Here is a 144,179-nt window from a genome sequence, read left to right as displayed (position 1 = left end):
ATATGTATATGTATATGCTACTGTTCAGAGTTTCAGATCTTACTTTAAGATGTTTATATAGATATTTTTTTTAATTTATTTATTTGAGAGCGACAGACACAGAGAGAAAGACAGATAGAGGGAGAGAGAGAGAATGGGTGCGCCAGGGCTTCCAGCCTCTGCAAACGAACTCCAGATGTGTGCGCCCCCTTGTGCATCTGGATAACGTGGGACCTGGGGAACCGAACCTCGAACTGGGGTCCTTAGGCTTCACAGGCAAGCACTTAACCACTAAGCCAATATATAGATTTTTTTAAATGTTTTAGCCAGGTGTGGTGGTGCACACCTTTAATCCCAGCATTCGGGAAGCAAAGGTAAGAGGATCACCATGAGTACAAGGCCACCTTGAGACTACATGGTGAATTCAAGATCAGCCTGAACTAAAGTGAAACCCTACCTCAAGAAACCAAAAAAAAAATTTTTTCATTTTTTTTTTTTGCAAGGATAGAGAGAAAGAGAGAGAGAGATGCATGTGCCACCTTGTGCAATTGGTTTCACATCCGTACTGGGGAATAGAACCCAGGTTGTCAGGCTTCTTTAGAGTCAAGCACCTTGACCACTGAGAAGTCTCCCCAGCCCTAGATTTTTTTTTTTTTTTTTTAATCAGAGAAGAGAGAGAGAGAAAAAAAAAATCTATTTTAACTTTTCTACATGTAGATATCCAATTTACTAGCTTTATTTGTTGAAAAGACTGCCTTTTCTTCAGTGTATATTTTTTAACATCTAATACAAAAACAAGTGATTATAGCTCCATAGGTTTATATGTTGCTCTTCTCTTCTGCTGTGTTAGTAACATGTCTGTTTTTGCCAGAACTATACTACTTGGGTTATTGTAGCATGATGGAAAAAAATGAAGTATGATGTTACCTGAGCATTATTATTTATGCTCTTTAGTTCATTGCTACCTGGGGATTTTGTACTTCCATAGGAATTGTAGATTATTTTTCTATTTTGATAATGATTTCATTGAATCCCTAGATCACTTTTAGAAAGGAAGTGATTTTAAAAATAATAATCTTTGCAATCCATGAGCATGGGAGGTTTTTGCATCTTCTGGTGTCTTCAATTTGTTTCTTCAGTGTTTAAAATTTTTCATTTTAGCAGTCTTTCACTTCCTTGATTAGGTTTATTCCAAAATGTAAGGTTCCGGAGTGCTCAAGACCACAGGGATCACTCTGAGGCAAAGATGGAAACTTTTATTCAGGAAAAACACAAGCTGCCAGGACTGACTCTCAAGAGCTGAGCAATCAACTTGGGATCACAGATAGTGGACTATGTAGAGAGCTCTTCAGTTGGGGGAAGATTAGGAAGGGGGAAGCAAAAAAGGTTTCTTTAGGGGAGATCTAAGATATCCAGGGCATGACACCAGAACAGTAATCAGGTGTCCTGAAAGATAAGGGGGGGCAGGAAACCTAGGCCTGGGGCATTGTTAGGCAAGGAAGGAATAATGGCTGTGTGGTTTCTTGAGGAATGTGGATGATCCAGTTCCTTATGTCTTTGACACCCTCCTACTGTAACTCCATTGTGTTCTGACATAACATTCCAGCCTTTTATTAATGATAAGAAGCAAAGGTTAATTTTTCATGCTGACCATAAGGGTGATTGATGAGTTGTTATGGGAGAGACAGACTGGATAATGCAGTCGATGGGTCTCTCTTCAGAGCAGGTGATGAGGAGGCAGTTTTATGGTGGCTAGAGGTGGCAGAGTGGTGAGGTCAATAGAGCCAGTGTAGCATGTTGTTATGACTTGGTCCTGAGCGAAGCAGAGACTTCTCTCATACCATCCCTGTATTACGCTGGTTTCAGGGCAGTCGCTGGCAGACACCTGTTATAGAGAAGGTGAGGGAGATGGGCTCTGTGCATCCTGTGAGAAGACAGAAAGGAGAATAAAGGAGCTTGTAAAGGGGAAGAGTAGGGACACAAGAGAGTTTACATTTGAGAGTGTCCATTGGGGTGGGAGTGTACTTATCCATGGTTGAGATAAAGTGAGGGCTAAGGAAGGAGGGGGCTGGAGGAGTAGCTCTGATACTGACTAAGGCAAGTGAGAGGAGCTGGGGACAAGGTAGGTGAACTTAATCAGGGACAGGCTGATTAACATTAATATTAGAGTCTAATATTATAAGTCAGCATTGAGAGACCAGAAAGAAATAACACGTAACTAATTAAACAATGACACTGCCATTGTAGGACAAACCATTGTGAACAAAGGAGGATCCCGGGCTCGGCTCAGATAAGGAACTAACTGATTAAAGTGCCGACCTTTGCTTCTGTAACTCATGCTCGCTTGCTCAACAGGACATTCCAGAAATACTTAGCTCTGGGGGCCTCTGGCCCCTTGCAAAAGATAGGATCTGCAAGCAGTCTGCTGACCAGAGATGAGCAACTAGAAATGTTCCCGCGCGCGCCTTCTTGGAACCAATCATTTTAAAAAGATGCTATGTGATGTAACCCCTTTTCCCCCTTCCCACTCTTTTCCTTTATAAACCCCTACTTTTAGAAGGTCGGGGCTCTCTCCCACTCCCGCTGCGTTGGTCTGTGTGGATTGAGTCCCTGCTTAAGCTTGACATTAAAAGAAACCTGTTGCTTTTACATTCGAGTGTCTCGGCTTCTGTGGCGGTCCTCTAGGTGATTCCTGGGTGACCGGGGGTCTTGGCTCCTGGTCAGGGGTCGTGGCACAACATCTTGGGGGCTCGTCCGGGATCCCTAGAGACCCCCAACGAACCCAAGACCCCGAAGGTTTCTTCTCTGACCGGCCGGGTGAGTAACTGAGCGCTCCTTTTCCTTTTCTTTTTTTTCCCTTTTACTTTCAGTTTGCTGGCAAGCCGCATTCATGGCATTTGTAGTCCTGTAATTTTGGACAGGTCTTATGTCCCTGGTGGACGCACCGTAAGGGCAGACCTGGAGGAGGCTTGAGACGTCTTGCCCCCTCATTTGAGTAGGGACCCTGTCCTGGAGGACAGAGCCAACCTACTGAGGAGACCAGCTCCCATTTGTACCGTGTTTGGTATTGTTGAGCCGTCCCTTAAGGACACAGACTCGTTTGGCCATCACAGATTTGGGGAGACCAGCTCCCATTTGTATCGTGTTTGGTATTGTTGAGCTGTCTCTTAAGGACACAGACTCATTTGGCCATCACGGATTTGAATTTAGCTCTGAAGTGCACATAACTCTCTATTGGGCCCTCTGTGTTTGTGTTGTACTTGTATGTCTGTGTGTTACGTTCACCCTGATCCTACGGACGTTTTTCCCTGGACGTTTATAACATGGGACAGACACCTTCTTCTCCTCTAGGACTCTGTCTGGCACACTGGAAGGATGTCAAATGTGTCACCCGAGAAAACGGAATAGCTGTTAAGAAAGGCAAATGGATCATGCTCTGTACCTCTGAGTGGCCCACCTTTAATGTAGGATGGCCACCAGAGGGAACTTTTCACCTGAATACCATATTAGAAGTTGAAAAAATTGTTTTTCGTCCTAGGAGTGGACACCCTGACCAAATTCCTTATATTGCAACCTGGAGAAATTTGATAGAAGAACCTCTTCCTTGGATAAAGCCCTTCCTTCCTCCCCTACCCCTTTCTTCACAGGTGCTGGCCGCCTCCCCTAAAAGAGATACCAAACCCACTGCAGAGGTGACGGCCCCCATCCTCACAGGAGGAAACGAGGAAATCGACATCTTCCCTCCCCCCTATGTACCTCCTCCCAACCCTAATCCTCCCCAACCTCCATTAGAGGCCCCAGCCCCAGCCAGCCTGCCTCCAAACCCACAGGGACCAGCTCAGGCTACACGGAGCCGGAGGGCAGCTACCCCACAAGTCCCTGACCAGACAGTGGCTCTACCGCTCCGCCCTGCTGGACCCATTGATGCGGATGGGAATCAGCCCTTTCACTATTGGCCTTTTGCCACCAGTGACCTGTACAACTGGCGTTCTCAGAATGCTCCCTTCTCTGAGAATCCTAGGGGACTGACTAATCTGTTAGAAACTGTGCTCTTCACCCACCAGCCCACCTGGGATGATTGTCAGCAGCTCCTACAGGTTTTGTTCACCACTGAGGAGCGAGGCAGGATCATTGAAAGTGCCCGCAAACTCGTTCCAGGGCCTACAGGAGATCCCACCACCGACCCTGCCATAATAAATGGCAGTTTCCCGACTACCCGCCCCACCTGGGACTACAATACGGCACAAGGTAGGGAGAGACTCCTGATCTATCGCCGGACTCTGTTAGCGGGTCTCAGGGCAGCAGCAAGAAAGCCTGCCAATATGTCCAAGGTATATGATGTCAGACAGGGACCAGATGAGAGTCCAGCCGCTTACCTAGAAAGACTCCAAGAAGCCTTCCGCAGATACACTCCATATGAGCCTGAGTCAGGGGAAGCGGCTACCACTGTCATGTTTGCTTTTATTAATCAGGCCGCCCCTGATATTAAGAAAAAGTTACAGTCATTAGAAAGGTTAGGAGAGAAAAATATTAGGGACTTAGTAGCAGTGGCGGAAAAGGTCTTTGATAAAAGAGAAAGCATAGAGGAAAAAGAAATTAAACGAGAAAGGAGACAGGAAAGAAATTTAACTAAGATCTTAGAACTACAACAGACCAAGCATCGTCAAGATCTTAAGGAAATTCTGGCTGCCACTGGAAATCTCACCACCCAGGACACCACTTGCATGAGGAGACCCCATTGGAAGGGAGACAATAAAGGAACAAAATCTAAGGTAAGAAAGAATCAATGTGCATACTGTAAGGAGGAAGGACATTGGGTCCGAGATTGTCCCAAAAATAAACAACGGACTAATATCCTGGCAGCCAGTAAAGAAGACAGTGACTGAGGGGGACAGGGCTCAGTTCCCCTCCCTGAGCCCAGGATAACCCTTGATGTGGAGGGGAAGAAAATAACTTTTATGGTGGATACTGGGGCAGAAAATTCGGTACTATTACAAGCAGAGGGGCCCATGACAAAGAAAACTACCTGGGTCCAGGGAGCCACAGGCACCAAACCTTACCAATGGACAACTAGGAGGACTGTTAATTTAGGCACCAACCAGGTGACCCACTCCTTCCTTGTCATACCTGAATGTCCATATCCATTGTTGGGACGTGACTTGTTATCTAAAATGAAAGCCCAGATATCCTTTTCAGAACAGGGGGCACAAGTTTCTGCCATGGGTGGATCTTCACCCAAATTAAAGGCTACAATAGCCCAAATTCTTATAACTACCAATCTAACAGAAGAATACAGGCTTTTCCAAAAACATGCAAAGGAGGGGGAACTTTTAGATTCTTCCTGGTTGATGGCATATCCGCAAGCTTGGGCAGAAACTGGTGGGATGGGATATGCACAACACAGGCCCCCCATACTGGTGGAACTAAAACCCGGAGCCACACCAGTTAGGGTACGACAATACCCAATGCCAATGGAGGCCAAACAGGGGATCACCCCCCACATCAGACGGCTCCTCCAGTTGGGGGTCCTAAAGCCAGTCCAGTCAGCTTGGAACACTCCCCTCCTACCAGTGAAAAAGCCTAACTCAAACGACTACTGCCCAGTCCAGGATCTGAGGGAAGTAAATAAAAGAACAATGGATATCCACCCAACAGTTCCTAATCCTTATACTTTGTTGGGAAGCCTAACACCTCAGCTCATTTGGTATACTGTCCTGGACTTAAAAGATGCGTTCTTTAGCCTACCCTTAGCCCCACAGAGCCAACCATACTTTGCTTTTGAATGGCATGATCCGGACATTGGAATCAACGGCCAACTCACCTGGACTCGGCTGCCTCAAGGATTCAAAAACTCTCCTACAATCTTCGATGAGGCTTTACATGAAGATCTCTCAAACTTCCGGGTACGTAACCCAGGACTTACTCTGTTACAATATGTGGATGATCTTTTAATAGGAGCAGTCAGCCAAGAGATATGCCTGGCGGGAACCAGAGACCTCCTACAGACGTTGGGCAATCTGGGATACCGGGCCTCTGCTAAAAAGGCCCAGATCTGCAAGCAGCGGGTGACATACCTAGGATACATCCTCCGGGATGGACAACGCTGGCTGTCAGATGCCCGGAAAGAGACTGTTCTCCGGATCCCAACACCAACCTCACCCAGGCAAGTTAGAGAATTCCTTGGCACAGCAGGCTTCTGCCGTCTGTGGATCCCTGGATTCGCGGAACTGGCAAAACCTCTATATGAAGCCACCAAGGAAAACCAGCCTTTCCAATGGACAGATCATCACCAACAAGCTTTTGATGACTTAAAGGTACGCCTTCTAGAAGCCCCGGCCCTAAGCCTCCCGGATGTGACTAAGCCATTTATGCTCTTCATAGATGAACATAATGGGATAGCAAAGGGAGTCCTCGCCCAAAGCTTAGGACCCTGGCGGCGCCCTGTTGCCTACTTGTCAAAGAAACTGGACACTGTAGCAGCAGGGTGGCCCCCATGTCTGAGGATTATAGCTGCCACAGCCCTTCTAGTCAAGGATGCAGACAAGCTGACTTTGGGGCAAAACCTTACGGTTGCCACCCCTCACGCCATTGAGGGAGTGCTAAAGCAACCACCGGACCGCTGGCTCAGCAACGCCCGCATGGTCCACTATCAGACTCTGCTCCTGAATCCAGCCAGAATAACTTTCCAGACGCCCATTACTCTGAACCCCGCCACTCTGTTGCCTGATCCGAACTTGGAGATGCCTCTCCATGACTGTGTGGAGATACTGGCTCACGTGTACAGCGTAAGGCCAGATCTCAAGGACACCCCCCTCAAAGACGCTGAAGTAACCTGGTTTACAGATGGCAGCAGCTTCATCCAGGATGGACACAGGTACGCGGGGGCCGCAGTCACGTCGGGGACAGATGTCATTTGGGCAGAGTCTCTTCCAGCAGGCACATCAGCCCAAAAGGCAGAACTTATAGCCCTCACCAAAGCCTTACAACTAGGGGCTAATAAAAAACTAAACATATATACGGACAGCCGTTACGCATTTGCTACGGCACATGTCCATGGAGCAATATACAGAGAGAGGGGGCTCTTGACAGCTGAAGGAAAAAACATTAAAAACAAGCAAGAGATCCTAGATCTGCTCCAAGCCCTCTGGGGCCCTACACAGGTGGCTATCATTCACTGTTCAGGACACCAAAAAGGGGACGGACTAATTCCCCAAGGAAACAACTTAGCTGACCAGACAGCCAAACGTGTGGCCCTGGCAACTAGGATAGCCCCTGTCCTGGTAGACCCCGGAGGCAGAAAACTTCCAGACGTTCCAAAATACACCTCAGAAGACTTAACATGGATTAAACAATTAAAAGGAGCCCAACAGTCTGATGACTGGTGGAAAACAGAGGATGGCCGCCTGATTCTACCTCAAAGATTGGGACAGAGAATTCTAAAAAAGATCCACCATTCTTCCCATCTAGGAATCAAGCGGATGCAGGAGTTACTGCGTAACTCCCACCTCAAAATAAAAAATGCCAGTCAGATCATTGAGCAAATTGTATCTAATTGCCAGCCTTGCTGTATGACTAATGCTACAGCTCTTCCCTCCAATCCAGGAACCAGACTGAGAGGAACCAGACCAGGAGCCTATTGGGAATTAGACTTTACTGAAATTAGGACTGGAAAAACAGCATATAAGTATCTCCTAGTGTTTATAGATACATTTTCAGGCTGGGTAGAAGCCTTCCCTACAAAAACAGAGACTGCGCAGGTGGTTGCTAAGAAGATACTAGAAGAGATATTGCCCAGGTATGGCTTCCCAATCTCTCTAGGTTCAGACAACGGACCAGCTTTCATATCTCAGGTAAGTCAGGGAATAGCCACTGCACTGGGGGCCAATTGGAAGTTGCACTGTGCTTATCGCCCTCAGAGTTCAGGACAGGTAGAAAGAATGAATAGAACTCTAAAAGAGACCTTGACTAAATTAGCTTTAGAGACCGGCGCTGACTGGGTGTCTCTCCTTCCCTTTGCTTTGTTCCGAGTTCGGAACTCCCCATATCATATGTGTCTGACCCCTTTTGAGATAATGTTTGGAGTGCCGCCTCCTATTATCCCAAGCCTCCAAATTGACCTTCTAGAACAAATGGATGACCAGGACCTAATTCGCTCTTTAAAGCGTTTACAGCTCACTCACAAAGAGATCTGGCCACATTTAAGGGCTATATATGAGACTGTTGCTCCCCCAAAACCCCACAGGTTCCAACCAGGAGACAAAGTACTCGTCAGAAGATACCAACGGAGGTCCTTAGAACCCAGATGGAAAGGCCCCTACATCGTGCTGATGACCACTCCCACAGCCATAAAGGTAGATGGCATCACTTCATGGATCCATTGGACCCACGTAAAGCCGCTTCCCTGGCAAGCTGGAGACACATGGACGAGCCATCCCGACCCAGAGGACCCACTGAAGCTCCGCCTCCACCGGAAAGACCCAAATTAAAACAAGTACTGATACTGTTACTTACTGTTTGCTTAATTAATAGCCAGGTTTGCTGGGCTGCTAGAAACCCTCATCTCCCACATAACATTTTCTGGCAGATCATCACCCCTAGTTCCAAACAGGTGGTAATGCAAACTTGGGAAACACATCCCCCTGGAACTTGGTGGCCCAATCTGACTCTAGACTTATGTGCCCTTTTTAAACAGGACCCCCATCACCAAGGCAGGATAGGAATCCCAGGATGTGGAACTCATACTGCCATGCAAACCTTACAGGGCACCTGCTTTTATGTATGTCCAGTCCCCACAGATAGGAGGAAAATCTCAAAATGTGGGGGAGAAGCAGATTTTTATTGTAAAGCATGGGGATGTGAACAGACTGGGACTTGTTCTTGGGTAAAGCCATCCCCCTCGAGCCTCATTAAGATCCGAAGGAGCAAGGCCACTCAATGTACCCCGAGGCAACCTACATGTAATCCCATTGTTGTTTCCTTTACTGAAGCAGGAAAAAAGGAGACAAAGTGGGATGCAGGGATTACTTGGGGATTGCGACTCTACCAGTCAGGATATAACAATGGAGTCCTGTTCACCATTCTCTTAAAAATTACACCCCTACAGCCACCCCAGGCTATAGGGCCCAATAAGGCTTTAACTCAAGCCGCACCAGTCAAACCCCTTGCCCCACATAATAACACCAGGACCCTACCTCCTTCAAAGCCCCATCCCCCCCATCACAAGCCTATAAAATGACAACACAAAAACCTCCAGGGAGGCCTGCAGAAGACACAGAAAGAAACCCTAGCAGGGATTTAATGCAAGAAGAAGAACACAACCCTCTTCTCTCACTCTTAGACTCTACCTATCGTTTCCTTAACTCCTCTAGACCTGATCTCACTGAATCCTGTTGGTTATGCTATAATGCGAGGCCCCCATTTTATAAAGGGGTCGCAGTCTCTGATTCATATAATGTATCATCAGATATAAACAAATGCAGATGGCAACAGCCAAGAAATATAAAACTTACCCTCCAACAGGTATCCGGACAAGGACTATGTGTCACTGGTGCCCAATCTAACTCAATTCCTTCTCCTTTATGTGATCAGACCATTTTTCTCAATGCCTCTTCCTCCTATCTTATTCCCTCTGAAGACTCTTGGTGGGTTTGCAATACAGGGCTCACACCCTGCATTAATGCAGCTGTGCTAACCACTGCTGAGGATTCCTGTGTTCAGGTACGATTAATCCCCAAAATAACCTACTACTCAGCTGAAGAGATGAACCGCTATCTGGGTGTAGACTTAATCAGAACAAAGAGAGAGCCGATTACCACCCTAACTGTTAGTTTACTACTAGGTTTGGGACTTGCAGGAGCAGGAACGGGAATAGCTTCCATAGTGACTCAGAACCAACAGTACACTGACCTCAGAATAGCAATAGACTCAGACATCCAAGAATTAGAAAAGTCAATCTCCCATTTACAAGAGTCACTTACTTCCCTAGCGGAGGTAGTTCTTCAAAATAGAAGGGGTTTAGATTTACTCCTTCTACAACAAGGGGGACTATGTCAAGCTTTAAGAGAAGAATGTTGCTTCTATGTTGATCATTCTGGAGTAATTAAAAAATCAATGACTAAAATAAGGGAGGGATTAGAGAAGCGGCAACGTGAACGCATACTTCAAGAAGGATGGTTTGAATCATGGTTCAATCGCTCCCCCTGGTTCACTACCTTGATATCCACCCTCCTAGGACCCCTACTTATCCTACTTCTATTGCTTACTTTTGGCCCCTGTATTTTAAATAAGCTGGTACAGTTTATGAAACAACGGCTAGGCACCATCCAATTGATGGTACAAAGAAATTACTCCTACCAACCAGTGACAACCAACATAGATACAGGAAATATTTAAACACTCAAATAGGGACCCTAGATAGGCTCCCCAAGACACATAGAGAGGGGGAAATGAGAGACCAGAAAGAAATAACACGTAACTAATTAAACAATGACACTGCCATTGTAGGACAAACCATTGTGAACAAAGGAGGATCCCGGGCTCGGCTCAGATAAGGAACTAACTGATTAAAGTGCCGACCTTTGCTTCTGTAACTCATGCTCGCTTGCTCAACAGGACATTCCAGAAATACTTAGCTCTGGGGGCCTCCGGCCCCTTGCAAAAGATAGGATCTGCAAGCAGTCTGCTGACCAGAGATGAGCAACTAGAAATGTTCCCGCGCGCACCTTCTTGGAACCAATCATTTTAAAAAGATGCTATGTGATGTAACCCCTTTTCCCCCTTCCCACTCTTTTCCTTTATAAACCCCTACTTTTAGAAGGTCGGGGCTCTCTCCCACTCCCGCTGCGTCGGTCTGTGTGGATTGAGTCCCTGCTTAAGCTTGACATTAAAAGAAACCTGTTGCTTTTACATTCGAGTGTCTCGGCTTCTGTGGCAGTCCTCTAGGTGATTCCTGGGTGACCGGGGGTCTTGGCTCCTGGTCAGGGGTCGTGGCACAACAAGCATCAGGCAGGGGAGCTTATTAGTCCGAATCATTATTTGTATTGCACTTATAATTTTCTTACTGGGTGATTAAGACCATGTAATTTGCCAGAATTAACTGTATATTTTGGAAGTCAATAATTGTGCTGTAAGAGAGAATTTTAGGGACTTGTGAAGAGTTCTGACTCTTAGCATTGTCATCTGCTAGGATAAGTCAAGGCTATGCTGAACAAGTAGGCCTCCCTCTTTTGGGAAGCCTGGAGGACTGATTTTCCTCTTGAAATTTATATTTCTGGGTCTCTACATCATCTCTGATCAAGAAGACAGGTAACTTACCAGAGGCTAGAAGTTCAAGTGTCCCATCATTGCCTATGGCCGTTTGACTTGGGAGCAGCAAAAAAAAAATATTGATTATCTTTTTAATTCCAATGTTTCTAATTGGTTATGGCTTTTACATATGGTTATTCATCACTCAGGGAGACTGTACATATCAGATTAGCAAAACAGATTAGTTAAAAAGGGTACAGAACATATCTGGTTAGCAAAGCAGATCTGGTTAGAGAATGATACAATAATTTAAAATCATCTGATTAGTATTTAAGTTTAGTTGTCCAGTTGACAGTGTAAGCTGTATCTGGGACATAGAAAGCATACACATTCTATCTTTTAAGTGTCTGTCAGTTGTTAAGTGTAGGCACAACTTCTTAGTAGCCCTGAAAACAATATTTTATTTAAAAAAAACAATATTTTATCAATAACTTTAAGGCAATTGATTTAATCTAGAAACTGTATGCCAGGAAAAATGCAAGACAGTATAAAAGCTTAGCATCTGTATTTGAAAACAACTTTGGCTAGTCTGTATATCAATGCAAGTACCAATTATCCTCCCGCCCCCAAACTGGACATAGAAGAGCAATTTAAAATTAATTTTTAGGGCAGGAAACATGTTTTAAGTATCAATATCTCTAGAAGCAATGAACTTAAAATACCAGAGGGGTGGAGAGATGGCTTAGCGGTTAAGCACTTGCCTGTGAAGCCTAAAGACCCTGGTTCGAGGCTCGGTTCCCCAGGTCCCACGTTAGCCAGATGCACAAGGGGGTGCACGCGTCTGGAGTTCGTTTGCAGAGGCTGGAAACCCTGGTGCGCCCATTCTCTCTCTCTCCCTCTATCTGTCTTTCTCTCTGTGTCTGTCGCTCTCAAATAAATAAATAAAAATTAAAAAAAAAATTTTTAAATGCCAGAAATAAGACAATTAAGTGAAACCTTGACTGACACTGACTATAGATAGCTAGAGGATAAAATAAAGCTTAATTTTTGTTGACTTAAGCAAGCCTGAATTTAACATACATTACAGACAATATAATAGACATAAAGTACTTTTTTAATAAGTACCTTTTACCATTGAACAATTTTAATGTTTAACTAAAGAAATATTTATGACTGTTAAGTGAAGCTTAGACAAACTATATTAACATTATTTGTATACAATGGATTTTCCTAAGACACGGGGAGCTTTTCCAGTTTTTCTAAGAACAAAAATCATAAGTCACTTTTTGTAAGACTTAGATTATGACTTTATTGATTATAATCTAGCAAAATAAGATAAGACCCCTCTTAAAATTGCAGAGTTTTAGTCAGGCATGGTGATGTATACTTATTGATAGGTAAACATCATGTACTTTGTATAAACCCAATTACAGTATTCTAATATTCTGACATCTGCAAAAGTCCGATATTAATAAAAAGTGGAGTTTACATATTTAAGGTACATGAGGCTACAGAGAGTAAACTAAGAACAAAAGATCTGCTGACAGAATTTAAAATAAATAAGTAGCATTTTCACTTAAATATGAAGACATGAAAAATTTTATAATTTTTACAGTTCAGAGGCAGGATATCATATATATATATATGAAATTAAATGAGGAGATATAGAATTTTTTAAAAGCTAAATGTCCATCTAATCTATAGGTCAGTTTCTGAAATTAATTTAGCTATATTTAACATACCCAAAGAATAGAGGAGCTGGATTAAACTGTAATAATCTAATGAAAAAAAGGAGACAAGTCTCATGGAAAAGAGAGGGAACAGGCATGCCAAGCTGCTTGTCAATGCAAACAATTTGCAAATGTATGCTCCAGTATGTGTATCTGGCTTTGCAAATAAGCACCTTTAACTGATGAGCCAAAAAGAAGTAGTTTTTAATCTCTTCCAAATCAATTTTATAGAACTCTATTGAATTCCAAACACACACAAAATTTTACGACACAATCTTTAACTATTCAAACCTTAACTGACTCTATAATTCAGTCTGTGGTACTTTGTCTTTAGCCTGTTTAAGCTTACTCATATCCTCATCTAAATACTTTACTCATGGGCTGAAAAGCTGGCTTAGCAGTTAAGCGCTTGCCTGTGAAGCCTGAGGACTCCGGTTCGAGGCTCAAATCCCCAGGACCCATGTTAGCCAGATGCACAAGGGGGGCGCACGCGTCTGGAGTTCGTTTGTAGTGGCTGGAGGCCCTGGCGCGCCCATTCTCTCTCTCTCTATCTGGCTCCCTCCCCCCACCATCACTCTCAAATAAATAAATAAAAATGATCAAAAATTTTTAAAAATCTAAATACTTTACTCATACCTTCATCTAGAGACTTTTACTTTACAATCCATGTAACCACTCTGTAACAATCTTTTTCTTCAAACATTTAGCATCCAACATATAAAGTTTTTTTTCCAGTTTATCTTTTTTAGTCAGTTCATCTCATAACTATCAACAAAACTTCTATTGTGCTTACCATAACACTTTTAATATGACCATTTCTTTTTCTCAAAAGGCCTTTTGAAAAAAAAACAAAAAAACTTTTTTTTAAAAGAAAGAATAGATCAGATTTGACTTATACTATTTACCTGAAAAAACATATAGATTTTGGAACTTTGTTTCTTATACCATTTCTGAAACAGTTTTAAAAATATGAAAGCAGTTTTAAACATTATTAGAAATTATAGAAATTTATTTTTACAAATTTAGTATCGAGTACTTCTAAATTTAAACATAAATCTTGAGTTTACTGTCTGTTAGTAGTTCCATGGAAGCATAAAAAGATAAATATAAAACATTTAAAAATTTCTTATAAGAAGCCCTCATCTGTTTATAGTGTCTTGGCATTCATTCATTCATCATCATGCTGGGGCCAGGATCCTGAGCTTCCCTGTGCTTGTAGCCCTTTGGCTCTGCAAGGCAGGGAAGCTAAGAAAGAGCCATTTTTTCCCCAAATTCCAGGGATAGTTTTGTTCTTACCTCAGGGCTTTTTTGATCTTCCCTCAGGGCTACAAGGCAGCTTTTCCATACTACCATTTTACAACTCTTTAAGAGTAGGAGAATCTTGTATTTATTTTTTCTATGACCTTAATTACTTTTAGTGTTCCTACTGGGGGCCACTCAAGTTGGCTATACTGTCTCATACAGTGAGCTTGGTGGAAAAAAATCCCCACAATGAAATGGCACTGCTCAGAAAAGAAATCATTTTGTAGCCTTAGGTCTGTGAGCCATGTATATTATATACTCATGTACACACATTCATTTCAAGTGCAATCTTCATATAGACTATAGACAACCATTTCTCCTTCACACACTTATTCATTCATTTATTCAAAAGTTATGCATTCCCATTTAAAATTTTTATTCTATTTACAACTGTGGAGACTAAAATCAAACCTTGTTACCAGTCAAGGTGTCAGGAGAGGATGAGGGAGCTGGATGAGCAGAGTAGCTGTTGGGGCAAAGTCCTCTGTGGAGTACTGTCAACAGTAGAGGGTGAGGAGGAGTATGGGGGAGGAGTTGAGTGAGAGCACATACCTGAGACCTTGGCTCTCAGGACCTGGTGAGAAAAGCAGGTAGAGCAGAGAGAAAGCCATGCACACAGAGTGAAAATAGAGTATTTCAGACCATTTGCTTGTACATTTGGAGGAAGTTTTTCTTTTTTCTTTTTTTAATTAGTGAGAATTTGGAAATCAAAAGTACCATTCTCAGGCCATTTAGACCTATTGTCCAGCTTATGCATGCGGCCAAGTGGAGTTGCAAAGAAAGATAGAATGTCATCCAAGAGTCATAGGGGCTTTAAGTTCTTAAGGAGACAGAAAAAGAGAAAAACAAGGGTGACAGAAAAATAAACCAGAGCTTAAGCTGTTTTTTTTTCTCTAAATTTTTTATTCATTTTTATTTATTTATTTGAGAGTGGCAGAGAGAGAAAGAAGCAGATAGAGAGAGAAAGAGAGAGAAGGGGCATGCCAGGGCCTCCAGCAACTGCAAACAAACTCCAGATGCGTGTGCCCCCTTGTGCATCTGGCTAGTATGGGTCCTGGGGAAGCAAACCTCAAACCAGGGTCCTTAAGCTTCACAGGCAAGCACTTAACTGCTAAGACATCTCTCCAGCCCTTAAGCTGGGTTTTTACAGAACACCAATACAACCCCCTGGACCATAGAGTGAATGGGGCCTGCACCACCCATGTGGGCAGAGGCTGTACAGGTTGCAACTGTTGGCTCTTTTACCTGTTAGTCAGCAAGGAGGGTGATGTGCTCCCAATGGTGAAAGCAGCCTAGTGTGGAAGATGAGAGCTCAGGAGAGAGGGAGAGGGAGTTCCCAAGATGGTAACTGTGGTGGTTTGATTCAGGTGTCCCCCATAAACTTAGGTGTTCTGAATGATAGGTTCCTAGCTGATGGATATTTCAGAATTAATGCCTCCTGGAGGGAGTGTATTGTTGAAGGTGGGCTTTATGGGTGTTATGGCTAGTTTCCCCATGCCAGTGTTTGGCACACTCTCCTGTTGCTATTGTCCACCTTATGTTGGCCAAGTGGTGATGTCCTCCCTCTGCTCATGCCATTGTTTTCCCTGCCGTCGTGGAGCTTCCCCTTGAGCCTGTAAGCCAAAATAAACCTCTTTTTCCCACAAGGTGCTCTTGGTTGTGTGATTTCTACCAGCAATGTGAACTAGTCTGCAACAGTAACCAAACCAAAAGGCACCCCTTGGGGTATGGTAGACCAGAGAGTGAGAGACTCAAGGTGTCGAGAATGCATCTTTCTCCAGACCTGGTGTTGGGGCCTAATGGCCAAGGGGTGTAGCCTGGCATGCTGGCACAGCTTCCAGAGGAGGGATGAAACCTGAGAGTAGGCCAACTTGAGAGGGGCATTTACTGAAAAGGAGGGAGGAGATGGAGACAGGAAGAACATGAGGCCAAATTGTGATGGGTGTGAGAGTCTATATCAGACCAAGATGGTCCAAGGCCTTAAGAGGGTCAGATGGCAGCTCAGTGGCCTGGGGGGAGGGGATGTCTAGCTGCCCAATAGGGCAACCAGAAGCCTTCCTGTCTGAGTCAGGGCACCAGATGTAAGGTTCGGGAGTGTCTGAGACCAGAGACCACTCTGAGGCAAAGATGGAAGCTTTTATTTGGGGGTTGGGGGGATGAACTGCCAGGACTGATTCTCAAGAGTGGAGCAGTTTATTGGGATTGTGGACAGTGGACTATACAGAGCTCTTCAGTTAGGAGAAGGTGAGAAAGGGGAATTAAAAAAAGTTTTCTTTAGGGGAGATCTAAGATAGCCAGAGCATGACACCAGAACAATAACCAGGTGTACTGAGAGATAAGGGGGCAGGAAAGCTAGACCTGGGGCATTGTTAGGCAAGGAAAGGATTATGGCTGGGTGATTTCTTAAGGAATGTGGATGACCCACTTCCTTATGTCTTTGTTAGCCTCCTGTTGTAATTCCATTTTGTCCTGACCTAATACAAACTATTTTTTTCTTAACATTCTGAAGGTTTATTCTTCCCATGTAACATCAGAGTGGGTCTCAGTCTCCATTGTTATATCATTTTTTTAAATGGATATTTGATGCTAAGACTAACAGCTACTGAATGGAGATGGAATACATGGTTTGAAAAACAGCAACTGCTGAAAAGACCAAGCTGCTTGAAGTAATTGCGAATGGAATTATTTCCTCCACAACATATGTCTGTCCAATCTCTTTTTAAAATCTATATTGGTAGCTAGCAAATAATAGGTTTTGCTTATTCATAAATGTTAAATTGTGATTAAACTCTCTCTTTTGCCCTCCTCTCTTCCTTCCCCTTCAGTATTCTGCGTTCTACTTACTGCTTAATGTACTTTCTTCATTCTATATGTTTAATGTCTGAACTTTTATATTACATATGAGGTTATTTTTATGGTATTGTACATTTAGTATTTTAAATTTTCATAATGTCATAGCATAAAAACTTCCAAATCTGAGGAAAAGATGCCTATTTAAGTATAGAAGAAATTTTGGTATTTAAAAGTCATAGATTGCTATTATAAAAAAGTTTCCATGATGGGATATCTTCTAGAGGGTTGTTGGCCAGGGAGGTCTCTGTTGGCCACAAAACATTATAGGTTATTGCCTAGGTTCTTGGTTGCCCATCAGAAGTAGATTATAAAACCTTATTGGGGAAGACTCCATAGGCTTGAGCTGCAGGCCACTGTGAAATTAAACTGAAGCTGAGCTGGAAGCCTCTTCCCTGTTGACTAGGTGGCAGGGTCCTGGAAATGCCTATGAAAATGTTTGTTGTGTAGCACTAAATCATCATCTATGTCCGTACTTTGTAGATTTGGTCTCTTTTTTTTTCACTTTTTTTTTTTTTTATTTGACATACTCAATGTGTAAACAGCACATGTTGGCACCATCCTTGTCCTCATCCTGTCCCCCCGCCCCCCGCCCCCCGCCCCAGGGTCTCTCCTCATTGGGATGCCATTATCTCCATGGGGATTGTGGGTTATGCATTGTGGGGGTAGCCATCAGTTATGGGGATGAGGCATAATGTACCAACTTGTGGCTCTAACAGTCTTTCTGCCCCCTCTTGTATGAATTTCCCTGAGCCATGTTGGGTTGGGTCTTTTAATAGAATCCCTCCCCCCCAGATCTTGTATGTTCTGCAAATATGTTTTTTTTTTTTAAATTTTTATTAACATTTTTCATGATTATAAAATATATCCCATGGTAGCAAATATGTTTTTTTATCTTCGTCACTGAGTGAATGATCTAAGTCATTTTCCTTGCTTCTTAGACTTACTGAATGTTTCATTTAGAGTATGTCAATTTGATTTTAAGCCTCTTCTATCTCTTTATTATATTTTATTTTTATGTCCTGCATTTATTTCTATGTTTCTATCTTATTCAACTATATTTTTATGTTCTATTGTAATTCATTTAAAACTTTGCATTGTATCTTCTATGTACCATCATTCTTTTAATATATATATTTTTTTGGTCTGGGATTTCATGTTATAGGTCACTACTGTGAGATTAGACATATTTGGAAGAGCTGTGCTGCTTTTTTTTTTTTTCTTTTTCAATTTTTCAAAGTAGGGTCTCACTCTGCTCACTCTGGATCAGGGTGACCTGGAATTCATTATGTAGTCTCAAGGTGGCCTCAAACTCACAATGATCCTCCTACTTCTGCCTCCCGAGTGCTGGAATTAAAGGCATGTGCCACCATGCCTGGTTGCATTTGATTTTTAATTGCTTGAATGTTTTTAAATCCCCTTTGTGCTTTTTTTCTTTTTCTTTCTTTCTTTTTTTTTTTTTTTTTAGGTATGGTCTCACTCTAGCACAGACTGACCTGGAATTCACTCTGTATTCTCAGGGTGGCCTCGAACTCATGGCAATCCTCCTTCATACCTCTGTCTCCTGAGTGCTGGGAATCAAGACATGTGCCACCACACCAGGCTTCTTTTATGCTTTTAATGGAAGTTTTTGAAATGTTCAAGAGGGACTAGGTTGTTGTAGGGTAGATATGTTGTTTTATTATGCTAGGTCTAGAGTTTATCCCAATAGTTTAGACCCTCTCCCCATGTGTTTGGGCACTAGGATAAATCTCCAGTACTCCTATGAGCATGGAATACTGTCTGAAAAAAAGCAATCATTATCAAAGGGTAAGCTCACTATGAAAGTACAATAATAGTTAATGGAAGGTAATCACTCCTTAAAATCCAGTCATTTTAGGAAATAAAAGAAACTGATAGTACTATGTGTATAAAGCATTAAGTTATGATGGGTATGAGTGGACAGGAACAAAAAGTAGAGTAAGATTAGTGATTAGTATTGGGTTGTGTGATAGCTTGAATATTTTCCCCAGTAGAATCAGGAGTTTAATAAAACTTCTTGGATTTCAGCCACCTGGCTGGGAGGATCTTAGGGTACAGCCCTAAGGTGTGCTGGTGAATTTGAAATTCCAGTCTAAAGATATGCAAAGTGCTGGAGTTTCTGAAGTATGCTGCTGTTATGGCTTTGGGATTTTCTGGCTTTGTGCTGTGTGGTTTGGCTTTTGGGTTTTTCTGGCTTGGGGCTTTCTTCCTCTCTGCTTTGATCTGTGAAAGCAAGACAGCTTCTTCTGCCATTATAGAACTTCCCATGGATCTGTAAGTTTCAATAAAAATCCCTTCCTCCATAACTGTGCCTAGCTTGGGAGTTCATCTCTGCCACCTGAAGCTGTCTACTACAGGTTGATAAAGAATAGAGAGGGAAAATTAGACTGGGAGAATAATGGGTTTAAGAGGATAGATGAGACAGTTCTAACTAGGATCTTAATAAGGGTTAGTTTGGTAATAAGAATTGTATAGAAGTAATGAAGGAATTAGGACACATATTGGGATCTTTTTCATTTAAGTAAAAAAAGCCTGGTTTTCACTATGTTTGGCCTTTACAAAAGAGACAGACTGCATTTAATGTTTAGGAAGATTATTATCTTGGTATTATGCATAAGAAGATGTTCAACATTGACCTTAAATTTCTCTACCTTGGGGACTATGCTAGGAATACCATGGGTTGAAGTGTCTTTTCCAGGTTAATGGAATTCCCTTATAAAAATTCATATTTGTTTTGCAGTGAGTTACATAAAAGTGATTGCTTTGTTGCTGCTTTTCCTTTTCTTGAAGTCTGTATGAAATATGAAAGTATAAAAATCAAATTAACTGCAGATAATTTTCTACCTAGAAATGTCAAAATGCTTTTCATATATGAATATTATATGGTATAGTTAGAAATGTGACTGGCTATCTTTATGTCTCATTATTTAGCATAAAGGACATTATAGTATGTAATTCTACTTCCATGCAATGCAATGAAATGGAATTTAGATGGTGACACTCATCCAAATACTAAACTGGGTTATCTTTAGATTACAAGAGTAAGAAATAGAGAGAATATTTTTCATATCTTCTTTTATAATTGAATTTTCAAGAAGGAAAGCTGAATTATTCTAGAAATATAAAGTGAAAATAGCTTTTGTGAAATGCTTTCATTGGTTTTTATCTGGAACATTGAAAACCTAGGCTTAAAATGCTTAGTCTTAATTCTGTCTCCATATCTAATCATAATTCCTACTTGTATAATCAAATCCAGTTAAGATAGACTCCATATTTTTTTTTTTTTGAGGTAGGGTCTCACACTAGCCTAGGGTGACCTGGAATTCACTATGTAGTCTCAGGGTGGCCTTGAACTCACATCAATCCTCCTACCTCTGCCTCCCGAGTGCTGGAATCAAAGGTGTACACCACCATGCCCAGCAAGAATTTATATTTTAACAACCTTTTTCTTATTCTGTTTATGAACACTAAATTAGAAAAGTCTAATTTGAATAGTACCATCAGGAATTAAAATAAAAATCTACAAGGGGTCGGGATGGTTGTTCAGTGGGTAATGTGTTTGTAATTATGAAAATCAAAATTTAGATCCCTACCACCCATGTAAATGTCAGTGATCAAGGAAGACACCTGGCATCAACATTAGGCACCAAAAAACATACACACACACAAACGTGTGCATCATACTTACATATTCAAAAGAAAAAAAAAAAGAAAATCTAGGCCAAATCTAATATAGGACCAAAATTAAAATTGTTAAGAAAATACTGGGATAAAAGGTGCACCTATTTTAGTGCGAACTATATACATACTTACAGTGTATTTTGATCACAGTTTCCTCCCATGACCTTATTTGTCCTCCACTCATTTACCCTCTGCTGAATAGTGTTCTCAAAAGTTGCAATTCTTAAGGCAGAAAGGTGAGGGAGATAGAAAATTACAATTATACAGATAAATTTAAATTGCATTCAGATAGTTTCTATTAATTAAGTGGTACTTATCCATTTGAAGATCCTATCTTTTAATTGTTGGGTATAAGGGACTTTTATATTTTTTTTCTTTTGTGCAGTTGATAAAATGAATTTGAACTAATATGTCAAAGGAATAACGCCTGAGTTATACTGCAATGTGAACACAAAAATGAATGTTCTTCCACTTGTCTTTATTTTTCTAATAGTCTGACATGGATTTTATATTGCCCACCATACTTAAAATATTATTAGAACGTTTCCTGTCAGTGGTGATAACTATCTGCTGCTATGCTAATTTACCAGAACCTGATACTTTTGCTCTTTTCAATATAGGAAGGAATGGATTGCCTTTAATAAATCAGATCTCTGCTGATTTCTCCTGGACAGCTGGCATTTGTGTTTATAGCCTTAACAGGATCACACTAACATCTGGGCTTGATGAATGGGTCTGTGTGTATTGTAGTTCCTTCTACAGAACATGTTCAGAGGTTCAGAGAGCTAGTGAAAAATAAATAATAAACACAGAAGCAGGAGTCACATTTTATTGCCAGATTTGAGGGAAACACACAGACAGCCTATAAACCAGTCTCTTCATTCCCTTATATCTTCTCTTTGACTAGTCATTCAGTTGACTGCAGAGTCTGCCACTCAAAAAATCTCCAGGCTTATAACATATCTTCATTCTATCTTATTATTCATTTTATCAAGTGAATATCATGAATATTGAAAGCTTCTATCCTTCAAATGCCATTAAGACATAGCTTCTAGAATCAAAGGCTTGACTTGGATTTGATGGGTAGTATAATATCTACTTTTAATTTAGAATTTTTTTGTTTGAAGAAAATTTTATGAAATAAAAATTTAAAACTTTAGAATAGTACTAGTTTTTAGAAGAGTTCTATGTAACTTAGCTTAGATCTTAGAAGAAATGTATGACTATAATTAGCACCTGTTGCACTGATGTGGACTTTCATTTCTAAAGGTTGGCTCATTTTTTTTTTTAAATTTTTATTCACATTTTCCATGATTACAAAATATATCCCATGGTAATTCCCTCCCTCCCCACCCCCACACTTTCCCATTTGAAATTCCATTCTCCATCATATTGCCTCCCCATTACAATCATTGTAATTACATACATACAATATCAACCTATTAAGTATCCTCCTCCCTTCCTTTCTCTTCCCTTTATGTCTCCTTTTCAACTTACTGGCCTATGCTACTAAGTATTTTCATTCTCACACAAAAGCCCAATCATCTGTAGCTAGGATCCACATATGAGAGAGAACATGTGGCGCTTGGCTTTCTGGGCCTGGGTTACCTCACTTAGTATAATCCATTCCAGGTCCATCCATTTTTCTGCAAATTTCATAACTTCATTTTTCTTTACCACTGAGTAGAACTCCATTGTATAAATGTGCCACATCTTCATTATCCACTCATCAGTTGAGGGACATCTAGGCTGGTTCCATTTCCCAGCTATTATAAATTGAGCAGTTTGGCTCATTTTTTGACATAGTAGATGAAGGACCTTTATGAATATAACCATAGAAGCATGATAAGATTAAATGAATTAAAATTTTAGGGCTGGAGAGATGGCTTAGTGGTTAAGCACATGCCTGTGAAGCCTAAGGACCCTGGTTCGAGGCTCAATTCCCCAGAACCCACGTTAGCCAGATGCACAAGGGGGCGCATGCGTCTGGAGTTCATTTGCAGTGGCTGGAGGCCCTGGCGTGCCCATTCTCTCTCTCTCTCTCTCTCTCTCTCTCTCTCTCTCTCTCTCTCTGCCTCTTTCTCTGTCTCTCTGTCTGTTGCTGTCAAATAAATAAATAAACAAAAAAATTTAAAAAAATTTTATCTGCATAAACTAAGAGAATAAATATAATCTACATAAAGACTAATTCTATGGCTTTTCTGTTATTGTTTTGAGGTAGGATCTCACTGTATCCTAGGCTGACCTGAAATTCACTATGTAGTCTTAGGGTGGCCTTGAACTCATGGTTATCCTCCTACCTCTGCATCGCAAGAGCTGGGATTAAAGGTGTGTACCACCACACCTGGATCATTCTATGGCTTTTAACATAACAACTTACTAAATAAAATTAAAATATATTAAATACACACACATATTAGAGAGTAGTAGCTGTTTAAATAGTAAAAATAATTAGGGATCAGGATAAACAAATTAAAGTGTCTTCATGCCAAGGGTGCATTATAAATACTCTCTCACTAAGCCCTCTATTACCTATAGAGTGCATATCATTTCTGCTTTGTTGATGCAGACAGTTGGGGTAGATATTACATTCTTCTCCAATTTGTATCACTCACTTCTCCTTCCTAGGATTTCTATCTATAGTTGACTTCCTGTAAAGTTATGCAAATTCCACTGCATCTCTTAAAAGTATCTATCTTCTTTTATATAAAAACAATATTAGGGCCTGAGAGATGGCTTAGCGGTTAAGGTGTTTGCCTACAAAGCCTAAGGAACCATGTTCTATTTTATAGATCCCACATTAGCCAGATGTACAAAGGTGAGGCAAGCACAAGGTCACACATGCTCACTAGGTGGCACAAGCATCTGGAGTTCAATTGTAGCAGCTGAGGCCCTGGTGTGTCAATCTTCTATCTCTTCTCTCTTTGTCTCTCTTGTCTTTCTCTCACTCACTGTCTCTAAAATAAAATAAAAAGAAAAAAAAAGAAAAACTATCTCATATACTTGGTTTTATGAAATTATTTACTGGCATAATATTTTGAAATATATTCTTTGTGTTCATGTAATTGAGATAAAAATTCTGTGGTAGGGCTGGAGAGCTTGCTTAGTGGCTAAGGCACTCTCCTGCAAAGCCTAGGGAGCTTGCCTGCTAAGCCTAAGGACCTAGGTTTGATTATCCAGTGCCCGCATAAGCCAGCTGCACAAGGTAACACATGCATCTGGAGTACTTTTTCAGTACCCAGAGTCTCTGATGCACCTATTCTCTACCCCCCCCCTCTCCCTCTTTCTCACTCTCAAATAAAGAAAAAAATGTTTTAAATTCTGTGCTATATGGAAATGTATTTTCAAACATAATTTCTTATGCATTTTATTATTAGCCTAGTTGTTTAATTTTCTCCTATTTTCCTTCAGATATTATTTGTTTTAAATTATAACATATTTCAACTCATTGCATATATTTTCTAAATATGTAATCATTCTTCTGTGGAGGCCCAATTAAATTATTATCTCAAAAGTATACCACCTTTGGTAGTGGTAAGAACACTTAAAATCTACTTCTGTAGGAGTTTCCAGCAATGTATTTTAATTATATAGAGTAATCATGTATGATTACTCTTATGTCTCTGAAATTTTTACTTTATATTTTTGTAATCCATCCACCTATGTATCACTCACTTATGTCATACTCTTATCTATTTCTATTCATCCATCCATCCACTTGTCTACTATATATTTGTGCAGTGGATTTCTAATTAATATTGAATTGATAACATGAGTAAGAATGTGGCATACACTCATTTTTGCTGATCTTTGGGGCCAAGCACATTGGAGTTATGTTTTTGTCAGAAAATAATGCAATCTTTTAGTCATGAAAATACTACGTTCCAAAGCAGATTGATATTATAGACTTTTTAAAATTAGTGAAATGACAAGAGAAACAAGTATTAAAGAGAATTTACTGGTTCAATTTTAAGTTTAATGATATGTGTACTTAAAAGAAGTACATAAATATGGAGAAAATGAGAAACCTAGCAGCAATGAAGTCATGGACAATATTTTTCCCAATGAGAGTCATCATTTGAACAATGGGTTTTGCTAACATGGACTTATTCTCCACAATACAGAAATGTTGATGATTATGTTAGTGACAAAGCCTGTTTGTTACCTCTTCACTCATTCTTGTGATCACAATAGAGGAAGAGAGGCCAAGAATAAGAAACTTAAAATAAATTGGAAAATATATTACTAGAGTGAAACATTTAGATCCTTAAGCTTCAACTTACCCTTTTTTTTTTTTTTTCTTTTGAGGTAGATTCTCACTCTAGTCAAAGCTGTCCTGGAATTTACTGTGTATTCTCAGGGTGGCCTTGAACTCACAGTGATCCTCCTACCTCTGCCTCCCAAATGCTAGGATTAAAGGCGTGCCCCACCATGCCTGGATTTCTTTTCTTTTTTTCACACAAGTATATAATGTACTTTCATCAGCTTGATCATCCATTATTCTCTTATTTTCTTCCATTCTCACTAATCTAATGTCATTCCTCTTCTGAGCTAGTCCCTTTTTACTTTCACTTCTTTTCCTCACACATAGTGATCTAATGAGTTAAATTCAAGTTCCCTACATGGATGATTATTAGTGGGGCTCCCTAGGACCCTACATAGAACCTTCCAGCACCATGGCAACTAATCAGCAGGTAGGGTGCTTTTAGGTCAGTTCTAGCTTGGTTTGTCTATGTGCCATAACCATAGCTTGTGCTATCTTCAGCAATAGAGCCTTAGTATCTAGTTATACTTAGCAAGCAAGAGCTATGGAAGTACCCTGCATTGTTTAAGAAGAAGAAAGAGAAGGAGGAAGAGGAGAAGAAGAAGAAGAAAAAAAAAAGGAGACAAAGACAATGTTATTGACCTTAGTCTGAAACTCTCAATATATCAGTGAATTATCTATAGTATGTGCAGTTCCATGGGCAGGAAGATATTTTATATTTTTGGGGCCAAAATTTTTGCTATTACAAACAAATTCTTGGTTATCATATTGAAAAATTATCCCCAAAATTTGAGTGTTCTCTTTACAAACATACAAGAATTTTATGTTGTAATTAAATATTTATATATTTAATAACAATATTTTAAAATATGTATATATTTTCATATTCTTAGCTTTTCACTTTTTACTGAGTTATTTTCTGGTCTGAATTTGAGACCCTTTGCTACCTTACCAAATCACTGTTTCTTTCCCCTACTAACTGCTATTCAATTTGAATTTCTGCTGTGCACACCAGAGACAGTCATTATATTACTTGCCGGTTTCTTAGGTCATTTAAAAAATAGTTTATTTATTTATTTGAGAGAGAGAGATAGGAATAAGCAAATAGAGCAAGGAAGAGAGAGAATGTGCATGCCAGGACCTCTCACCCTGAAAACAAACTTCAATATATTCACCACCTTGTGCATCTGGCTCACATGGGTCCTGAGGAATTGAACCTGGCTCCTTTGGCTTTCAGGCAACATCCTTAGCCACTAAGCCATCTCTCCAGCACTTAGACCAGTTTTGAATGTGAGAATTATTTCTCAAAATTCTTTTTTTTTTTGTTGTTTTTTGTTTTTCAAGGTAGGGTCTCACTCTGGTCCAGGCTGACCTGGAATTAACTCTGTAGTCTCAGGGTGGCCTTGAACTCATGGTGATCCTCCTACCTCTGCCTCCTGAGTGCTGGGATTAAAGGCGTGCGCCACCACGCCCGGCCTCAAAATTCTAACAATGGTTCTATACTCTTGACTCTTATTAACTTCAAAAAATACTCATAAACCAGAGGTTTTATTGGTTTTCAAAAAACTCAAGCATATCTCCTTATTTTGCTCTTGTTAGCTAATCTTCAGACCATATTTCAGGACTTTATTTGTATTAAATTTCTTCTTAGGTGTAATTTGTCATTCAAACTTGATATAATATTTATCCTTTGCAAGTTATTTTCTGCTCCTTCATAAAGCATATGCTTTTTTTTGATCCTTAATATTTTTTCTCAATTTTTATTAACATTTTCCATGATTATAAAAAATATCCCATGGTAATACCCTCCCCCCAACTTTCCCCTTTGAAATTCCATTCTCCATCATATTCCCTCCCCATCTCAATCAGTCTCTCTTTTATTTTGATGTCATAATCTTTTCCTCTTCTTATAATGGTCTTGTGTAGGTAGTGTCAGGCACTATGAGTTCATGGATATCCAGGCCATTTTATGTCTGGAGGAAGCACAAGTTAAGGAATCCTACCCTTCCTTTGGCTGTTACATTCTTTCCGCCACCTCTTCCTCATTAGACTCTGAGCCTTGGAAGGTGTGATCGAGATGTTACTCAGTACTCCAGTCACTTCTTTTCAGCACTATGATACCTTCTGAGTCATCCCAAGGTCCCTGCCATTTGAAAAGAAGATTCTCTACCCAAAGTGAAAGTAGCATTAATATAAGGGTATAAATATTAAGAGACGTGCTTACTGGGCAGTTTGATAAGCAGAGTATATACATTTTTCCATACATCAGCAGATGTTACACCCCTAGGGCTCATGACTACCCCTGTTTTAAGTTTTCAGTATCAGGGATGTGTTTCCCCCATGGAGCGGGCCTCCAGTCCAATTGGAGGGCATTTGGTTTCCACCATGAAAGATCTGCCATTATTGCACCCATTGGCTCATTTGGCCTGGCTGGCCAATTATAAGGATTGCAGTGTCCACTGTTGAGTATCTTCACTAGTGGTATCCCATTGAACTACATGTAGGATGGCTTCTTCCAGCTTTCTGTCAGCTGTCTACATGGAGGAGGTTATCAGCTCAGTTTAGCAGGATTTCTCAGTGGCCTTGCAGCCCAAGTATGTGGAGTCTTCAGCAATAGGGTCTTACCATCTATTCCTGGTGAGAAACCAAGGGCCTCGGCAATGGCCTTTAATGTTTTAGGGGCATCAGGGAAGCCTAGGTATCCCTCAACAGATGAGTGGATAATGAAGATGTGCCATATTTATACAATAGAGTTCTACTCAGAGGTAAAGAAAAATGAAGTTATGAAATTTGCAGGAAAATGGATGGATCTGGAAAGGATTATATGAAGTGAGGTAACCCAGGCCCAGAAAGCCAAGCGCCGCATGTTCTCCCTCATATGTGGGTCCTAGCTACAGATGAATGGGCTTCTGTGTGAGAAGGGAAAAACTCAGTAGCAGAGGACCGTAAGTTAAAAATGAGATATAAAGGGAAGAGAAAGGAAGGGTACTTAATAGGTTGGTATTGTATATATGTAACTAGAAGAATAGAAAGGCCCAAAGTGAGGTCAGGGGAAGACATTGAGTAAAGGAAAGGTGGAGGGAGGGGTAATCAAAATCTAAAAGGATACAAATAAATCATATGAAATCCTCTGGTTTCAGACAATGGAACACTCAGGAGCCATAGATCGTTAGAAAATTTTCAGTGCCAGCGATGGGATACCTCCAAGCATATGTTTTAAATAATTTTGATCTTGAATATTTTTGTATATGCAGTCATATATTATGCTACTATACACACACACACACACACACACACACACACACACACACACACACTTTATCCAATAGCATAAATTCTCTTGTTTATTTAAAATTTAAATATGTGGGGGTATGTGCATATGATTTTCATGGACATTTCTAAAATTCTTGATGAAATGTAGGTAATATTGGAGCACACAAAATTTGTAGTCTGAGTTTGAATTTATATACTGGTGGGTTTTTATGTTTTGTTAATGACATCTAATGACTTAGAAAGTGATAATGATACCATAGGCAATTTACCCCACTGGTTTATATTTATAATTTCATCCTTTGTGCTCCTGGTTGGCCAACAGATTCATTTGAATTTGAGATGTCCATCCTTAATCTTATCTGTGAGCTTATTTTATTTTCCTTTCTTTCCTTTTCTTTTTGAAAAAAAAGTTTATATCAGGCTTACAGTTTTGAGGGGAAGTTTCATCATATCAAAGTAAGCAGAGCATGCGTAAAACAGCTGGGAGGCTGCATAGAGAGTGAGCTGAGCTATGGTAAGCTGGGTTGGACTAACAAATTTCAAGGTCCACTCTCAGTGACATACCTCTTCTAGCAAGGCTTCATCTCTTAAATGTTTCATCAGTGGGTGTCCCCTACAAGACTCACTCACAAACACTTGAGACTATGGTGCACATTTTACTTTCAAACCACCACTTCCCACCCTCAACTGTGTAGCCTCAATTGGCCTTGAATACCTGATCCTCCTATCTCTTCAGCAATTTCCTATCAGCCTATATAATCACAACTGGCTTCATTATATCTGAAGACAGGAAGCAGAAAGTGATGAATTCTGATGTTCATCTATCTTTTTCCATTTTATTCTGTCCCAGACCTCAGCCCACGGGTGGGTGTATCATCCCACTTCAATCAACCTAATCTCGAACACCCTCACAGACATGTTTAGAAATTTGTTTCCTATGAAGATTAGTCATTAACAGTCTATCCCTCATCAACTAGATGTTCAAATATATCACTGCTAAGCCACTCTTTGTTTCTCAATGATTATGACCATCTTACAATGCAAAATGCACAGTCCAAGATCAAAAGTCTCCATGTCTTTAAGAGTCTTAACACGGTTGAAAAGTCTCTTCTGAGACTCAAAGCAACTGATTAAATGAAAGCCATAAAAATAATAAACAGTTACATCTTTCCAATAAACAATGGCACAGAGTAAATATTCCCATTCAAAAAGGAAAGAAAGGGGGCATTAAATGGAAACAGACTAAATCTAAATCTAAACACAGGATGAATATCAAGTCCTGTAGTTCCATGTTATGCATCTGGGCACATGATGGAATTATTTGTGCTCCAAAAGACTAGGGTAGTCCCATGCTTCCAGCTCTGCTGTCTGTAATGCTATGGCCTCTCATATGGACCAGCTCCACTCCTATATGGCAGGTTTTCTTGGGGGATGTCCCCAGTCCTGGCACCCTTAACATTTTCAGGACTCCATTATAACTCCTACTTTATGTTCATGTAATAGCTTGTCAGGGCATCTTTGCAAAAACAACAAAAAAAAAAATCCAACCCTGCAATACATGGTCTGGCCAGGCTTCCATGGCTTTCTGAAATCATGGTGCAAGACTTCATGATCTTTTCAATATTGCATTTTTTATACCTCCAAAACCAGTACCACATGGATGACACTTCAATGTTCAGCTATCTGCTTGGGGTGGACATCTGGTCCCTCTGGGACCAAGGATACAACCAACAGTTGTATCAACTTTTGTGTGCTGAGCCTGAGGAAAAATGCATCTCTACAGAGAAACTGACCATAAACAGAGCCAACATTCAACCACAGAATGGAGAAAATCATTGCCAGCTATACCTTCAAGAGACTGAATATCTAAAATCTACAAAGAACTCAAAAACTAAGTAATAAAAAGATATCAAGCATATCACTCAAAAACAAGGGCAAAGAACTGAACAGAGAACTCTGAAAGAATGAATTATATATAAGTAGCTAATAATTATTTAAAGAAATGTTCTATGTCTTTAGTCACCAGGGAAATGAAAATTAAAACAACTTTGAGATTTTATCTTACCTGAGACAGGAGGGCGATCATAAAGAAGAAAGAAAGAAAGAAAGAAAGAAAGAAAGAAAGAAAGAAAGAAAGAAAGAAAGAAAGAAAGAAAGAAACAAACAAAGAAAGAAACAAAGAAAGAAACAAAGAAAGAAACAAAGAAAGAAACAAAGAAAGAAACAAAGAAAGAAACAAAGAAAGAAACAAAGAAAGAAAGGACAACAAATGTTGGTGAGACTATGAGGAAAGAGGAACCCTTATTTCACTGTTGGTGATAATGCAAGCACATACAACCACAGTGGAAATCAGTTTGGAGACTCCTGAAAAAGTTGAAAAATGGTTTATCATCTTACCTAGCTATTCCACTCCTAGGTATCTACCCTAAAGACTTCACTCTTAACTTCAGAGATACTTGTTCAATCATGTTTATCACAGTTATATATGCAATATCTATAAACTACAATCAACCCAGATGCCCATCAAGTGATGAGTGGATAATGAAGATGTGGTATATTTACACCATGGAATTTTACCCAGCAGTAAAGAAGGAAAATTTAAATAATTGAATTTTCAAGAAAATGAATGGTCTTGGAAAATATAATCCTAAGCAAGGTCACCCAGACCAAGAAAGGCAAGCGTCATATGTTTACTCTCACATGTGGCAACTAAACTGGACCAGCAGAAGAGGAGTGTAAAAGAAAGTAAGCATTAGGAGTATGCATATATAACTAGAAAGAGAGCAGGAAAAGGAGGAACAAGGGAGGGAGGAGAGAGGGGAGGCCAGACAAAAAAAACATAAAGGGAAAGAATATTGGAGTGAGAGTCTTGGGGGGACGGCCAGGGAAAGGAATGGATGGGAAGGGGTCACACAAAAACGAAGAGTAAGGTAGTCAGCAAACAGGGACCTTTCCCCTGGAAACTGGTAGATAAGATAGAACTGTCAATCAAGGGGTGTGGACAAACCTGACAGAAATGCCCAGTATAAGGTAGAGAAAGCTTAATCTTTAAACCATGGGCTCTGACTTGTGGATCCCAGGGCCAGATCTGGGTTAACTCACAAAATAAGCAATTGGCCACGGTGAGCTCTTCTATTCCCCATAACAATGAAGGCCTCTGGTTGGAGAGATGGCTTAGTGGTTAAGGCGCTTGCCTGCAGAGCCAAAGGACCTAGGTTTTTCTTCCCAGAACCCACATTAGCCAGATGCATAAGGGGGCACACCTGCCTGGAGTTGGTCTGCAGTGTCTGTAGGCCCTGTTCTCTCTCTCTCTCTCTCTCTCTCTCTCTCTCTCTCTCTCTCTCTCTCTCTCTTTCTCCCTCTTTCTCTGTCAAGTAAATGAGTACATTATTATTTTTTTTTCTTTGCCAAGCACTTTGTTTCCAGACTGAGCTAAAGGTATGGCCCTATTGCTGAAGACAGTGCAGGCTGCCATCTCAGAACACTGAAAGACAGCATGAGAAATGAGGCAAGCCAGTTCTCACCTGGCAAATTTCCATGGAGCTGGAAAGTGCAATGGGGGTTCTGGATGACAATGGCCAATGACAACATGAATAAGCATGAGACTCTGCAAGCTACACAATCCACCAGCCAGACAAGAACTACACTTACGCAATAGTGGCACACAGCCTTTGTAGGTAACCAACTGCCTTCTGATTGAACACGAGGCCTGCTCATCCAGAGAAAACTCATAAGTGATATTGGAAACCAAGTCAGCACCCCAAGGCCAGGAAAGTCGCAATACCCTTTCCTGTACAAGTTGAGTGGGTAGCCTCTTCTACCAGCTCTTTAATAAACCACAGTAATTTATGACCTCATGCCTAGGGATTATGTAATATCCATTTTAAGTCCAAACACACTTCTCTTAGAAAATTAATTCTGGGGCTGGGGGGATGGCTTAGCAGTTAAGACATTTGTCTACAAAGCCAAAGGGCCCAGGTTTGATTCCCCAAGACCCTGGTAAGCCAGTTGCACAAGAGGGTGCACTTGTCTGGAGTTCCTTTGCAGTGGTGGGAACACTGGAGTGCCCATTCTCTCTCTCTCTCTCTCTCTCCCTCTTTTTCTCCCTGTTTCTCTCTGTGAAGTGAATAAATAAATAAATGAAAAGAAAATATAAAAAAAAGAAAACTAATTCTTGGAAAAATTAGTTCAAAGACATTTGTTTTGAATTTAACTTTCCTAACTTTCTGTTAAATGTGACTCCACTTTTCTTTCTCCTGTCTACACATTTTATTTCTCATGATTATGCAAATATTGTTGTATCCTGCACAACTCTTGTTAATTACTTGGGATTTAATTTCATCAAGCAATATTGCTTGAACTTCATTTAGAATAACTATATGAGACCTAATATATTGCACATATTTTGGGATTCAATTCTTTCTTAATATATTATTTCCTCAGACTAAAAATTATATAACAAAATTATGGTTGAGATAAAAGCTAAAAATTGGGGCTGAAATAGTATCATTTGTTCCTTGTTGCATATACTTAACTAAACTTTAGGAAGTTTTCTTCATTAATACATGTCTATGCCTTCCCTTTTCCTAGATCATTTACTTTCATAAATGTGCACTTGTAAAACTTTTTATTTGCCTCTTGGAAATACAAATCCCATGCCAACTTTTTAACAGTTTTATAAACCAAAAATGGCTTTATTGAGGTCCCGGGAGCTATCCTTTTGAAATAATTAAGAAAGAAAGGATTCCTCTTTTACAGTCTTTGCAGGGAAGAACAAGACTTTAGCAAACTGCTAAAACCTTCCCTTACTTTTCTTTTTTTTTTTTTTTTTTTGGTCTTTTGAGGTTCGGTTTCACTCTAGCTCAGGCTGACCTGGAATTCACTCTGTAGTCTCAGGGTGGCCTCGAACTCGTGGTGATCCTCCTACCTCTGCCTCCCGAGTGCTGGGATTAAAGGCATGTGCCACCATGCCTGGCCCTTCCCTTACTTTTCATCAAAACACTCATCTGCCTTTTGTTCAGGGGAGTTAAATAGAATCTCTGTCCTCTCTTGCAGCCATTTTGAACCATTTAACTTATGAATTTTTCTTCAATATCACCAACTGAGCTAACTGCCTTTTAAAAAAATATGTATTTATTTTCGAGTAGAGAGAGATAGAATAGATACAGACAGAGAAAATGGGCATGTTGGGGTGTCGTTGTTCAGACCCTGCAAACAAACTCCCAGACATATGTATCCCTTTGTACATCTGGCTTTAAGTGGGTACTGGGGCAATCTTCTTAACCCATGAGCAATCTCTTCAACCATAACTTACTTTTCCAATGGTACACTGTGTGTCAAATTGTTCATACATGTATTTGTTGATGATAAAATCAAAGTAACAGTGCTAGTACGGCTCCTGATTTTCAGATCACCAGAGTTCAGATAAATTTACAAATTTAGGGTCCTATAACAAGAGACAAAGTTCAGATGTCAACCCAAGCAGACAGCTTCAGATCCATGCACTTGTAACTTTAGGCTAATATATATTTCCTTGCATGTAATACCATCATACAGCAGGCCACTTTTCTCTTTTCCAAACAGAATTTATCTCCCAAGTTACTCATGCATATGTTTGCAGATATTTTCATAACTGAATTCAGTGGAACAATATGACAACTCTTCAGTTATGTCTTTCCAAGGGATTTACATTCTTCTTGCAGTCTCCATATCCATCTTTATTCTTATCTGGTCATCATCTTCCTCAAAATTGAGGTTCATTTATTTCATGTCCAGTATTTCCACTTCTAGCTATCACAAAATTGAAAATGACATAGTCCCTTCCTCCAAAGGTTAAACAGCATGTGTTCATTTTCCAAATAAAGTAATGAGGCATAAAAGGTAAATTGCAGCAGCCACAGCGACACGATCAGTTTGCTGATAGGGGAAGTTTTTAGTAGTAATATTGATGGTTCTGTCTGTCCAATTTATTCTTTGTCGGAAATGACAAAAGACAATAGCCTCGTGGCAAGGCACTAGACCATTCCAAACATCCGTGGTATGTAAGCTGATCATCTCACACCCTTGGGCATTCATGGAATGTTAGATTATTTGGGCTTTCATTCTTCACTTTTACCTTGTTTAACTTTTTCACTTTTGTAAGAGCAGTTCTCTCAGAACCTTATCTGAATTTCAAATGATATTAGTGTACATAAATTGAGGTAGACATGTTTTAGCTTGTCTGATATTCACTGGTGATTCTTTAAAATGTGTTGTCTTGTTTATCTTTTTTGAGGGAAAGCTTGATAGATTTCTTCATTCACCAAAAGAATCCATATTTTATTTTCACTTTTTTTAGAGACAGGATTTCATGTAGCCCAGGCTGGTCTTAAACTAGTTACATAAACTAGGCTTTTCTTGACCTTGTAACAGTATTCCTGCCTTAAACGCTTCAATGAGGAGATTACTAAAACACCTTCCTTCACATTTTAATCGGTGTTGTAGCTTGAAGATAAAAGTTTGTATAATATTAAGTATATATCACTCAGCTTAAAAAGATAGATATTAGCAAAGTACAAATATGCATAGTTGTAAAAATCTTGTAATGAAATAAATTATTTTGTATGCTAGGTGAAAAACTGTAAAAACTTTTAAATACATACAAATGAACTCACTTTGATCTATATAGTCAATGACCTACCCAACAGCACATTAATAAAGGAAAAAGATAGCTGACTTTATACATACATACATACATACATACATACATATATATATATATATATACACACATATATATATATATGTGTGTGTGTGTATATATATATGTATGTATATATGTATATATGTATATATACACACACATATATATATATATGTGTGTGTGTGTATATATATATGTATGTATATATGTATATATGTATGTATGTATATATATACATTTGGTTATGTAAAATATTTCCAGCCTTTAAAGAAATCTTAATGAAAGCATACACTGAAATAAAACAGGAAAGTAGAATATGTAAGAAAAAACTGCTAGATAAAGTTTAATATAACAAGCTAAAAATCTAATTTTATGGAAAAGAAGGAAACCTCATTTGAAGACAGGAAATGTCCTTTTTAAAAATTACAAGGTAAATATCCTTCTTTAGAATTTAATAAGCTGATACAAATCAGCACTTTAGCATTCTACCTAGGACTGGAAAGCAAAATTGTCTTTCTGAACAAATTACTGACACATAATTACTCATTCTTAAAAGAAATCATTAACATGGCAGAATTTTCTACTGCACATTTGCTTAGTTTTGATATCTATCTTGAAGAGTATAATTTAATGAAAAATATTCTGTCTTCCCTAGAATTTAAGTAATTGTGAAAGTAAAAAAATTCAAGTTTGGCTGGGTGTGGTGGTACACACCTTTAATCCCAGCACTTGAGGGGCAGAGGTAGGAGGATTACCGGGAGTTCAAGGCCACCCCAAGACTATATAGTGAATTCCAGGTCAGCCTGGGCTAGAGTGAGACCCTACTTCGAATAACCAAAAAAAAAAAAAAAAAAATCAAGTTTGAGTTTGAGTGAATACATTTGCTGAACACAAAGACATACAAAATATGACATATAGAAATTCTGAATTAAAATAACACACATAAAATTTCACTGAATTAAAAAGTACAATGCTGAAGATTAACAATCCTCATTTCAAAATTAAAATATTGTTTGAACTTTTATTTTCAAGTCTTTTCTTCTTTTGCCTATTCTTCTCTGACCCTGAAAAATATGATATCTCCATAGAAAACAAAGAAAAGCACTTGATCTAAAAGGAAAATGCATGAAGAGAAGGAAATGTGGGTATGAACAAGTCAGAGACTATGGGGATGGTGTTTGAATTATGTACTGACTGAGGATGTGAAAAATCTTTTCCTGTATTTCAGAAAGAAAATTCTTTCATGTTGTGACCTGTGGTCACTCTTTACAACCTCACTTTAGCTCAGACCTTTCAAAAGGTCATTTCAGACAATTTACCATTACTGTAACTATACCTTAGATAATAATTTATTCTTCTATATGATGTCATTACTAGCTAAACAGACATTATCTATCTTCTATACTATATTACTGAGGCAGAAATGAATGATTCCCAAAAAGCACTCTATGGGTAGAGGCAGAAGGAGAGTCTTCTTATGACAAATAATGAGACATTTTCAAACCACCAAAAAGATGTTGATTGTTCAAGTTGCATGAATTTTTAATAGTCATTTAGTATATTGGTATTTATTTTCTACCAGCATGTCACAAAATGTAGTTCCATTCAATTTTAAAGCCTATTCTTAGTTCACAAACTAAATTTCTTCATAAATATTATAATTATCAAAAATCTATTAGACACATAAGATATGAACAGAATTTTTAAATAAGTGTCTAGAAGTGGAAAGCAGTATTAAAATACAAATAAGTATACTTTATGGTATCACTAAAGGAATGAATAAAAAGAAGAAAGCAGACCTTAGAAAAAGCAATTTAGGACTGGGCAATGATTTAGTGTTAAAGGTGCTTGTCTGCAAAGCTTAATGACCTAGGTTTGATTCCCCAGTACCCATGTGAAAACCAGATGCACCAAATAGCACATGCATCTAGTTTGTTTATAGTGGCTGGAGACCCTGGAACACCAATTCTTTCTGTCTGTCTCTCTCTTCTTTTTATCTCTCTCTCTCTCTCTCTCTCTCTCTCTGCTTGGAAAATAAATAAATAAATGAATAAGTAAACAATACTTTAAAAAGAGAAAAAGTTTATTCTTAATATAAAATACCTTATATCTTTCTCCAACTATGTACAGTATAAATGTATGTATAAATTTGTTTTATATGATAATTCACATTCACCGTTTCATTAATTTTCTCTTTTTAATTATTTTTACTCTTTATTTTCTTATTAGTGTCCATGATATCTATGTTGACAGGACTATCAGACTAGTTGAGCAAGCACTTGTGTTATATTCTTTAAAAGATTTAAGAAGATGCCATTGTACTTCATTGTAGACATTTGAGAGTGTTGAAATTTCCTGTGTGCTGCACATTGCCCAGAGCAGCATTTTTACTCATAATTCAATAAGCGTTCATCATTGTTAACCAAGTGTTGACATGGTACCAGTCATGTTCAGAGTGTTTATTAATTTAATTTTTAGTAAAGCTGATGAGGTATGGGTTGATACTACATCCATCTCATTTTGGATATCTGGAGACCAGTCAAATGAAATAATTGCTCAAGGAGATGTACTCACAAATAAAAGGAGCCAGGATTCATACCCACTTAATGAGAATCCTGGCAACAGTAGTTTATAGATCAAACATTCAAAAACTCAATAGAACTAATATATTGAAACAGTATTTTCCCAGGAAAGGTGGTGCACAACTTCAATACGAATGCTCTAGATTCTGAGCTTGGAGGATTGCTGTGAATTTGAGGCCAGTCTTCAGCTCCTAGGTGAGTTCCAGGACTAGAGTGAGAAACTACCCCAATAAAACCCAAATAATCATTTTCTTCACAGGACAACAAAAATTTTTCAGAATCAAAATCTCTATGCAATGATAATGATGCATTTTATAAAATGATTTATGCCTTATGATAAATACATAAGAACCCAAAAGTAAAGACCTGGGATGTGGAGATTTCTCAGTGTGCAAGGCATTTGCTATATAAACATGAGGAACCTGAGTTTGTATTCCAAGAATGCATGTAAATGCTGGCTGTGGAGACAGTAGATCCCCAGGGCAAGCTGGACTATCTACATAAGAAAAGGGAAGGAATGAAGGAGGGATAAAAGAAAGGAAGGAAAGAAGAGAAGAAAGGAAGAAAAAAAGTGGGACTTGTAACTAAGGATAGTCTTGAACTCTTGATCTTCCTGGCTCTACCTCCCAAGTGATGAAAATGTAGGCATGCTCCTTCAGGCATGGTTTTATGTGGTGCTAGGGTATCAAACCCATAGCTTTGTGCATGCTAAGTAAACACTACCACCTGAGCTACATCTTCACATTTATATACGTGTATGATGTTGTCAAAAAATAAAGACAAAGAGAAACTGGGTCTAGTTTCCTTTGAGAACAGGAGAAACACACACACACAGAGACAAACACACACAACTTAAAACTAGCTTGGCAGATTTCAGACAAGGTAGCATTCACAGTATGTCATGGTTACTACTTATATTGCTCTTGTTCAGGTTTACAGGTTAAAAAGCAATAGCAGAGCAGAAAGGCACAGAAAATGTGCTGTTTGACAGGGTAAAGAATAAATTTAATGTTATGGATGAGGTGGCTGAGGGACCAACTGTAATTCACAAAGAGCACAAGCATTACTAGAGGCAAATGTGTTCTGCATCAAAACAATAGGAAATGTGTCCTGAGGGAATGATGTAACCCATCAAAGGTGCCATATGTTGAATATTCTAGTTGATTAAAAACCCTGAAGTGGCAGGTGTTTTCTGTTCAAAAAGTGTCTCCTGGGAAAATGGTCCCTAGAAGAACACAGAAGATGCAGATAGGAAGGAATGGAGTCATCATGCAACTGTGGCTAAAATGGGCCAGACTATATTACTAGGGGCTCCTAGAATTTGGCAATGTTGTCCATGGCATAGTAGCTTTGATGGTGAGAAATATTCAAGATTGATGGGGTTCATGGAACCTACATTAAGATTCAGCATCCACAAAAAGGAAGCCTTGAAAGACTCCAGGGAATCCAAAATTCAAAGGACACCTCAGTATGCTAGAACCGTGGGCATGTACTAAGAAAAGGTTCACATGTGAGGTGGAATCCACACATGAAAGAGAGTATGTGCACCACATTTGGTGAAGGTGTAGGAACAGGGCCACTCAAGCCTTTGCTGCTGAGATGTTTACAACCTGAGCCCTGATGCTAGCTATGGAACTGGATTTTCCTTCAGTGCTTCATTCTGAACTTTCCTTGCTAAAACCCCATTTCCTTTTGGAATGGGAAGGTTATTTTGTGCCATATTTTGAAAGCATATAAACTGTTTGGATTTTATATGGGCTTACAGTTGAGAGATTGTCTTGGTCATCTCAGAATGTACTTTAGACTTAATAGTTTTGATTAATGTTGGGACTGTTAAAGACTAAGAGAACATTTAGACATGGACTGATTTTATTTACTTTATTAAATGAAATATAACCTTAATGTGTGGTACTGCAATGCTCTGATTCAAAGTGATGTGTTTAGGTATAAAGGTAGCAAGTGATTGACTATTGGTGGTCAATCTTTGTTGTCATTTGGACTGTCATGGAAGCACATACATGACTGTGTCTATGAGCACATTTCCAGAAAGGTTTAACTGACCAGGAAAAACCCATCATGAATGTGGGTGGAACCATCCCATGGTCCTTGGTCCTGGATTGAATAAAGAAGGAGAAAATGAGCTGAGCACCACTATTCATCTGTCCCTGCTTCCTAACTGTAGACATAATGTATCCAGTCATCTCATGCAACTTCCACCACAACAAGAGCCTCTCTCACTGCCACTCTTACCCACCATGAGAAACTGTACCCTGATCCTGTGAGACAAAATAAGCTCTTCCATCCTCAGTTGCTTTTGGGCACAGTAATGAGAAAATTTAACTTATACCAAAGTAGAATTGAATGAATAATGTTTTGAAAATATTGGTTTTGAGTCTCAGCAAATAAATTTGATCTTCCAGGTTAAGGGACTCTCCTTTGCCCTCCTGAGTCCACTTTGCTGTCCATCATAGGAGGTCATGTATATCCTGCATGTATCTAAAACTGCCGTGTTAAAGACAAATAGAAGCAGCTTCAGGAAATGCATTGTAACTGAACATGCTAGGGGTTAAATATAGTACATAGGACTCAATTAATATATGCTGTACAGATGAGGGAGATGGTTGCCTGGTTGAAAAATCAGTACAGATTAAACAGGGTTCATAAAGCAAAAAATCATGCATTTTTCAGCATATGTCAATTTTGTGAAAATTCACAGAAAACCAAAATACAACTATCTTAGTCAGTGGAGAATTTTATTGCTGAAACAATATTTCCTCATTTCATGCCACTGCTTTATTGAATTCTGCAACATGGCCTCTAGCTGGAATTGGGCAGTGAAGAGAAGCCATAAATAGCTGCCTGGCTAGCTGTTTAGTTGCTGCTTCAGCCCTCATTGTAACTGAGGCCCCACAGTTCTCCTGACCTGTACACACTTCAAAGCCACAGCGACCATCACCAAATACCGTCTCAGTTTCCCAAAATCCTAGTGTAATGGTAGGAGTGCTATATGGAATTTGTCAATATAAGAATATATATCTATATATATTCTTACACAGTGAAAGAAAAATCTGCCCATATAAAGTAATGAGTCAAAAAAGGCACAAAAATCCCACATATTGCATTATTAGTGCTGGGATTTAGTGTGGTGATATTAAAATGATATTTAAATTCAAAGCACAAGTATGATATAATCTCATCTTTGACCTTTTACTTTACCCAGGTCAGTATAAAGTTACATACAGAATACAGTAAAACATTCATTCATCTCAATCCATAGGGCAAGGATTAAATGAAGATTTCAATAGAAGTGACTTTCTCTTGCTAGATATAATGGGTCCTGACACCAAAGACTTTCCCTGGAGGACTGAAGGGAACCTGGCTTCATCTTTGATCTTAACATTTCCAGGGTCCTAAGATGAAGTAAGAAAAGTGAAGGACAAATGACAATAAGATGCTCTCTTGTACCAAGTTGGTGGGCAGGGAAATCACAAAGAAATTTATGCCTGAATTAATTGTCTGTGTTTTTCCCCTGTCTAACCACTGAAGCCACCAAAGAAGCTAGGCTAAAAAAGGAGTCACTCATAAACATTCCTTAGAATCAGAAATTTTAGAAAGCTAACAATACATTACACGTCATGTGTAGACAAGGGCAGAAGGAGAGACACTTTGTAGCTGAAACATAAGTATAACAATAAAGTGAAAATGATTCAATAATATTTATCCTATAAAACTTTGAAATATGTGTGAATTTTGTTGATTTGAAAGTTGAGCAATTGTAAAAATCTATACAATATATTTATGTTATAAAACCAAAAATCACAAAGGTAAGTAAGATAATTAGATGATTTACCTATAATAGATTGATGATTTTTTAATTTATAGCTTTATATATTTTGTATCTGAAATATTATTTAACGTTTCCAGGGTATGAACTGTGTCTATTTCTTTATTATTCTATAATTCATATGTAATGGAGACATTCAATGAGCAAACCAGCATTTGTGAATGACAGCTATCACACGCAAGTGCTGTGTGACATATAGGAGAAAAGTAAAGGCCAAATGACAATTTTCTTAAATTATTGAATTAAAGCCTGAATCTCTTCAATATAGATACAGCATTTCTTTATCGTATTGCTAAAGGCTATTTTAAAAGATTAAATACAAGGCTGGAGAGATTGCTCAGTGGTTAAGGTGCTTGCCTGCAAAGCCTAACAAACTGATTTCAACTCCCCTGTACCCACATGGAGCCAGATGTACAAAGTAACACATGCATCTCTAGTTTGTCGTAGCTGGAGGTCCTGGCATGCTTGTTCTGTCTGTCTCTCTTAGATCTCTCTCTACTTACAAATAAATAAATAAAAATATTTTTTAAAGTAATACAGGCTTAAGTTATTCTATCTGCAAATTACATCTTAGTTCATTTAACCCTCAGAGAAATTCTTTTTCTTTTATGTCCAAGGGAGCAAGTAGAGAGGAAGTTTTGGGCTTATTGACCAATTTATTGCAATTGTTTCATGGTGTATGAATTTATTTCCTAAAAGTATTTGTGTACATAAAGAACATAATGATGTTCTTGTTTATCCTCTAGAAATTGCACTACTTTCTATATACAACTTTAGTTTTATTTTGATTTATTTATTTGACAGAGAGAAAATAAGGATGATAGATAAAGAGAAAGAGAGAGAGAGAGACAGAATTTGTGTACCAGGGCCTCTATTCACTGCAAATAAACTCCGGATGAATATGCCACCTTGTGCATTTGGCTTATATGGGTACTGGGGAATCAAACCTGGGTCCTTTGCAGGCAAGTGCCTTTACTGCTAAGCCATCCCTTCAGCAAAAAAATTATACTATTTTTGATTATGTGTTACAAATTGATATATTTTTTAATTAATTATTTATTTATTTGAGAGTGACAGACACAGAGAGAAAGACAGATAGAGGGAGAGAGAGAGAATGGGTGTGCCAGGGCTTCCAGCCTCTGCAAACGAACTCCAGACGCGTGCGCCCCCTTGTGCATCTGGCTAACATGGGATCTGGGGATCCAAGCCTCGAACCGGGGTCCTTAGGCTTCACAGGCAAGCGCTTAACCACTAAGCCATCTCTCCAGCCCACAAGTTGATATTTTATGCACACATATATATGCATATATATAGTATGCCATGAATATAATAGTATTTATTGTGATACATTGAAAACCAACTTTATATTTAGGAGCAGTTTTCTAGAGTATCTCTTTAGTTCCATTAAGTTTACAAAAGAAATTATTTTGTTCTATCTGTCCATATACATTACGTGGGTTATTGCAGAGTTATCACAAGCTTAGAATATAGTATACTGAATTCTCATTTTTTTCTTTATTTAAAAAAAGTTCCTGTAAAGCTTAGTAAAATATTTTTAAGAGAAATTTCCGATAAGGAATTTGTATCCACTTATATAAGTAGCTCATAGAATACATCAGTAAAAATGAGCAAAAAAAAAAAAAAACCAAAAAACCCTCAACTCACATAATAATAAACAAAAAGACTGGACAGGTTTATTAAAAAAAAACTATATTTTATTGCTAGTAAATAATATAAAGATGCTCAAAGCAATTTTGATAGAAATTCAAGTAAAGAGGGCAATGAGTTAATATTGTAAGCCCACTCACATAGCCAAGCAACCAGGTAACATCACCAGGGACTAGAGAAAATGTCAAATATGTCAACCAGCAAGAACCATCACATGTTTTTAACAACAAAAATGCAGTGCTTTGGAAAAGAGTTTGAAAGCATCTAATAAAATTTAACATGCACTGAAAAGATGAAATTTAACTTCTGTATATTTATGTACCTAAGAAAAATTAAAACACATGTCCACACTAAAATCCTGTACTCAGTGAGACATAGCAACTTTATTTTTTTGTTGTTGTTGTTTTTTTCTTTTTCGAGGTAGGGTCTCACTAGCTCAGGCTGACCTGGAAATCACTCAACAGTCTCAGGGTGGCCTCAAACTCATGGCAATCCTCTTACCTCTGCCTCCCAAGTGCTGGGATTAAAGGCGTGTGCCACCACACCCAGGTAATTTTATTCTTAACAAGCCTAATTTCAAATAACTCTAATTTCTGTCATCTAAATGAATAAATAAACACAGTGTTGTACATACATAAAATAGAAAAATACTCAAAAATAAAAGGTATGGTTAGTGATATATGATAAATATGTTAACCCTAAGGGGAATCAAAAAGACCAGAATCAGAATGGTTGTTGTTAAAATTACTTATTTATTTATTTGAGAGAGAAAGAGGCAGAGAAAGGGAGAGAGAGAATGGACATTTCAGGGCATCCAGCTACTGCAGACAAGCTCCAGACATATGTGCCACCTTGTGCATTTGGCTTATATGGGTCCTGGGGGATAGAACCTGGGTCCTTTGGCTTTGCAGGCAAGTGCCATAATGGCTAAGTCATCTCTTCAGCCTAGAATGGTTCATTGCTAATGATATTGTTAAACCACAAAAGTATAAACCAAAAAGTTAGTAATTACTTGCCAGAGAGTTGTTATTGGAAAGCAAGAGTTTGTGGGAATTTTACTGACAATGGAAGTAAAGATCTGTATGTATCTTGTTTATTTTTATGGAAATCCACACATTTTTCAGTCATTAAAATGTACCCTTAAAAAGAATGAATCATGTGAATTATAAATGTTTTCTTACCTAAATCTTTTAAGAAAGAAGTTCTGACAAAATTCACATTGAGTTGAACAGTGTCTTTCTCTGTTCTTTACATGGGAGATAATTTCTCACCCTCTCAGATATCCCAGAGCTATGATGAAATCTAGCTAATTCTTGCCTAGTTGACCATAGTCAGGAACAATCTTCTTGGGTTTAACTACTTCTGCAGATAGGGTAATATATTAGTTGCATTTCTTGTTGATGAAACAAAGTGCCTGAGAAAAGAATTTAAGGAAAGAAGGGTTTATTTTGGCTCTTAGTTTCAGTCTATATCATAATGATGAAGGCACAATAGCTGAGCCTGAGGTAGCAGGCTACTTGACATTCCCAAGTCAAGAAGCAGAGAGATGAATGCTAATGCTTTGATGCCTTTCTGTCTTTCATTTAGTCAAGAATCTCCAACTCATTTGCTGGTGCTGCCCACATTTAGGGTGGATCTTGCCACCTCATTAACCTGATCTAGAAACTTCTTTACAGTCATAACCAAAGATCTGTCTACATTGTAACTTTAGATTCAATCAACAATAATTGACATTAACATTCACAATGTTGAAGGGTGAGCAAGCAATTTTTTTCTAAAAGAAGGTAAATTTTAGTTAGTTCTTGAAACTGAACAACTTATAAACTCTCAACTAAGTGGGCATACATACAATTCCCTTTAGATACACATTTAAAAGGTACAAGGGGGAGTTAATATTCAGAAAAGAGTAGAATACTCTGTCTATGGAAGCAGCACCAACATGGTTATCCCAGACAATACTCTTCATTAGCACTGGGTTCATTACTGAATCAAATGCATTGATACATTTTAGTACTTTACAATTGTGGTAAAATCATGGTAACATTTCAAAATATAGTTCAATTTTTTAAGTTCTGTTTCTGAAGGAGCAATATAAAGAGTATGAAGCGAACATAAGGCACTTTGAGAAACATGATATTTGGAAATCGATGCGAAATCATGGCATGTTCAGAGTTGTTGTCTTGCATTATTTGATTTTCTACAGTTGTCATCCCTTCTCAGCAAAATGTATTGCCACCTTGCAAATAATCAATGTGCCACTATGAGTCTGCATTGCTAGAGATTTTTTTGTTAGTTTTCACTGATTTTGTAGAGCAAAATAGTTCAAGTGAAGTCTGATATCTCTTCTGTAAGTAGCACTGTATTTGATGCATAAGCATTTGTTTAATGATGTTATGGGGGCTGCAGAAATGGTACAAAGGGTAAGATTGCTTGTCACGAGCATACATGTCTGGAACCACCTGAGTCTGATTCCTCAGGACCCACATAAACAGCTGCTTTCAGCCATGCAGACCTGTAACTCCAGTCCTGTGCAGAGTGGAGGCCAAGGAATGACTGGAACTTGTGAAACCTGCAGAAAGACAATGGTTCTAGGAAATACTCAGATGAGTGATAGAGGAGGCTACATAACATTCTTCTCTGGCCCCCACTTACCTGTAAGAGCATCTATACATACAACTGTATGCATTACACAAACATACATACAAACACACTACCACCTCCACAACCACCACACATACTATACATGCAAAACAAAATAATACTATGATGAAATATAGCAATATCAGAAAGGAAGGTATTAGTACCCTTAAATCTAACAGAATTTATATGCTTTCACACAAGAAAAAAAAAAGATATTGTCAACTTCCAATTACCTATGGCAATGGGTAATTTATAGTCAGAAATCACATGAACTCATTAACAAACAAGGTACAAATCACTTTACATCTAAATGGTCCAACGTTTTGGCCCATCATTTTATGATTCTAAAAAAATTACATTCAATTTCATCAACTAATTAAGAAAATTAAGTATTTTCAAGAAATATCATTACTTTATTAACTAATTTCCTAAGGACATAGTCATTACTAGGATAGAATTTAAAAGTAACAGTGACAAGAAAAATATAATTAGGTAAGGTGAACAAACCTGATGCTTTATAACATAGTAGGATGACTGTAGATAATAATAAATAGTGGATTGACTGTAGATGACAATATCATAACATATATTTTACAATAGCTACAAGGAAGCATTTTACATTAAATCATAAGAGAAACAATGCACATTGGAGTTAATATATATGAAACTCTGATTTCTTCCTTACACAAGACATGCATGTATTTAAAAAATACATGGGGCTGGAGAGATGGCTTAGTGGTTAAGGCACTTGCCTGCAAAGCCCAAGGACCCATGGTCGACTCTCCAGATACATAAGCTAGATGCTCAAGATGATGCAAGCACATAATATCGCACCTATGCACAAGGTGACACACGTGTCTGGAGTCCAATTGCAGTGGTTGGTGACCCTTGTGCACCAGCTCTCTCTCTCTTCCTCTCTCTGTCTCATAAAAAAGAAAAACAGTACATGGTACACCATAATTACTAATGTGAATTATTATTTGAAAAGCAACATACTGAAATTTCTACAAGGAACAATCAGTTCCAAGAAAGAAACCAAGGTTTCCATTTGGTATCTGTTTAGAAGTCCCTTTTATCTTTGTTGAAAAGTTTTCACCCAATTACAGACTTTTCAGTATAAAATTTGAAAGAAAAGCCATGTTGTCACAAACCCCAAGGGAGTTCACTGTCTTATTTGATTCCTTCTAGTTACTCTTCAGGAGTTTCCCAAAGTGCCTCATGCTAAACTTTTATCTGTTGTCTTAGCAGATACAATATTGTTGGTTTGTAGACCAAGGAAATCACTGAATAGCAGAAGCCAGTTCAGATCCTACAAACTCACAGTAGACAGGTATGATGACTGAAGATAAAAAATATTGAAACATTGATTCACTGAGATTTACTTGTTAATAAGGCAAAAACTTAACTAACTGTCCCATCACAAATGCTGCAGGTAAAGAAATAAAAGACAAATCACCATCCTCAGTGACTCATAGGGTAGACAATGTCCAGTACAGCAGCCAGTATCTATCTATCTACCTATCTATCTATCCATCCATATATATATGTATATACACATATACATATACAGCATATATGTATGTATATACATATATATGTATGTATATATGTATGCTGTTTACATTGAATGAAACATAGTTTTGTCAATAGTGTACTAAAGAAAAAAACTGATCTAGAAGAGTAGAGAAAAATCCTATAAACTATTTCAATATAAGTACATAAATGTTAACAAAGCATGTAGGTACAGAATGTTATGGTATTAACATGAAAATTCTTTTCCCCTTTTAAAAAGAAAACATCTCTATTAAAAATTCATATGAGCAGGGCCCGGGGTGTGCCTGCGCAGTCGGGCCTTAGTGTGGAGCACGCTGCCCATCCGTCTCCTCGGTCTGCGCGGGTGGTTTCCTTCTCTGGAGTTTGGGGACTTTGGGTGGCGGACTCTGGCCTGTGCCACGGAGCTTCGGGGTAGTAGGAGGGAGCCCAGGAAGCCGGGAATGGCATGGTGACACTCATCTTGAATCCCATCACGTGGGAGGGAGAAGTAGTAAGATCACCATGAGGCCACCCATAAACTACGTAGTGAAATTCAGATGGCGGTAACCACTGGGATGTCCCAGGAGGCAACACAGTGCTGAGAAGAATTGACAGAGGAGTGTCCTCCCTGAAACATCTCTATCAAACCCTCCAAGGCTCATGCTCCAACGCACCTGTCCAGCCAGAAATTGGTCTTTATATCCATGACCTCGCAGTGCCTAGCAATACCTTCATGAGACACTCCTAATAGGAGAAAAGGACAATGACATAAAAATAAAAGATAGACTAATAGAGGGAGGGAGGGGATATGATGGAGAGTGGACTTGTGAAGGGGAAAGTGAGGGAAGGGAGGGAATTATCATGGCTTTTTGTCTGTAAGTATAGAAGTTGGGATGACCTAGAAGGCACCATGGTGCTGAGAAGAAGTGACAGAGGAGTGCTTAGCACTGAATTATCTCTATCACACTTTCTAAAGCTCAGGGACCATTGCAGAACAGGAGGTGGAAAGATTGTAAGAGCCAAAGGAAGGGTAGGACTCCTTAAAATGTGCTCCTCCAGACACAAAATGGCCTGGATACCCATGAACTCACAGTGCCTGATAGAATACCTATTCAAGACTGTTGTAATAGGAGGAAAAGATGATGCCATCAAAATAGAAGAGACTAGTTGAGAGGGGGAGGGGATATGACGAAGAGTGGAGTTTCAAAGGGGCAAGTGGGGTTAAACAGGGAATTACCATAGGATATTACTTACAATCATGGAAGTTGTCAATAAAAATAAATAAAAAATGAAAACAAAATTCATATGATTCATTTCCACTGTCTTCCACTGAACCCAATATTTTTTTCCTACTATTGCATCTATGTTTTCATGCATTTTCCTACTCTTCCATCATCTATTACAAGCTACAGATGGGCCCAATATTGTCCAGGTCTTCTGACAGTGACAGCCTGTGAGGTCATGAATACATTGACCCCTTCATATCTGAAGACAGCATTCAGAAGCACTCCTCCCCATATTTTGGCTCTTGTATTCTTTTCAGCTCTTCTTCTATATTCCCTGAGCCACTAGAAGTAATAGAGATGTCTGTTTTAGGACTGAACACTCAACTTTCACTTCTCAGCACTTTGAGAAGTTGTGATTATCTCCAGCAATTACCATCATCTGAAAAATGAAAATTACTTAACAAAAAGTGAAAGCAGTGCTAATGTAAGAGCATAAACATAAGCATTTAGAGAACAATTTGGTGGTCATAATGTAGCCAAGAAGCCAAACAATAATAGTAGCTTTCTGGGGTTGGAGAGATAGCTTAGCAGTTAAACACTTGCCTGCGAAGCCTAAGGACTGCGGCTTGAGGCTCTGTTCCCAAGGGCCAGATGCACAAGGTGGTGCATGCATCTGGAGTTCGTTTGCAGTGGCTGGAAGCCCTGGCATGCCCATTCTCTCCCTCCCTCTCTCTCTCTCTCTCTCTCTCTCTCTCTCTCTCTCTCTCTGTCTGTCTCTCTCCCTCTCTCTGCCTCTTTCTCTCTCTGTCTTTATCAAATAAATAAATAAATAAAATTAATAATAGTAGCTTTCTCCCTATAACATATGACCCTACCAGCCATAGGCTTTTGTCTAAGTATCATGCATGAATTTTTCCTATGGTGTGGACCCACATACAATATAAGTATTATTAGTTACCCCCATAAAAGACATGCCATAATTGTGCCACTTGGTACATTTGACCTAGCAGGCTACATGTGAAGCTTACAGAGTCTACTGCTGGTTAAGACCTCTGATGCCTTTTCTCCCCCTGATAGGCTTTCCAACACTATGAATGACTATTCATTAGGGAGGAAGTTTCCAGTTCAGTTCTAGCTTGATTTTTCTGAATCTTCCACCTGAATTATGTATGTCTTCAACAGTTGGGTCTTACTGACTAGATCTGGTGGGTAACCAAAAGCCTTATTTCTTTGGGGGGGGGGGGTCTCAAGGGTATCCCTGGCCAAAACCTCACTTGGAAGTATCCCACCCTTTGCACATATAATTTTCCATAACAATCTGAGGATTCTAAGTACAGTATTATTCAAAGTGCTTATTCTAGATTTTTTTTAAATGGGAGTAAATGGCATAATCTCTTAATGTTAAAAATGTATAAAGTCAAAAAGAAAATTTAGGACTTTATTCAACTCATGTTAAAACATATATGAGGGGTGGAGAGATGGTTAGCACTTAAGGTGTTTGCCTGAGAAGCCTATGGACTCATGCTCAACTCTTTAGGTACCACAAAAGCCAGGCACATAATGATGCAAGAGCACAAGGCTTCAGATATGCACAAGGGGGTGCACCTCTCTGGAGTTCTATTGCAATGGCTGGAGGCCTTAATGTGTCAACTCTCTCTCTGTGTCTCCTTCATTAAAAAAATGCAGTCTAGGGCTGAGAGATGGCTTAGCAGTTAAGTGCTTGCTTGTGAAGCCTAAGGACTCCAGTTCGTGGCTTGATTCCCCAGGACCCACGTTAGCCAGATGCACAAGGGGGCACACACATCTGGAGTTCGTTTGCAATGGCTGGAGGCCCTGGCACGCCCATTTTCCCTCTGTCTCTATCTGCCTCTTTCTCTCTCTGCCTGTCGCTCTCAAATAAATAAAATAAACAAAATATATTTAAAAAACGCAGTGTATTGGGCTTGTCAAAAAAAAAAAAGCCATGAAATGTTGAATATAGAATTCTTAAATAAAGCAAAGCAGCATTTTCTTTTTTTTTAGTGTTGGAGATTGAACTCAGGACCTCACTCACACTACACAAATGCTATTCCATTGTTACAATTGTTGCAGCCTATAGCAAAGCTATAAAAGTAGAAGTCTAGAAGCATTAGAGACAATTACATGCTCTTTTGTTGGGACCTGGAAGTTATAAATAAATTATGATGTATTAATAGAAAGATGTCATATAGTTTAAATATTAAATGAGTTGGGGTTGCCCTCATGTGTGGGCTCTGCAGAGTGAGATAGTCTGTACTGAAAAAAAAAAAAAAAAAAAATCCCTGTAATCACAATGTGTGTCAGGCAGGGAGCCAAAGATGAAGCTGCATCTCAACCAGCTGTGAGTGTGCTTGGGAATTTGAATGTCTCCAGCAGAAGAGCACTGGTGGGGACTGATCAGTGTCTTCTTTAAGTATTTTATTTATTTATTCAAGAGAGGTAGAAACACACAAAGAAAGAGAGAGAGTCACTGTGCATGGGTGTGTCAGGGCCTCTTGCTACTAGAAACAAACTCCAGATGCATGCAACACTATGTGTGCCTGTCTTTATATGGCTTCTGGGGATCAAACCTGTGTCAGCAGACATTGCAAACAAGTGGCTCTAACCACTGAACAGTCTGCACAACCCAGTGTCTTCGTTTCTAAAACGGTGGCCTATTTTTAGGAGCAAAGTCATTGCTACGAACATCTCTCACAAAAGTTGGAATGCCTGTGAACCAATCAGAAGGACTTGTATAGAGGTAAAATTTAGGAGACTGTAAATTTTCTCACAATTAAGTAAAATAATAGTGTGCAATCTTGACTTTCCCTCTGAAAAAATATAGAATTCCTGTTGAATGAGCATAAAGTTGGGATGGAAGTATTCTTCTGACAGACATGTTACTAGGTGTACTGGAGATTGTGCTAGTGGTGATATTTCTGCTCCAGTCTTGCTTGAAGTTATTCTCCTGCCTCTGCAGCTGCAATCAGAGTCAGTCTGAGACCTGGAACTGTGCAAGTGCTATCATCAGGCATGGTTTCTTGTAAAGTCAAATCTCTGTACTCAAGAAGCCAGTCTGTGAAGGGCCTATGAAGTAGAGTAGAAAAATTACCTGTTTTTATTTGCTATAATTTCAGTTGCATTCTTCAGTATATCCCAGACAATTGTAATTGTGTCTCCACATAGCTTATTCATTTATAAGTCCAAAGGTGTTCTGTTTTGCTAAGCTTTCATTATCTATAACAATGCTATGATATACAAAATATTGAATAAGAAATTTTTATTTACAGAATATAAAACATGGCATGGGGTAAAAATCAGAAGAGACTTTATCCCCAGGAACATGGGTGGTCAGGAACACAAAGACTTAGGCTTTGCTCATTTGAGGGAAAAATCTCTTGGAAGTGGCAAATAGGACCAAGAGAACATATCCACGTAAGGTCATTCATTCAACAGGTGAGTAGAAATCAAAAAAGACTGTCTTGACCACCAAGTAGAGAAAGTTCCAGTGAAAGTTTGTATTTGGCCACTAATTCTAATGAATTGAGTTAGTGTACTAACTAAGCTGAGACTAAACTTTTCAGGCTGTTGCTTCTCTCAGCGTTCACTGTGAGCTGGCACCGTGGGAAGCAGAGATGCTTGCTGAACAGTGCTTCTTGTTGCCAGGGCCTTTGCTTTGTGGTTTTTTTTTTTCCCCCTCAGGGGTTTTCCTTATATGTTTTTACCTCATTATGTTTTCCTTCCACATCTGTTATTTCAGGTTTTAGCCAATGTAATAAATTACTTTGTATCTTCTCTACTGGACACTTCCAAGCAAACTGCCTTCATTCTTCTATTTTGTATGATTTATGTAGTGCTTCATTATTTTATGGGATATGTCAATGATGCAGAGCATTTGATTGTACATGGACAAACATGACTGTAGAATTTCTCTGGTTTACCTTCTGTGTAATGTTTCCTTTAAGTAATCTCATAAATAAACCCGGCCATCTTCACTAGTGCGTCCTCCCTTCACAGGTGCATTTTGGGAGCAAAACATGCCACTTTCCTTTTCACAAGATTATCCCACCCTAGGAACTAGATAGGCAATTGCATCTTTCTTCTGATTCATTTTTTTGTTGTGCTCTATCCTGATTAATATTTATGAACTTTCTTCCTTACCTACTGCTTATATTCAGGAGTGAAATTTGACATATTAAACCAGCCCAGACTACTCAGACTTCCCATGATTTACTGCGGTTCTAACTTCATGAGTGTTTATACAGTTGCATGTGCTGTTCACTTTCTCAAGGTCTTGGCTACTTGCTAGATGTAGGAAACACACCATTGTGACTGAATTTTCTGAAGAGGCAAAGCAAGCATCCTCAATACCAAACGCCTAAGATTTTTTTTAACTTGATTTTTATTTATTTCAGTGAGAGAGAGAGAGAGAGGCAGAGAGAGGGAGAGAATGGGTGTGCCAGGGCCTCCAGCCACTGCAAAACAACTCCATACTTATGCACCCTCTTGGTGAATCTGTCTTAAGTGGGTCCTGGAGAGATGAATTGAGATCCTTTGGCTTTGCAGGCACATGTCTTAACCTCTAAGCCATCTCTCCAGCCCTCTTAAGATCATTTTTGAGTGGACACCATTTAAAATGTAAAATTAACATCATTAACAGAAAGAATCCAGTAGAAATTTATGTTTAGTTGGTTATTTAAAATTGAAAAACTTGGACAAAATCATTTTGAGAATTAGTAAAAATAAGATTTCTGGGCTTTGCTAATAATCTTTGGATTTAGACATTTTCAAGCATATATGGATACATGTGTGGAGGTAATGATGAAGGAATACAAATGGTGAGAACTGATAAGATTTGTCATTATTAGATTGCTTAATAATGTGTTGCTATTATTTTCCTCTTGCTTAGGGGCTGGCAACTGCCAATGTTGTTGGTGGCATACTATCTAGTAATATTCTAAAAATATGATAGGTTACTAACATTGATTAATGTATTTGAAAAATTAAAGCAAATAATCTGAAGTTATAGGTATACTATAGAATAGCTTAAATATTCCTTTATTGCTTTCACCCCACTCTTTTGAAGTCCATTTTCTGCCATTGGATGACACTTCAGAAATGGCCAATTAGGGGATAAATTTCACATCTGAAAATTTCCAGTCAAATATAAGTGAATCTTGAATTCAAAATGAGCTCTACTTTTTCCTTCAATTCAAGCCTAATCATATGCTATTAGGCAAGTAGAGAGAATGGAGGGTGGAATATAGTCTATTGTTTTGAGCACTTTTCTAAATGTCCTTTCTACCTTGTTTCACAGGTCCTTTCAGTTATCTTTACCCTAACAATTTTCTGTGCACTTAGTTTTTGTCATTGTCTATCTGTGATACATTTCCTGGGAGGAATATATTTTTTTAACCATAAACAGTAAGTATATCATTTCCATGGTCAGTGATGTGACTTTATTTTCTAGGAGTCTTCTTGTTCCAACCTTGTGAGCTCCTGCCCTGGCCACTTAGTTGCATGGTACCCTTCCCTCCAGAGGCCACCTTGTTGGACACAAAATGTTCAAATTTTCTGGATTTCTTAGAAAGTAACTACCAAACTTGCAAAATTTTGCCCCACAAAACAGAAGTTTAAGTCTGCTCCTATTCCTGTCCTTATGCTGTCTGTTCTTACCTTCTATATGGGTTCATTCAGACAGCTTTTCTCTGTGTTACTTTTCCCTGGAAGGGAAGATACCTACTCTCCAAAAGCTCAAAAAACATTTGTGAGATTTTCCAAGAACTCTTTTACTTTTCCCTCTAAGTATCTATAGCTCAGCTGTGTCTCTTACAGTGCAGAGGAACTCTCATTCAATGAGTGTCCTCTTGAAAATCCTCATCTTTTTAAAAAAAAGTTTAATTGACTCTCCTTTCTTCCACCATGGAAATAGAAGTGCGGAGAACATAGTAGTGTATCACTACAGAGTCACTAGCTTTTTCCTATCATCTGAAGGCTGGGGAATGGTGATCTGCTTAGCCACCTCTAAATCCTTTGGTGTAATGTTTGCTTTAGAAATCAGAGTTCTGCTTTTTACTATTTATCTTGAGCTTTGTGGCTTCAAATGATCTTTATCAACCTGAACAATAGGAATAAATCCACTTACATGATCTTGTGTAAACTGGGGAATCATGCTTGGTTGAATGGCTAATTTGTCAAAGAACCTTTCATTTTACTTTATTCCATATTCTGGTCTAGTTTACATTTCCAATCTGCATTAAAGATATATTCCTTGTTTTGGTAAGTGTAATGGTATCTGCTGCACTCTATGATTTTCTTAATGTTTCAGAACTATGTGGCTTCTCTTTCTTCTAATTACACTGACTCACAACACTTACAATTTTTTTTACTATATTATAGTTACACACATATATAAAAAGCCTAGTATTATTTAAGAAAGGGATTCAATATTTTATTTGTTAACTGTTTATATATTTATTAATATTATATATAATTTTATAATATAATACATTATATATTATAACATATTATATATGTCTAAGTAAGTTTCATATCATATAACAGAAAATTTTTAAGAAAAATGTTTTAATGTTTAATATTATAAAGAGAAAGGGATTTTGGTTGAGAAATTCAAATGCTACTGAATGTTCACTCTCCATCTTCACTGTTAAAGGACAATGAGTATTTTGCATGTTGGTAAGAAATAAATGATGCCACAAATAGAAATCACAAATTGAAACATAGTAGGAAATTAACATTAGTACTCTTTACTTCCCTTTCAGCAAGTCTTCCACTCCAAGTATTTATATTTCAAAGTGTGACGGTAATTTCTCATTCTGAATAATCAGTCTTTCAGAATCTGTCTTGCAAAACCTCCAAATGAATTGCATTAGCCACTCTTCACTCATTTGTATTATATTATACAGAGAGTCCTCAGAGAATTATAGAAATACACGCATGTGCCAGAGGTGGTATTATTGCTTTTTCTAATTCCTTCTGAATTCTATGATGTAATTAATCTGAGCTTGGTGCTCTGTCAACTTCAATAATCCTGACGACCTTATTACACTCTCCAGCGGAGAGATAAGTATTAAGTGGGTACCTGTGGGAATTAGATTCCACTCTCATCATTGCCAGCCAATGTTTTTAGAAACCATTTCATCCCTTTGTGTATATGAGAAATTGTATATTAAAGTGGGAATGAATAGAACTGTTGTTTTGCCAACTCATTTTTATAACTGGGGGCAGGGTTGAGGAGGAGAGCTAGTGAGGATTCTAATAAGGAAGAAGAAAATTAAAGTGCATCTGTGTAGGTAAAACTCAGAGTCGATTTTCATTATTAAAGCTGTTTGTCACTGCAAACCACCAATTTTTTTTGTCTTATGGAAGCAGCATATGTGCCTGCAGTTTTAGAAGGCAACATCTTTTCAATTTTACTTTGTTTCTTTTATCTTGATTGCTGGGATAGTTGTGTGATTTGGATACCTGAGTCATAACACATTTTGGCATGCAGGTTTGAATAGAGAAGGAAAAGATGAGGAAAATAATGGTGGCTTGAGCCCTTGCTAAATGTATGCAAAAACAGTGGTGAGCCAAATGATGAACAGATGTAGATGAGTATTTTCATCATTTTTGTTAAATATCCTGCAAATGATTCTGGCTTGTTATACAGGAAAATGGCATCAAAATGAGATGTGTACATGAGGAAAATATTAATGACTATACTTCATCAATGCACAAGAGATAATGCAGCTGTTGTCAGCCTCCAGCTGTGGAAGTATGGCTTACATTTTCTGGAGGAAAAATCAGGCTTTTAATTTTGTTTCATTTCAATTTAATTCATATTTATTCATTTTTTTATTTTTTTGGTGTTGGACACATCTCACTTTGAGGAATATTTCCAACATATCTGAAGGCTTCTTGCAGTAATAGGGGTCTTAGTCAGCACTTGGACATGACCAGCACTTCTGGTGATATGTGTCATTCATAGGTGATAGACACCATGTGTGGTGGTTTGATTCAGGTTTCCCCCATAAACTTAGGTGGTCTGAATACTAGGTTCCCAGCTGATGGATATTTGGGAATTAATGCCTCCTGGAGGGAGTGTATTGTTGGGGTAGGCTTGTGGGTGTTATAGCCAGTTTCCCCATGCCAGTGTTCAGCACACTCTCCTGTTGCTATTGTCCTTGTTATGTTGGCCAGGGGGTGATGTTCCCCCTCTGCTCATGCCATTGTTTTCCCCTGCCATTGTGGAACTTCCCCTCAAGCCTGTAAGCCAAAATAAATCTCTTTTTCCCAGAAGCTGATCTTGGTTGTGTGATGTTTACCAGCGATGTGAACCGGACTGCAACAGTAAAGTGGTACCGAGGAGTGGGATTTCTGCTAGACACCGGACTATGGTTTTGGCCTTTTGGAGCTGATTTTCAGGAGGAATGTGGGAGGATTTGAAACCTTGGCCTAAGAGATGCCTTGCAGTCCTGTAAGTACAGCTTGATGAACTATTCTGTTCAGGGTTTAAAGACCTGAATTCAGTAAGAACTATGGACTGTGAGGCTTGGCTTATGAGGGTGAAAAAGAGCTTTGCTTGGACTGGGCTATCAGTTTGTATGAGAAGTTTGCTGTTATGCCTGTGTCCTGAGAAGTTGTGCAGGGTTGCTTTAAGAAGAAATGAACTGGTATGAGCAGAGGGATATGGCAGAGAAAGAAAAATCTTTGGATGAACTGTTGCCCGTTCAGCTACTACTGAGAGATTACAACCTTTGAGACTAGGCTAGCTGGGGCATAAAGAAGAATGTTGTTTCTTTTGAAGGGGCCTGAGTGCTCAAGGAGTGCCCTGTTCTTCAAAGTCTGCTTTATTCTCCCCTGGATTAATAAACTGGCACTCTACCTGGTATTGTGGAGTATAGGAAATGCATGAAAGAGAGGGTCATTGAGTTTGCAACATGGTCTTGTGTTTTGGAAATGGCCATGGGCAGTGTGAAGCAGGTTTGTAGGATGCTTCCATGGAGACCCAATGGTCCCATGAAAATGAACCATGGCTTGCAGTGGAGACTCAGTGGAGATGCCAGGGCCACAAGATGGCTGCCAAGGAGAGCTGATGGCCTTGATGAAGTTTTCCAGGACTGTGAGTAGCCTAGCTGGAGGGGTATAATTGGAATGCCAGAGACTTGTTGCTGGTTAGAATTATTGGACTTGGATATTTGTCACTGGCTAGAGTTGTTGGACTTGAAGCTACAGAGTTTGATGTTTTCCCTGGTTGTTTAAATCTTATATTGGTTGAATGTTTCTTTGCTATGCCCAATGCCATCTTTTGCAGTGTGAATATTTATTCTGTGCCATTATGGGTTTGGGGTGGTTATTTTTTGGTATTATGGCTCAGTTAAAAGATCTTGGTCTATGGGGATGTATAAGCATCATTGGGATTGATAAAAACTATGGGACTTTTAAAGTTAGATGAATGCATTGCATTTACATCATGTATGGTTATCAGTTTATGGGGGCTAGGTGTGGAATGTGGTGGTTTGATTCAGTTGTCTTCCATAAAATTAGGTGTTCTGAATGGTAGGTTCCCAGCTGATGGGTATTTGGGAATTATTGTCTCCTGGAGGGAGTGTATTGTTGGGGGCAGGCTTGTGGATGTTATAGGCAGTTTCCCCTTGCCAGTGTTTGGCACACCCTCCTGTTGCTGTGGTCCACCTTATGTTGGCCAGGGAATGATGTTCCCTCTCTGCTCATGCCATCGTTTTCCCCTGTCATCGTGGAGCTCCCCATCGAGCCTGTAAGAGAAAATAAATCTCTTTTTCCCAGAAGCTGCTCTTGGTTTGGTGATTTCTACCAGCAATGCCAACCGGACTGCAACACCTTGGAAAGGAGTGTACTGAGGTGTCAGAGTTTGCTATATGGACTGAGCTGGGGTTGGTTGCATTTACTATTACACCTTCTGTGTATTCATGAAGCTGCTAGCACCCTTACTCATTGGAGGGGGTAAGACTTAAAAAAGAGAAAAATGGGATGTGAGGACATGAGCGCAACCAGCTATGAAATAATAGTGACTTAATCAAGACCCTGTTACAGTGGGATGACTCAAGGCACACAGAGATTAGGGTGCAACCAGAGTAGACAGAAAGCTATAAATAAACAATGAAGGTATTAAGCAAAATTCATGAAGCAGAAGTGGATGTAAACAAACAGAAATTGCAGTTTGCTCAAAATGAAGAGACAAAAGTAGAATTCTACTTATATTAATGCCACAGACAAGTAGTCTAATACTGTACAAAGATCATTTCAGACCATACAGCATTTATCATATTGACATAATACAGAGGTAGAAAATGAAAACAAGAAACTTGGTCTGATCACACACCTACTTGGACCCAGCTGTGTTGTTTCAGAATAAAATTTTTGTGTGACATGTGTGGATGTGTTGGGCTCTGAAAGGCCCAGGCGTGAGGCCTAGTGGAACTTCCTGAGCCTAGCTAAACTTTGGCGACCTGTCTGGCCAGCTATGACTCAGCAAGACACCTAATGGCTTCTGGCCTCCCACTTCCACGCGGTAATTGTAATTACCATTTCAATAGTTACAGTTTACTATTGGCCCTTACCTCCCCCCGTCCTAAAATCCCCACCTTCGTCCCCAACATGATATAGGCAACTGCTCATAGTAATAAAGCAAGTTTTTTCTGTGAGTTCCTGCATCGAAAGACTCCCGACTCAGTGTGTTTTTTCTTGGGTGGCTAGGAGAGGTTTCTGAGTCATCGTACACTCATCTTTCTTCTTAACCCCTAGGGAGGAACCAGCAGGCCTGGTCCTTCCTCAGCACTACCTGCCCAGGAAGAAGCCCGGTAACTGGCACCAAACGTGTGGCTCTGGGACCCTGGCAGACTAGTGTTCCTGTGAGAGGTAGTTGTTGAGGAGGTAATCGGTATACTTGTGCGGGTGAGCATACCCTCATGAGTTATGAGGCAGTCTTCATATTTAATGAGCTAAACTTTGCTTATATAACCTGTACTTACTTGTCAACATCTCTTTGTTCCCTTTCTCTTTCTCTTCACCTTCGGTTTGCTGGCAGCTTTTGTATTTCTAAAGGCTTGTGCTTCTCTTTCTCTCTGCTTGGGCCTGTGAAGGCAGGCCAGCTTTTTCTGACATTATGGAACTTCCCCTGGATCTGTAAGCTTCAATAAATATTCCTTCCTCCATAACTGTACCTGGCTGGCAGTTTATCTCAGCAAACCTAAAGCTGTCTAATGAGCTGAGATGAACCTGACCATGTGGATGTTAATCTTTTGGAACCTTTGTTTTAAAGAAATAGGCATAAACTTGATGCTTACAACTGAAGGTGTCTTCTGGAGTGGTAAGCCAAATTTTATGGACTATTCACATGATAGTTTAAAAATACTAAGCACAGACAGCATTAAACTTCAAGGCTTAGCTTATAAGCTTTCTAAGAGGAAAGAAAGACTTCAGGGGACTTTACTGGAACTGGGCTACTGGCATAAGGGCTGGCTATGTCCTGCTGCCCAGGCCCAGAGAATTTAATAAAGGTTAAATTTGTAATAGACTAATAATATGCTTAGCTAGAGATATTGGATTAAGATTTTTTTGTTTGTTTTGGTTTTTCGAGGTAGGATTTCACTCTAGCCCAGGCTGACCTGGAATCCCCTATGGAGCCTCAGGGTGGCCTAAAACTCATGGTAATCCTCCTACCTCCACCTCCCGAGTGCTGGGATTAAAGGCGTACACCACCACGCCTGGCTGAGACTTAAGAGTTTAAGCTAGAAAACCTCAAGCAAGTTAAAATTACAGATACCGAGACTAATTTTAGGTTATAATGGTTCAATTTACATTGTTTTAGTCTCTCTTTGCTGTGCCTTATACCAGTTAAAAATGTATACTCTGTGCCTTTATATGTTAAAAGTGTTTAACTTGTTTAATTTTACGAATCTGTTTTTTTCTTTTTTCTTTTTTTTTTTAAATTTTTATTAACATTTCCATGATTATAAAATATATCCTATGGTAATTCCCTCCCTCCCCACCCCACACTTTCCCATTTGAAATTCCATTCTCCATCATATTACCTCCCCATTACAATCATTACATATATACAATATCAACCTATTAAGTATCCTCCTCCTTTCCTTTCTCTACCCTTGATGTCTCCTTTTTACCTTACTGGCCTCTGCTACTAAGTATTTTCATTCTCACACAGAAGCCCAATCATCTGTATCCACATATGAGAGAGAACATGTGGCGCTTGGCTTTCTGGGCCTGGGTTACCTCACTTAGTATAATCCTTTCCAGGTCCATCCATTTTTCTGCAAATTTCATAACTTCATTTTTCTTTACCGCTGAGTAGAACTACATTGTATAAATGTGCCACATCTTCATTATCCACTCATCTGTTAAGGGACATCTAGGCTGGTTCCATTTCCCAGCTATTATAAATTGAGCAGCAATAAACATGGTTGAGCATGAACTTCTAAGGAAATGAGATGAGTCCTTTGGATATATGCCTAGGAGTGCTATAGCTGGGTCGTATGGTAGATCAATCTTTAGCTGTTTTAGGAACCTCCACAAACCTCCACACTGTTTTCCATAATGGCTGGACCAGATTGCATTCCCACCAGCAGTGTAGAAGGGTTCCATTTTTTCCACATCCCCACCAACATTTATGATCATTTGTTTTCATGATGGTGGCCAATCTGACAGGAGTGAGATGGAATCTCAATGTAGTTTTAATCTGCATTTCCCTGATGACTAATGACGTAGAACATTTTTTTTAGATGCTTATATGCCATTCTTATTTCTTCCTTTGAGAACTCTCTATTTAGCTCCATAGCCCATTTTTTGATTGGCTTTTTTGGTTCCTTATTATTTAACTTTTTGAGTTCTTTGTATATCCTAGATATTAATCCTCTATCAGATATATAGCTGGCAAAGATTTTTTCCCATTCTGTAGGTTGCATCTTTGCTTTTTTCACTGTGTCCTTTGCAGTGCAAAATCTTTGTAATTTGATGAGATCCCAGTGATTAATCTGTGGTTTTATTGCCTGAGCAATTGGGGTTGTATTCAGAAAGTCTTTGCCAAGACCAATATGTTGAAGGGTTTCCCCTACTTTTTCCTCTAGCAGTTTCAGAGTTTCAGGTCTGATGTTAAGGTCTTTAATCCATTTGGACTTAATTCTTGTGCATGGCGAGAGAGAAGAATCTATTTTCATCCTTCTGCAGATATATATCCAGTTTTCAAAACACCATTTGCGGAAGAGGCTGTCTCTTCTCCAATGAGTATTTTTGGCATTTTTATCGAATATCAGGTGGCTATAGCTACATGGGCTTACATCTGGGTCCTCTATTCTGTTCCACTGATCTACATGTCTGTTTTTGTGCCAGTACCATGCTGTTTTTGTTGCTATGGCTCAGTAGTATAGGTTAAAATCAGGTATGGTGATACCACCAGCCTCATTTTTGTTGCTCAGTATTATTTTAGATATTTGAGTTTTTTTGTGATTCCAAACGAATTTTTGGATTGTTTTTTCTATTTCCATGAAGAAAGCCTTTGGAATTTTGATAGGGATTGCATTAAATGTGTAGATTGCTTTTGGTAAGATTGCCATTTTCACAATATTGATTCTTCCAATCCAGGAACAAGGGATGTTTCTCCACTTTCTAGTGTCTTCTGCAATTTCTTGCTTCAGTGTTTTAAAGTTCTCATTATAGAGATCCTTTACTTCCTTGGTTAGGTTTATTCCAAGGTACTTTAATTTTATGATGCAATTGTTATGATGCAATTGTGAACAGGAGTGATTCTCTGATTTCATCCTCTGTGTGTTTGTTGTCAGCATATATGAAAGCTACTGATTTCTGTGTATTTATTTTGTATCCTGCTACATTGCTGTAGGTTTTGATCAGCTCTAAAAGTTTGCTAGTAGAGTCTTTAGGGTCCTTTATGTATAGAATCATGTCATCTGCAAATAATGGTAACTTGACCTCTTCCTTTCCAATTTGTATCCCTTTTATGTGTGTCTCTTGCCTTATTGCTATGGCTAAGACTTCCAAAACTATATTACATAAAAGTGGGGACAGTGGACACCCTTGTCTTGTTCCTGATTTTAGTGGGAAAGCTTCCAGTTTTCCCCATTTAGTAATATGTTGGCTGTAGGCTTGTCATAAATAGCCTTTATTATATTGAGATATGTTCCTTCTATTCCCAGTCTCTGTAGGACTTTTATCATGAAGGGATGTTGGATTTTGTCAAATGCTTTCTCTGCGTCTAATGAGATGATCATGTGATTTTTGTCCTTCAACCCGTTTATGTAATGTATTACATTTATAGATTTGCGTATGTTGAACCATCCCTGCATCTCTGGGATAAAGCCTACTTGGTCAGGGTGAATGATCTTTTTGATATATTCTTGTATTCTGTTTGCTAATATTTTGTTGAGAATTTTTGCATCTATGTGCATGAGGTAGATTGGTCTGTAATTTTCTTTTTTTGTTCTATCTTTGCCTGGTTTTGGTATCAGGGTGATGCTGGCCTCATAGAAGGAGTTTGGTAGAATTCCTTCTTTTTCTATTTCCTGGAAAAGCTTAAGAAGAAATGGTGGTAGCTCTTCCTTAAAAGTCTGGTAAAATTCAGCAGTGAATCCATCTGGGCCTGGGCTTTTTTTGGTTGGGAGATTATTGATAACTGTTCGGATCTCCATGTTTGTTATAGGTCTATTTAAGTGATTAATCTCATTTTGATTTAATTTAGGTAGGTCATATAGATCAAGGAAATCATCCATTTCTTTCAGATTTTCATACTTTGTGGGGTATATGCTTTTATATTATGTCCCTATGATTTTTTGAATTTCTCTGGAATCTGTTGTGATGTTACCTTGTTCATCTCTGATTTTATTAATTTGTGTCTCTTCTCTCTTTCTTTTGGTCAGATTTGCTAAGGGTTTATCAATCTTGTTTATCCTTTCAAAGAACCAACTCTTTGTTTCATTAATTCTTTGGATTGTTCTTATTGTTTCTATTTCATTAATTTCTGCCCTAATCTTTATTATTTCTTCCCGTCTACTACTTTTTGGTTTGCCTTGTTCTTCTTTTTCCAAGGCTTTAAGGCGAAGCATTAGGTCGTTTACTTGCGACCTTTCTAATTTCTTAATATAGGCACTTAAGGCTATAAATTTACCTCTTAGAACTGCCTTCATTGTGTCCCAGAGATTTTGTTATGTTGTGTTCTCACTATCATTTGACTCTATAAATTTTTTGATTTCCTTTTTGATTTCTTCATTGACCCATTCATCATTTAGTAGTGTATTGTTTAGTTTCCATGATTTTGTGTGTGCTCTATAGCCTTTCTTGCTACTGATTTGTAGTTTAATTCCATTGTGGTCAGATAGAATGCAAGGAATTATTTCAATTTTCCTGAATTTGTTAAGATTTGCTTTGTGTCCTCATATATGGTCTATTTTAGAGAATGTTCCATGTGCTGCTGAAAGAATGTATATTCTGCAGCCTTTGTATGAAATGTCCTGTATATATCTGTTAAGTCCATTCCTTCCATGACCTCATTTAGTCCAGATGCCTCTCTGTTTATTCTTTCCCTGGATGACCTGTCAATTGATGAGAGTGGGGTGTTAAAGTCACCCACCACCACTGTGTTTGGTGTTATCTGTGACCTTAGTTCTAATTGTGTTTGTTTGACGAATTTGGGAGCCCCCATGTTAGGTGCACATATGTTTAGGATTGTTATGTCCTCCTGTTGGAGTGTGCCCTTAATCAATATAAAGTGACCTTCCTTATCTTTCTTGACTAACGTTGGACTAAAGTCTACCCTGTCCGATATTAAGATAGTAAGCCCTGCTTGTTTTCTAGGCCCATTTGCTTGAAACATCGTCTTCCAACCTTTCACCCTAAGGTAATGTCTATCCTTTGTAGAAAGGTGAGTTTCTTGGAGACAACAAATTGTAGGATCCTGCTTTTTAACCCAGTATGCGAATCTATGTCTTTTTGTTGGGGGCATAGAGGCCATTGATATTAAGAGATGTTATTGAAAGGTGTGTATTTATGTTTGCCTTTTTTTTTTTTTTTTTTTTTTTGTGGTTCTGTTTCTACCTGTGCTCTCTTCTGTTAACTAGTATTTGAGTATTGCTTGTTTTTTCTAGGTTCCTTATATGTGTGCTTTTCCTTTTCTTCAGTATGGAGGATTCTATCAAGTATTTTCTGTAGAGCTGGTTTTGTCTTCAAATACTCCTTTAACCTGCTTTTGTCATGTAATGTCCTTATTTCTCCATCTATTTGAATGGATAACTTTGCAGGATAAAGTAACCTTGGTTGACAGTTGTTATCTTTCAGAACTTGGAATATATCACCCCAAGCCCTTCTGGCTTTAAAAGTTTGTGCTGAATAATCTGCTGTAATCCTGATGGGCTTACTTTTGTAGGTAACTTGATTTTTCTCTCTAACTGCTTTCATTATTTTTCCTTGGTGTGTGTGTTTGGAAGTTTGATTATAATATGGCAAGGAGAGGTTCTTTCCAGGTTTTGTCTGGCTGGGGTTCTAAAGGCTTCCTGTATCTGTATTGGCACCTCGTTCCCAATTTGGGGGAAATTTTCCTCTATGATTTTGTTGAGACACCTACTATGCCTTTGGAGTGGAATTCTTCTCCTTCTACTATGCCCTGAATTCTAATATTTGATCTTTTCATAGTGTCCCGAATATCTTGAAATTCCCACTCATACTTTTCTATAAGTTTGTCTTTCTCTTTGTTGGCCTGTATTAGATCTGCCACCTGGTCTTCTAGCTTAGATATTCTGTCCTCTCCTTCGTCCATTCTACTGGTGAGATTTTCTACAGAGTTTTTTGTTCATTAACTGTGTTCTTCATTGCTAGTAATTCTGACTGTTTTTTCTTTATTATTTCTATTTCCTTATTTATGTCTTCTATTGCCTTTTTTATTTCATGAAATTGGTGTCCTGCATCTTCTTTGATTCCTTTGATTTCCTCTTTAAGTTCCTCTTTGACTCCTTTGATTTGTTCTCTGACTTCTTTGAACATATTTACAATCATTCTTTTGAAATCTTTTTCAGGCATTTTCTCTAACTCGTTCTCACTGGAGGTCATTTCTGATGCATTAATACTTTTAGGTGGATTTATATCGTCTTGCTTTTTAGTGTTTCTTGTGTTATACTGTATATATTTTTGCATCTTGGATTAAGTTAATGATTGGATTTTCTAGCTAGCTGGGTATTCTTAGCTCTATCAATTGATTTGATGTTATATATTTTCAGGGTATGAGCTTAAGGTGTTAGATGTGGCTCTTAAGACTCTGAGAGTATCTACAAAGGTGTTCCTAGGGGTTGAGTTTCCCTGCTATGGGAGTATTCAAGTAGGCTGAGTGGAATAAAACACAGTTAGATTCTAAAAGTTAACTAAACACTTTGCCCATTCAGTCAAAAACAGCCCCAAGTATGTATGCCAGAGTAGTTATTATAACAACCAGATCCTCTATCAACACAGAGGTTAAGATTTCTGGTCTGTTGAGGGATCCCAGTCAGCTTGTGACCAAGTGAGACCCTTCCCTGGTGCAAACCCAGTTACCTTGGATGAGTTTGGTCTCAGTCAAGTTGCTGCCTGGGTCGTCAGGCTGCTGTTCTGATTTCTGGAGCTGGGCACTGGCTTTTCCTGTGGGGCAAACCAAGCCTGGCAACTGTGGCCCTGCAGATCAGCACCCCTGCTGCTGGATCTGCTGCTGCTTCTGGGTCTTCTGTTGTTGGCGCTCCTGGGTCTGCTGCTGCTGGGGCCGCTGGTACTGGATCCGGAGCTGCTGATGTTGCTGCCAAACTCTGCTCCTGCTTGGGTCCCGCTGTCAGCTCAAGTTTATGTGACCGGGTCCTGGGATGCTGCTCTGTTCGCTGGAGCTGGGCTCAGGCGGTGGGGGAGGGGAGAGAGCCGCAGCTGCTCTGGTTCTCTCGCTGCTCCACATGTTCTTCTACCTCGCGTTTTTGCTCCTCCGCTGCTCACTGCCGCTCTCCCTTCATGTTTCGTGAGTTGCGGAGAGCGCGGTGTGAGGGGAAGCTCCCACACCTGGCTTTTCCTATGGCTGGAGCCAAGCCCGGCGGCTTTCTGGTGCACCCCATCACCGCCGTGGTTGGCGGAGCTGCCAGGGCCACTTTTGCCAGCCTGTGCGGGCTCTGGATGCTCTGGATCCCTCTTACTTCCCTGCCACTGCTTCAATTTCCTATACACCTCACTTTTTAGTAAAAGTTTGTATTTTGCTGAGGTGTTTTCGTCTTTTTTTCCCCCCAGGCTGCTTTGGCATGGTACCTACGCTGCCATCTTAACTCGAAGTCCCAATTTTATGAATCTTAATATCTTAAATTGGTCAAGACTGTGGAGACCTTTAAAGTTAAACTGTGTACAATTTATAATATATGATAGTTATAAATCTATTGGAAGCCAGGGGTGGAATTTGGTAATTTAAATAGATGAACCCCCTCCTGGCAGCTTATGCTCGACCCTCCTCTACTGGGAATTGGTGGGCAATCCACCTCCTGGGAGACTGCCACATGGCCCCTTTGGACTGATGCAGGTGGGGACAGGGGAGAAGTCTGCCCTCTCATGGTGACTGGGCTCACTGACCTTTTCCCCGCACCTACTAGGCATCAGCACTTGCTGGGGGAAAAAAATCTAAACATGCCATTAGTCATATGCTTCAATGTTTCACCACTCTCAGGCTGCCTGATCAAATTAAAACAGATAATGGCCCCTACTTCATAAGCAAGGCCTTTATAGATTTTCTCCAGACCTAAAAAATTTCACATTCCATAGGCATCCCATACAATCCCCAGGGCCAGGCTATTGTGAAAAGATATAATCAGACTCTCAAGTCTCAATTACAAAAACAAAAGGGGAAACCTTACCCACACACAACCAACTAAAAAAGCCATTATTTACCCTAAATATTTTTGAATTTTTCTAACAATTTATAATGTGTGATGGTTATAAATCTATTGGGCTCCAGGGATAGAATATGATAATTTAAATAAATGGCCCAGAATATATTCAATTATTTATCTTAAGGTGTGATGGTGAGTTTCAGATTTCAATCTAAAGATATGCAAAGTGTGCCTAACAGGATTTCCTAAAGTGTGCTGTGGCTTTTGGCTTTAGGCTTGTACTTTTAATGTCTAACTGTCCTGAAGCTTGTAACTATACTTAAGCTTTAAAGTAGCTCCTGAGAAAATTCAAACTGTACCTCCCTTTAAGATCTTGGGTTTGATCCTTACCCTAGATACAGTTTCACCTGTTCGATGCTCTATATGATATGGTTACATATTTAGGTGAAGAGATACTAGGGTTAAAATTTAAAAGTCATTTGGGGTGTCATGTAGATTTTCAATGGATTTGTGTTACTTCTAAAAAAGATAATAACATTCAACAACATCAGGAAATAGCATTTAAGAGATATTTGGCACAACGATAATATTTCCTTAGATCTGATTCAGTTATATCAGAGATTTTGTCTTTACAAAATATTCATCATACTTTGGATGCAGCTAACACTGTTGATGACTTAATATCTGCTTTTAAGTCTGCCTTGCCTGGATGGAATTCTTTCACTTCTTAGACAGGAAGCTTTGCTGCTACAGGTATTTGTCTTTTACTCATTCTGTGTCTACTGCCCATACTCGTTAAATGCCTTTTAAGATCTTTTATGGATATCTGTGCAGAAGTACATGGGATACAGCTACGACCCGACCCCAGCTTCCTGAGACATTATCTTAAAGCCCCTGCAGGGGCTGGTAGTCAAAGATGGGTATGATTCTCTTGAATTAGGTCAACCTAAGACAGGGCATGAATGATGGAATTCATGTACCGATGATGGGTAAGGCCTAAATATTGTAGAGGACAACCTAAGACAGACAATCTTTCTGCACCGAGGCCTGGAGAGGCCCAGTTCATAAAAAAATAAATAAGAAAGGGAAGAAATTGTCTAAAGCCATTTGACTGGCCTTGTATACATAGCTCTAGGCCATTTGACAGCAAGACTTTAACACCTACATGTAAACAAGATTATACACATCCAGTGTTACTGATAAGAGCTGGCCATTCCTTAATATTTATATTTATATTACTAGGATCAAAGGGTTTGTTTGTTTCCCAACCTTGGGATAATCTTTTATACTGAGAAGTGATTAAAGTTCAAAAATTTTGTAACAGAAAGGAGTTTTTGATGAAAACTTATGTGAAGCTCATGGAATTTTTGTCCATGGAAAAACTTTGTAAAAAGTAAAAAGACCCATTTGGGTACCAGCGAGAGACCTAAAATATTTGTCCCAACAAGGGGACACTGACAATCAGTTCTCTAGAGAGTGTCCCACCCCTGAGAACTGTTCCTAAAATGGTCCTTCACCCTGCAAAATTAAATAACTCCCTTCCTTGAGGAGGATTGCTGGCTTTGCCTCCGATCTGGGCCTCTCCAGCTTCTTACAGTACAATTACTCAGCCACCTTCCCCATCCCCATCCAGCTTTTCCCAATGTTTCCTCTGGGCTTTTGGGCCCCACCTTCCCCTAATAATTCCTGTATAGATGTGGGATACATTCATCCTTTCTTCCATACTTTTAACAAAACTGAGCCCAGTGCTCAACACTGCCTGCCTTCTGGAATGGTTTATGTTTGTGGAGGCAGGATGGCCTATAACTTTCTGCCCACCAATTGGATGGGCCTTTGTGCCCCAGGCACCTTAATCCCAGATGTAGATATCATTCCTGGAAACTAGATTCCCTGGCTGAGGTAGTCCTACAAAACAGGAGAGGACTAGACTTACTAATGGCTGAAAAGGGAGGCATATGTTTGTTTTTATAGGAACAATGCTGCTTTTATGCCAATAAATCAGGAATCATCCATGACAAGATTAAGAGGCTCCAGGAAGACTTGGAGAGGAGGCAGTGGGACCTCCAGGACAACCTGCTGCACACAGGCTTACATGACTTCTTACCCTACCTTCTCCCTCTACCTGGACCCCTCCCCCTCCTTCTCCTTCCCCTGATCCTTATCTTCACTGTCAGGACTTGTGTAATTAACAAAATTACACAATTTATTCACCAGCAGCTAGAAGCAATAAAACTTCATCAGGTCTAAATACATTACCACAGGCTAGCAACTCAGGAATTAAGTTCCCAGATGACCCACCGCCACCTCCTCTGCCCTCCATGTGACCGATGATGGGTAAGATCCCCAGAAGGAGACAACCTAAGACAGGTGCCATGGTGACTAATGCTCTAACAAAAACAAAAAGGGGGAGATGTTGGGCTCTGAAAGACCCAGGCATGAGGCCTAGTGGAACTTCCTGAGCCTAGGTAAAGTTTGGCAACCTGTCTCCGGCCAGCTAGGACTCAGCAAGACACCTAATGGCTTCTGGCCTTTCACTTCCACGTGGTAATTGTAATTACCATTTCAATAGTTACAGTTTACTATTTGCCCTTACTTCTTCCCCTCTTTCCTAAAATCCCTGCCTTCATCCACAACATGATATAGGCGACTGCTCATAGTAGTAAAGCGAGTTTTTTCTGCAAGTTCCTGTGTCGTAAAGACTCCTGACTCAGTGTGGTTTTTCTCCAGTGGCCAGGAGAGGTCTGGGTCATCCAAAGTTCATCATCCCCTCAACTCCTTGGGAGGAACCAGAAGGCCTGGTCCTGCCCTCAGAACTACCTGCCTGGGAAGGAGCCCGGCATGGATGTGTACATTTGTGTTCATATATGTGAGTACACACACATGTGCTTACTTGTACATGAATTATTGTGTGTGTTTGTGTGTGTGCATGTGCACATGTAGAAGTCAGAGGTCAATGTCTGATGTCTTATTCAATAACTTTCCACTTTATTTTTTGAGACAAGTTTTCTCACTGAAATGGGATTTCATCAGCTTGACTAGACTAGATCACAAAGGAACCCCAGAGATACCCAGTCTCCACCTCTCCAATGTTGGGACTCCAGGAGCATGCCAACATGAGTGATGCCACCATGAGTGCTGAGATCTGACCTCAGGTCTTCGTGTGCCTGTGAAGCAAACCATTTATCACCTGAGCCCTCTCCCCAGTTTCATCTCCCAGTTTCCTACTCTTCATCACTCTATTGCAGTACCCCTCTCAGTAATAACTTCAGTCATGTAAGGAGAGTTGGAAAGTAATTGAATCATAATAAAAACAGTGATCATAATAAAAACAGAAAGAAGTAGCCACTTTAGCTAAGATTAATTGTATATCAAAATACCATGTAAACCTTCAAACTATATTCCAGTCTTTTCTGCCCAGGATATGAAGCATTGTTTTCCTTATGCCATCCTCTGTGTGGTTGTGAATTGCAGTGCCCTTACCCACCACAGACTTGAAAAGGGAAAAATGAGATGTAAGGATAAGAATGAATTAGGTGCAGGCAGAGACACCATTGAGTTTCAGTTTCAGAAAAAGGGATAAGGTTGGCTTGTCCTCTGCTTAAAGAGGGAAGATGGTCATCTTCAACTTATTCTGCCAGTGATTAGTTTTGTGATATTTTACCTGCCTCATATGACCGTGAAAGTGACTGATACTTGGGAAGGACACAATGATCACTTGTTGAATAAAAAACTAATAAGATAAATGAATGAAAACTGAAAAAAACAGTGGCGCTTGTGAATAGAAATCAAATGTCACCATATTGACAACAGAAGAAAAACAGATTGCTTATTTGAAATGAGAAAACTTCTCTTTGAGTTACACAGTCTCTCTCTCTCTCTCTCTCATGTACACACTTATTCTCCCCCCCCCCCACAGACACACACCTCTTTCTTCTTTTCTCTTTTCTTCTCTTCATAATCTAGGCTTGTGTATAGCTGGCAATCCTCCTTTCAAAGCTTTCTGAGTTCTTGAATGCTGATATTACAAGCATATGCCACCATGCTGGATTACAGATTTGTTTTTCATTAGTACTACTTCTTTGTTGATAACATGTTTTTACTCACTATCAGTATGTTGTTTATTTGGCATCATAAATCTTTTTTTCCAAACAAACATAATGTGTATGAAAAGGCTATTTTTAGTGCTTTATGAATGGGTAATAATGCCAGTGACAACTTAATTTTACCAGATTGTTCATCTATGTAGTTAATAGCATCATTTATTTCTGCATATACACTAGATTTAGAATGAAGTCAAATAATTGAAATCTTGATTGTATATGCATGTTAGTAAATGCTATTAATTTATGACTTAGTCAACAAAGGCCACAGCCTTTGTCCTTTGTGTGTGTGTGTGTGTGTATATATATATATATATATATATATATATCTCCTTTGTGTGTGTGTGTGTGTGTGTGTGTGTGTGTGTATACACATATACATATATTATATAGGATGTTAGAATTCACAAATACATTGAAAAAATACAGCTAAGTCATTTTTACTTCTAATCAATGTTCTTGTTATGTGTTTGCATTTCCCAAGCAAAAGTTGGTTTCATTTGTATACCAATATCTTTAGCTCTGCTTCTGGGTCTATTGTTTGTAGAAAAGCTTCTGAATATTTGTGCCAAATGCACTAATTAAAAAAAAACATTTTATTCACTTTTGTTTTTCAGTGGAAAAGGGAACATTGACCATAAATTTGAGAATTTGGTGTTATTTGCAAACACAAGTTTTGTAAGGAGAATACAACTTTTCTCTAGATTTTGAGTTATCAACTTTTAATCAAATATCTCTGTTTTAACATAGAGTTTTAATTAGTTTTCTATGATTGTCCAAAACAAGACTAGAATCGCAAAGTCAAGGTGTCAACAGCTTTTGTTTCTTGAGCTACCTTCCTTCAGACAGGCCTTGAAGATGCTACCCCTTCCTTCTGTGTCTGGTCATTCCATCCTTCAGCCTCTGTCTTTTTGTCTGCATTTTAATCTCTTTGTCATGTAAGGACATTCATCTTAACTGAGCTGGAGCCCACCCTTATCTTATGTCTTTTTAAGGTTGTGCTCCAAATATAGCAATAATGGACATTAGTGGAGACACAGTAGAATTTCCTCTTGACATACCTCTAGAGGAATCTTCTTAGATTTTCTTTGATAATGGTTCACAATTCCTCAAACTCAAAACAGGGACTCCTGCTACAAGCAGATGGTCTGGCAGCTTGAAGGACAATAAATGGAGGACAAAGTAAGAAATCTCTGATAAGTGCATAATTTTGCCATTCCAGAGGACAAATAATTTTTAATGTATTGATTATATCCTCTCTATATACTGAATTTTTAACTTTTGAAAGAGCTATACATCATTTCATTAAATATTTTATTGTAAAAATGAAAAATGAGAGAAAAATATTAATACAATATGTGGAAATGACAAGATAATAGCTGGTAATGCTGGATCTCTACACTTTTTAAAATTGTACATTACTCTCCTTACAACTTTGTAAATCTAGGTTTTGAATGAACTCAAAAGGAAATTACTGAGGCTATAAAATTTTATTTACTATGTTTTAATTGCAGACAGTAACTTAATTATGAAGATGACTTCTAATGGGAATTTTAGTTTAGGTAAGGTAAAGCTAATAAAAGATGATGAGACCTAAAACCTTAGATGTAAGGATCTGTGCTTAGTATGGACTGTGATATTATTTATTTATTTATTTTTAAACTTATTTTCAAGGAGAGAGAAAGATAGAAGAGAAGGGAAGAGAAGAGAAGAGAAGAGAAGAGAAGAGAAGAGAAGAGAAGAGAAGAGAAGAGGACAGAGACTGGATGCACCAACACCTCTTGCCCACCTCAAATAAACTCCAGATGCATATAGTATTTTGCACATTTGGCTTTATGTGGGTACTGGGAAATTTATCCCAGGCCATCAGCCTTTTCAAGCTAAGTAGGTGCTATACTCCTAAACTACTCCACATTGAGTTTAATATATCACCAATTATTTATACCGGGCCTTATGAGAGAAATCTACACAGATAATTTTCTGTAACATAACAGAACTGTAGTAGAAACTGTTTGGCATGAAATCGCTTTTTATTGAGATACTATGAATAACTATCATTTTAGATAGAATCACCTCAAAAGCATTTAGACACATATTCTAAGGAATACTAATGTAGTAACAAACTGATTTTCTTCACCAAGGCTCTGGTGTTTATAAAAAAACAGTTATATTGAACAGGACTCACTGATTTCAATTATGCTAGACAAATTAGAAGTTTCAAAAATAAATATATTGGATAATTTCTTAGTTTGTAGTTAATTATAGCATAACAAAACAAAATCCTGATGCTTAGGACAAATCAGGGCAACACTGAAAGTGGACAGGGTAAATTCTACCATTAAAAATAATGTAAAGAAGCAACATATTATTTCCTATCAAGTGAAAACATACTGTAAAATAAGTTATGATATTATTTAAAACATCACCACATATATTCAGTTTCCTGTCTTGCATATGATGCTCACACCCCATGAGAACTGCATCTTCAGCTATTCTTTAATTAAAAGTCCTATCATTAAAGGGTAAAATAACTTAGAAAAGCAAGACAAAAAGTTAAGAAAAACAGAACAGAATATATCGCATCAGGTTATCCTATTTTGATGTGTGTGTGTGTACTGTATGCACAAGTAATCAGATGCACACACCCTGTGTGCATGCAAATGCCAGAGAACATTGGGTGTCCCTCCTCTGTCACTCATCTACTTGTTTCTTTGAGACAGAGCCTCACACTGAGCCTGGAACTGCCAATTTTCAGTAAGACTGGCTGATTAGCAAGCCACAGTGATTCTCTTATCTCTACTTCCCATAGGATTGTGCTTACAGATGACTGTGTGGCCATTCCCAGCTGTTTACATTAGAATCAAACTCAGGGTAAATCAAGCCCACTCATGGCCCTGTAGCTTGCATAGCAAGTGCTCTTACCTTCTGTACCATCTTCCCAGCCTCTTTAGAAAGGTATCTTTACTTTTCAAGAATCATATCACAATTATAACATAATTATAAAAAATGTAATACATTACTTTTAACTTCTAACTGGTTGAATCTAATGAATATATAGAAAACAATATTTCCAAATTTTCTAAATTATAACTTGGATATTTATATTATTTAATATGAGAAATAAAATTTCTGGTTATGGATATTAACTTTGTTCTCTTGTCAAAGTGACATTTCATTTTTAACAAAGGAATTTATTAATGATGAAAGAAATCATTAAACAATCCAAGTCAACAGAGAAGCAGAAGACAGAAGTTACAAATATTATATAATTGTATTTGTTCTACATATATAAAAGGGTGTCAATAAAATTTATGATGAATGGGGTAATTAAATGATGTTTTGTTAAAGGTTAGTATAATATTGAATGAGGCACTAATAATAATACTGACAACCCCATGACAACAGTAAAATTAGGCTTTTGCAATTAAGGAAAAATGTGATAAATGTGTATATTTACATTGACAATACTAAGCTTTTCTACTTCATATTACATGTACAGAAGAAGAAACAGCATGAAGAAGCTTTAGAACATTTTTGTAAAAATAAATTTCATGGATATTTCCATGTGAATGGAAGAAATAGGGAATATCTATCCATTCATTTTGCTTTTAGAATCCTTTAAAAATGGAAAATGAATGTGTAGGTGTACTTATATTTTTAAGGTAGGGGTTCATTCTAGCTCAAGCTGACCTGGAATTCACTATCTAGTCTCAGGCTGGCCTCAAATTCATGGTGATCCTCTTACCTCTGCCTCCTGGGTGCTGGGATTAAAGGCATGTGCCGCCATGTCTGGCTCTAAAAGTTATACTTTCTGTGCATTTTATTCTTCTCAAAGTATGTTATACAGTGTTACTAGGAAATTACTGCTGTACATGAATCTGTTTTCCAAAATGTATGCACATGTGTGTGTGCAACACCCGCCCACCCCCCCAAAAAAAAACACCACTGGAGAAATGCTGTTTTTTCTTCTTAGAACATATAGATGATACATATCCTCTGCCTGGAATAAAAATTCAAAATCAGACAGCATCAGATTAAGCTAAGAGTAGTCCACAAACACACTCCAGTAAATTGTTCTGCTGAAAATCTTAGCAAGCTTTGGATACACACTGGCAAAGCTCATGTGCGCTGACTAGTTTGAACAAATGAGAAATGTTGACAATTTTAAAATTATGACATATTTGTGACCTTCATTAATTTAAAAAAAATATATCACTCTACATGTTCCAGCAGTAAAATTATGATTGTATGCTTAGATGGAAGAAAACTTGAGCTTGGGATCATTTGCCAATGAGCACAAAACATTGCTATTGTAGAACTCATAGGACCATCTGTGTCTTCCTATTCTTAGTCAGAGACTTTAACTCAATACCAAAATTTTACCCTGAAATAGTGTACTAAATTTTTTATAACCCTGGGCTATTGTATTTGAATTATTATTTTTTTTTTTTCAGATGAAAAGCATGTTTCGTTAATCTGAGCCATTTCACTCATTCCCTGGCTGACCTGTTCAGTAAATGGTTGACCTCTTACAAAGCCACAGACTTAAAAACAAAGAACAAAATCATTGGGGGAGAATAAATGACATTTAAAATTATAGCTTTAGTGATTCATGCATGAGTTGTTATTTTCTTAGTAAATAAAATGTCTTTGTCCTCAAAGCTTAACATGATGTTTCCAATGTGTGAATTCCTTTGAAAAGTTATTGTTAAAATATTCTATTCAAACTTGACATTTATCAGCCACATTAAAATATCTGCAGCTCTAAATAGACCTGAAATTTGGACACTATTGTTTGGTCACTGAGAAATTATGATACAACATTTTGTTCAGCTTCCATCATGGCAAGTAAAGATATGCTGGAGTTGATAAAACAAACAAACAAACAAAAAAAAAAAAAACTTTGGGTGAATTAATTGTAAAAATATAATAGTAAAAATAAATGATGGATATATGCATAATGTAGATAAATTGAGAAATGTTTTAAAGACAGAAGTCTTCTCTGTTCCATTAGCTAAATTTAATTTTAGCTTTCTAGCAAAGATTATTAGTTGTTTTGGGGGGATATAAGATGTATTATGAACTTTACTTTTGCTGTATTTCAGTACAAGCTCAAGCATTTTTCCTCTAAAATATTTAATTTGTGACTAAGTTATCATGGATGTCTCCTTTCATAGCCTAGTATGTTATATTCTTATAAAAAGTTGTAATGGGGCTGGAGAGATGACTTAGTGGTTAAGATGCTTGCCTGCAAAACCTAAGGACCCATTGTCAACTCTCCAGGCCAAGAAAGTGCAAGGTCGCACATGCCCACTAGGTGACACAAGAGTCTGGACTGTGATTTCAGTAGCTGAGGCCCTGGCATGCCAATTCATTCTCTCTCTCTCTATCTTTCTCTCTCAAATTAAAAAAAATGAAAAAAAAAAAAGGTGGTAGTGAACTCATTAATGCTTGCCTCCAGAAAAGAAAATAAATTAATCAAACTGTAATAGTTATGGAGCTTCTTAGGAAATGGAAGTTCTGAAAGGATTACTTATTCATCCACTTTATTTGCATTTTGCAACCAGAGTATTTTTAGTGCTTTTAGTCATAATGTACTAAGCAAAGAAAGATAAGTAGTATAATGTTATACTTTTTTGCATATGTATATGTATATGTGTGGTTTATATGCATGTGTGTATGATTGTGTGTATATGGGCATATATGTATGAGTGTGTGTATATGAGTAATCATGCATGTGTGAGCATTCATATAGAAGTCAGAGGTCAACATTGTCTCCCTCTACTGCTTCCAATTTTGTTTACTGAAACATGATCTCTTATCGACAGCTTGCCATGAACTGATTACTGCTTCTACCTTCAGAGCACTGGGATCACTTGTACAGGCCACTGAGAATGACTAATCAGGAAGATTTGCTAGATAGGTAGTTAGACAGGAAAGGTTCACAAAAGAGAAACCTTACATCGCACTGTTGCCCTGCCTGCTTCAGGTGTAGAAATACAATTTAGTGTCTGCTAGTCTCATCCAATCATCTCTCTCTTCAATGCATAACCCACCCTGGTGTGGGTGGACCCTTTCTTCAAGTCTAGGCCAAGTGTCTTTCACATCTTATACAAGTGGGCCAACCTCTTCCTGACTCAATTCCCTGACTCCAGATAGTCTTATCTGAGCTCACCAGGGAAATTCCCTCTATTGGCTCTTTGGTTATGCACATCTCCACCTCTGAGCCCCAGTGCCAGTAAGACTATATCTTGCAGGGCTAGAGAGATGGCTTAGCAGCCAAGGCACTTGACTGAGAAGTCTAAAGACCTAGGTTTGATTCCCCAGTACCCAAACCAGCCAGATGCACAATGTGGCACATGTATCTGGAGTTCATTTGCATGGCTAGAGGCCCTGCCACTCCTATTCTCTTCCTCTCTATCTCTCCTCTTATATATAAATAAATAAATATCTTTAAAAAGACTATGTGCTTCCTTCCAGAGTGTGAAGGAGTTTTTCTTTGTTACTATTTTTATGGCCTTTTGATTTCTTTGAGAGAACACTCCTTTTTAGAAAAATCCCTTTTCATATTTTGTTTCCAAGGTCTATGCTTGTTTAGCTCCCACAGAGGTGCTCTCAGAGCGTGTGGGTATGTCTGTACCCCCTTCCCCAGTAGCAAACCGCTCTCCTTCACATCCCTGGTATTTCTGAATAAAAATGTAATGGTTTAGAAAATATCCTTCTGCCTTATTTTATCCAAATTCTTTAGTAAAAACAGATACCAACTCAGGGTTTGGAGTTAAGGGCTCTTTCTTAACTCATAAAACCCCGCAACACCACCACATTGTATTTACAAGGGTTCCGGGGATCTAAAATCAGGTCATTACTTGCATGGCAAGTATTTTATTGACTAAGCCATCTCCAAGCCCTAATTACTATAGTTTTCAAATGTAAATGTAAAACAGTCCTAACTCTCAACAATTTAGAGTTTCCTTAAAAGTGTAAGATCATATTTGCCAAAGTAGACTAATATTAGGGGCCTGGAAAGTTTGTTTAGTCAATAAAATACTTGTCTTGATAGCACAAGGACCCAAGTTTAATGACCACCACACAGGTTAAAAAATAGAATCTGGGCATGGTGCTGTATTCTTATATTCCAGCATTGGGGAGAGGGTGAATCACTAGGTCTCATTAGATACCTATTCTAGCCTACTTCAAGGGTGACAGACCAAGGACAACCCAACTCAAAAAATAGTGAGTGATAACTGAGGGATGACACCCAATATTTTCCTTTCGCTCCCACATGTATGCACACACATACACATATAGTCACACACATGCACATTACAATTTTTAAGTCGAATAAAATTAGACTTTATACTTACTTTCTGCAGAATAAAAATGAGTATGTATAAATGCCTTGAAATTTTCATAATTTAAATAATACTGAGGAATTTCTGATCTTCCTTTCCCATTTGACAATTCACTATTTGATGTTTCAGATTGGTGTATCAAAATATAATTCAGTTCAAAGCCCAATTACTTCTATACCATCCACAAATACTTACTGAGTGTCAAACATGGTGCTAGACTATATACGAGACAACCACAGTAAGTTTTCATGAAACCTACATTCTAAGAGAATGTCATTATTATTCACACCCTTCATATTACAGTTGGTCTTCACTGAGTGTGAGAATAAAAGTCACCAATGAAGGTGATTAAATAAGATAAGAACTTGCTTTGATTAAGCTAGTCATGGCTGCAGACCTGCAGATGGTACTGTTTTCATTGGAATGAACTGACCCCCAGAGAGACCCATGATGCCATGCCCATGGCCTGCTGTGGATTATTCATTTGTAATTCTGTTATTGCCAAAGTAGGGTCTCTTTCTAGTCTAGGCTGACCTGGAATTCATTCTGTAGTCCCAAAATGGCCTTGAACTCACAACAATCTGACTACCTCCCTCCTGAGAGCTGGATTAAATGTGTGTGTGCCATTGTGCCTGGTCCATTTGTATTTTTAAACTGTTACTATCCAACTTTCTTTTTCTTTTTTTTTTCCCACTTTTCTTGGTGGTCTTTGGGCCTTGTGTATGCTAGATAAGATGTCTACCACTGAGCCACATCCCCAGTCCTTTATTTATTTATTGTTTCATAGTCTTAGTAAGTTGCAAAGGCTGGAGTTCAGGTTACTATATAGGCCAGGTTGACCTTAAATTCATAATTTTCCTGCCTCATCCTCCTGAATCTTGGATCTTATGTGGAATCACCAGACCCAGCTCCAGCTTTAATCTGTTTTCTTTTCTTACAAACAAGACAAGAAAGTAAGCAGGAGATGGAGGTTGTTGACCTCTACCAACCACATAATAGCTCAGCACTCAGGGTGTTTAAGAGAAGAGCAAAGAAGTGGTCTCCAAATCTATATACTCAGGCAAATATCCACGATGGGCTCTATGTCTTCCTCCCACTAGTGCACTTATGTGCCCCTTGAATATGGGGTGGGATGAGTGAGCTGTAATGACAGTTGTAACTGCTGTGATTCTGACACACTTCCCCTTTCCTTCCCCCAAAGAGAGATTACCTGTTGGACCTGACACATTGAGTGTGTTCTTAGGAAGAGAGAAATGCCAGAGAGCCATGCTCCTGTTGGTTCTATGCTTATTTTGTATAAGAGATGAGGTGATTTTCTTTGCTTTCTTTTGTGGGGAGGGGAAGGATGTGGGTGGCTGGTAGACTCTAGCAGCTGACAGTAGCTGCTGATTAAAAAAAAAAAAGAAAAGCAAAGAGAGGACTCAGGCATGCAAACTCAAGGGAATGAATTCTTCCAGCAACTAATGCAATCAGAAGAGGAGCTCTGGATGAGGCACAGGCTGTGGCTGGCACTTCTGCCCTGTGAGGTTCTTTGTTGAAGACTCAATCTCTGCCTAGTCTTCACTAATAGAAATCAGAGAAAGTGTGTGTGTGTACATGCACGTATGTACACACACACATGTGTATAAGTATAGGCAATGTGTTACACAGTGCAAGGGTGGAGGTCAGAGGATGATCTCAGATGTGTGTTCTTGCACAGCACCTTGTTTGTGGCAGGGTGTTTCGCTGTCCACCATTAGGTTTGCCAGACTAAGTAGTCCTCGGGCTTCTATAGGACTCTTATGTTTCTACTTCCCATCTAGCCATAGAGCACTAGAATTACAGTTGTCACATGATGGTGTCAAACTGCATGGATTTACATGGGTTCTGGGATTCCAACTCAGATATTCACTTTCATGGCAAGCACATGATCCACTGAGCTGTCAGCCTAGCCCTAAAAAGATAAACTTTTCTTACTTAAAATTACTGGATATCAGGTTATTTGGTAGGTGGAAACAAACAACTGTTGGTTCAGTGGATAAATCAAGTCTATGCGAATATGTATAAATAATGTAATTTCTCTTTGCCTCATTTCCTTCCATTGTAAACTGAAACAGTATCTACCTCATAAAAATATGACCTTACCTTCATTCTTGAGATATTTATTCTCCCTAAGAACATATACTAAACACTCAAAATGTAAAAATTAAACACTCAAAATTTTACATATGTTCTTAGCATAATGACAGAGATATAGATCATAATAAAGCCTGCTTGCTTCTTATGCTATGGAGTCAAAATCCAACCAATGCCACATGAAAATCAGCAACATAAGTATTCAATATATTTTTGCATATTTCAATTAAACCAGACAAAGTTTAAGGAGTAACAACTACAGAGCTGAATAAAGTCATAGTGTTACAGCTTCTGTCATACTGCCTCTTCTTTTCGCCATCCCCCACTGGAATCTCTCCAGACATCCCACTGACTTCCCTGAAGCATACCAACCCTCTTTCAGATTTGGGAGTAATAAATCTCTTCTGTTTTACACATTTTGATTTCATGTGCTTATAGTTAGTGGCCTATCCTTCTTTACTGAACTATCCTCAGTCAAGTTCCCCTAGTGAACAACCAATCTCAAAAAAGGAGCTGTAAAACCAAATTACAGTAAAATCCATAAAAGTGTTTTAGTAATACAGTATTCTTATGGCATAGTTATTACCCAGACAAAAAGTAATGTACTTAGTAAGTTTAAAATGAGAAAGGTCTTTTTAAATATTATGAGTAGCCAGGAGTTCTGTGAGAGATAAGTCACTGATTTGATATTACACTTATCTTGAGTCAAAAGGTGGGCTCTAAATGAAAGGGGGAAAATAACAGTATTTTTATTAGTTAGTTTTCTAATTTTTGTGACTAAATAGCTGACAAGATACAGTTTAAGGAAGGAAGGATTATTTTAATTTATGGTTTGAACATAAAGTCCACAATGGCAAGGCAGTAGCAGCTGGTCACATGTGCCCACAGTTGGGAAGTTGAGAGGAACAAGTGCTGCTGCTCACCTTCCTTCCTTCTTCTTTCTTCATCAGTCCCGGAGTCCAGTCCACTGGATGGTTTTGGGTCTTCCTGCCTCAATTAAACCTTTCAGGCTAGGTCGCCTAAATTAATGAAGGTAAATTTACATTGCACAGTTTGTCCCTTTATTATTTATTTATTTTTTAAATACCAGGATGAAAAAAAAAACAGTTTTAATAATCAATTATAAAGCAAAGCCATGATCAACATACCTCATTTATCCTGATCAAATGCATTTTTTTGTTTTTACTTTAAAATGCTAACATAAATAAATAATTTACCAAAATGTGCACCAATAGAGTAAAGTTTTATTTACAATACACAATTTATACTCTATTGGATTTGATTAGTTCAAGTGAAGAACATTATACTTTTTGCTTTAATAGCAGTGGGACGCAAAGCAAATTCTCAGGTAGTCCTATGTGAAATGTGCCCCAGCATTTAGTTTTCTATTAAAGGCAGTATTGTATGCCAATTGACAATACATTCTTTAACTAGGTCACAGGGAGAGAAAGCAGCAAAGAAAATGTTTTGGATGTTCACACATATATTTGGCATCCTGGATCCTTGAATGTGGTGAGCTAAAATTAAACTCAAGATTTGTATGCTTTACATACTGTACAGGTTGTGACTCTAGAACATGCAAATGCCATTTCTCTATAACAAGTTACCTTCTGAGAAAGCTGTAAGGTTATGGTGAATTCCATCCAGCACACACAAAGAAAGTTAACAGACCTACCTTTATAGCCACTTGTCCATTAATAATTTAAAGGCTAATATATGGGGGGAAAAATCTCTCACTTAAGCTTGATGCAATTATTACTATGGATACAGAATATTCTTAAATCTGTCTTTATATTACAATAATTGAGACAGCTAAAAGTTGCCAAATAACAAAAGAAGGGGGAGGGGGTAGAGATTGACTGCAAAAAACTTTAATCGTGGACCAACACCAAATTAAAGATATGCATTTTAAAGCAAGTAAAACAAATTTGAATGTCAAAGGAATAGATTCTAAAAATACTTACATGTAGCAGAAAAATGACTCTAGATGGAGTGTGGAATCTAGAACCTGTTTCCATAGTGGCAGTAAGATGAATGTCATGTTCTATGTTTTTTATTGACAGCTACAAAAAGAAATTACTTTTCCAAGATTGCTTCTCATGTATGATTTTTAACGGATCCATCTTGATTTCCTGGGACAGACTTGAAATGTGGATTTCCAAGGACACTGCTGCAGTATTGTGTCACACTGGTCCTGCAGCTAAGTTTCAGAGTAGTGTATTTGGCAGCCTTTAATACTGCAAGAAAACTATGGCTGAACTTAGTTTTTGGATGATCTAGTTTGTGTGTCCCTTTATTTTTAAAGTCTTTAGAATGACTATGAGATTGGAAAGAAAAAATAGCTAAGAATGTGTATGGCTTTTAGAATTGAAAATTGGAGGCACTGTTATATTTTAACCTGCTGTAGTTGGATAATTCTATGTTAAAAGACTGGGAAATGAGGATTATGTCATATAATAGGTATTAATCATAAATACAATGTCATATAGTTGTGTCACATATTTGATAACTTTAAGTTTTAGTGTCTTATTATGAAATACAAATAAGTCAACACATTCTCAGTCTAGTCAAATAACATCATTCCAGGAATCCAAACATAAAAGAGATTCAAATACAATAAATTATCCAAGTTTCCACATGTAATATTATGGAAACTAGGGAATATTATAGAAAAATATAGACATATGTCCAATTAATTAAAATTTTACCAATCATTATTAAACTTATATGTGAAAATAGTTTTATCTATTAAATATATATTTATTCTATTAAATAGGTATTGGTATTACATCTTGAACAAGTAATTGCATACATAGATACACAAACATTATATATATATGTATAGTCATTGAATATATTATAAATATATCAGGTGTTTTATGTAATTGAGATTATTATCACATTTCTCGAAGGGAAATACAATTGACATTATCATATAAGTATTCAGTTGGTGGCTTATTCTTCATTATTACTCCATAGAATATTTCAATATTCAGAATAAGAAGGTATTCATATGTATATAAATTATATCTATTCTATCAGTAACAAAGGATGCAAGCAAAAAGTGTGTCCATAAAACATTAGTTTGTTATGTATGAACTCATTGTAAAGCAATAAAATAATATAAATTCAGGATCTCATACCATCATAACCATTTTCCTATTTCCCTTAAATACTTATTATATTTTGAAGATATATTCATTACACACAGAAGTAATCAATACTTCTGAAATCATACTGAAGTGAAAAATATTTCTGCTTAAATTGTTTAATGATTTACTAACTGCACTACCACAGACATTTACTTGGTGAAATGTTCATGTTTAGTTTTCCTGCTTTTTTATTTTTGGTTTTTGGAGGTAGGGTTACACTCTAGCTGAAGGGGACTTGGAATTCACTATGTAGTCTCAGGGCCCCCTTTGAACTCATGATGATCCTCCTACCTCTGCCTCCAGAGTTCTGGGATTAAAGATGTGCACCACCACACCCAGCTTCTTTTTCTTCTTCTTTTTTTTTAATTTGTTTTGAGACCTGCTTTTATTCTTTTCAAAATATGAGCACACCACCTTCTAGTAAGACAAAGAATTTACTCTCTGTGGGTGTGTGCTATACCAATGAAGGGTCAAGAACTCCAGCCTGATGGAACTTTATTGATAGTTTTGGCAGAGTAGTATATCAGTGTTGGGCATAGAACCCACGGCCTCATACATGCTAGGCAAGCATTTCACTGCTGAGTAATGCCACTAGCCAAGAGAGTACTTTTCATATTTACTTTTTTAGCTACTTAAACTTGAAACAATTGGTGATAACATAATTGTTAGCTGGGTTTGGTAACAAATGCCTATGATCACATTACTCAAGAACTGAGGCAGATAAGTTTCAGAGTTTGAGGCTAACCTCAAAATGAGACCTTCTCATTACAGAACTTAAAATTAGGTACTATGAACTCAACCCATCTTCATAATGCAATAGGAAATTAAATGACATAGATTTCACTTTGATGTAGTTAATTTTTTGTTACTGTAATGAAATAGCTGACCAGAAGTAGCTTATGGAAGGATGCAGTTTAATTCAACTTAGATTTTCAAAGGGAAGTTTCATCATGTCAGAGAAAGCATGGCATGAGCAGGAAGCTGTCACTTATCTGGCTGGAATTAGTGTCAGTACTCGGCTTGAACTGAGCTAATAAACCTCAAGGTAGTCCTCCTCCATCAAGACTCCACTCCCAAATTGCTATCAGCTGGGGAAGTAACAGGTTTAATCACAACACTCTGTAAACTGAGGGGCAGTTTATATTTAAATTTTCACACATTTGTTCTTGAACTGATTGCTTTTGGAATCTAGCACATTAGTGAAATTTCATAACTTTTAGTCTATCATATTTATCAACATGTATTTTAACGTAGTTATTTGAAATGAAACATGAAATCAGACTCCATGATAGAAACTAAATGTAATTTTTTGTCTGCCTCCCCAGCATTGTAGTGCATCATTAGTCAATATGATGGCTTAAGTTGTCACAAAGTTCAGAAATGTAACCACACACACAATGTTCCTTGAATGTACAGTATAGAACTCATAAAATAACATAAAAATAACATAAAATAACGCATAAAATAACTCATAAAGACGTTGTTGAATGCAAAGAGAAAAAAATACTTAGGATTCGTTACTAGAATGATATGACTTTTTCACTGGTAATTTAATACTACTCTTGGGGCCCTTCTTTTTGGGTACACATACTAGGGCACCTGGTGTTCTAAAGGAACTTTAAATCCCCTTTAATATATTGGAGTATCATCCTGGGTCAGAACACTATAGGAATCAGGGTTCTGTAGAAAATCAGGAGTGATATGATACATATATCTAGGAAGAAAAGACAGTGTCAGAATTTGTTCATGACTATGGAGGACCAGAAATCCCATCATGTGTTACATGTAAGCTAGACAAACAGCAAAGGTGTTGTTTTAATTCAGTTTGTATCTTAATGCCAGATAACCATGGAAGCAGATAGTGTCCCTCCAGGCCTGAAGTTACAAGCCTACACAAACATCTTCAAGTCCAAATTTCCAAAAGTAAGGAGCTGTGGTGTTTGAGGGAAGGCAGGAATTGCAGCTCAAAAAGCTGGAGTAGGGCTGGGGAGATGGGTTAGTGGTTAAGTGCGTGCCTTTGAAGCCTAAGGACTCTGGTTCCAGGCTTAATTCCCCAGGACCCACGTTTAGCCATATGCACAAAGGGGAGCACGCGTCTGGAGTTCATCTGCAGTGGCTGGAGGCCCTGGCTCACTCATTCTCTCTCTCTGTCTGACTCTTTCTCTCTCTGTCTGTCACTCTCAAATAAATAAATAAAAATAACAAAACATACAACAACAACAACAAAAAAAAAAAAAACACCAGAGAAAAGAGAGAAGTTAAGAGGGGAGGAGATTAAAAGAAACTCACCTTTCTGTGGATGAGGTTCTTTAATCATCGTTTCCTGAGTCAGACACTCATCTCTCTAATATGTATGCTCACAGATATAACCAGATGTTTTTCCAGGGATTTGAACATTCTTTAGTACAATCCAGTTGATGAAAGGTAAACTCACAAACCACTACTCTGATCTTGAGATCAGAGACATGTCCCATAGGGCTTGGTTTGTTCCTTAACCTTGGTTTCAGATGGACTACATACAATGGATTGATTTTGCTAATGATTATAGGATTTTTTTCTTAAAGATTTATTTTATCTTATTTGAGAGTAAAACGAAGAGGGAGAGAGATAGATAGATAATGGTAAATAGATGAGAGAGAGAGAGGACACGGCAGGGCCTCCAGCCACTGCAAACAAACTCCAGATGCATGCACCTCCTAGTGCATCTGGCTTACATGGGTACTGGAAAATCAAACCTAGGTCCTCAGGTTTCACAGGTAAACACTGTAACTGCTAAGCCATCTTTCCAGCCCAGGAATATTTCTTTTTAATGGGATGGTGCACTATTGGGCCACACTTAGTGAGAATGTCATTCATGGGCACAGGATGGATTCAGAGCTCTAGCCTACCATTATGCAAACCAACACTTGGACCTGAACCAAGTGAGTTCATGCATTGGTTTTGCCATTCTGGGTGTCTATTTCAACTATGGTCTTTCCTTTTTGCAACAAAGGGAGGCAGAGGTGGCAACAGAATTCCTAATTCTGTGGTAATCTTGTTGGTCCTCTTGCTGGCAACCAGGCTAGCTACTCAACCTCTACACACTTCAGGTGAAATGACAGATGTCAGGCAGTTCTCCAAGGATGGCTTAGTATCTTCTCCAAGGGATTGTAAGATGTTTCAAAAAAAAAAAAAAAAAAAAAGAGAGAGAGAGAGCTGTCACTGAAACATTGTCTTTCTTTCCTGCAGTTGCTGTGGTAGTATCATGTTCCCTTGGCATGTTCTGAAGACTTATGCAGGATGAATATTTCTTGTGTGAGTCAGTCTGTTGCTGTCTATCTAATCTACTCATGGATTTGTGGGGAAGGCAATATCTGATGAACATTGAAAGAGACAACACTTTAGGGATGCATTTACTATGGCTTTAAGAGTTTGAAATCTTTCCCAATTCAGAAGGGATATGTGTTAAACAATGTAATATAATATATAACTTATTGATCAATTTAATACATCCATAAATCAAACTGTTGTACATTTCTTTGTATGGCACCAATAATGCTTACATTGATGTTAGCCCTTAACAAAAACTTTAAAAATGGATGTGGGATGTAGTATTTGTACAAATACATTGGATGACATCAAATCATGATTAATTAATGTGCCCCGCATGAAAGTGAAGGTGTTTAGAAACTGTACAGTATGGAGACATAATATTTAATGTAAACTAGATGCTAGAGCACTATGGCATTGTAAGTAAAATTAGTACAGAATGTTTTTATCTTGAAGTGGGGGCTAGAAATATTACATTGGACTATAATTGGAAGCAATGATTACTAGATCAAATAACAATAGTCACTGCCTAACAAAACCATGTGCACTAATTGGGCAATAAATAAATATCTCATTTCTACATACCATTTTAATATTCAGCTGCTGAATCCAATATTATGGATGTCACATAAGCAGCTTTAATAGATAAAGAAAACTTTGCTAAATGGGAAATCTTAAGTCACATTACCTTCAAAGTACAAGAGTGAATACTTTGTAAGTCATGAATTACAACAATTCATGCAGCAGAAAGTGAAAAAGCTTTTTACCTTACTTTATTCTGAATTGCAAACATCAGAGCTCAATTTAACATGTGCACATGTGTATGTTCATGTGAAAACAGAGAATTAGGAGATTGAAAAACAAAATTGAATTAAGGTTACTGAAAGAACTCAACCTTCCACCTATAGTTGTAGGGCTAAGATCATCATTTCCTTGTTAGCTGTGTGCTAGAGGCTACAGTGTTCTTATATATACCTGCAATCTTTCTCATGTCTTCTTGAAAGCCTACATTGGTGCACTAAATGCTTCACAAATTTCAAATCTCTGCCTTCTTCTATCAGGTGAAAACTCTGCTTTTAACGTGCTCACAAGATGGACTGGGCCAAACCTATCCAAATAATGATCATATTTTAAATACAATAGATTTTAAACTTTAATTACATTTGCAAATTCCTTTTGCAACAGTATTTACATGCATGCTAGGTTAAATAAGCTGTTGGCAGTAATTGTGAGATAAATTATGCCCATCACTTAATTTCTTTTTTCTTTCCACTATCAATAGTTTGGAATATCTGTGATCTATTATGGTCAATTCTCTTTTGAGTTTCCTAGTGGCTTATTCTGGGCCTTGAAAGTGCAGTCTCTATTTCCAAAATCAGTCATCATGTAGCCATTCATTTCTAAAGTCCACTGTTTCCATGGTTCTTTTTCTTCTTTTTCTCCTTTCTTTTTCTTTCTCTTTCACTCCCTCCTTTCCTTTGTTTCTGGCTAATACATTCTTCCTTCTCTATTTTGTTATTCCCCTTATTTCCTTCCTTCCTTTTCTTTCTTCCTCATTCTTCCTTCACTCCTTGTCTCTCTTTCCACTCTTCTACTTTTTAATTACCTTCTAAAGTAGTATAAGCTTCTGTCACTGGGAGACAAGTGGCAGAACAATTACTCTGAGTGAATTGTTTTGTTCTATTTCATTTAATCTAGTTTGATTAAACTGCTGTTTTACCTTTGTTTTAAAATTTTATTGAAATATTTTCTTCATTTCTAATTCTAGTTTTTGTATTCAATACTGTATCATTTTTCTCTTGCTATGTTTCAAATTCCAATAAAGTTTTTATTTACAGGTATCATATTCTGTGTCTAAAAATACAATAAGGGATTCAATTTTGTAGTGTCAGCAGAAATAATATACCACAGGCTGGGTGTGGTGGTGCATGCCTTTAATCCCAGCACTCAGGAGGCAGAGGTAGGAGGATTGCCATGAGTTTGAGGCCATCCCGAGATTACCTAGTGAATTCCAAGTCAGCCTGGGCTAGAGTGAGACCTTACCTTGAAAAACCAAAATAATAATAATAAACCACAGAATTAAAATTCTTTAAAATAAACCATTAGATATATGTATATATAGTATGATGGCTACAGATAAAATTGATAAAGAAATATGAACTACAAGCTTATACTGTGTAATTGTGTTGGATAAACAGTTCATCATGTGTCAAGATACAATGTAATTTTCAATACATTTTCAGTGGAGGTTTCTCTGACCAGAAACCATCAGCGCATACCTATCTTGGCACAGATTCTTTTATTTTTTAATTTTTAAATTTTTATTAACATTTTCCATGATTATAAAAAAATATCCCATGGTAATTCCCTCCCTCCCCACCCCCACACTTTCCCCTTTGAAATTACATTCTCCATCATATTACCTCCCCATTACAATCATTGTACTTACATATATACATCAACCTATTAAGTATCCTCCTCCCTTCCTTTCTCTTCCCTTTATGTCTCCTTTTTAACTTACTGGCCTCTGCTACCAAGTATTTTCCTTCTCAGGCGGAAGCCCAATCATCTGTAGCTAGGATCCACATATGAGAGAGAACATGTTGGCACAGATTCTTTTTTTTTTTTTTTTTTAATTAATTAATTTATTTATTTGAGAGCGACAGACACAGAGAAAAAGACAGATAGGGGGAGAGAGAGAGAATGGGCGCGCCAGGGCTTCCAGCCTCTGCAAACGAACTCCAGACGCGTGCGCCCCCTTGTGCATCTGGCTAACGTGGGACCTGGGGAACCGAGCCTCGAACCAGGGTCCTTAGGCTTCACAGGCAAGCACTTAACCGCTAAGCCATCTCTCCAGCCCTGGCACAGATTCTTAAAGGAAGTGTTGATATTATCTCATTTATTTGACCACAGGCTGTATCAGCCTTCCTCATTCTCATCAACTTTCTTGGGAACAGGAAGGTATGTATCTGCTATCTTATTTTACATGGCCTATCCACCCTTTCCCTAAGGGTGAAAACGCTTTGCAAATCTTGGACTCATAATTTGTAAGGATCAAGTCCTATTCTTCCACTTCCTTGAAGTTATTTGTAGTTTTCACAGTAAAATCTCATTTTGTTTTTAGGTTTTCACTTGTCTCAGGTTGTGTGTGTGTGTTGGAAAACAACTAGCTGTCTTGGCATGTTCCTTATTTCACAGGGAAATTGGAAATACATTCATATCTTTGTTGCAGTTTACTCAGCATTCAGGATATTTCACTAATTCCTTGTACTAATATCTTCATCACCACATACATAAAAGTGGAAGTCATGTTCAGTATTTTTGGTATCTTTACTTATGCACACATGAAACCCTAAGTAATACATACATTGGTTTGCAAATGAAAGGCAGCAAATTGTAATAAATGAAGATTTTATTTGTACAGAAGTGGTTCGTTTATTTTCAGTTCTGAATAGTGACTGTACTTTTAAATGGGCATTTTACGGCTTTCAAAATTTCCCTATTATATTCAATGCTACATGAGGTGGAAATAATGGAGTATTGGTTATGCTTGTCTCCAAATGCAACAAGATATTCCTAGTTTCCAACACATTTTCTCACTTTGCAGTCCACCAGCAATGCATGAGTTTTAATTTGCACCATATCATCTTCTGAGTTGATTCCTTATCACATTTTATTCTAACCATACTGGGTGGAAGAAATCAGGCATTTGATTTAGTTTTCATTTATCTGAATTTATATGAACTTTTCTCATCTTTTGGCAATTTGAATGTTTTAAAAATGGGCTGTCCTTTCACTTCACATTTTTAACTGTTAAAATTACCATCTAAAAAATATCTTGTAACTTAAAAGAACTGAAAATTTATATCAGGCTATTTGCTTGTCCCTATGATTTACCAAACAGGTTTTCATTTTATCAGGTCCATTATATCATTTGTTATCTTTAAAAAATTCTTCTTATACCCAACTATAAACATCCTCTACATTGCTATGTTTTGACATTTTACTTTTGATATTAAATTATTAGCCAGAGAGATGACTTTTTGTATCTGGACTCTTTTTATTCATTTATGGATAATGTATTCCAGAATATACTGATATACAACCTATGATTCCAATTTAGTTATTTATGATACCTATGTTTATGTGTTCCTGTATCAAAGCAACATGTGATATTCACATCAAAAATAACATTCTGCACCCAGCTTTTCATATAAAACTTAAAATAAGTTTAGCAATCTCTCTGAAACTACTCATTTTAATCAACATTGATTTAAGTCCATATATTTTGTTGCAAGGGTATTGTACTTTCTATACATGGACATACTAACTCTCCATTTCTTTGGGACATTTTAAATATACCAGAAGAAAAACTTATTTCTTGCATAAAATTCATAATTTTTTGGTATTTAACTTCTTGGGTTAATCATAATTTCTTGTATTTCATGACATTAAATATTAACATTCTGATTCGGGGTATTAATCTTATACCCAGCAACTTTACTTCATCTTCTCAGTATTTTCAATGTTTTTAGGAATTGTTTATAAAACTGAGAATTTTGTTGGTTCCATTACTTTTCTGATGCATGGTCTCTGTGTCTCAAGCAGGCCTGAATTCTGTAAGCTGAAGATGGCCTGAACTCAGGGCAATCAGCCCCCTTTCATCTCCTAGGTTAATATACATGAACCTCCACACATAGAGCCATTCTTGTATTTTTTTTTTCTCATTGACAATATTACCCCATATTACATATTTTTATCATAATCCCCTCTACTGCCTTTTCTTGAACACCCTCCTTACACCCTTGCACTTAATCACCTCTTCCCAACTAGTCCCCCACTTCTACTTTGATCTTTTCCTCGTGTGGGTATGAATTACTAAATTTAATTATGGTCACCTCTAACTGCATGACGGGGATTACATAACACAAGGATTCTACCAGTGATTACACTGCAGTGTAATCTACCATAACACATAAGGATTCTACCAGTGATTACACTGATCACTGCAGAATATATCTCCCACTCCCACAGCTTCCATTAACTGTCAATAACTTGCCAGGAAGATATGGGGCCCTCATGCTCTACCCCATCATCCAGGACAGAATATTGATGGACCCCAATGTGGTGTGGGTCTTGTGCAGGTTATAACAGTTAAGTATGAGGACACAGTCCTAATGGCCATGTTGTGCCTGGCACCTACCTATCTTTTGGTTCTTGCATTTTTTCTGCCCCATCTCGAGTCTTGGAAGGAGTGACAGAGATGACACATTTGCATTGAGCACTCCATAGTCACTTATAGTCACCACTGATTGGTTTTAGAGTAGATTCTTTCAAGCATGCAGTATTAAACATAGTAATTGTTGTAAATTTTACCAATTATACTTCCTTAGCTTTTGTCCTATACTGCTAAATCTCTTAAACTCAACTGTCAAACTAGTAATTACTAAACTCAGCATATCTACTGAAATTTCTAATTTTCCCTTAATACTTTGACAACTTTCTAACTTTATTCTTTGGTAATTAAACCAATGCTGCTTATGGTTTCTTTGGGAATTTTAAGTTGGTTTATAAACAACTTCACTTTTTTTATCTATCATAGTATATTTGGGATATGTGCTTTGTTGATAGTCATTTGCTGTTATATACAAAATTAATAGTCTTTTTCTTTATGTACTGGATAGAAAAATCTCACTACTAGAAAGTTATTTATAGACATTATGCTTTTGTTTGTTCACTCTATTTTCACTATATGGTTTAATCTTTTAGTTTTTAAATTAAAATCTGTATCATTTCAATATAGGGGTACTACTACCACCCTGAATCACACACAGCAAATGAATGCTAGGTTTTTGTGTTTGTTTGTTTCTCCACTTCTAGACTTTTGGTGTTTGAACTGTGGAAGTCATGGTTACTGAATATGTTATTTTCATTTCTAAAATCAACTTCCTATTTCTTTTTAACCTACTAATTTCCCATGAGACTTAGTAAAATTAAAATATTTTAAAACATAAGAAAATACTAAGCTGGGCAGGGAAAATGTTTCAGTGATTAAAGGCATTTGCTTGCAAAGCTTGCTGGCTCAGGTTTGATTCCCCAGTACCCACATAAGGCTAGATGCTCAAAATGACATTTGTTTGTTACCTCTCCCTGCTCACAAATACGTAACTTTTAAAAAAGAAAAATACAAAGACTCAAAGAATTACAGGGATACATACACTATCTTTCTAGGCACACATACTTATTTTCCTCTAAACCATCAAGAGCATCTTTTGGATCATGAATGAGACTCAAAGAGCTTATACCATCTCAACAAGGTGTCCTGAAAACTGACACTCTATCAAAAATGATCACTTGAACACTAATGTGAAAAGATATTTAAGTGCTATGCTTTAAGCACATGGATAATCTTCCTTCCTTAAAATAAGAAGCACTTACTAACTCAGGTTATAACAGATAAATAAATGAAAATTCTACATCCTTAACTCCTTCAGCACACTATTTTATAAACACTGAGTACTGGACCTGCTAATACTAAATCAAGATGAATATATGGTGTTATAGCTTGTTATATTTTAATATATTAATTAGAAACACATAAAATAGGATAATCTCAAAAGGCCTGTTATCAAGTATGCAATAAAACAGGACTTTAGCCATATTTCTTTTAAGAAAAATATTGCCACTAAATAATTTGAACTCAAATTTCTTTTTACTTGTACTAATATATTGATAGTAAATCAACATAATTCCAATATTAATTGACTGAAAGAAAAATGTCAATGAAATTTCATTTTCAGATTTTCTTGTGGTGTGCATGTTCTTTTTAAAAGATCAAGCTTTAATTATTTTCTTAAGTTACTACTATGTTGGCCTTGTATTTAAACTAGACATTTAGCTATAATTTTCTTGGAAGGGAAGATACAGTGTTAAATATCTGTAAGATTACTTCAGTATTCAAAAGTTTTCTCTGGCCCTATTTCTGACATTTAAAAAATATATATATTTGAGAGAGAGAAAAAGACAGAGGGATAAGCACATACACAGGGAGGGGGGCAGGGAGGGAGAAAGAGTGAGTATGGTCACACCAGGACCTCCTGCCACTATAAACTCCAGATGCATACACCACTTAGTTCATCTGGCTTTACATGGACACTGGGGAATCAAACCCAGCCAGGCCTTTCGGCTTTGCAAGCAAGTCTCTTTAGCCATTGAGCCAACTCTACATCCCTCCACAATTTATAATCCATCTACATATTACTCCCAACATGGAACTGTTTAATGAATTCACATATGCCAAGAAAAAGTAGTGTTGGTCAGTACTTAGGGTTACTATGCACAATTTCAAGAAAGAAATGCTCTAACTCTGCATTACAAATTAAGAGACATAAAAATTACTCTAGAAAACAAAAGGCCTAAAGCAGATGTATATTAAGTACAATGAAATATTACTTTTAGAATAGCAGAATCTTTGATATAAATCATTTGCCTTGAGAAAATAAGGCTATTAGTGTGAAATGATGTTTAAATGTGTATTTTAACATAACTTCTGTTTAAATTGAACTTTTTCTAATAGGCTTCTACTGTATTTATTTTACCATCTTCTCACGTCCTATGAAAAAAGGAAAATTATAGTTTGTTGCTTTAGATGGATGCTGAGGGAGATCTTTGAAGGATGAGATTGAGAAACCAAGCTGGAAAGAGCTCTTCTATGTATTCAGACACACTTCCCATTCAGGAAAAAGTATTAAGATTTAATACGATTCAACATTATTTTACTATCAGTACTTGAAAAACATACATATATTTAAAAAAAAAAGCAAGGAGTCAAAATAAAATAAATATATATATATATATGTGTTTTTTACATTTTATTATTACTGTTTAGCAATGGGGAGATGCAGTTTATTTTACACCAGCAGCCATAGAGGCAAGGGGGCACACACAGAGTTAATCAGCTATCTGTATAAGATGGATTATTTACTTAAAAATAAGAATCTCCAAAACAAAGGACAGTGTTGAGTTTCATACTACCCTCCCCCAATGATCCCAGCATGCGATAATGCCAGGCAGTGGCCACTGGGCATGCGGTGGTGGGAACTAATATATGGAAGAAAAACCCACAAACCACAGAAATTTTAAAGAATCCCCATTCCCCTAAACACACACACACTCAGATACATAGTAATATTACAGGGTGTTCAATACAATTAATTGAAGAATAGGAATTCTGCTGTTACAGGAAAGGGAGTAGAAGAAGGGAGAGTTCCTAACCACCCTGAACTACACATGGTAGGGAGCATTATCTGCCAAAAAAGTAGGTTGTTCCCTCAGGGCACCTGTTGGACTTAGCCCACCTCATACCTACAGAGAGCAGGGGGCTACTGCCCTAATGATAGTGAAGAGCACAAAAAACAAAAATAAATAAAAAAAAATAAAGGAAAAAAAGGAAGTCATATGAAGAAACCATATGCAAAACTACTTCCCACATGTTCATCCTCTAACCAGAAGAGAAAAAAAAAAAAAAGCAGTATTAAGTCACACCAGAGCTCCATATCTGAAGGCAGATTGGACTTTCACTTTACTCCCTTTATTTTCATCCTATTTCCAAAATATTGTGAGGAAGTAGGCAGGAGTCACACTTAGACCTATCTCTTCCTCATTATTCTTAGGTGTCCACAAAAGGCCAAGTGCAGAAATAACTTCACGTTATTTTTGACCCTGCCAGTGCTTGACTTAAAAATTCTCTCAATTCCTGGATGACCATCAACTTGTAACTAGGCCCTAACCCTGAGCAGGAAAAACTCTAGAAGGCAATTATAGACAGTCTCAAGGCCCAATCACTATGCTTCCTTAACTCTCTAGAGTACCATAACCCAAAGCAATCCATAGTGTTCAAGTAGCTCCTTGTGGGATAAGGATAATGTATACACAATAAAGGTTAGAGGAAGTGGAGCAGGACCAACTCCATCCCTGTGTGTCAGCCTTCATAGTTCTTCTGTTCAAGTCCTAATAGGCAATACTAAGTGGAGGTGGGAAGACTGAACTCAAGATGACAAAGCATAATGATCATAAGAGCAACACATTCCTGTAGAGGAGAAATACTTAGGCATCGCCCTGCCCTATAAATACAAAAAGTTATTTTCCCATTTCAATCCAGACGGAGTCATCAGAAAGATTCTCTTCTGAATCTCCCACAATAACAGATTAGACAAAACGAACGTAAGGACTCAAGGGACAAGGTAAAAGAACCTGGCTAGGCTTCAGAAGCAGGAGCATTAAGAGATGAACTGAGAGTGGTCAAAGCTGGAGAAGCAAGCAGCACCTGGAATCATGAGCTGCACCAGATAGGCAGTGTGGAGCAGTGGACAGGAACATGGGGCCAAGCCAGACAGATGAGGCTGGACCCTTTACTGGGGCACGGAATGAGGTAAGAAAACATTTCAAATAAAGCAGCACCTTTCTGTTCTGATCACATCCGGCCTCCCACCCTCTTAATCCTTTTTAAACCCTTACCCAGGGAGTAAATCAGAGGGTAGTTTTGATATTTAGCCCTCACTTCCCATCCTCCTCTACCCCATTTCCAAAAAGCAAGGGAAATCCTTTCCCACTTCCTTCCCATAACAAAAAGATAGCTCTTGCTGTCATGAAGGTCCAAAAGGGACCAAGTCAAAGTATATCATTGTGAGGGGCACAGGTGGTGAACATTCACCACAGCACAGCTGACTTCCCAGCTTAAGGAACAAGGGCATTCAACAGGATTCAACAGTCGTAGAAGAGATAAACCAAGTCTGCTTCTTGGCTCTGAGCACTAATTCATTCACATTACTGAGGGCAGTTGGGAGAAGTCCCCTCCAGGCTCAGTTTACCAACAGCATCCTGCACAGCCATGAGATTCTTCCAGAGTTCAGTCAGACCCACTGGCTGGCTACATTCCTTACATAATAAAGAGTAGAAAAGGGCCGTCCCACCATTTTATGCCCACAAGATAATTCATCCAAGCATGAATCTTCATAGTTGCAGAGGTCCCTACTTCTTTCTCACAGGATCAAAACAGAATCCTAAGCCCGCCTGGAAAGCCAGGTTATCCTTTCTCAAACCGGTCCTAGAGAAGGAGGGGAAGAAAGAGACTGTGCTCAGGTAAAGGCTAGGCCTTGTTTCCACATCCCCTGAAATCAGTGCAAATGCCAGGCCTTTGGAAAACAGGTGGTTTCGAACTTTTCTTCTCCTTGCAGACAAAGCCACAGAGCTTCTTACCTAATTCAACTGGCAATTAATATTGTTACTATGCAAATCTCCTGATTTTCGTTTCTAGAGGCCCATTAGAGGCTTAGAATTCAGGGGAGCAAATACACGTGCTGATGACCTGAACATGAGCAATGTCCAAACTGTCCAAGAAGCCCTTGACCTCAGGCTGATGGAGGAGAGCCTGCTGCTCCCCTGTCCGCTGTGTATAGTAGAGGGAAACCTTGTGTACATCCGGGTGTGTTTAGAGATCAACAAGAATTGCAGGAAGCCCTGGCTGTGCACCCTCTACTACCCAGGGTTCAGAGCTAGCCCTGGGTAAACTTCAAAAAAGAAAAAAAGAAATTTTCCACTTTTGATTTTTGAATGCTAGGATCTTTAAGGGAAATTGGGACTTTTGATTGATTTTTTTTTTTTCCTTTTCTCTCTCTCTCTCTTTTGACTTTGCTTACTCCAAGCCAGGAGACCAGTGTGAATTATTGTCCTGGTCACTGCCAGCCTCTCCCACGGTGCGGCTACTGGAATTCTGGCGGCGAGCGCTGCAGTGGCTGGTCAGGCCCATTCCCGGCTTCTCCAGGCAGGGAGCAGAGCGGGAGGCGGCATGCTCCTTTGTCTTCCACTGGCTGAATGCCAAACTCCTTCACGCTAGCAGTGTCTGCGAACTCCAGGTAGAAGTAGCCACACTTGACCGCCCGGTGCACCTCAAAGCAGAATCCCAGACAAGAATCCTCTATCAGGTCTACATAAATCTCCTGGGCGATGGCCTCTAGCTTGTTAGTATCCAGGTTGGCCAAGGAGATCTCCTCCATCTTAATGTGCGCACGAGCGTGGAGAGGGCGCTGGCTTTACTCACGGCAGCGACACGCCGGCTCGGGCTCGCGGGCCGGGCTAGGCCTGCAGGCCTCTGGGGACCGTGTCTTCGCGGGCGGCGGTGGCGGCGGCTCCGCGGTCACGGCGGCACCGGCTCCGGCTCCCCGAACCCCGTCTCGGCGCACTACGGCGGCTCGCAGGTTCGGAGCTGTCAGCAACGCGCGGCCCCGACTCACCGCGAAACCTCCCCGGCGCGTAGCCCAGCCGTCCCGGCCTCTTCCGCTCTCCGCTTGGGCTCGGCCCCGCCCCCCCGCTTCCGGCCCGTGCCGCGCCTGCGCACTGGCTCCGCTCAGCCCCTGGGCGTTTTGCGGTGCGTCGCGGTTGGTGCGTCCTGAGAATTTATTTATGAGAGTCAGGCGGAAGAACTGGTGTCTTTCGTTACTTCTTCATGAAATGATTACCAGGATGCTATTTTATGTCCTTTATTGAGACTTAAATTCCGATGAGTCCACCTGTGTTTGATTTCCTCAGAAAAAAGGAAAAAAATACTAATTACTTGCATTGTTGGGAAATCATCCGAGAAAAAGCTATTGTTTTCCACATGCGTTGGAGGTTTTTGACGTATTGGATTGTCTTGTCAGTATTTACAGTGCTGCCGCAATTGTTATTTAAATCCACTAGATGGTGTAAGGAATCAAATTACAGAATAGTTTATCTTTGAGATTAAAAAAAAAAAGTAGACACAAAAGGCATAAGTCATATATATTGATCAAATAAACCTAAGGCATTTATCTCACTTATAAGACCATTAAGTCAGCGTGACTGTAAAGAGATAATTATATGCATCTCTAAGAGCTCAAAGAAAAAGCATGTGTGTGTATTCTCTTTGGAAAGGAAGCTTTTCTTAAGGTTACACAGCAGGACTTGGGAATACTAAAACCAGCCTATGTGAGTTTCACACTCTGTAGCCAAGTCTTAAAGGTTGTTTCCTCACTTAAATAAAGCAAGTCTTTATTCCATGATTAAAATCAACATATGCTACTAAATACTTTCTTGTGACAGTGCCTGACAAGTAAACAAGGGTTCTAAAAACTTCAGCTATTCCTAAACATATTGGTAGGAATTTGAATGCAAGATAATCAATGTAGTGCTTGCTTTCTTTTTTGTTCATTATTTTGAACTCACCTTGACTGTCTTACATTTATAATTTGAAAATTAGCTGCAGAAGGAAAATTTTAAATGCTTATTCACAGATTTCTTAAGTATTTCCATAGTAGACACCTGTATTCTTCCAGATATAATAAGTCAAATGCATATGATCACAAGAATATTCTTAAATAGTTCTAGAACTAATTATTAATATCTCTTTTCATTAGTATAGAGTTAATTTGATTTGCTTGATGAGTAGTCATTACTTAATACACAGCTTGATTTTTTGATTGTATATTTTGTCACTTTAGAAAATACAGATGGTGAGATATGGGAGCATTCTGAAAGCTTAGCATACTTCATATTTGTGTACCATAAGTTTTTGTTTGCTTTAATCTAAGACATATTTTTTTTACATTGCTGTCTTTGTATTATCTGTCATCTATCTTTATATCTATCAATCTATCTATCTATTTATTCTCTATTCAAAAATTACCATCATATTTTATACAAAAAATAATCTCCACATGGTTATATTCTTCACCATACAATGTAATAACTAAGAGGACAAGTATTAGAATTTGATTGCCTATTATCAGTTTTTGTCTGGGTGAGTATCCCAAGTCTGCATACTTTCTGTAATTCCTGTGTTTCCTTGCTTTTTTCATTGTAAAATATCAGTAACTGGCAGGAAAGGTGATGCACACACACCTTTAATCCCAGCACTCCAGAGGCAGAGGTAGGAGGATCATTGTGCATTCAAGGCCACCCTGAGACAACATAGTGAATTCCAGGTCAGCCCAGGCTATACTGAGACCCTACTTGGAAAAACCAAATGAGGTATATGTGTATGTGTATGTGTATGTGTATGTGTATGTGTATGTGTATGTGTATGTGTATGTCTATGTCTATGTCTATGTCTATGTCTATGTCTATGTCTATGTCTATGTCTAGGTATATGTATGTATATTCAGTAACAGATCACATCATGTAGGTTTGTTGTGAAATTTAAATAACAGTAAATGTAAGTCTTCACATAGTGCCTGACAAATAATATATGATACTGTATATGTTATGACATATCTAGTCAGGTAAGGAAATGCAGCAAGTAAAAATGTACAAGCATTTCAACTCAATCATTTTCTTCTCTTCCTTCTCCAAATTTAATTTAAAGCAGTACTTCCCTAAACATACATATGACTCACTTGAAGATCACTCCAAATTCAGGGTATTGTGACGATCTAGAGTGGGGCTTCATTGTCTCCATTTCTAATTTGCTTTGTGGTATTCGGGTGACCATGCTTGAAGTAGCAAGCAACTGTTGAATACTGGACATCTGCTCTATATAGTGCTTGACTCACCCAATTTGTTTTTGCCAAATAGTCACGAGTCTTTTTGCATTTAATTTGAATAGAAAAATATGAGATTTTTTTCTGCATTAAATATTCCTTTTCTGAAAGCTAGAGCGTAAGTTTTCAATTTAGGTAGTAAATCCACCATATATATATTTTTTTTTCTTCATATTAACTAAAATTTATATAATGAGGATCATGGCTAGGTTTTAAAGTTTCTGTCAGTGTTTCTTCAGTATATTTAAATAAAGGAAAACCATCATACCAAAAATACATGATTTTTTTTCACTCTTTCCTATTTACTTATATCATTAGATTCTCTTACTTTTTACTGAAATATACTGAAAGTTTATATTAAATCAAAAGCATACCATCAAAAAGTAAATTAGAAATAATTTATTCCCTTTTAGCTGACAATGTTGGAGGTGCCAAACTTCTCATTTTTAAATCACTTTCTCAATACAATGTAAATTGCAACATGAATAAAAAATAAAGTTATTTATTTATGAATGCTGTCCAAAACATTTATATGACGTACAAATTAAAACAAATAAGAGGAATAAATCCTGAAACTTCAATTGTCTTTGACTATTTTCTTCCCACTAAATATTTGTAATGCATGCACCACATGAATACACTCAAATATTTTGATTAACTATCTCAGATAATATCCGTTCATTTTAGGGGCAATTTTTTTATTGATTACTGAATAAAATTACATTATTTTATGTACAACATTTTCATGATCCATTCATCAGCTGATAAAAATCCAGGCTAATTCATTTTCCTTGTTATTATTAATAGAGCAATGGTAAATATGGATGTGCAAGTACCTCTGTGGTTGGAAATAAAATCCTTTGGATATATGCCTAGGAATAATATATCTTAGTCAGGGTAGCTTTATTTTTAGTTTTTTTTTTTTCAAATATATTTTATTTATTTCTTTGAGAGAGAGAGAAGGAATGGGAAAGCCAGTGCCTCTAGCTACTGCAAACAAATTCCAGATGTATGCACCCCCTTGTGCATCTGGCTTAAGTGGGCCATGGAGAATCAAACTGGGAATCTTTGGCCTTGCAGGCAAACACCTTAACTACTAAGCCATCATTTCCACATTAATTTCCATAGTGGCTGCACAAGTTTACTCTCCCATCAACTATGAATAAGGGTTCCATTTATCCACATCCTTTCCAGCATTTGCCGTCATTTATTTTCTTGATGTCAACCATTCTGACATGTATGAGATAAAATCATAAAGTGGTTTTAATTTGGACTTATTGATGGCTAAGAATGTTGATACTTTTTAGAATCTGTATTGACCATTTGTATTTTTTCTTTTGAGAACTCAGTTCAGATCCCTAGCTTATTTTCTTGATTGTTTACTTGTTGTGATTTTATTTATTTATTTTTATTTCTTGTTATTTTTCAAGTAGAGTCTCACTCTAGCCCAGGCTGAGTAGTCTTAGGGTGGCCTTGAACCCATGATGATCCTCCTACCTCTGTCTTCCAAGTGCTGGGATTAAAGGCATGTACCACCATGCCTAGCATTCTTATTTATTTTTGCTGTGTGTCTGTGTGTGTGTGTGTGTGTGTGTGTTCATACATGTTAATGCTGGTGAGCATGGGCCATGGGTCGCATGTGGTGGTTAGAAGAGGTTTTGGTTGTCATCTTCCATAACAATTGATGCGATAACTCTAATAGTGTGCAGTTAGCTCACCAAACAAGATAGCCTGGATTCGATATTTTGGAAATTCTCCTTTCTTTTCCTATATTCTCACTATACGCATGCTGGAATTACAAGAAGCCCTCCAAAACATCAAAATTTTATGTTGGTTATAGGAGTATAAACTCAGGTACTCATGCTTGCATGACAAGCACTTTTCTCCACTGAACCCTTTCAGTCCTGTTGTTGATATCTTTGATCTCCATCTATATTCTAGATGTTAATCCTGTCACAATGAATATACAGCAAATATTTTTACCCAGTCTTTAGGCCATCTGTTCACATAATGAAGCTCTGTACAGAAGCTTTTTAATTTCACAAGGTGCCAATTATTGATTGCTGACCTTATTTCCTGAGTGACTAGCATTTTATTCAAAAAGACTTACCTATGTGTATATTTTTTTCTTTGTTTTAATTTATTTCTTTTTTTAAAATAAAATGTTGTACTCTTAAAGATTTTAATCATCACCTCAATTCTGCTGAGAGTCTTCTTCTGTCAGGTTATTCCCATTCATTGTGGGTACCAAGGGCCTCAATCAGACAAGGAGGTAGAGGAGGGATAGAGTGCTTCAGGCTAGTCTTACCCATCTTGAGGCCCTTACAAACTCACTATAGAATATCAGTTATATGTTGTAATCAGTCTGGCCGACATACAAAAATGTCCTTGCAAATGATCAGTTTAATTCACAATCTTTCCACCCTCTCTACTAAAATGGTCCCTGAGTCTTGAAAGGCAAGGTAAAGATGTGATTTAGTGTTGAGTTATCTGTAGCTTCTGGATCTCTGTTTTGGTGAGGTTTGAATAACCCCAGTGTCTGTGTACATTTTTGTGGAACTCATTGTCAGCTTAGCTCTGAGAGCAGTATGTGTTTTACTGCTTCCTCTGTAGTAACTTCTGAGCCTGGGCAGATGAGCTGGAAATGACCCATCTCATGGCAGGCCACTGTCTCTCTATTCCTGATATATTGGTGTATCCTGTTCTTCCCACTGCTCTCCATCATCTGTAAGATAAAACCAATTCTCCAACCAAAGGCAAGAGCAGTTTGAATTAAAGGGGATAAGCCTAGTTATTAGAGAGAGTTATTGATGTCCACTGTTTGTGGTTCCTTTACTTTTCCTCTGGCATAGTCATAGTTTCATGTCTTACATTAAGGTCTTTGATATCTTTGGAGTTGATTTTTATACATGGCAAAGGATCTAGTTTAAAACTTCTACATGTGAAAATCCTGTTTTCTGTGCTCTATTTGTTTATGAAGCAGTCTTTTCACATAGGATATTGGATAGATAGAGCTGGAAGACAAAGTATGCAACTGGTTTCCATGACTAACTGGGGTTGTCTCAAATTTATCTGAGAAATTTAGACAAAAAGTTGAATTCATTTGTGGAAAACAAAAGAAAAAAAAGGGGCAGGTATATTCATTTTTTTTCTAAATAGTTCTTTCAAAACTGATTTCGAATGAATTAAGAAAATGGAAGAAATGATTCTACCTAATTAAAAACCTAGTAAATTCCTTAATATTTGTTCATGAAGCTCAAATTTTGGACCCTGAATGGGGAGTCTGGGGATATTCTTTTTTTTTTTTTTAAATTTTTATTTTTTATTTATTTGAGAGCGACAGACACAGAGAGAAAGACAGATAGAGGGAGAGAGAGAGAGAATGGGCGCGCCAGGGCTTCCAGCCTCTGCAAATGAACTCCAGACGCGTGCGCCCCCTTGTGCATCTGGCTAACGTGGGACCTGGGGAACCGAGCCTCGAACCGGGGTCCTTAGGCTTCACAGGCAAGCGCTTAACCGCTAAGCCATCTCTCCAGATATTCTTATTATAGACTAAACTGCTCTATTCTCTAGTGCATCTCAAAGTGCCTCCACACTTTAGAGTTAAGGGAATTATTCAGCTACTGAGTAGCAATTATGTGCTGTTATCAGTCAGGGTGACATCCTGAAAATTTTGTCTGTGGATGACCATTTTAGTTCAAAGTTTCATTTATCAAAAAAATGACTCTAGTGAAGTCCGCTTTCAGTAGAATATTCATTACAAGTTTGCTGGATTTTTCAACCTATTTATATATTTTGAGGTAAAAGAATAGTAGATAAGGTGCAGACATTTTATCTCTTATAAAAATACTTTCATTAGACTATGATTTGTATATCAAATAAGCTGTGGAGTTTTATGCATTTTTGTCAACAACTTGGTAGATACATACCGTAGCTCAACTGTAAGTGTCTAGTATGCACCACTTATAGTCAGGTTAAAGTTTCAAAAGTATCATCTGCTCAGATACAATTTTCAGAATTAGTTTTAAAAACTGATTACCATAGAATTTATGATACTTAAAAATGCCACAATCTGAAATAAATCAGGTTTTCATGTGAAAATTTCAATGACTAAAATAAATTTATGATTTGAATCTCTTGAGGGTGAACATGAACTCCAGACTTTTGCACCACTTTGTGCATCCAGATTTATGTGGGTAGTGGGGAATTGAACCCAGGTCAACAGGTTTTGCAAACAAGTACCTTTAATTGCTGAGCCATCTCCCCAGCCCCAGACTTTCTTTTCACACTAATTCCTATGATAAGATTGTAAGATTAGGATGGTACAGCTCTACTACTTGAAAATGCAAAAGATTGTCAAGAAAGCTCACCTATTCAGAATGTTTACATAGTTTACAAATAGGGACTCTTTTAAACATGGAATTACTTTGGACTTTCTGGTACATCAGTTTTTAAATAGCAGTATATTGATATATTTTCTTGCTTAATAAGCCATGTCCTTTAACAGATTTTGGTTTTGCTAACTGTAGCTTTGCCAAGAACAGTACTCTTTATGAATATAACCCTAGAGGTTGGTGAGGAGTTTCTACCATGACATTAGAACAGTTGCTTGGATTCATCTCTCAGTTAGTTGAATATCTATTAGTTGCTATATATGTCACAGTAAATAAATGGTAAGGAACACTGGAACAGAAGATTCACTGAGAATGGCTTTTGGTATTTTATCTGTCTTATTTAAACTTACAGATAAAGGAATGAATCAAAATAATACCTTTATTTACTTATCCAAAATCAAGACCAGAGACCTTAGATTAATTGTGAAAATCATTAGTGGCAGTATTAGGATGAACTATTAAGAGTTTTAATTTTTAATTCTCTTTCTACTACACAGTAGATTTTTTTTTTGGTTTCTATATTTTAACTACAAAATCTGTACTAATAGCTAAACACATTTAAAAAATAGGACCAGCATTAATATGTGGTGCATTAATCTTCCTGACAATGCAGAATGTGCCAGTGATTGAAGACAAAGTAGATTTTATGCACTCCACTTAATGTGATCTTCATTTTTTTATGCTAGAAAATGATGAAGAACATTTTTCAAATTAACAAACCATCTATTCCAAAAATAAATGAATAAACACTTGACTTAGAAATGTAGCTCAAGTTATAGACATCAACTCTTCATCTAGAATTTCTTGTTTCCTTTCTCTCTCTCTCTTTCTTTCTTTTGAGATCCAGTCCTGGTCTGGCCTCAACATTGTGATCTAGCCTCAGACTCCCAAGAGTTGGGATTACAAATGTGCACCATCATCCACCCCTAGTTCAAAGGTGATATCGCTGGGTGTGGTGGCACATGCCTTTAATCCCAGTACTGGGGAAGCAGAGGTAGGAAGACTGCCAAGAGTTCAAGGCCACCCTGAGACTACATAGTGAATTCCATGTCAGCCTGGGCTATAGTGTGACCCCCCCCAAAAATGTAACATCATTTTAACATTTTCACAAAGGTTTCATTTTTATTATTTGGGGTTAAATTGAGTTTCTTTTTTTATAATTTTCTATTGCACTTTGCCTTTAAGTGATAAAGCCAGAATGATATAATTAATTGAACATACTTTTTTCTAATCTGACTAACACCCATTAGACTTGTTTTTGTTTGTCTTCTCCCATCAAGCGCTGTCTCGTATTTTCTTAAGTCAAGCTGTTAAACTGGTGGGTGGGATTCATTTACTTCTTGTGTTCTACAGATAGTCATCTGGCACATGCCACAAAGAGAAGATTAATTTTCTTGAAAAAATGTCTTGGCAAATGGAAAATTAAGAACAAATTTAGGTACTTGCATAATAGTCTCTCAGAATCAAATTAATTAATTGCTGATAGTTCTCAATTGAAGCACTTCGAATTTTTCCCTTTGGATTAAATGCACTCCCATTTTGTTGTTGTTGTTGTTGTTATTTATTCTTTACCTTCACTGGTGTTGAAAGCAACCTCTGCTTTTGATTTCTCAAAGGAATTCCAGAACCTTGATTTGTACCCATTCTCAGAGATTTTAGTTGCTTTCTAGTCTTGCTTTGTATATTTTCTGAAATACCATTTTCATTATCATGTCTTAATCTTATCAATCCTTAATATTTCTTTTTATTTTTTTTATTTTTGTTTTTATTTTTAATTTTTATTATCATTTTCCATGATTATAAAAAAAAAATCCCATGGTAATTCCCTCCCCTTCCCTACACTTTCCCCTTTGAAATTCCATTCTCCATCATATTTCCTCCCCATCACAATCATTGTACTTACATATATACAATATCAACTTATTAAGTACCCTCCTCCCTTCCTTTCTCTTCCCTTTAAATATTTCTTAACATATATTGTGGTATTATATCAGCCATTCTTTCATACTCCTAAAAACTAATTTTATTAAATTGTAAGTAAACATATAATATAGTCTTTGGACAATTTTCTCTTTCTTTTGATATATGAGGATTTCACTTCAAGAGCCTAAGCCTTGACTTTATAGATATGTACAAACAAATATATGGATAGCATCCTTGGTGTTAAGCAGAATGCTAAGTATATAAGGGATCCACTAGTGTGTTATATTTGCGATTTGAAGTGCATCTTTTTTTTTTCCTTTTTATTTCTTCTCCTCTTTCTTTTTTTTTGAAGTGCATCTTTTAATATACAAAATTCTTAATTAAATTATATTCTAATATTGGGTTTCTTAGGATTTTTCCAAAGAACAAAATGAAGATGACACTGTTCTAAACATTAAATAAAAATCATCCTGTTGTTTGTATTCCTTGACATTATCTCTACAAATGAAACTATGGAATTTACTCATATCTGTTCTATAAATTGAAACATTTTGCTCTTTTTTTTATAGGAACTGGTCCATCATAAGTAATCAACTATTCCTAGTTATACTTTAAATTAACAAAAAGAAACCCACCCTCAAATCTCAAAACATAGAATGATATAATCATGTAGAGCAATCAGAACCAGGATAATTATGTCATGTTATATGGAATTATGTCCTTGCCATAATCTTTGCTTAGAAATCAGTTTAAAGATATGTACCTGCCAACTTTCATGAAAGATGAGTATCTCATGTTTAATTATATATGTTAACCTGGCTAGACTAAGGTATGGCCAGCTTTTTTAACATGAATTATTCTTTGTGAATATGTGAGGATATCTCTGGATGAAATTAACATTGAAATGGCAGATTAAGTAAAATGATTGTTTCTGTGATTATGAGTAAACCTCATCCAATCCCTCAAAGAATTGATTCTGTAGTACCCATGTAAAGCCAATGAACAAAGTGGCTTAGCAGTTAAGGCTCTTGTTTGTGAACCCTATGGACTGAAGTTTGATTTTCAGTACACATGTAATCTAGATGCATAAGGTGGCACATACATCTGGAGTTTGTTTGCAGAGGCTAGAGTCCCTGGTGTGCCCATTCCCTCTCTCTCTCTCTCTCTCTCTCTCTCTCTCTGCGTTTCTTTTCTATCTCTCTCTGCCTGTAAATTAATCAATTAATTAATTTTACAATAATAAGTAGAAGAATTATAATTCTGTCCTACTTGGAGCTAACAGTTATCTCCTTTGTGTTCAGGAACACTTAGGTTTGTATATGTTTGCATTTTGAATTATACATAAAATACTAAAGAATCCCATCTCTTTTCCAAATTGCTACTTTTTAGTTATAGAAGGATCACAATAAAGTTAAATAATTAAGGTTTTTGGAAGCTTTAAAAAATATGCTTGTAGGGACTGGAGAGATGGCACTTGCCTGCAACATCTAACAACTGGGTTCGAGTCCCCAGTACCCAAGTAAAATCAGATGCATGAGGGGGAACATGAATCTGGAGTTTGTTTATAGTGGATAGAGGCCTTGGCATGCCCATTCTCTCTCTTTCTTTTCTTTTCATTCTCAAATAGACAAAAACATTAAATGTATTTGTAAAATTCAGTGTCTAGATGCAAAATATTTTGGTCAAGTATATGTACAAAGAAATAAATAAAAATTTATTGGGGATAAGTCACTTTAAGAATTGTAAAAATCGGGCTGGAGAGATGGCTTAGCGGTTAAGCACTTGCCTGTGAAGCCTAAGGACCCCGGTTCGAGGCTCGGTTCCCCAGGTCCCACGTTAGCCAGATGCACAAGGGGGCACACGTGTCTGGAGTTCGTTTGCAGAGGCTGGAAGCCCTGGCGTGCCCATTCTTTCTCTCTCCCTCTATCTGTCTTTCTCTCTGTGTCTGTCGCTCTCAAATAAATAAATTAAAAAAAAAATGGTGAGCCAGGTGTGGTGGCGCACACCTTTAATCCCAGTACTCGGGAGGCAGAGGTAGGAGGATTGCCATGAGTTCGAGGCCACCCTGAGACTCCATAGTGAATTCCAGGTCAGCCTGGGCTGGAGTAAAACCCTACCACGAAAAACCAAAAAAAAAAAAAAAAAAGAATTGTAAAAATGGGAGCTGGAGAGATAGATCTGCAGTCAAAGGTGCCCAGTTGCAAAGTCGGAGGACCCTGGTTCAATGCCACAGTATTCACATAAAGCCAGATGCACAAAGTGGCTCACATGTCTGGAGTTCACTTGTAGTGACAAGGTGGCCTTAGCATGCCCATTGTCTAACTCTCTTTTCTCACTCTCTTATAAACGAGTGAATACATAAATAATAAACCAGAAAATATTTAAAATAGGAATATTTCTGTTCCACAGATTTCTGTTCAACAGGCAGTACCAGAGATAGTTTTAAATGGAGAGAAAAATGTGATTCAAAAGTGCGAGATATGATATACTATAAAATCCTTTTTAACTTACTCAATAAGGATATAGTGCAAGAGAAAAGTCTTTAAAACCCAAGAATTGATAAAGAGGCTGGCAAAAAGTGCCTATGACCAGTGAATGATTCTTATAGATTTGTATGATCATCAGGAATCAGTGTTCAGGATAAAAAATATTTTATGAAATCATAAATAGGGAATATCTCATAGATTATTACTATAGCCAAGATGAGGGATCATAAATTTGTTCATATTGAAGATGGAAGAAAGTTAATATAAATAATGTCAATCTGATATAACTTGAATTACAATAAAAAAGCATAGTTTCAGAAAATGAACTAATTTAAATAAAATTGCTCTTTAAAAAATAAGGCTCTTTATGAGTTTTAGTTATTGTATACTTTCATGAATGCGTGATCACTACCTTTAAATCAATATTTTCTTCTAAATCAGGGTCTTCTCTCAGTTAAAAAGCTTAAGGCCTATAATTGTATTTGCTAACACAACTCTTTTTAAAAGGGTTTTTAGGAGAGTCTCACACTGCAATCCAACTTGGCCTCAAACTTGGAATCTTCCTTCCTCTGCCTGTTGAGTACTGGGGTTCCATATTCTGCTATTCATGTAATTGTTATATCTTTGTTTGCTGACTGTTTTCATAATATAAGTATGTTTGGAGCACATATGCCTTTCAATATTATGTGCTCTCATAGGTTTCATGTTCTTTGTACACAGTGGTGCCATTGAGAAAAGTTTTTCTTTGCACTGCTCCAGTTACTCTCAGTAAACCATGATTGGAAAATATTAAGTGAAAACTCCTAGGATAAAGTTTCAAGCAACACTTATTGTAATATATCATTATAATTACACAATCTAATCATGAGATATTATCAGTAATTTATAGATTAAATAATCATATATAGAAGTCATAGCATTTGAGATTTCAGGCACTCACTGGGTGTCTTGAAGCCAAGTCTGTCCTTGTGGCTAGAAGAAAACTACTAGTATACTTTTATAAGCAGGTCAGATTGCCCAAGCATTAAAATTTTACTTGAAGTTACAACATACACACACACATTTGAAACATACATACATCAGAAAAAGAATTTTTAAGACAATAGAGTTGAAAGACATTTTATAGCATTTCAGCTACTCTTCTAAAATATAGGTTACATTGCATAATACATTTTATGACAGGTGCATGTGTGTTCTTGTTTGTGACTGTGGGTGAACACAGGCCACAACACATGTGTGGATATCAGAGGACATTTAAAGTATTGGTCCTCATTTTCCACCTTGTTCTAGTCCTACTTTTCAAAGCTGAGTTCCCTGGACTAGGCGGCTTCCAAGAGATTCATATGTATTCTCCTCTCTTCACACTCTAGACAGTCTAGGATTATAGACACACAACCATAGCAGTGCACTTTACCACATAGGTTCTAGTCATGTAAAATCAGTGGGTCACATTTGTGCTTATTGAACAAGCCATATTCTGAGGCCTAGATAACAACCTTAAAAAATTGGTAACAACTCAAAATAGATATGTGTGATATGCCTTTTTGAATTAAGGCTCAACTTGTCGTCATATGCATTGGTGACAGTGGAACAGAAAACTAATTTCTAAGTGATAAACAATTTTTTATAGAGCCAGTTAACATCTTTTGTGGCCAATGTCCTATAAACTTTGACAAATGATTGCCCTATATACTCTCTATGTCTTTCATTCATTTATTGTTGAAAAAAATCCTGCCATGCCTGTCACGAGTTTAAAGACATCCAGAGATCTTGTTGTCATATTCCACATTTGGGGGGCAATTTATCCACTGACATTACATCTGCCACATCTGTTCATGCATTTAAATGAAAGTTAAAGACTTTTCTTTTTGATCAAGTTTTAGTGTTTATGTAATTTATATGCACCACACTATTCAAGAAAAGTTTGTTCAGAGTAAATTTCTCTGTCTTATCTGTCATTGGTATTCTTATGTCTTTTCTTTCTTGGTCTTTAGGATTTGATAAGAATAAAAGCAACTTTCTAAATAAAGACTGATTCTTTGATAATGGTTACACAATAAACCAGTTTTTATATGAAAGTAAAACATGCCATGTATGTTTGTTTATAATGCAAATCACATATCTTAATTTACTGGGTTATACAGAGAAAAAAATCATCTATACAAACAGGTATATTGGGAATTTTTTTTGAAAAATATATATATATAAAATTCCTTGTCCAAATGCCTTAAAATGTCTGTACCAAAAGCTATTGTTGTCAGGATAAAGGGACTACCATGTTTGCCCCATAGAGCTTGATGCTGTCCCACCAAATGGGTATCTCTTGTTGGAACTAAATAGCCTCATTTACAATCATGTTTACAGGCCAGACATCTCCCCTAATCCAATATACTTATTTGCCTTGGTCTTTACAACCTGTCTATGATGAAGTAGAAACAGAGGTTTGTTGTATTTGGATGTACATTGCTTCCCTACAAACATAATCTATAACAGAGCTAGGCATATTTGTTGAACTTTAGTGGAGAAATGTATTTATGTCCCTAAAATAACTTTGTGAAAATCTTGTAAAACTTGTGGCTACAATGTGATACAAGTTATAAATGGAAGAAATCAAAATGATGAAATAAAACGATATGGGCTAGGGAGATTTCTCAGTGGTTAAAGGTGTTTGCTTGCAAAGCCTGAAGGCCTGGGTTCAATTCCCTAGTATCCACCATAACGCCAGATGTACAAAGTGGTGCAAGGGATCTTGATTCTCATATCCATGTGTGCATGTGTACATTCACAAATAAATAATATTCTTAAAAATAAAGTAATGTGTATACATTTGAAGTAGATTGTATTAATCACCACTGGAAGAAAAAAATATATATTCTAGAAATACCATGGTGAAATAACTTCAATTACTTATTAAACATATATACATGTGCATGTACTTTGAAGTACTGTGCTGGAATTTAACTAAACCATTTTATTTTTATTGAAGACATTTCAAATAAGCTACTTGTCCCCCTCACTGTTGTTTTAAATTCCTAAAACTGCACAGAAACAGCATTTTATCCATGCTATATTGCTAGGCAAATTTAATTCTCCTTTTGTGAGACGTTCACTTGCATCAATGACATAATGTATTTTTCTGCAATAGCTGAGTAGGAAAAGTATATGTTTATAAATATATTATTGCCTACAAAATCCAAAGTAAGCCTTTCTTTTCATCATCCATATTTGAACTAAATATATTTTAAACCCTCAATTGGCACATAATATGCATATGTCTTACTGGGATACACTATGACAATTCTATACATTGTCACAAAAGGGAAAAGCATTGTTTCTAGTGTTCTATAGCACAGTAGGGTAACTATAACCATACTCTACAACAATTGTATATTTAAAATTACTAAATTTACAAAAACTAATTTGTCTGATATGACAAGATTATTATTTAAACAACTAAATGGAAACCAAAATTATTTATGGGGGTTGCCTTCCTGTGCCTGGTTCATTTTGTTTGTATTGGTGACTAACACTCTATTCATGTAGCCATAATAGAAATATAAGCACTGCAAGCTCTCATTCATTTGAGAAAGCTAAAATATCCAGATCTAGGGAATTAAAGAGAATAGAGGTCTCTAGAGACCAGAAAGTAGAGAAAGGATAGAGAGTGCTGGTATCATCATTCGTTGTTATGACTGCTACCCTGTTTTTCTTTTTATTTTAATAGTTTTGAATAGTTTTAAGCTTACAGAAAAGTTATAACTATGGTTCCAAGAATTCTAATATGCTTCCACCTACAAAGTTTCCCCAATTACTCAAATTTTATATTAGTATGGCACATTTGTTATAACTAATGAATCAAAACTAACTCATTATTATTAGCTCTTTTCTATGCATTTTACAGGTTCTAGTCATTTCCCTTAATGTCCTTTTCCTTCTGCAAGATCATGTCTAGAATACCACTTTGTGCTTAATCACCCACAATGATTCCTTTGTATCCTCTAGACTATGACTTTCTAATGCTTTCTTTATTTTTCATAACCTTGGCAGTTTTAAGGAGCATTTGTCAAAAAAAATTGTAAAAAAGTATTCACAGTTGGGATTTGTCTTGTGATTTTTTTATGATTAGACAGAGGTCATGGTGTTTGGAGAGAAAGAGCATAGCAAACTATGAAAGATACACACCATCAATATAACACTGACCATTGATGCCCAGGTGTGGTGGCACATGCCTTTAATCTCAGCACTCAGGAGGCTGAGGTAGGAGGATCAGCAGGAGTTTGAGGCCAGCCTGAGGCTACAGAGTGAATTCCATGTCAGCTCAGGGTAGAGTGAGACTATTCCCAAATAAACAAACAAAAATTTATTATTAATGATGTTAATGTTGACATCCCACATGAAGTAATGTTTTCCAGGCATCTCTATTGTAAACTCTATCCCCCAGACACATACTTTCCTAAATTTTAATCTTTAGAAACAAATTTCAGATTCTTAACAATGGGTGGGGAGTTATAGCTTACCTCCTTGACTCAGAGAGCAGAGGAAAGTCATGCATGTAATTAAAGTGAGAAGTTACTCCGTAGTAGAAGAAGACGACAAACAAAACAGCTGGGTAGGGAGGAAGCCAGACTCACATGTATCCAGAGATCACAGAGCAGACAGGGGATACAGAGAGGAGGAGGACTGGAAAACAGCTTGGATAGGCCTTTAGAGTTCATTGAAAATGGATTCTTTCATCAGATTCAGTTATGCAAGAGAAGATCTGATTGGTTCATAAGTTTGAAAGGCTAGTCTTCAGGACCGGCCTTCCTGGACAGAGAAGGCCATCTATCTATGTAGTGAACTAGACTGTGTACAGCGGGGGGTGTTGTAGCCACTGTAGGAGTTTCCATCAAACCTGAGTTTCGTTCCTGTCAAGAGTTCCATTTATGCTAGAGCAAGATGGCATGGGTTCTCTGTGTGCCTCACTTCCTAACTGAAGCTGCCTAAAAGAAGGTAGCTTTCTCCTATCTCTCCTTCAATATCAATTACTGGATTACAGATGTTGACATTTCTATTGAGGTGTCATTCTTCTTAGTCTGGTTTACGAATGAACTTGGGCATATTTATAAAATGATATCCATACATGCTTCTATTTATGTCCTTCAGTACTTATTTTAGCTAAATGTGAGGTTATGTTAGTTTTTCTGACTCAATTACAAAGCCACTTGGTTCATTCTATCCTATTTATTTATCTATAACTTCCTTCTCTAGTAGCAAAAGTCAGGCTCACCACAATTGCTGCCATCATTTACTTGTTTGTTTAATTTCAATGTATAGGCATAGTAACATCAGAGTTTTTGACCTGTGTACTATTAGAAAATAAATCTATACACTACACCAATGCTTATGTTCATTTTTTTTTTCTTTTTGCTTTGGTCCTAAAAGTGAATCAAACATTTTTTTTGTTCATTTCCTTGTTTCTTCCACATCCTACAATTATATTATAATATATATATAATATTTAAACATCTTTTGATTCTTTTAGTTCCAGTTGGTATTTCATCATGTGTGCACAGAATTCTGTGTACCAATCACATCTTGATGGAACTTTATTTGATTTGGAAAACGAACCATAAACAACAAATGAAGCTGCCCTCTTGCTACAATTCTACCCATCCAGAAAACTTGTTTAAACCATTATGAACTTCTTGGCACTGGTCGGTCAATTTACTCCTTCTCAAGAACACTCCATGAAAAGCCCATTCTTATCAGGAATGGAGAATGCTGTCCTGAACATTAACATTTCAGCAATGCACAGCCCTCCAACTATTATGGACTAAGCTTGGCTTTGTCTGTGGAGCTGTGCACAGAGAATCACCTAATAGATTGTGGTCAAGTTTATGTTTAGTGGAAGTGATGATTGCAAACTTGATTGCTGTACAAATAGATTTTTAATTTTTTTAATGTTGTAAATTTTTGAATGGTTAAATGTAAAGTTGATCCATTATTACTTATCACTCTATAACTTTTATAGCCATCGATATTACTTGGCACCTTTATGAGCTATTCGTGAAATATTATTGTGTGGTTGTGAAAGTTTTAACAAACTCTGGTTTATAGTATATGATTTATCTTCAAACATGTTGCAAATTTGTTCTTGGTATTTTAAATCAATCATTTGGTGTCTCAATTCATTGTAGTTTGTATTATCTGATCTGAGACAGAAAATACTTGTCTCTTACTATGTAAAAATTTGGAAATGGGTAATTTTCCTTCATGGCTACATTGAACTTATACTCAAGAAATCAGCATAATCTAAGAGTGCTTTGGGGCGCAACTGTTCCTTAGCAAGAACATATCACCTCAAACTCTGTTTTTTCTTTTTTGTTTTTTTAGCTATATACACAGTGTGTATACAGTCATGTTGATACCATCCTTAGCCTCCTTTATATTCCCCCTTCCACAGGGACCTTCCTCATTAGGAAATATGGGTCGTGCATTGTGGGGTTAGCCACCATTTATGGGTAAAAGGCACTGTCTTTGTCCATAATGACCCAATGTGTGGCTCTAACATTCTTTCTGTCCCCTCTTCTGCAAATTTCCCTAAGCCATGTAGGGATCAGTTTATGTCTGCCTCAGTGATAAGACTTGGGAGCCTCTGTGTCTCTGGATACCTGGCTTGGTAGGAGTTGAGTGTTCTCTGTGTTGATATCCTTTACCCTTGTGCTGGTACCAGCTTCACCAAGAAAGCAGTACTCTTGCTCATTTCCCCCCAATTATTTTATGGTTTTAGCTGGGGCCCTGGTGAGGTGTGATGGGCTGGTTCTCTCATGGTCTGCATCCATTTGAAAAAGAGAAGCAAATAGCCAATTCTCCAACAGCAAGTGAAGTCAGTGCCAGATAAAAGGAATAACTATTGTTATTTTAGAGAGAATTTAATAGGTGTAGGCCTGCTTGTAGCCCATGATTAATGGGAGCTTGATAATGGAGAGCAGACTCATTTTTGGATATGGCTGTGACTTGTTTCCCAGCTCTAGATATAGGTTCTGTTCCACTGAGCAGATCAGTTAGCCAAATCAAGAGCAGTTGGCTTCCCACAATGGCTAAGTGCCACTATTGCACTTGTGTGAGCATCACCTCAGGTTGTTTGCTGCTGAGTAGCTTAGACCATGAGTTACTTGGATAGGTGTATCTACACAATGGAATTCTACAAAGTAGTAAAAAAAAAAAAAATGACACAATGAAATTTCAAGAAAAATGGTTGAACTTGGAACAGATCATTCTCAGTGGTCTCACCCAATCGCAGAAAGATAATTGTCACATAATCACACTCATCTATGGCTCCTATGCTGAATCTACCTAAGATGCTGACATACCTAATAAACATCTCAAGGACAAGACAGTAGGGTGGATGGGTTGGGGGGGGGGGTAAAGGTTGGGGTGAGGGACACAAAACTGGACCCAAATAGCAATGGTACCATAAAATTCTATATTCTAAAAGACAGACTAAATGGTTGAACCTTCATCTGGTTCTTAGAGGGAACACCTGAATCAAGAGTGTATGATGAAGACTGACCTTAATCTTCTCTTGTTTCCCTCTCTCTCTCTCTCTCTCTTCTCTTGATCTCTTTTATATTACCTATCTTTTTCTTCCTTCCTTTCTTTGGTGCTGGCCTGTAACTCCCAGTACCAGCATGTGGCTAACATCCACAATGAGCTGTTGATCAGAGAGACCTACAAGTTTTCCCAAAAGAAGACAGATTTCTGTCAGAGTACTTGATGACCCACCAAAGGATAGTAGTAAGACCCTACTGCGGAAGACAACATATGCTGTTGATATGGAACATGGAGAGACCTGGCTGGAATCTCAAACTCTGTTTTAAATAGGAACATGTACTAAAGGTGTTACTGAGAAACATAAGAGAATAAATAAATATACAAAAGAGAATAGGTCAAAATTCAATCCACTGAATCAACCATTTTCTATGCTCATTTTTCCATGTGAATTACCATTATTTCTTGCTCTCATTCATAATGAAAAAAATTCTGAGTGAGGTGGAAATTCTTCTTGTGTCCCAAGAAACTCTAAAAGAGTATAGTGTTTTGTATATTACTTGCTTTAAATAAGAGAAAATGTGACTGGGAAAGCAAAAGTACTATCCTTTTAGATTTAGGGGATGTATTTGTCACATTATTGTTTCTGTGACAAAAGTTTTTAATCTCTCCTAATTACAAATTTTCATTTTTAACAATTTAAGAAATATACTAAATGAATTCCAAGATAATTTTAGACTGTTAACAAATAATTCTCTTATATACATTTATTTTGATCCATATACTGTAAGTTTAGCATGTTATTTGTAAGAGCAGATTTGTTGAGAATTTTATGCCATTGCTTATTTATTTTCTAACAGTACTAGATAATATGTTCTACCAAGAACAAAAGTGCCTTGTGCTAACTTTAGATAGGTGTGGTTGAATTTATTGTATAATTTGATTCCTTAAAATTTATAAGATTGAGTCTTTCTCTTTAAGAAGAAGGTCTATCTTTCTATGGAAAATCAATTTTTCTATCCTTTAGGACAGTTATAAAGTTTTAATCCATTCAAGGTCACTATAAGTTCTGTTATTTTATAAACAATAATTTATTTTGTGTATCAATTAAGGATATGTTCATACATATTTATATTAATGATTTATGAAAACACATTTCCCTATTTTTAAACATTTATGTAATCTTTTTATACTTAAAATTTTAGTTGATGTCAATATATTTTCTATAAATGATTCTTTCCACTTTTATATCTTATATTACATTATTTTTCCCTTCATTTGCTTTGTTCAGCAACTGAGATTGTTAGTTAGTTGTGACAACAACAGTGATACCACTCTAGTGTTTTGGAATTAGGCTTAAGTTGACTTCTATTAAAAATTTATCTATATAAGCCTCCACTATTTTAATATGTTTAATGAGTGTTTTGGACTTTTTAAGACAACTTTTAAAATTTATTGGACTGGGTATGAGGTTTTCACCTTTTTCAAAACATGTATTCTTTAGAACCTACTGTTACTTATAATCACTGTTTCTAGTAGTAGCTAGTAATTACTAGGCATTTAAGGGACAAGTATATGATAAGTGGATTTTATTCATTGTTTCATTGATTTTTCAGATAGGTCTCACAACATATGTACTTCGCTTGTGTTCTTGTGAAAGAAGAAGCTAATATTCGATTTACTTGACAAATTAATTAAATATTACATTAACAACACTAGAGCCAACACTTTCTGGCAAATAGTATATTACTGCTTATCAATATGTTAGGTCATAGAAAGAGTTCATTCATGTATGCATTAGCTTTCAGAGATAGGGATTCACTATGTAGCCATGGATATCCTAGCACTCACAATGTAAGGTGGGGTGGCCTTGAAATATCAATGATATCTGGACACAACAGTTTTTTTTATTATTATTAACTGTTTTTAAATTATTGCAACATTGTTTATTTACCTACTGAATATTGATCTTTTACAGACACAAACGCACACACATATACATTCACAGTATTTGGAATATAATTTACATCATTGGCTATAAATTAGACTTTATTTTTCTCTAAGAGACAAATAACCAAAAGTTCTCTGTACTGATTTAGTGGTATCTTATTAAATGACAATTTATAAATTACTAATCAGGATATATTTTATGCTGAATGTTCAGGCAATCACACACACACGAACACTTAAGCATGCATCTAAACTTTTCATTTGTTTCAGAAAACAAAATGCTGGATGTGGCATTAGGAAATGAATCCCAATTTGGCAATAAGTAGACTGTAGAACAAGAGATTAGAATAAAAAGTAATTTTCCAATATACCTTTTATATAGTTTTGACTCATATATTTTAATGGGTTGTGTTTTGTCCCTCTAGAAAGAAAAATATGTTTTAACTTTGATTTCAGGTAGCATATAGTATGAACTGATTTGGAAATGGGGTGTTTGCCTCTGTAAATAGCTAGTTTGAAGTGCTGCTATGCTGCAGTACAATGAGTCCTGAAACATTACTCTTGTGCTTACTGCTTACAAAAAGGAGATGACTAGGCATGGGAGAATATCACATGACATGGGAGCCTGTAATAATGCAGCTGGAATTTAAGGAACACAGAGTGATAATCATCACAAGAATTCAGAAAGAGATATGAAGAATTCTATCCTACAGCTGCCAGAGGACATGGTAGCTTATATAGCTATTAAATAATCTATTTCTTTGTTGAAAGCCATCCAGACTAGAAAACTAATATACTTTCTGTGTAAATGTTTTACATATCTAAATTAAGTTTCTGCTTGTAATGACTAACAGAAAATATTTTTATCTTTACTTTTGAGTTATACAGGAACTATCTCAGGGTATATGGCATTATTCCACAAAACCATGCATATCTACCAATATTTTCATTGTTGCATATTTTAAGTATTCTACTTTGGTGTTCTAATTTTAACTACAGCATGTTTTTTTCAATGTTTGCTGTTCTGTGAAATTATTTATTTCTAAGTGTATTAGTTGATAATAGAGAAATATCCTTCCTTTCTTCCTTTATTTTCATTCTTAAAGAGTGCATTTCTAATAATTACACATTCATTTTTAACTTCATATAAATTGTGCAAATTTATGAAAACTTTTATGATAATTGCATGTGTATGCAATTCATATCAAGGGATTAATCATTTCTAGTTCCTTTTTGTTGTGCTTCTTATAATCTACTATTGCAAGAATATACCTTATGTTCATTAGATATTCTAGCTCACTCTCTCACAAGACCAGTAGCACCCTTCTTCCTAACAAATAGCTATAGAATTTTTGTATTGGTTTCAATGACTCAAAGTATTGGGCATTTTTTTTCTCTTATTTTCATTAAATAGGCTGCCCTCAATTCAGAGGGTTTAATACTAAGATAATTTGATATTCTCTCTTTGCTAAACTCACTTACATTTGCCCTACCAGAAAGACTTGACAGCAGGTATAATGTTTCTATTGAATTACTAAATATGCTTCAGAATACCCTGGGGATTTGTGGAATACGAAAATGATACAGATGTGTACTAGATCTGACATTTTACTTTATTTTCTTAATAAATATACAATTTAACTCATACCACATATATACACCATGGAACTTAAAAAATATTTCATTTATTATCCTGTATATTTTAAAAATATTTATTTGCAAGGAAAAAGAGAGAAAGAGAGAGAGAAAGAGATAAAATGAATATGAGAATGAATATGGACATGCCTGGGCCTCTAGACTCTGCAAGTGGAATTCCAGATGCATGTACCACTTTGTGCATCTGGATTTATGTGGGTACTGGGGAATGGAACTTGGGTCATTAGGTTTCTCAAGCAAGTGTCTCAACTGGTAAGCCATTTCTCTAGCCCTACCCTGTATACTTTTATTAGCCAAGTTGTTAAGTCACATTGTTTTTATATGACTCTTATGGACAACATATAATTGGGTTTTGCTTTCTAAAAACGATGGTTGACTATCTATCCCATTTTATTATTTCATTGTTTAAAATGATTGACAAGGACTGAAAGGATGGCTCAGCAGAGAGGAATGCATCCTGTGAAAGCACAGGATTCTGAGGGATCCTGAAACCACTGGTTTGTTTTTCTCAGCAACCACATACATATAAGTAGCAAGACCTGGCCACACATTCCTATTAACCCAACCCTGTTGGGAGCATAGACAGGAGAATCATTGGGGCTCCTATAAACAGTAAACTCTAAACCCAGTGAGAGACTCCTCCACAAGGAAATGTTCTGCTGAATGATGTAGGGGGATATCCATACACACATATGTACATACCACACACACCCCATTCATATACACCATACCACACATGCCCACATGTGCAAAAGAAAGACCATAATTTTCTTTATCTTTTGCTATATAATCTTAGAGTTTTTATTTAGCTCTCACTTTCATCTTTGCTGTTTCTAGCCCCCACCCCCAAATTTTAACTGTCATTTTGCCTTTATATTTGTGAATTCAGGTGTTTGTTAAAAAAAAAAAAATATGAATGAGCCTATTGCTGAAGACTCCGCATGCTTGGGCTGCAGGTCATTGAGAAATCAAGCTTGAGCTGAGCTGAAAACCATCTTCCTGTTGACTGTCAGAAAGCTGGAAAGAGCTATGCTGTATGCAGCTTGTTAGGAGAGAGAAGTCACCAACAGTGTAAAACAGCAGTGAACCCTGAAAACCTTAAGGCTGGCTAAGCCAGGTCAAATGTGCCATCTGGTAGAATGTCTGTTATGGGGGAAACCAGTTGTTCTTTAATTGAACAGGAGGCCTACTACACAGGATGGAATATATTCCTGGTATGGAAAACCTACTGAAAAGCCTATGGCTGGCAGGGGTGGGGGTTATGAGCACTACGGGAGCATGAGGGAGTATGAACTGATGTTATCTGGCTAAATGTATATATAAAGCCCACCAAACTGCCCTTTAAGTACTTTTAATGTTTATATTTATGCGCATATACTAATGCTACTCTAACTTTTGGTTAGGGAGGATTTTATTTTCTTATGGTGGTGATCACTGGGGTTACTCAAAATTTATCATTGTGCTGAGAAGTGACAGTGAAATGTTAAGAATTGAAATATCTTTAACATACCCTCCAAGGTTCAGTGTCCATTGCAGAAGAGATGGCAGAAAGAAGGTGTTGCAGTTAGGTTCATATTGCTGGTAGAAAACAGCCAACAAGAGCAGCTTGTAGGAGAAAATGGTTTATTTTGGTTTACAGACTAGAGGGGAAGCTCCATGATGGCAGAGAAAAATGATAGCATGAGCAGAGAGTGGACAGCACCTCCTGACCAAAAATTAAAAAATTTTTAATGTTTTTAAAATATCATACTTTGAGTATTTGCACACAACAGAAATTTACCTCTTTTATAATTTGAATTGGTTATTATGGTTCAAACAGGTTCAATTTCTACAGAGTGACCATTTCCCATGTCTACATTGTGTCCTGTAGAAATGATGGAAAAAAATTTCTAGTTATTCATTGGAAAAGGCTCAAATCACTTTTGAAATAGTCCTCTAGTCATGATATAATTACCTACCCCTATCCCACTTTGTATTACCTTCATATTTGGGTTAGGATTTAAAAGCTTAATTTTGTAAAATAAGGCATTCAATAATTTGGTCTTCCAATTAGAAAAACTATTATTCCACCATATATATATATATATATATATATATATATGTATATAAATATATATACATATATATTTTTTTAAAAAATTTTTATTAGCATTTTCCATGAACAAAATATATTTTTACATCTATTCCTTTATTTATCCACTTTAGAATATCATAAACACATTTTGCATCACTCCATTGAATGTGAAGATATCAGCCATCGTTGCACTATTTTCCTTTTGTTCTTTTTTCTCCTTTCATGTTTCTCCACTTTTATAATGAGGGTATTTATCACTATTAATTTCTTGTTACAATATGAAGATTTTGTTGACAGTAAGGATGTTTCATTTTAAAATGCATTTATCACACTTGTAGTATTTCATCTATTCTATATACTACTCATTTAGTACTCCAAGTTATTTTAGAAACTTTCAATAAAAGAAAAACAGTAAAATATATATATTCTTAAAAGTTCATTGAGACTCACTTAGACATTTATTTCATCATATATGATTCATGTAGGAATGAAAATGTAAATACAGTAAAATATAGTATTTAAAGCATTCCTAGTAGAAACTTTAATGAACAAACTTTAATGAAAAAGGGTTTTCAAAATACAAATTGGTCTGTGATAAATTGGGTGGGTGGGACTGTACAATAGCTTAGCTGTTTCTTTGTGTTGGGGTGTAGGGAACATCTCCCAGACTCTTACAAGCATTTCCTTGTTCATGCTTCATAATTAAGCCAGATAAACACATTAATTCACCAAAGCTAAATATTGTTGTCAATAGCAAACTGAGGACCTATTTTCTTTTTTAAACATATTTTTCATGAATTATTTTAAGCTCTAATTTCATTTTGATATTGCTACCTTTTGATTTTATGAACATATATGTGATAGTTAAGGTGTTGTCAATTTGTGCTGTTTAGTAATCCATGGAAATCCCTTTTTGGTGGGTCTCTGAGGTTGCTTCCAGAAAGGATTAACTGAAGGAGGAAGTCTTTCTGCAGAGTGAGTCCTTTCCCCAGTGTGGGTGGCTCCTCTCAGAGGGGGACTTCATATAAGGAAACTCTGGGTCAAAAGAGGCCCTTCCTTCTTCCCACTTGGCTGACAGAGCTGCTTGCTGCCTTCCAGCGTGGAGTGAAGACCAGCATCAACTGATGACCATGACCCATGTGGATCAAAACCCAATAGCTCTTCAGGAAGCCTCTAGGCCTTTAGTGCCAGATTAGGACTGCTGAGACATCTGGCCACATGGACTGAGAAGCTACTGAGTTCCTTGATTCTTGGGCCTGCAATTGCTATTGGACTACCATAAACTAATCCAGTAAATTTCCTTTTATAAAATAATTCATTCTAGCAGTTCTGTTCCTCTAGAGAACCCTGACTAATACACTATACTAATGGAAGGTTTTTCAATAACAACCAAGATCCACAGTTCTTGAGGTAATGCATAATAAATCACTAGAGGCTGCAAATATCCAGTCATGTCAGATTTTTCATTGTGATATGATAAAACTACTGTTGTGGTAGAAGAGAAGCTAAAAGTTGAACTGATTCACTGAGTTAATTACTGAGGTGCTAAAACTTATCTTTGTCAGCAGATAGAAAAATCTCAAAGAAGGAACTGTCCAGAAAGGGCCCAAAGGGATAAGAAGGAGAGTTTAGACTAAAAACAAAGTAAAATGGAGTTTATTGTTAGGGTGGCCTGACTACAGAAATGGCTGATATGCAAATTGCCACATCTTGTTTGTTCACTTAACCCTCCCCTTGGCTATGAAAACTATAAAATGGAAATAAAATCTCCTCTAAGGGCCAAAGCTTTCTTGGAAGGGTATCTCAAGCTCCTTGGTCCCTGGATAATTAACTCCTCTATTTTCACTTCTACAGGCAGTAGAGTGATCTTTCCAGAGAATTTCTATAAGACTATCATGGATTTGTGTGTGTGTGTGTGTGTGTGTGTGTGTGTGTGTGCACGCGTGTGTGTGTGTTGTGGGAAAACTTTTTCCTGGGATAACATGAACACACATTGTCTTCTCCCCAGATGGGACACATGACTGCCCAAGGGATAGTTATTCCTCTGGAGAACCAATGAGTTTATTGGGGTTACTTACAGAGCAGACTGAGGAGTGGCTAACAGGAAAAACAGAATACTCAAAGACAGCTGCATCACTGAAAAGCCAAGCGCAACATAGGTGAGGAGTCACTGAGATTGAGTCCTTGGAACACAATGTACACCCTGCAGGCAGCTCAGCTGACTGGAGAGTCTCAAACACACTCAAAATCCTCAGGGACTGCAGTAAAAGTCTTTCCCCAAGCAGTTGTTTCCTCCTTATACAGTCTTAAGGGAAGATCTTGAAATCCTTTCCCAGACGTGGATAATTCCTGAGTCTCTGAAACTTCCTGCCTCTCTCAGGAAGGGATGTTTCAGTTTCTAATTAATATAATCTTGGGGAGACATTGTGTGACATTAACATTTCAGGTCTCCCAGACTTGACTTCATGAGTCATAGTCTCCTTCTTCTTCAATTCTGAGTAATCTACTAGAGCAGTATGCACATATATATAGAAAAGAGAATATGCTAAAAGTACATTATATACTTGAATGAAAATGTCTTTATAAAAGCCAGTATAAAATAAAAAGAATATAAAATTCATGGTCAAAATAATTTTTACTCAAAGATTCTACTTTGATAGTTAATGCCAAGTATTCATATCTAAAGATTGAGTGTTTTGCATGCTGATTTTTTAGTTTGCAATCTTTGCTCCTTCTTTTTGAATATACCATTGCATTGCCTTGTTTTCATTATTTCTGATAAGTAGTCTATTGATCATTTTTCTCTTAATAGTTTCACAGTTTTCATTTCCAAAAATGTATATAGTCTCTTTGAATATATAAAGCATTTTCTTGCTGAATGTTTCATGGAATTTGAGAGTTTTCAGCCATTATTTTTACCCTATATTTTGACATTTTTTTTCTCATCTTAAGATATGCACCTGATACTGGAGGTTTGCCCCCCTGATTTTGGATAATAAAACCACCTGGAATTCTCAAACAATGCAGATAGGATAACTAGTAGATTTTCCATTTATCAAATATTTTTGTTAGCTGAGTGTGGTAACACACCCCTATAATCACAGTACTTGGGACATGGAGACACAAAGATCAGTACTTCATGGTCATCCTTGCATACATATCAAGATTCAATCCAGACTGAGCTCTATGACATCCTGTCTGAAGACAAAAATCCCAAAGCTAAATATAAAGTGTGAGATGTATAAATGTTCACTTTAATTTCAAATACTAACTAAATTTATCATATAACTCAGTAATTTTACTTCTGGAATTCTAGTTAAAATAAAGAACATACCCATACAAACTTGAAGTTTAATATTCATGAAAATATTTTCCAAACATACATTTATAAACATTATAAATGTCTACAAACAATACATCATATCCACACAGGGGGATATTATCCAGCAATAAAATGAAACAAAAAATGAGGAGTAACTAAAAAATATCATGCTAGTGAAAGTAATCACATGAAAACATTAAATGTGATTCAATTTACAAATAATTTGTAAGAAGTTCAGGGCATTAAAGGCAAAAAACACCAAAAGCAGTGTTTGGAGTGGGGATTCTCTTCTAAATAAGTTCAGGTGAGTTTGGGGGTGGGCAATGAAAATATTGAGAAAGAAATGTTCAGAAACAAGGTTTTCCTGATGGGTAGTTAATTATTTAAGTTTACTAAAATTAAATTCTATATACACTTAAACAATTTTATACTATATAAAGACATCAAAAGCTATAAATAAGACAGAAATAAATAGTGATTCAATGAATAAGTATATATGCATTTCAGTCTGTTTATTTTATTAGCGTCACGCTCTAACCAACTGCACTAACCGGCCAGATCAATCTGTTTATTTTAACATATATTTTAGGTATAAAATTGAATAGAATTCTAAGGTCATAATTGTAGGAATCTCCAAGTGTCTTAGGTATTACAGCAGGGCTGTGTAGAGTACCTGTGACAGGTTTCTCTCCTTAGTAAAATACATAAATGCTTACTTTCACAGTCTTTGATTATGCGCTATACTGTCAACCTCAGATTTTAATATTCCATCACCTTATATATTTCCACAGTTATGTACTTTTAATTTGCATCTGCTTTACTATAAGTATGTGAGAATGATTTCATATACCTAAAATTCATTTTCTGTGCGTGTGTTGTTGATATTTCTTTTTTTATACTCTGTCCTTTTGCATTTTATTGATTTTTAAAAGTTTTTAACTGTTGGAAACCTTGGCAAGTAATTTTCCTATTTTCACATGTGTCTTAAGAGTCCCAGGTATTATTTCATTTTTATCTTTTAACTATTCTTGCCAAACTTCTATAGTTTGTTCACAAATAATTATTGTTTAGACCTGTCATATTTCTTGGCACTTAAAGGACACTTTCAATTTATTTTAATCTAGTATTTATTTTGAAGATTTTATAGTTTAGCTTAAGTTATGATTGTGCTTATGCGCTTTCCAACGTGAAAATAGAAATGTCAACTTTTTTGAAACCACATAATGTATATAGAACTTCCTATTTCTTACGTTTAAACCTTGATTTAATGAGGGTAAATTCTCCACTGTTTCTTCCTCTTTTTAAGACACACTGTGTAGCGCATATGAACCTGAAAATTACTGTGTAACCAAGACTTGTCTAGAATTCATAGCTATACTCCTTCCTCAGTCTCTCAAATGTGTGGACCAAACCCAGTTTACTAACTTTTACTTTTGATGGTATAAATTGGCATCAAGAGTTTTTACCCTTTAATGCTTTAATTTGTATGTTTTTCTTCCCACTTTCTTTCTTTTTCAAGCTCTCATCGGAAAAGTTCTTAATACTTTTTTTTTTTTTTTTTTTACCAAGCTGGAAGATGTTCTCCGTTGTAAGCACCAAGTTTTCCATTCTTCCAGTATATAAGTTCCAAAAAAACAAAATCCACGTGGTCACATTCATCAAGCAGCAACTGTATCATTCTCATTGGTACTAATTCTGTAGAAGATATGCTCAGGTTGTTGGGATGAGCCTCCAGACCAGACACAGTTTATCAGAGAAATAAGAGATTTATTTGAAGCTTACAAATCTAGGAGAAGTTCCACAATGGTAGAAGAAGTTGTTCTCCCTTCACAGAACCAGGCAGAGACAAACCACACCAAAAAGCAAGCAAGCACACTTCAGGAACTCCAGGCAAAGCTTTGCATATCTTTAGAATGGAATTCCTGCACCTTAGGGCTGGAACTACCCACAGTAATACTTCCTCCAGCCAAGCAGGTGGAGATCTAATTTACAAGCTTTGAATAAAATTCCTGAATCTGTTGGGGAACATCCATTGAAACTACTACAGGTACTTTGGAAAACTTTCTCCTGGATAGCAGACGAAAGGATGTAACTGTCAATAGGAGATATGGGGGAATCCTCTGCTAAGAGAGGCCCTGGAGAGAGTGGAATGAAGCCTAACCCTAAAACATTTGGCTCTGGCTTATAACTCCAAACAACAGAAATCAGTTACAACCCACATTGATCTGTTGACTGGAGAGACAAATGAAGTTCCCCAAACAACAAAAACTAATGTCAAAGCACTTGATTACCCACCTGAGGTAAAAGGTAAGATCTCTTGCTGAAGATACACACATGCAACTAACATAGAACACTGGGAGATCTGGATCGAATCTGAAAGAAAACCAGTTCCCAAATGTTCTTCTCATACAGTGCTGGAAAGCACTACAGGTGTTGCTGAGGCAAAATGGCTAACAACTTTGTTTGCTAACAGGGGACCCTTCTATACAAAAGCAACCAGTCTGACAAGATGAACACACCTGTGCAATAGAGGCACCCAGCCTAGGTGGCTAATGATGACTCTCTGATTGGCTAAGATATCCACTTAGTGGACAAGAACCATTAGCTGGACCTGAGAACTGAGTCAGAATCCTAGGGAGTCCAAAATCATGGATTTCAACAGGAAGGTCACACTGCTTTGTGGCCAAACGAGAGGTTACACTCACTAATATCTTTAAATTAACAATATTCATCCCCTTTAACCTATGATAATTTCACTCTCTATTAGAGAATCTGTTTTTATTTTTTATTTTATTTATTTAATTTTTTAGGGTGATATTGAGAACTGAAAGCAACAGAAACCTATCAACTAAACAACAAAAGATAAGTGATTCCCTGACAGGAGATGAACCACTTCTCATATATCAACCAGGGCTAGAGTGAAACCACAGAGAAATTGGAGAGATGAGTAAGAGTGCTGCTTCCATGGAAAAACCTGCACCAAGGTGATGGAGATAGACATTGAGGATCCTTAAAATGTACCAAAGTTGAAATACAAAAGCTGGTGAGAGCACATTAGAGTAGACTTAAAACACACCCACCAAGGCTCAGGGAATTTGTGGAAGAGGGAGCAAAACGATTATTAGAACCACAGTGTTGGAGGCAATATCCACGACATTGCCTTCCACCCCCACAATATCTTGAATGTTGCTCTCACAACTCATAACCTACAAACCTATGGTAAATATCCCACTGAGGAGGGCCCTCAGTGTTATGGGGGCAGGGAGGAGGGAAATGATGGTACCAAATACATGATGTATCAATACAAAGATTCTACTTAATAATAAAAAAGATGAAAAGGGACTAAACAGTAAGGAAAGTTTTAATTTCTGCTTCCTATTTGTTACTCAGAAAATCTTTTCCTATATACTTTTATCAAGAGGTTTCTCACCCTCCACAAAGCACTATTAAACCTTCTATTGGAATACTATTTAACATACTAACTTGTTTATCTGATTTCTTCACTAACTAATTTAACACAATAAGGTATTATTGTTGTCCATATGATGTCAGTTGTTACTGAGGTGGTGTCATTCTGTGTTGTTTTTTTTTTTTTTTTTTTGCTAGTCTTCCTCACTGTTAGGCTTGTCACTGAATGAAGAGAAGAGCACAGAATTTCCCTCTTAATCCTTGTACACTAGGAAAGAGCCTAAATTGTGGCTAGATAAAGAGGAAAGTAAGGACTGTGCACAGGATTTTTGTTTTTCTCACTGCCCCTGGAATTCATTGCTTTATTTTCCAGCTCTTACAAAATTTTCCCTATACATTTCTCCTTCCTATGCATGTTCACAGGAAAGGGCTGTCAGTTAAGATATCGTGCCCTTGTACATAAAAGAAGTGACCCAAGAATAGAGTAAGAAAAAAAATGACCATAAGTATCAAATGTAGCTCTTGAAACTAATGATGACAGTTGTTTTAAACATAGGTTTTAAGTTGTCTATTGATTATGTGAACCAAGCCAATATCCTTCTAATAAATTTCCTTTTAGCTGAGTCAGGTAAAGTTGACTTCTCCTGCTTACAGCAAAGATATGTCCATTTAGATAAGTGGCGATGTCATTAGTCTAAGTACAAAACAGAAAAAGAATTCCATTTATCAATAGCTTGACAAGACAGCTAGAAAGGAATTTAAAATGGAATGAAAGAGTTAGAATAAAGAATGTGATAATTGTTCAGGGTCATCTGAGTCATTTCTTTATTGTTACTAACTTTTCTTATAACAGTGCAATACTATCAAGTTATACTCATATTCAATTGTATATACTGAGATATAGTTTCTGGAGGATGACCACTTGAGCTCAGGAGTGGAATGTTAATCTTGAACACAATCAAGTGAGAGCATTTCTCCAAACAAATAAACAACAAAAAATAACTAAATAGAAATATAGTTATTGCCCTTATACATTTGCTGTGAGAATTTTAATAGATTATGGAAAATATGTAAGTTGACAAATATTGTTAGAATTGCCAGGGATCTACGGAGACTTCAGTGTGAAGGTGACACGTCTAACTCTACTCCTTATATTATAACCTTGCCTTTTTCAACTTTGACCTGACTTCAGGAAGTGATGCTATTTGGCAGCCCTCAGCAGTCAGATCATAGCATTAAAACCTGAAATGTTAACTCAGTCATTGCCAGAGGTGCAGTGACTGGGCGTGTCCACTGACTATCATGACAGCAAAGGTAAAAATAAGAAGCAAAAGGCTTCTCTTTCCAGGGCTAAGGACTGAACTATAAATTTTGCACAACCTGGGCAAGCACTCTACTATTGAACTGTCTTCCCAGCCTTTCTTTCACTTTTCTTTGAAACAGAATATCACTGTTACCTGAAACTGAGATTCCTTTTTGTTAGTTATTAGTCTTACTGACAAAAAATAAAATAAAAAGAAAGTTTGAGGAAAATTATATTAGAATTTGAGAGAAAAATAGCAAGGCAGGCAAGGTATGATTCTTGCAAACTGTGAGGAGGAAGAGATGAATAATATGGAAAAAGAAAGATTTATCCAAAGGTACACTAGTGGAATATAAGTTAGCAAGTGTGATCAACAGCTCTCAGACTGGATTTGAAGCCTAATTCAGTAGGTGGGAATTCAATTACTACTGAGAAATACGTCACACGCCTATGGCTTGGAAAGTCATATACTCTAGAGTGAGGTTAACACAGGCCTTTGGCTGAATAGAGACATTTAGACCCATTAAAAAGCCTTCTACATGTATATGTTTATGCTCTTTGATTAATGCTTTTCACATTTTTGAGTAGAGAAAATTCTTTTACAGATGGTGATGAATACCAGGGAAGTATAAGACTCATAAATATGATAAGAAGAGAAAGACCAATATTTAACATTGGATACATCAACTCTATAACATCCATCAAGGCTCAGAGAACATTGCAAAGAAAGTAGTGGAAAGAATATTAGTGCTGCTGCCACTGTAAGCTAGAGAAACGTCTCTATATAGATGGAAGTAAACACTGAGACTCAAAATTCATCAAAACTGAAAATAAGAGGGTTTAGAGAGCTCAACACTAAATACGACATCTATACCACTCCTTCTAAGGATCAAAGTAAATTTTTAGAAGAGGTAAGAATGTGAAAGCAACAGGGTTGGGTCAGTTTCCTCTCAACATGAACCAATTGCTGCTTTCATGACCCTACAGTAGCTACTGGTACCCTGACAAGACCAGCAGTGTTCTAAGCCCATCAATATTTTTGCCTGTAAGATGGAGGAGGAAAAAAAGAATGAAACAAAAACAGAGGAAGGGCTACTCAGAAAGATGGATGTCCTCAGTAGAATGGGAATAGGGGAGAGGGAGCAAAACAAGGTAATGGGATGAGTGCAACAAATCTTGGTTTCAGAATGTGAAAATGTGTGTGAAAATATGAAACTATGAGAATTACTGTTAATAAGATAACAATCTTATTATTTTTAAGATACTCAGTCATACAATAAGAACTTCTAACCATTCTCCCCTTTGTCATATGCAAAGCATGGGGACCCTCCTGTCATTTCATTAGGATTTTCAGTTACTAACATCATTTCTTATGTAATGCCCCTCTTGTCTCTTTTTTTCTTCTTCTTCCATAATGATATTATACTGCTTATACTGAAATATATATATATATATATATATATATATATATATATATATATATGTAGTCATATACATATATATCATAATGAGACATATTATTTTGCACAATTAATGTCTGCTGATAAAAATATGTAGCTCTTAAAACTGCATAACATGAGTAGAACAGTGGAAAATAGACTTTGGGTAGGATAGAGGGTAAAGGAACAAAATGATATAGGTTGTCGTGCCTCAAAAATACATAAAGATCAAAATTTAATATTGTGTAGGACAGTAGCATGACTGTAGCTTAAAACAATTCATGATACAATTTATAAACTCTAAAAAAGATGAGTTTGAAGTTCTTCAACACTTGTAGATGATTTAAGATATAGAAATGCCACTTACCCTGATTTGATTGCTTTACACTGGATACATACAATAAATTATCACATTGTGCCCTAAAATATGTACAATTACCATGTGACAATAAAAGATCCAAATTGGGAAAACATAGTATGCTGAAGACAAAATAATAAAAATAAATAGCAAAAAATGCTTCTGTAAGGATGAAATGCATTACAAGTAATAAAAATGTCATTTATAAACTGGAAAGTTGATATCAAGAAGTTGCACAAAATGCAACACAATGAGATAAAAACAGAAAAGAAAGAATGAGACTACACTGAGAACAAAGGAAACTGTTCTCAATCTCATTTAGCTGGGGTGTAATGGTGAAAATGGAATTTGGAGAAGAAATACTCTAATTTACAATTTCATTGCTAATACTAGAGATATCAGTAAAAGAAACAAAGCATCTCTAAGAAGGAAAAATAAAAGAATCCTTTCATATATATCTCAGATTGAGACTGTTTATGATCAATGTAAGAAGATTGACCTTTGATAGAGAAAAGCTAATTATTAGAATGAAGCATATAAAATTGTGCCTTTCTGCAGATTAAAAAATAAGCAAACAATTATATTTTTTTAGGCTAATCTATGGATTCCAAAGCAATAACACAGCATTTAGTAATTTGGGCACAAAACTGTTTTGACACGGAGGTGAAAGCAATCTCTTAATATATAATCTGATATTATCTTTGGTCCATAAGCTGAATGAACAAAATAGGAAGTCTTAAGAAAGTTCAGATGTATCTGGCTTACATGGGTACTTGGGAATCAAACCTGGGTCCTTAGGTTTCTCAGGCAAGCGCCTTAACCACTATGCAATTTTTCCAGCCCCTAAAGACACTTTTTTATAAAAACACAAAAAAGGTTGATCTTCAAAGGACTCTATTGAGATGTCCATCAGCCCTGTGAAAAACTTAATGTAATGCCAAAAGTAATGTAAGGATAAAAATATTAGAATAATTATAATATTAATTGACAACACATTTACACATATGAAATATTGCACATAAAAACAGAGAACAGATATTCTTAGAGCTTATAAGATATTTCAAAGAATAATTTTTTGCTTAAAAATAATTCATTTTTTCATGTTTTAATAAACTGAACTGGGAAGGAAAATAATCAGTCAAAAAGATTAAAAAAGCAATAAAATAATTTTTGATTAGACATATCATTAAAAAAAACTTTAAATGATTGATAAATATTTTTCAGAATGTCTTCAAATGTCACATTCTGAAGTATTGCCTGTCAGGATTTTAATTTATGTATCAGGAACACAACACAGATTGCAAAAGCTAGTTTCATGCAACTTAGAAATCTCTGCACTGTGGAAGACACTAGGAGAATAAAAAGACAAGTGCACACTGGTTGGAAATTCTTTCAAAGGACATATATGATAAATGACTCTATACTCTCCTTTTCTTTTCCTGTAAAACTTTAAAATATCAAAAAAGGAATATATACAGTTATAGAAACCTGTGAGGGAGATCACTCTATCGTCAGGAGTGGTAGCGCAGACAAGAATCCCAGCACTCAGAAGGTAGTGGTAGGAAGATTGTTAAATTTAAGGCAGTCGGGGCTACATAGGGCATGAAATGATGGGCTGGAGTATATGTGACATTTTGTCTAAAAGTGAGGAAAAGAGATGAGAGAACAGCAAAAAGAAAGGAAAAAAATAAACTGATGAAATATTAGAAAGCCATACCTTTTGGTACAGACTGCCTAGTAGCTATTGAGGAGGCTGAGACAGGAAGAATCAAGGTGAAGACCAGCTTAGGCTTTCAAGCAAGTTCAATGATAGCTTGACAAACTTAGACCTTATTTCAAGATAAAAAAACAAACAAAAAAAAAAAACCCAACAATTAAATTGTCAGGGATGTACTTCATTGATGGAATGTTTTTGTATAGCATGTGTGAAAAACTAGGTTCAAGTCCAGTATAATATTAAAAAAATCAAGGAAGAAATGAGTTAAACAGCAATGTTTATATTATCACACATAAATGTAATTTATATTAGACATATAATATTCATATGTGTGCATGATCTACCCATTTTTTTCTTTGAAAATGTTGTGAATGCATTGGTTATAGTCCTGAATTTGGAAAGGGAACTAGCAGTTGGAATAACATGTGGGAAGGATACCTAGGCATCCTATTATGTCCCTTTGAGTTTTAGATATTTTACTTATGACACACATTTTAAAGTTAAAAAGTACTTTTTACTCATAAAGTAATACATTTTTGAAGAATACTATGAAATAAATATCTTCTCTACTAGATAGAAAACAAAACAGTGCTTATTGACAATTTTCTCATTACAGCTAACCTAAATGACTTTATAGTCATTGATTTATATACTTAGTACTTTGACTATTTTTATGCTATGAAATATGAAATGTGAGCTGGAGTTGGAAGTAGGACAAAAGAAAATCTTAGAATTGAATTAGATGTGAGAATAATATATATATTGAACTGTATTGAATGTTTGACATAGTATAAGGAGATATGCATAGTGGCATATGCATTTAATCCCAGCACTAGGGAGGTATAGGTAGGAGGATTGTTGAATTCAAGGCCAACCTGAGACTATATGGTAAATTTCAGTTCAACCTGGACTAGAGAGAGACCCTACTTCAAAAAAGAAGAAAGAAAGAAGGAGGGAGAGAGAGAGAGAGTAGGAGGAGACAGTATAGTTATGATCAAGTGGGAAAAGAGAGAGGGAGGAAATAGAAATAAAGAAAAAAAAAATAAACCTGTCTCTAGTCTTATAAGACAAAAGAAAAGGAAGACTAAAAAATTCCCCAAAGTATCTTTGAAAGCAATTACTGGAGAAAACAACAGTAAACACAGCCATTTTCTTCTTTGCTACTCATTAAATTTTCAATAAAAGACTATTAAGGAAGAACATAATAAAGATCACATGTTTGTAACAGTTCAATCAAACAAATTACTGCTATTTCTTTTAATTATTTTATATATTTGAGAGAGAGACAGGCATATAGAGAAAGAAAGAATGGGTGTGCCAGGGCCTCCAGCCACTGCAAACAAACTCCAGATGCATGTGCCACCTTGTGCATCTGGCTTACATGGCTTCTGGGGAACTGAACCTGGGTCCTTTGGTTTTGCAGACAAGAGTTTTAACCACTAAGCCATCTCTCCAGCCCTGATTGCTATTTATTATGTTTACATTTTAGTATTACTTAAAAGTTACATCAAAAATAACAAACTTTGGGCTGGAGAAATAGCTTAATGGTTAAGGTGCTTGTCTGTGAAGCCTGAGAACCCAGGTTCAATTCTCCAGGTCCCACATAAGCAAGATGCACAAAGTGATGCATATATCTTGAGTTCATTTGTAGTAGCTAGAGGCTCTGGTGCACCCATACTCTCTTTCTCTTTCTCCCTTTCTCTTTGTCTCAAATAAGAATAATTTTTTTTCCTGTGTATTTGTTTTTTTTTAAATTTAATTTATTAGTTTTCTTTTTAGCAAATACAGGCAGTTTGGTACCATTGTTTAGGCTCATTTATGATCTACCCCCTCCCATTGGACCCTCCTTGTTGATATAAATGGGCCGTGCATTGTGGAGTTAGCCCACAGTTATTGGTATGATAAATGTCTCTGCAAATCATGACCCAACATGTGACTCTGACATTCTTTCCGCCCCCTCTTCCACAAAATTTCCCTGAGCCATGTTGGGTTCATTTGTGGTATGCTTCAGTGCTGAGGTGTTGGGGGCCTCTGAGGCTCTGGCTCTCTGATTTGGTAGGAGTTGATTTTTCTGTGTTGGTCTCCTTCCCCCTTGTGCTGGTATCGGGTTCACAGGAAAACATCACCCTTGCTTGTTTCGCCAATTGTCCTTAGTTTCAGTTGGGCCCCTTTTGAGGTATGTTGGGGCAGCTCTCCTTAGGATCTGCATCTATCTGAAAAAGAGAAGCAGATTCTCCAATGGAGAGTAAATTAGCACCCAGAAAATTGAGATAACACTTACTTTTTTGATAGAGAGTTTGATAGGTGTAGGTCCTCTTGTCTGTGAAGCCTGAGAACCCAGGTTCAATTCTCCAGGTCCCACATAAGCAAGATGCACAAAGTGATGCATATGTCTGGAGTTCATTTGTAGTAGCTAGAGGCTCTGGTGCATCCATTCTCTCTTTCTCTTTCTCCCTTTCTCTTTTCTCAAATAAGAATAATTTTTTATTTATTTTTATTTTTTATTTTTTTAATTTTTTTATTTAATTTTTATTAACATTTTCCATGATTATAAAAAAAGAATCCCATGGTAATACCCTCCCCCCCCCCACTTTCACCTTTGACATTCCATTCTCCATCATATTACCTCCCCAAGAATATTTTTTTAAATAGCAAATTGCTTTCTCTTTTCTGCTCTTAATTTATTTATTTGTATATTTATTTCCCCAGTCATATCTTAAATGTCTATTTCTTGGGATTTAAATGGGGAAGAAGGCTTAACACCACTATGATAATCCCTGAAAGCTGTTTATCACTATGAATGATAAATGAGGGAGGGGTGGCTATTTCAGCCAAAGCCGAGTTCAAAGAGTAACAACAAAGAATTTAACCTTTGTTTATTTTCTACTTGTGTGAGTGTGTTAGATCTCTTTAAGCCTGTATTTCTCTGGAAGAGATGTTTCATATTATTTTACTGATGCAAACTAGATGCGTTTATTAGACCTACACTATAGCTATATTTCCAAGGTTAAAGAAAAATGGAGAATTTCTTTGTATATATTTCTAAACAGCTGGTGATCAACAGTCAGTATCCATCAAGTACCAGCAGGGTTGCTTGTGCCCAACTATCTGTGAGCAGCTTGATTTTGTGTTGCTTCCCTGGGGATGAATGGAGGAAGAAATTTGACCTTTTTTTTTTTTTTTCTGGCAATGATAATGGCAGGAAAAGCCCCAGCTTAGTATCAAAGTCAATTTGAAAGTAATATATGCAAGTAATAACCCTTTAATTTGTAGCTCTGATGAGCCCTGAAATAATTAACAAGGACATGATACTGCCTAAAGAAAAGCAGATCAGGAAACTCCTTTTGACAAGTTATCCCAAGCATTCCTTTTGAGTCCTGCTTCTTAGTTTTTTTTTTTTTTTTTTTTGTATATAAAATTGACATAGGTTTCTTGTAGGCTTTTCCCATATATGTTGGCTCTTAGTATGATCAGTTAACATAACAGCTTATTTACTATGTGTTTTGGACAGTAGCTAATTGCTCAATCACTTTACCCTACTGACTCTTTTCCGGTAGGTCTGTGGGACCCCTTCACTTTTATTACTGACTAACCAAAAGATGGTACCTCCTATAAAGGAGACTAAAGTTCTATCCTCTCATGTTATAAATTAAGGATGAGTATTTATACAAGTTGCTTAACATCAGTCTATTTGTTGTCAATCTGCAAGAGCCTTGAAAGGCGTATGTAACTTGCAGGAGGTCTGTTACAAAATTGCCAAATAAAAGTCCTTAATTTCTTTTTCATTGTAGATTTGTTTTCCTAGCTGAAACAGAAGTGTCCCAGAGCTGCACAACACCCTGTACAAAATTAGTAGACCACCAGTCAAACACCCCCTTCTGTTGCCATGTGGTGCATCCTGGAGCTGACGCAGATTTAGTTTTTGAAGAAAGGGCATGGAATTACATCAATGTGCCATGAAATCCATTTCAATCTGGCAAATGTACTGCTGCTTTGTGAGCAATTATAACTTCCCAGTGGTGGCTGATAAGAACACAGTCAGAAATGGGATGTCAGAAAAAATGAGGATCACTTGCTGGCAACTATCTATTCAGTTTCCAAAAATTAAACAGTTTGAGTTTCATTGTGGCATTAGTTCTACTGCTTAGAAACTAGCAGTTCATCTTTCCACCCTCTGAGAAATATGTCTCTGTTCATATACAGCAAACAGAGTTAGTTTACAAAGCCCACAGTGAGGACATCATGAAAAGGCTATTTCTTTAATGGAAGGTACATTTAAAAATCAACCACTACTTTCTTAGATTGTAGCATTTTGAATCATATTAACAGGGACATAATTAAAAAGTCAAAATAGAGAATTAGTTTTTACCAACCATATATAAACATCAGTTTATTTATAGATATTATCTTTGATTTTTAAAGTCAAGTCAAGATTTTTAAAGTCAAGTCAACCAAACTAAATATTTCCAAAACATGAATCAATTTGCAGCCCTTGCATGGGCAAATCTTATGATTACTGTTCAAATCATTAGGAATTAGCAAAAGAGTCTAACAGGTGAAGTAAAAATAGTTCACTTTATGTAAATCGGCCAAACACATTTTAAAGTCCAATTCTTTTATAATTAAGTTAAGTACAAAGCTTAAGAAATACTTCAAAGAAGGATATTTAACATTATGTTATATTTTCTATTTTCCATAATGCTAGCTCTCAAACAACTTGACTTTTCCTAAGCACTCTGATTGCATGCCTTTTCATACAAAATCACTGCTACTTCTGTGCCACCACATACCCACAACATTATCTTTTTCTAATTCCGTAGCTAAAGATGCATTATCCTTTCCAATTCTCTCACAACATGCTTTTCCCATATTTATTGCTCAGGAGTCTATAGATTTGGAAATAATTGCCAAATTCATAATATGTGGGGTAAAATATGATTAGCCCAGATGCCAATCTTAATTTTATTGCAAACCAGCAACTTAAATTTCACTGAAAAAAGACCACCTTCTTACTTCCATATTGGGAGAAAGTACATCTTTATTTGGAAATGTAATGAGAAAATTAGAGTTAGATATGTTATTATCTAATTTTGAGAATACATGAAAATTAAATTAGGCATTTTCTCAATAAGGTACAATTGTATTTTAAATTAGACACCTCCAAGAGTGGAGTTGGTCATTGAACTTACATATAAACATTCTTCTGCAGAATTTTTAGTAATCTTAATAGCAATCCATGATGATGAATGGAAGCTTCTAACAAACTGAAAAGCAGGATGAACTCATTAATCAATTCAGTACAGTATCTGTCAAAGGTAACTTTAGAGTTATCTATTTTGTCCTCATATCTGGAAAGGCTTAGTTGCCAGATAACTATTGATAAAATGTCATGATGAAAAAATATCTGAAATTGATGTATACCTGCTTTGACATAATGGACTTGAATTATAAAAGAAGAATATTTGGTATTGTACTAACTCCCATAGGTACCAACAGCAGACCAATATTCTACATTAACTTAAAACTAAAATTTGAAATAAATTAAATATTAATAATATGATTTCTAATTACATGTAAGAACCACAGGTTACCCAACAAATTCATATTTAGATGAGTCCTAACTCAGAACATTAAGCCTATATCTGACTCCCAAACCTGTGTCTTAAGCTTGCAGGTGTCATCAGAATACTAGCCTCACATTTTAAGTATAGTTTAAAACAAAATCATGAGTCTAACCTTAATTCTACTCTTTTACTCACTCATCATAAAGTGTTGCAGACATACCTCTGGTCTACAATGGCATTACCATTTTACCTCACCTTAGAGTAAAGTGAATGTAATGTTTACATACATTTTATCATTCCTCTTGTTGCTGGGTCTATGGGTTCTTTTGAAAGAATTAATCATAAGCATTTAGGTACAGGAACAACTCCTGATATCCTTAAAGTTGGGAATAAGGAAGTGAGAAAGCATGTGAGAGATACAAGAGTTGTAGAGGATCCCAATAGAGTTGACCCAAAGCAGAAGGAAAAAGAGTGTTCAATTTTTATGGCATCTAGTGGGTGACAGGGTTTCTTGATGACAATGTGTATAGAGTTAGAGCTTTAGTTCTGCCTATGTGATGTCTTATATCTCTTCATATCAGCCATGCTCTATTACCATTTTAATTCTCAGTCTTGAGATGTGATTCTTACCAGGTCACTAAAGTGATTTTCAAACATTCACTGTTCTTTTACCACCATGAATGTGCCCCTTATTACCTGAGGCTGCCACTGACTGGGATTTGGAGAAGTTGGAGATGGCCAATGGGTGTGAATATGGACTCTTGATATCTTTCATGTATAGACTTTGAAGGCTTTGTGCTGGATTTTCCACTTCCAATCTCCCTGTGTGATAGCTTAACTTTGTAACTTTCAAAACTGGCATACATCTTTCAACTACCAAAATTTGATATGCTTATTTGTTAGTCTTGTAAGATGAATGGTTAACTGAACTATTTCACCATTACTGTTGCCCTACTGAGGTCACGTTAAGATCTTAGTAAGTCATTTTACAAATTTTCTCACTCCTTTTGTCTTCCCTTTCAGTTGCTTGTAGAATGCACTAAATAATGACCTGAAATTAAACTGAGCCATACTAATCCTACCAAATAAATAATTTTTTTCTTTATTTAGAGAACCTGTCAAATTCTTAAACTTTGCATATGTGCTTACTAAGCATTCAGATCTCAATTTGAACCACTTTCCCTTTTCATTTCTTTTTTTGTCCAATCTTGCTGGAATTGTTTTAAGTACTTGATTATGGTAAATTTGTTCCACCATTGAATTAAAAATCATTTATTCATCCTTATTTTTATTTAATCAATGTATTTGTGTGTACTATAGCTCACATCATAAAGTCAGAGGACAACCTTGAATGTCATCCTTCATCTTTCAGCTTCAGTCTCATTCACCAACATAAATACCATGTTAGCTGACCATCAAACTCCTGGGAGATTCTCTTGTTTTCACTTCCCATCTTGTGGTAGATGAGGGTGACAAAGAGTTTTTCTAGACTGGACTAGAAGCAGTTTGTGTGACAGCCTTACTTTTATGCCCATGTCCTGAGAGTTGCACTGTGTAGAAATGGACTCTAGTGTTTGCAAAGGGATAGGCGCAGAAATGATATCTTTGGGCTGAAACTGCTGCCCATTCATCTGCATGAATGTATGCGAGATTACAACCATTGATATTGGGCCATTTAACCTGCATTGAGACAAAAGAAAGAATGCAGAGTCTTTTGATGGGGACTCAATGCTGAAGGCGTGTCCTGTCTTCAACATCTGTTTTATTCCCCCCTGGATTAACAAATTGTCACTCCACCCGGTATTATGGAATATAAGAAATGGAGGAAAAAGTGGGTCATTGAATTTGAAACTAGGTCTCATGTTTTGGAAACATCCATGGGCAGTATGAAGCAGGTTTGCTGGATGCCTGCATGGAGACCTAATGGAGCCATGAGGATGGGCCATGGGTTGCAGTGGAGACCCACTGGAGATGCTGATACCATGAGACATCTGCTAAGGAGAGCTGATGGTTCAGGATTAATTTTCCAGGACTGTGGGTAGCCTAGCTGGATGGGTGGAATTTGAACTCTAGAGGCTTGCTGCTGGTTAGAATTATCAGACTTGAAGATTTGTCACTGGCTAGAGTTGCTGGACTTGGAGCTACAGAGTTAGATGTTTGTCCTGTTTAAATCTTGTATTGGTTGAATATTTATTTGCTATGCCCAATGCCATCTTTTGTGCTGTGAGTGTTTATTCTGTGCCATTATCAGTTTATTTTTTGAGAGGGGGGTGGTAATATGGCTCAGTTAAAAGACATTGGATTATGGAGATTATTATTATTATTATTGGAGTTTTAGGATTGATAAAATTTATGGAGACTTTTAAAGATGGACCAAATGCATTGTATTTTACATCATGTATATCAGTTTATTGGGGCCAGGAGTGAAATGTGGTGGTTTGATTCAGGTGTCCTCCATAAACTTATGTGTTATGAATGCTAGGTTCCCAGCTGAAGGAGATTTGACAATTAATACCTCCTGGAGACAGTGTGTTTTTTGCGGGGGGGGGGGGGTTAGGCTTATGGGTATTATAGCCAGTTTACCCGTGCCAGTATTTGGCATACTCTCCTGTTGCTGTTGTGCACCTGATGTTGGCCAGAAGGTTATGTCCACTCTCTGTTCATGCCATCATTTTCCTCTTCCATCATGGAGCTTCCCTCAAATCTGTAAGCCAAAATAAACCTTTTTTTTCCCCAAAAGCTGCTCTTATCAGGTGATTTCTTCCACCAAGGCTAACCTGACTACAACACCTAGTATATATTTTGTGCAACAAACACAGATGGAGGGACACTTATTCTTAGTGTGACATGCTCTAGGTGGCTATCAGTAGCATATACTACCTACTGTGTATGTTTTCAGATGCTTTCCTGTCTTCCTGACCACAGTGTATAGTCTTTGCAATGAAAAGAAAGAAAATTAAAGGACCTAAATGAGGGATTTTAACTTGCAAAGTAATTATAAAACACTTAACTAGTGCATTTAATTTTAAAGTCCTACTAAATATAAAAACTACTACTTCTTAAAAGAGTTGGCAATGAAAAATGCTTTCTATAAGTTAAATAACATGGCAACTTAAAGGAATTTTAGTAATTCATCCACAAGCTACCGTAAACTATTACTTAATAAGCATAATTATAAATATTGCGAGAACAAATAAGAAAACAATGGTCATGGGCTTTAAATTAACTTCTATATTTTAGATAAAATTGATTAATGTACTTGCTAATATGTAGTGAGAGAGAGAGAGAGAGAGAGAGAGAGAGAAAGAGAAAGAAAGAAAGAAAGAAAGAAAGAAAGAAAGAAAGAAAGAAAGAAAGAAAGAGAATGTGGGGTTCCCCGGAGGGGTCCCCGCTCAGGGCTGTCTACGGGACCCCAAGAACACTCACGCAGGACGCTCTCAATGCAAACCGCACGAGGTTTATTGATTCCGATGCATCGGGGCTCAACACAGATTCCTCTCGCAGGAGGAAAGGTGAAGAGCCCCTAGCCACGTGTTTGGTCAGCTTATAAAGGCTGAAAACTATAGGTATGCAGAGTCATAGGGGCTTTTCAGCCGTGGGTTCCCCTGATTGGGTGGGGCCCACGAGGCGGGCTCGTGAGGGTCCCTCTGATTGGGTAGGGCGTACAAAGGGCCAGGTCCTTATGGTATACTTTTTACAAAATGGAGGTAGTTGCATACTTTTTACAAAATGGAGGCAGTTGCAAAATGGCAGTTCTGTGATTCAGTGCAGTAGCAAGCAAGCCATATTACAGAAGCTTAAAAAGGCAAGTTAGCAAAGCAGCTAGAAAACAGAGCAGCAGAAATAGGGCAACTTTTATCCTTTCATTTCCCCCTTTTCTTTGTCATAATTCCAATCATGGAATTTCAGTTTCTGCAAGAGACTGGTACTGTTGTTTAAGTATCATGACTTGGACAGTGCTGATCCTTTCTCTAATAAAGGTAACTAATCTATTTATTATGCATGGACCAAAGGTGAAGAGGAGAATTAAGATGATAAGTGGCCCTAGCAAGGTGGAGATCAAAGTAGTCA

The 144,179-nt window shown here is 37.3% G+C and overlaps 1 protein-coding gene across 1 annotated transcript; it reads right to left on the bottom strand.

Annotated features, from left to right (window-relative positions):
- Positions 1 to 95,284: 95,284 nt before the first annotated feature.
- On the bottom strand, positions 95,285 to 98,621 carry Atxn7l3b (ataxin 7 like 3B). The gene has a single exon (XM_045153185.1). It carries the CDS (start codon positions 98,480 to 98,482, stop codon positions 98,189 to 98,191), a length of 294 nt encoding a protein of 97 aa, XP_045009120.1. The 5' UTR covers positions 98,483 to 98,621; the 3' UTR covers positions 95,285 to 98,188.
- Positions 98,622 to 144,179: the final 45,558 nt, after the last annotated feature.

The sequence above is a fragment of the Jaculus jaculus genome, chromosome 6 (assembly GCF_020740685.1).
Source record: "Jaculus jaculus isolate mJacJac1 chromosome 6, mJacJac1.mat.Y.cur, whole genome shotgun sequence".
NCBI classification, from domain to species: Eukaryota; Metazoa; Chordata; class Mammalia; order Rodentia; family Dipodidae; genus Jaculus; species Jaculus jaculus.
Note: the sequence above shows the minus strand (reverse complement) of the source record. Positions and strands in the feature narration are given on the sequence as shown.

Bases quoted from the DNA above. Each gene is read 5' to 3' on its own strand.
- Atxn7l3b (XM_045153185.1), bottom strand. From the start codon at position 98,482: ATGGAGGAGATCTCCTTGGCCAACCTGGATACTAACAAGCTAGAGGCC.